Raw genomic sequence first — 108,930 nt, forward strand, 5'->3', positions numbered from 1 at the left:
ATGCTTCAGCATGGCTTTAACTCCGCAACCATTCTCATCCAAATTAAGATGAGGACATCTATTTAACAATGGTTATCTTATCAATACTGAAAGAGGTGGAACATGATCTGGTTCATTTTGTGTTACTTTGATGTTTGATGTAGTACAGTCAACCACATGAATCAACTCTCTATCACCACATCGAAGAAGTGTCATGATGGTTGTGATATGGCTTCAATATTGTCAATTTGAGGACTGGTTTACAGACTTCATCTGGAACAGCCAATTAAGAGCATAAAAATTCAGGAAAATCTAAAACACGAATCAAAGGATGCAGCATTGAATCAGTAGGTGGACCATCTTATAAGGTTTGTGAGCATTAACTTGCTCCCATGCCAAGTGCGCCATTCAATTGGTTATCCATGTTTTTTTCAGTGATGCATCCATTTATATACAACCGGAACCTGTGGAGGTCACCACACCACACCACCAGTTTCCCATCTCCAAAAGAGACGCTCGCCTCTTTTAGCTTTCCCCAGTTCTCGGCGTACAGCATTGGAATATCTTGTCCCGGGTTGTCTCAAAGGTGCAGGATCCAACACGATCCGAGCGTTTGTGGGTCTGGTCCGGATTCAACCTTCCTTTTAGGCACAATCCAAAGAAAGAAAGAAAGAAAGAAAGAAAGAGAGAAAGAGAAAAGATTCAAAGAACACCCTTCCAAATGTGAGCTGCCTTGGAACATTTGGTGGCCATTCTCAATCACCCAATAGCCCAATAAACATGGCTGACAGAAGAAAATTTATGTTTGCCCAGCCATGAGAAGTTATCCTCGATTCATGTATTTGGTGCTGAACTCACCCCAAAAAATAGCTAGAAGGTATTATTTAGATTTTTTAGTTATGTATAAGTATCTAAAATCTTTCTAGTGCATAGTTGATATCAAATTGAACACACGCTAAATTTAAGTTGGACCTATTTTCTTACTTCTGGTTTGAAATTTTGGACCTACTTATCATACTAGAACCTAAACCAATCGAAAAATACATGAATTGCTCCAGTTAGATGATTTTTGAAAATGAGGGTAGATAGTGACGGCAGTAATGAAATAATGCAAATGCAGAAAAAATACAACTGAGTTGCCGCGGTTATCGCGTTAACCTTACACACTAAAGATCCCAATTTGATCCTGGACAGCAACAACAGCAACAATTATGTTTTTTACACAACTTTCGTTTTATTTCAATTAATTGGAAGTAAAAAAAAAACTTCTTTCTCCTACGGATAGTAATTTATGACCCGACTCGTCAATCCGGTTCGCGAACGATCCACTTTAAGCAAGTTTAGATTTGATATAAATAGGTGTGGGTTATAAATGGGTCAATCCGTTTAAACCTGTTTATTAAATGGGTTGGATTCAGATTTACAACTTTGACCTATTTAACCCGGCCCGCTTAATCTATTTAACTTGTTTAAATCTATTTAACTTATTAAAAATCTGTATAACCCGTTTAACCTGCTTAACTATTTAATAAAAATGTTACGTGGGTCGATTCAGGTTATTTGTTTAATAAACAAGTCCGATGTAGATTTGAAATTTTAACCTATTTAATAAATATGTCGGATTTGAGTTGATGAATTTTTGGCTCGATATACATCTAACCCGACCTATATCTGACTCGACCCGATTGCCATCCCTAATTTCTCCTTTTCATGAGCTACAATTATGTTTTCTACACAATGGTGTTTGGTTTTATCTCAATCAATTGGGAGTAAAAAAAAAAACTTATTCTCTCTTTAACAAGCTGGTATATAATAAATTTACTGAAAATAGAAAGAGTACCAATTTTTATTTTGTTTTATAACAACAAAATAAATTTTGAATAGTTTAAAGTGGTTTCTATCCATAATGTTTTTCACAATAGTTCCATGTTATTTTAAAATCAATTCATTTTTATTAATACTAGAAAGAGTACCAATCTTTATTTTCTATTTATTTTTTTTATTTTTTATCATTGTAAAATAAAAGTCTTTTGCTGTGGCATCTAGTGCTAAGAAGAGATTTTATCTTTTTGTTCATGCTAGATACACTACAAACTGTTCAATCATATGCCTAAGCCAAGAATACCCAAGCTTAACCACAAAAGCCAAGCATAACCTTATCCTGCCAAACAAGCTTAAAACAAGCTTGTTGAAGCTTGGCTTGCTTCCTAACTTAAGGAGCTCAAATAAGCTTGGCTATTCATTTGTTTTGCATCACAATCCTCCAGCATTTGTGACAGTGGGGAAGCCCAAACTTGAGACGTGAGTGGGTGGGATTATCACAAAACTAATATACGTGTAAACAAGCACACGATGTTTCTGAATTCTGAAAAACCTGAAAGCAGAGTCCTATCATTTCCATCCTGGACGAGGAGGAGGCATCACCAGGTTCTTATGGAACTAGTGGTTTTCTGCTACCTAATTCAGAAATGTCCTTCTAGGCTCTAATATAAGCCCAAGAAAATGGTTGTATTGGGCTCACTCTTTGATGAGAACTAGAAGAAGAGGAAAATTTGAAGGGCCAGTCAAGCTGCGTGATCCACAGTATACAAAAAATGTTATATATGAAAGCTCTAATTATTATACCTATCAAGCTTCTTCCTTGCAAATTAAGATTCACTCACAACTCCTATCAAGCTTCTTCCTTGCAAACAAGATTCACTTATAACTACATGGGTCAATATCAACAGTGCTTCCATCTCTCTGATGGCACCTCTTTCCTTGAAACTTGGAGAGAGGTGTGAAATTGATTTGAAAATGTGGCTCTCTTACCGTTATTTTACTTTACGATGAGTTTTAGAGTCATGATCAGTTGATTTTGATGTTCGAATTATAATAGCATCATGGAACTTTGGTTCAGATGGTATGACTCTTGCAACTTTAGACATGGGGAGGGGTTCAATTCCGCAGGGTATTGGCCCTTCCTTTGACCTCCCATTGCGCTAAACCCTAGTCTCGCAAGCAATGGCTTGGGCTAGAAGGGGTGGGTAAGGAATAGCTCTTCTAAGAAAGGAGGGAAAAATCATAATAGTTAGATTTCAAAACATAGTATTGTATTATATGATATTCATTGTATTAAACCTAAACATAGAAAAATAATTAGTAAAGAAAGTTCTACAAGATAAGTAAATATAAAAGAATGCATAAGAGAATAGAGCAAAAGGAAATAAAGAAGAAATAAGTGCTGCTAATTGTTTAGTACTGACTAAAAAACATCATTGTGAGTTTGCCAAGTGCCAATTTGCACATTATGTATATCAATCTAGGCAAATAGAATTTGCCATGGATCGACAGCAATATCTGGGAAAACTTTGTTCGTATGACTTTTGCTTGCGCTGCAATCAAGATGGGTCCATCTTATCCACATCGAACTCATGACCCTCTTAGTTATGTGCATCTCTCTCATGGTTTAGGTGGAAAGCTGATCTTTAGAGGTGTGAAGTCCTACTTCTGAAGCGCCAGAAAAAAGGTACTGAAGGAAACTAGAAAATGGCTCAGGAGTTGCACCCTCGTTACAATCTTAGAAAGCTTGATTTGGAGTCCTCCCTCTTTCTCTCTCTCCAAAACATTGTAGTGAAAATGACAAAGCAAATAAGAGGACTTTACTTAATGCCTACCTACTGTATTTGTTGATTAAAAATAACATGAACTTATGACACTTCCGGCTGTAAATGGCAGTTTCAATTCCATGTTTTAAGAAACACAAATTAGGTGCAGGCATTAATGTTATGTAACAATATAAATGCTAATTATATGTGGCTATGCATGTAAAGATGTATTATGTGCATACATATTTAATACATGTGGATATAGGCACACATGGATGAGGGATGAGAGAGCGTCCTCGATTACTATCTTATGAAGAGGATTCGAGCTTGTATGATATTATTGTGGAAACAAGTCAAGTATATTGAGAATCCATATGATTCATTATGGTCGATAATGTCTATCCCTTTTCCTCATATTTGAATATGTAATATGAATCAGCATATCAAAAAATAGTGGCTAAAAATATATTATAGGATTCCACAACTGATCATCCTTTTTAATTTTTGAATATTTTATTTTCTTATTCTCAATGACTAATCATCAAGTAAGACATAAATTGTTGGATACTTCTGATAAAAAAGATAGGAAAATTCTTGACTATTCAAGACCTGATCGAATCATATCCAATGGTCATTGGAATTTCATATATCTTTCTAATTCTCCAAGAAAATTCTGATTTTGCAAATATATTTACTTTAGATTGATTTAATTTTATCTGATCGACTAAAAACTACGTCCATGAGATAATCAACATGCATTAAGGGCATTGCTTCGTTATCAACTTCAACATATTTCATTCATGTAATTTTCAAAAATAAAATAGACTGATTGTGGCACTCTTCCCAAGGATAAGAATTTTTTGGAAAGTTAAATAGCAAGTTTCATGATTCTTAAATCTCAATCTAACTATGTTGCTCCTGATGGCAATTATGAACAATCAAAGGGAGCACTTATGGACACCTCACCACACAATGCGGCGATTTATCAAATCATAGCCATTCATTCTATTAGATTGCCTTACCAAGAGAGAGATCCTATCAAATAAATCACACATACCTACCAATGACCAGAGAACTCTCTCCAATATATAGCTTCTACGTGGTGTTTTCTCCAAGATGCATGTCCCACAAACTATTTTTCAACTCTTAAAGTTTGCCGACGCTCGCTCAAATGCGACCTTATCCGGTTATCCTTACTCCAAGCGGGCCCACGTAATGAAGAGGGACTAAACGGCAGCTTTTTTTTTATTTTATTGTATTTTTTCAAAAAAAAAACAGGTGTTTTAGATAGATTCATGGAGAATATGTTTGGTTTCCAATCAAATCGTGATCAGAATAAGAATGGATTAAAATAAAAATCGAATTGATCATATCCTCCGACAGGTTGGATTCGTGATCGAAATCGGAATGAAATTATAATACTAGAAAAGAGTCGAAATTAGACTTTAGAAAATTGAGACATTTCCATTTCTTCTGGAATCTGAATGAAAATGGCTGAAATGGGAATTGCCCATTTCTATACCTATTCTAAGGTCCAACTCTCTCTAATGAAACACACCCAAAATTCTATTAAGATCATAAAGTATAATAAAAGTAAATACAAACATAGCAACTTGCAAAATTTAATTATTTTATTTTATTTTTTAAAAATAAATTGTAGATCAGTTGTTATGTTAAAAGTTCAGCTATAACAATTATAATGTTTGTTGTATGATTCATTGATACAGATATGATACTACTAGCGCAGGTAATATATGTTTAAACAAAAATACTATGCCAACAATTAAGGTTGTCAAGGTGCTCCCCTGAACAAGCAATCAACCTAACTGATGGGCATAGCTTTAGTATCATTTTTAAGTTATCAAAGAGATATTTTAGTACCCAGTTGTTACTAAAGCACGTCCGATACCAAATTGATGACCTAGGTCTCATGTCTTGATATGCACTCATGACTCAACTCTAGCATCTCTCCAACCCACATTTACTACTTCACATTTGGACCCACTTCATGCTATTGCAAAAGATCTTCCTCTTTTTGCCTACTTATAGGCAAGCATTATCTTAATCCGACAATCATTCTGAAGGTTGGCTGTCCTTTTCCAACTAATACAAGCAATCTTTCCTCCTAACTCTTCCCAAACCCTGCTTCTAATATTTTCCCCTTATATATCATTATCCATACATTGCTCCACTTTAATTCATGAGGATCCTCAGACTCGACATGGACTATTTTGACCACTACAAGTAGAGCTTGATAGGGTTTAGAAATAAAATCCGCCACATCGGTCATATGATGCTTGATTGATATGACCTTTTTTTTAAAAAAAAATAGGGAGCTTTTCATGGTTTACAGCTATCAAGTTAAATTAGGACAAAATTCCACCGTTTAGGCTCTAAAAAAAATCGGTCAAACCGAAAATTTTCTTTTCGAGTAATGCTTTGGTCGGGAGTAGCTCTCTATCCGAAAAGAATCAGATGAAGCGACAGAAGCAAATTGATATAGAAGTCGAGATCTACCTCCTTAAGAATTTTATCTTTTTTAAAATATTTCTACTTATGATATCTATTTTAGGAAAAAAAAATTTTACTAGGATTAGAAAGAAAAATCCGACCCAAATTATATAAGGACGGACTTCACCATTATAAATAAAGGCTATGTACCTCGGTTTTTTAATCATTAATGAAAAAAATGAGACTTAAGTTCTATTTTAGCAACTCTTCTATTTTCTTCTAGTTATGAGAGATTCGAGTAGAGCAAGTTGAAGAAAATCTTCCTTCTCTTTCAATCAGATCATACTATTTTAAAAATAAAAAAAAATAGCATGATAAATTATATATTATGATTTGCTCAAAGCCTCAAAAAGTTGGTGTTTCTTCAGTATTTAGAGGTTCAAAGCTTGCTGAGATGATCTAGTTCCATTATTGAGCTATGGCTTTGATGTTTCAACCACTCAAATCAGATAAGAACTGAGCTGTACTACGTCCATGGAGTTCACCAACCACCGGAATTAGGTAGCGGTGGCCTCGGAACATGATGGTAGTTGAGATGTCTCATCCGACTCTGCGTTGGAAAACGTACGATAAGAGTGGGATGATATGTACCATCTGTGTTGGTCTTAACCAAATGGTATGTTTCTTGGCCTGTTGTTGATGGTTTGGCTCTTTTCTATGGTCATCTGCCATCTGCAATGCTTTCCTGATCACCAAAAACTAGAAGGAACTCATTCCCTGTGTTTGTAGTGAACCATCCTCCTCTCACCCATGACCCAGGATCCTTTGCATTGTGTTGTTTGCACTGTAGAGTCTGGTACAATGCTTGATGATCATCGTTAAAAAGATAGATGGCCATCAAATAATATGTACCATATATAACTATAAAAAAATATAAAATATATAAATAAATCTATCTCATTCTATCAACTCAAGCTGGTGGGACAAATGGTGATTTTAACGATAACATATAAGGGTGTGTTATCACCTTTTATCCGGGAATAAGCATCGGTGCTCAAGTGATTCTCATTGCATGCCTACTTTCAAAAAAATGATGTGATTAATAACTCGGGACACGGATTACATGTAGGGCACATTGGTGTCCATACCATCCCTACCAAAAATTTCTAACTCTAGCAGCAACTTGCTTTTCCCATATCATTTATCTGAGTTCTCAAATGATGATTGGCAGAAGCAACCTTAACCTGACCATGTGTGTCCCTAGCAGCTCAATTCGGATCATCAGTATCCTTCCCATCTTATATAAATATTCCAGTCCATTTCTATACATAATTTAAATATTTAAAATCTTAACAATTTTTAAATTTTCTGCATTAGCTTTCTTATCATTTTAAGCTCAATTCACGTGATTCCTTTGCTTTGCCCGCTCGAAAGTTTTTTTAAGCTCAATATGCCCTCCTTTTTTTTTTTGGTACAACAGTAACTCACAGACAACAAGTGTGGGTGCAACCCCTCCTCCCACATATTTCGACCACGTAAAGGTATACGATGGAAGGGTTCAGCATTGTTGGTGCTTCTTTTATCGGTCCTAATTTAAGGAGGATTATAATTATAATTATTATTTTAAATTATTCTTTTGTTCTATTTAGTGATTTCAATCTTGTTCCTGGCGTCTGTTTTTTGATATTGCTCCACATTACAAGCCATATTTATGAGATCGTGCAGGTGCGCATAGATCACACTGGTTCAAGGACAAGCTCAAAATTACCTAATGTGCAACAGTGGTTGCTGAAATTTGCTAGGGCAAGCACTGCTTTAGGTAAAGGTTGGAGACCATAGCTACTGGATGATTAATGGGAACTTCATAAAGTGATGATGAGCCATGTGGAGAGGAATGTTAAGTCATTGTCGACTTCGGTACGCAATCTTAGAGAGAAGAGACTAGTGAGGAGCTGTTTAGTATAGTCATAAGAATGGACTTCGCAATAAGGGAAAAGGAGAGAATAAGGGTTTTATCGAGAGTCCTGATTTAGCTAGAATTAGATTTCTAATTATCGTTCCAAAAGTATCCTTATCCTAATTGATTATCCTAATATTGGTCCTGGTATTTTTCCTTGAGATCTTGGGCATCCGATGTGCCTTGTAGATAGGATTATGCTGTTCTACAAGCTTTCGCCATACAAAGACAGGAAAACCTTATTTCTTTTTCATTAAATAAAGGAGCTCGAGAGGTAGAATCAACTGAATCATAGGCTCCAAACCTTCCAGTTGCGCGAGCTGTAGGATATAAACTGCTATACCTATATTGCTTACGCATCAAAAATTATATGATTTAAAACTTTTAAATTTGTACGTGCATCGAGTTGTCAAAATTTATCATTTTAAGTAATTTAAGACAATTTATTCTCCATGTGTTGGCTAGAGATCTTAAAATTACATGATTTTTTTATTTTTCCAATCACTTTTGAGCTTATTTCGTCATCCTCTTATATGTCATGCCATGTAAAGTGGAAACGCAGGATGGATGCTTGGAGCATTGGATGGTCCCCTTTAAGGATCGTGCCGTTCGACAAGCTTTTGCCATCAATTGGCTCCAACATGAAGACAAGCACGTTTAGTTGAGTTTCCAAGGTATGTCCAAAGAACTTCGAAATACATTTTGTACTCAAATGCTGCAACTTGATCAAGGCACAAAGCTGTGTTGAGTTTTTTTTATTATTATTTTTCAGGAAAAAACTAAGGCTCAGTGGAGATTAATGTTAAGAGAATACCTTGGGTACCACAGAAGACGCCGGGAAGTAGGGCCAATGGTCTTTACGTCACAGTAACCATTGTGAGCTCATCTCCACTTGTATTCTAAATATTTTTTTTAAAAAAAGAAAAGAGATATAAATCACAATAAAATAATAAAAAGCTACAAATTATATACTCATTTGGTTCACTGTAAGGGGAGGGGAGATAGTATGATCAATAAAAAAAAAAAAAGAAGAAATACCTTATATTTGATTGATTTTTTAAAAAAAAAAAGATAGAAAAGTAGTTTTTTGATTGAAATAACATGTCCATATTTTATGAAAAAGAAAAATACATATAGAATATAAAAAAATTCAAGGGAAATAATTTTTTTTTCAAACACACCCTTAAGCTTGGAGATAAAATAAAGGATCTTTTTTTTATTAAAAGCATAACATATATTTTATATATTTTTTTTAGAAAAATAGATACTCAACTAAGCGTAAACTACTTTATAGTCCATCACCATGGCCTAGCAAACATATAAAAATTATTTTTTTAGATATCAAATATTCAGATATCAATTTTTTTTTAAAAATATTTTAATAAAAAAAATTACAAACCAAATGAGTCCTAAAAGATGACAAAAGATCTACACATCATCCTTTCTACTAGGTTGCTTCCCCATGTCTCTACTCTTTTTGTATCCCTTCACCCACTGGCTTGCAAAAAAAAACAAAAAAAACAGCATGCTTTAAGTACCGAAAATAGTCGTCTTCATGGATTCAAGTCCTACTGAGATATTTTGCGAAATATTGGGGCGGTGCTCTGCTCTAAATATCGAGACAAGACCACCCCATCATCATCCTGCATTTAGTTTAACATGCTCTGTCGGCAAGAAACGGATAGTAATACGTCCTATTCCAAGAACAATCGATACAAACTCGTGAGAAACAAGAAAAAATATAAATGTTCAATAACAGGGACATTCATCTATGATTTCTTCGGTATGTGTTGCATACATCTCTCTCTCTCCTAAACTGGTATTGAAAGAGATGAGTTTCAGAGCTCGAACTCAACACTTCTACCATATTAAAAAAGAATGAATTCCTTGACCATGCCTTGGATGATTGCCTATCTAAATCCACAAGACAAATATCTCTCTTTGTACTCTAATTGCGCATGTCTAGTACCACAGGTCCGGCTCAGGTCCCGAACTCTGCTTTCATATATTTCGGCTTGGGATATCTAATATATACAAATATATATATATATATATATACATATATATATATATATATATATATATACATATATATATATATATATACATATATACATATATATATATATACATATATACATATATATATATACATATATACATATATATATATATATATACATATATATATATATATATACATATATATACACACATATATATATACATATATATATACACACACATATATATATACATATATATATATACACACATATATATATATACATATATATACACACACACACACACACACACACATATATATATATATATATATATATATATATATATATATATATATATATATATATATATATATATATATATATATTAGAGCTGATCAAATGTTGGGTTGGGCCAAGCCAATAGACCCGATATTGATATATTTATTAACATATAGTATAAGATTTTATTATTATAATATATAATTAATTAATATACTTGATATATAAAATATTTATATTAAATATATAATTATCTCGAGTTAGGTCAATTTTTAATTTTTCAAGCCTAACTCGATTTTCACATTGGGCATGTTTTTATGCCCAGTCTTATGCTGTGGGCCTATTTTTAGTGTCCAAGCACACCAAGTTTTAGTTGTACTTTTATGCATACAGAGTCATGATCTTATTATTTTATTTTAATATATTCTTTTATAATATATTTATATATATGTATGTATGTAAACACACCCTATTAGATTTTGTATAGTAATAACATGTTACAATATTAATGTCAAAATTTATTTAAGAAAATAACTAAAATTTATATGTATTATATTATATTATATTGTTATTATTATCTATTTTATATTAAGGTGGTGGGAGGAAAACAAATAAGAAATTGCGTTCTGCGTACCTTTCAGATTGTATGCTGGCTTTAACATTCAAATCCGAGTCCAACGTATCTTTGCTTGGCGTCCACGTGTCCGCCACCAGCTCATCCCTATCCCCACAAATTAAATATCTCGTCCGGATCCCCCGTTGCGGGATCCCGTTTCCCCACAAACCCAGCGGCGCCTAAACCCTAACCCCGGTTCTCCCAACCCTGGTTAAGTTATCACCAGTCCCACCTCCCAAGCCTCGCCGTATTTATTCTCCCCGTCTCTGATGCCGGCTGCGAAGGCACCGAAGGCCAAGCAGAGAGAGAGAGAGAGAGAGAGAGAGAGAGACGAGAACGAGATGGTATTCGGAGAAGGAAATCATTGCAATCCGACGGTCCAGGTCCCTCCGTGGCCTGTATTCGATGATCCAATGGCCGGGATGCAGCTCTCCCTCCCCGTCAGCGGCGTCACCGGCGAGGAGGTGCTTGCCGCGCTGCAGCGTTTCCTCCCGTCGAACAACGAATCGTTGGAAGACTCGGACGAGCCGCAGGACTTGGTGGTCGACGCCTTCTCCTGCGACGAGTTCCGGATGTACGAGTTTAAGGTCCGGCGGTGCCCGCGGGGGCGGTCGCACGACTGGACGGAGTGTCCCTATGCCCATCCGGGCGAGAAGGCCCGCCGCCGGGATCCCCGCCGCTTCCACTACTCCGGCGACGCCTGTCCAGAGTTCCGGAAGACCGGCCGCTGCGAGCGCGGCGATGCCTGCGACCTCGCCCACGGGGTCTTCGAGAGCTGGCTCCACCCGGCGCGCTACCGGACCCAGCCCTGCAAGGACGGCACCTCCTGCCGCCGCCGTGTCTGCTTCTTCGCGCACACCCCCGCCCAGCTTCGCTTCCTCGCCCAGAGCCCCCGGTCGCCGCCGCAGGTCGCCTTGGAGTCTTACGATGGAGCGCTGGCCCGGCGGTCCAAGAATCTGATATCCTCGCCGAGGTCGACTCTGATCTCGACCCCGATGTCGCCGACGTCGGAGTCGCCGCCGGTATCGCCGGTGGGGGCGGACGCGATGAACGAGGTCCTGGCGGGGATGAGGAAGCTGCAGCTGAGCAAGGCGAGGTCGGTGCCGTGTTCTTGGGGGGTTGATATGGGATGCGATGGTGGGTTCGGTTCGCCGAGGGGTGTTGGGGCGTTCAGGGCGGGGTTTGTTAGCTTGCCGGTGACGCCGACGGCGGCGGGCGGCGGAGGGCATGGGTGGGGGAAGGAGGAGGCTGGGGAGTCCGGGAGGAGAATGAGGGGTAAGCTGTTCGAGAGTTTGGGGAAAGAGGAGTCGGTGGAGGGGTGTTCGGACGCCGGCGGAGTCGGCGGTGCTGCCATGGGGTTGCCGGATTTGGGGTGGATTTCGGAGTTGGTGAAGTAATGGCTAGATGGATGCTTAACCGGCGGCTGAGAGCAAAACAAAACAGAAAACCGATAAAAAAAAGGGGGGAAATTGGAAATGTGTGAGATTTTATTAGGGATTTGGCTGACTGATTTATTTCATAACTGTTGATTTCATCCAAAAAGTTAGAGGAAAAGAATCTGATGCTGTGTAAATATGATGCAGAAAAAATCTGAAAGCACTGCAATTATGCCATAGAAAAGAATTGGTTAGAAGAAGACTTTTGATTTCTATGGGCTTGAGAAGTCAGTTGCTGATACTGAAGAGATGCAAAATGTGGGCTTGATGATCTGTATTTAATTTTCGAGATTTTTTTTTGTTGGTTGATTTTTTTTGGATCTTTTCTTTCAAGTTAATTCCGCTGTCCAAAATCTCTAGTCAAAATGTAAATATTCTGAATATGATGTTGAGTTTTTGCCAGAGCTTGCAATTTTCTGATCTGCATGTTTATGTTGTTGAACTATCATATTTAAGTCCCATAATCTTTTATCCTTGATAAGCTCCAAGCCTTCTTCAGTGTGTGTGCAAATGAGCTGCTTGGTGATTGGATTGTTACTGAGGTTGGGTAGCTTGATGAGATACTAAAGCAGAAGTAGTAAAATATTTGGATTGAAAGCTTGCGAGATTAGTATAGATATTTTTAATAATATTATATTTTATTTATAATATATATTATTAGTTTGATATTTTAAAAATATTATATAATATTTTATTTTATTTTAATTGTATTTTTAAATTATGATTGAGATTTGAATTTGAGTTTGGATGTTAAGCTTGAGTCGAGTTTCGAGCTCGAGCTTTTAGTTATAATAATTCCACTCGACTCAGCTTCATTGCAGTCTCATTGTTGAGTGAAGCCTCTTGTATTCTTCCATAAAGCCTATTTTATTAGTAATTAAATATATTATATTTTGTGACAATATTCTTCTTGATAAACAGAAATTAGATAAATGCATAATTAAAAATTATGATTAATAAAGGAGAATTATAGTTCTCTTGTTTCACAATTTGTGATTATATTTAGGTTTAATTGGGACATCAGTATTAATATTTTTGGTCAACATTAAAATTAATTATCATAAAAATTTGATACTAATTTTTTATTTATTATATTGTTATATGTCAAGAAAATACCGTATTTAATTAGCTATTAAATTTTTTTATTATAATTCATTATATTATTTTTCAAAGATGGTTGAAAGCATTGTTTTATTTCTTAAACAGCTGCATGGCTCTGAGTGGGAGGTGTTACCTATTCCAATCCCATGCATATGCGCGAGACTAAACTATTTGTAGTTAGATAAATGTCCATATCCATAGCCATGATGATCTAAGAAAAATAAAATATCTAAGTAGGACTCAGGCTTGGATGAGGATGAGAATTTGCTTTCTAATAAAAAAATTGGGGTGGGGGAACGGGCTCGGACGTCAAAAATTTCCAGAAGTTTCCGCATGGGAAGACAAGCCCGTCGTGATCCATCTGCTGTTTTCCACGTGGGCTGTCTCGTCTTTTCCTTTTGACGGGAAGCATGCGATCCAACTCTTCGGCTGACGGTTTCTGGTACTGGTTTTTTTAAGAAATAGTTTTGGAAGAGGGTTTCGGTTGCATGGATAGCTTCTTTCAAATAATCCAAGACTTTCATATATCAATTGCTTGTTCAACTCTGTGGATCACATGAATCAAAATCTGAGATTAAAGAGTTTAATCAAAATATTCTTGGTGGAAAAAAATATGAGTAAAGATTCCACTAAATCGAATGTGATCCATAAAACTAAGAAATAGTGAGAATTTTTTGATCTCTCACGGAATTCGAAGATTCAAAATTTGAATTGATGATGTTTCATTAATTTTTCTTAAAAAATTTCATCTCAATTAGAATTTGTCCATTCACGACGTCCGATAATCTTTTTTAACCATCCATTGTGGAATGGTTTAATTAGACATAGTTGTATTACGTCTTGAAGAGCATTGGCGAAGTTGTTGAATAAAGCTATGAACATTCTCGTATTCAACGTTGCATGATTCAACTTAACCTATGGACCATATATAAATAAAGCCGAGATATTGTAAAATAAGAAAAGTATAAGATCTGGCTGGATTTAATTGGAAGGGTCAATTACATTAATAGAATCTAATCAATATTTTCTAAAATAAAAGCACCATCAAATCTTCTTATTATCTTCTGCATGGGCTATTGAAAAATTTTCATCTTTTTTCTCTCAGATAATAAAGATAAAAATATCACAAAATAAAAATTAAAAAAAAGATTTGCTCGAATGTTGCTAAGAGGGTCAACTGGTTACAGTATTTTATGATAATTAAAACTATCAATGGTTTCTTTATGGTAATCACTAACTATGGAATGACATTATTATCTCCATGAAAGCTCCTGAAAATCTCCTTCCTTCCTCTCCCGTCCGATAAAATTGTGGCCAAAGAGCTAACCATCAGAGTCAGCCTTTATTAGGCATTAGCATGGTTTTGATAGCATCGCGTCAACGTTACCGTCCTTTTCTGCTAACCTAGAGGAAAACTATGGGCTCCCGTCAATATTTATAACTCCAAAAATAGGTATTTTTTTGTAGGGCCGATATTATCCACATCAGGATGGCAAGTGGTCAACATCATGAGATAAAATCTAAATCTAATGGCGGAGAGAATACTACACCTACGGGCCCCACCTAACTTGCAAAGGAAAACGAGTTATTGATTGGAGAGCTGGTGGTTTTTCAAAAATAATAAGAAAAGATTACAGAAACATCTCATCAATTTAGACCAATTATAATTTCACTTTGATTTTTTTTAAAATTTCAATTAGCCACCAAAATTTAATTATCATTACAATATGATCCATCCATTTACTTTGCTATAAATTTTTATCACATGATGGTTACGTGACAACAAAATATTTATAAAATTCAAAAAATACCTTTTCCACTAACTTAGCAGGAGAACTCTTATTTTAGCGAGAACAGGAGGAAAGAGAAAGATTATTAAAAACAAAAAAGATAAAAGAAATCAAGATGATGGATCACTTACTGGTTGCTTTGAGATATGTGCAAATGGATAAATGATAGAGGACGAAATGTTTTAAGATCTATACAAACGTATGGATGAATAACAGAGGATGGAATGTTTTGAAATCCATACAGAAGGATAAATAACATAGGATAGAGTTCTTTGAGATATGTGCAGACCGATGAATGACAGAGGATTGAACACTTTGAAATCTGTGTGGTGGGCGATCTAGTGCAAAGGAGTGGGAATTGGCAGAGGAGGTGGAGATCGAGGTCAATTTGGATGATCACATGCCATCAAGGAGGCGGTGGGTGTCGAACTCGATAGACTGAGGCGTCGGTGCTGGCTAAATTACCTCGAGCCTCGCCTAACAAAGGAGAACAATCAGTAGGCGGCATTGGAGGACTTTCACTGAAGTCCGGATGGGGGGGAGGTTGAGGGTGAGAGCTAGTCGGATGAGGCTGCTATAGAAGTTGAGGCAGGCAAAGGCAAAGTGGTCGCGATGTTAGAAGAATTCGAGCATGAAGAAGGATGGCAGAGTTGACGGCAAGGGGTGAGGTGAAGAAGAAAAGGGTGTGCTTGAGGCAATTATGGATAAGAGGAGATGGACGAAGCGGGCGGTGGTGGAGATAGGAGAGGTGAAGGGAAGGGGGAAAGGGAGGGATAGAGGAGGTAGGAAGAGTCGCCACCTTCTAACTGAGAAGGCTTACTACACAGATTTGCTCTTCGTTGCCATCCTCTATCAGAAAGCCTTCTAGCTAGGGCCTCCGCCTCTAGAATTGGAAGTTCCTCACCCTCGTCCTTGTCTCCGGCCATCTCATCTCTGGTTGGGCCATCTATGTTGATGGCATTCAGAAGGCTTTGAGATCTAGCTATCACGGATGGAGGAGAAATCTTCAACTCCTTTCTCCATCTACTACTCGCTTTGAGATCCATACTACCGGAAGAATGATGGAGTGCTTTGAGATGTGTACTAAGGTGATCCAACGATGGTTTCTCATGAAGGATAATAAATCCTTCTTTGCATGAAAGATACAATCTAAGATTTAGTCCCTTTGAATCAATAGTATTTTTATCCATGTTCTCATATTGTTAATGGTGTTAGAGTTTGGATAGATAGATAACTGGATTGCATCGTAAAGAAAGTCAAATTTTATAAGCCAACTAATTTTTTTTTAAAAAAATTGGATCTAAGTGTCCCAGCTTGATGGAATGTGTGTGATTTTTATCAAATTATAATCAAGCACACGAAGGCAGAATAAGAGGACAGCTGTAGGCAATCCTCCCACGGGCCTGACGTGACTCGTACGTAGTCCATGAAACCATGAAATCCATGGCATAATTAATGCAAATTAAAGTCGGACATGAGCGATGCAAGCGACAGATGCCTCGAAAATAGAGTGAGAGGAGATGGTTTGTGGAATCGGAAAAGAGAGGGATGAAACTTGGAGTTTGCAAAGAACTGGCCCAGGATGTTCATGACTGTTATCGGTTCCTCATTACTTCAAACTTTATTGATCGGCCTAAAGTAATAGCTGTTACAATATTATAACAACTTTTGCAACATTTCACAAAAAAAAAAAAAAAACTCTGTTGAATCGGAGAACAAATCGAAAAAACTCCGCAGGTCAATGCCATGCTGACTTGGCAATTATACATTCAACTGCTTGTCTATGAAGTTTACGTATGTTCATAAAAAGGACCTCCAAGCATTATTTACTAAATTATTTATATGCAACGATTATTAAAAAATTGCCTCTACTTAAACACTATCCATTGTAACGACTATTAGATCATAACATATACATTGTTCATGCCATTAAAACATATTTTTCGATCCAATGTCAATTCAACAAGATATTTTATTTCATAAGCAGTAAAATTATTGCAACACTTATATATAGTAAAAGAAAACAGTTTCAAGAAAATATAAGATCATTTTCAGGTCAAAACCTCAGGATTCATAAAAGAAATTAATATCTATAATATTTGCACCAACTTCCTGCTATCTAATGGTTATCATAACAAATTAACAATTAAATAATAACCACCATTTAAACGCCAACTTCGCATGCACGGATGACATTATGGAGGGCCTCCAAAAACATCATAGATACTGTTATTACAGCGTGATGATAATTTTGTTTGAGCAAAGGCCACAGGTTCTAGATCATTACAAAGACTGGAATCCATCATGAAATATAAAAAAGAGGAAGAATGCTGTTGCTATGCAGTACAAGAACATCTTGGAGAACGAGAATAAAGAATGGAGTGACGTGTGGCGTGAAGTAAGCCGTCAAGAAAAGGCCAAGGCGATGAAGTTGAATGCCTGAAACCAAGGGAGCTTTGCGCCTCTCTTTAGGGTGGTGGAAGCAATTGAAGGACCAGGAAAAGGAGACATGCTATTATCTAGTGGGCGTACGATGATGCTATCTCTTTACCCAGCGGCCATGGTTTTGGTGGAGGTTTCTGTTGTGTAAAGAGACTTGCTCCGGGGTTTGAGAGGGTTTGAGTTACAGGTGGTGACGGGCCATGGAAATTGCCTTCTCCTTGAGCTGAAGTACAAAGCAAAGTGGGACCTCTCCTGATGTTAACCCAGCTATTGTGTTACAATATGGAAAACAAGTGGCAGAGGATTTAGCCTGTAAGGAAAAGGAAGTGGAAACACCAGAGAATTATGATACTATAAGAAAATCATTATCCTTTCGTTTCTAGTGGAGTCAACAAGGAAACCACGCCTCTCAGAGACTAGAAAAATTGATACTTGAATCCTTTCAAATCCTTACTGGAGAAAAATAAAAAGGTGAGTTGGGAAAAACTTCAAAGATAAACCGCCAGCTTTTATGATGATAGATGCCACTTGCATTAAGAAAACTCAATCATGACTGATAAAAATAAACCAGCAGGATTTATTTTTGTTTTTCCAAAAAGAATGAATGGTTTTGCACTTGCTGGCCTTGTGCGAAATCTGTGTTCTGGCAATGTCTCCAGAACACCCATTACGTCTGCAGGATCTTTCCTTTATATCTTTCATAGATATTGCTGATTATTTTAATGATTATCATGGTTAGAAGCATATAAAAAAGTGTCAGTATCGTGGAGAACTACTTTGGATGCAAAGGAAAACAATAGTTTCTTCAAGAGGAATATGTATGAAAATAATGTGCATATGACTATTCAGCAAATGTGATTTTAAAGGGAACTGAAAAGAGGTACTTATTAGCATTGCAATCAAACAGTAGGTGAGGAACCATCTTTGGAATCCATTTATTTCTCAGGGGTGGCTTGCTCTGGCTTTGCCGCATTTTATGTAACAGGTTTGTATGTTTCTGAAATATAGGTGTCCGATCCTTATGGACTAACTGGAAAAGTACAATTTGTAAATCCAGCATGGGGCGCAGAAGGTTTTGATCCTTCTGTTCCGGAAGGAATAACCTCTCATCATATTGCAGCGGGTCCGTTGGGCATATTAGCAGGTCTATTCCATCTTAGTGTCCGTCCACCTCAATGTCTATACAAAGAATTATGTGTGAAAAATATTGAAACTATACTTTCTAGTAGTATAGTATTGTTGCAGTTTTTTTTACAGCTTTCATTGTTGTTGGAATTATGTGGTATGGTTCGGCAACTATCCCAATCGAATTATTTGGTCCCACTCGTTATCAGTGGGATCAAGGATACTTTTAGCAAGAAATATATCGAAGAGTTAACGTCGGACTAGCTAAAAATTTGAGTTTATCGGAAGCTTGGTCTATAATTCTCGAAGATAAATTGACAAAGATTTAAGGTGGAGTTATATCCAACACACCTTGCCTCTCAAAACTCAAAATACAGTAAGTACTGTTGCCGCTGAGAACTGGATATTCACTACAAGAAAATACACTTTCAGCGACCACTTTCGGCGACTAAATGAATAGTGGTCGCTGCAAATAAGATTATTTGCGTCCAACATCCTTGTTAGTTACTGAATGACTGTCCTACACCGACTAAATGTATATTTGGTCGCGGAAAATCAAAACCAAGTTGGCGGGGTGGAGGTAAAATGTTTAGCGACTACAGTTTGGTCGCAGAAAATAAGGCTATCTGCGACCAACATTCTTATTAGTTACAGAATAATTATCCTACACCGACTACATGTATATTTGGTCACGGAAAAGCAAAACCAAATTGGCGTGAGTCCAGTATTTCGCGCGGGTTGGAGGTAAAATTTTTGGCGACTAAATTTTGGCCCCTAAAGGTCCACCTCCAGCGACTAAAAAAAATTTAGTCGAAAAAAGTATGTATGTAGGGGGTGTGAGAAACCAAACAAACCCTAATTTCCTATTTTTCTACTTTAACTTTTTTTTTTTTTGGGTAAATTCTGCTTTATCGCTTTGCCTTCACCCGTCGCCTTCACCCATCGCCTTCGCCCGTTCGCCCGTTCGCTCAGCTCTTCGCCGTCGGCGTCCAAGGTATGTGTCCTCCCTTATTTGATTTAATTAGCAGAGGCCGGGAGGGAGAGGGAGAGGGAGAGGGAGAGGTGGCCGGGGGTCCTCTGTTATTTGATTTAGCAGAGGCCGGGAGGGAGAGGGAGAGGGAGAGGGAGAGGTGGTGGTCGTCGGGGGTTGTCGGGAGATTTGGAGGCGAGGCGGGAGAAGAAGAAACCTAGGAGGGCTTCTCCTCCTTGGCCGCCGCCGCAGCCACCGCGGAGAGGTGGGGGTCGTCGGGGCCGGGTCGTCGGGAGGTTTGGAGGCGAAGCGGGAGGGCTTCTCCTCCTTCGCCGCCGCCGCAGCCACCACGGAGAGGTGGAGGTCGTTGGGGCCGGGTCGTCGGGAGGTTTGGAGGCGAAGCGGGAGGGCTTCTCCTCCTTCGCCGCCGCCGCCGCCACCGCGGAGTGGTGGGGGTCGTCGGGGCTGAGTTGTCAGGAGATTTGGAGGTGAGGCGGGAGGGCTTCGCCTCCTTCGCCGCCGCAGCCACCGCAGGGCTTCCGGTCAGAGGGATTTGGGTGGAGTAGTTTTGTTTTGGGTGGAGAGAAGAAAGATAGGGGGATTAGAGATGGACCATCGGGAAGAAAGATAGGGGGATTAGAGATGGATTTCTTAGAGGGTGGGGACCATCACTATTTTGGTTTTGGTCTTGGTTTTCCTTCCCTCACGTTACTCCTTATCCAGCTGGGCCATCGGGAAGAAAGATGGGGATTAGGGATGGACTTCTTAGAGGGTGGAGATTCTTTTAATTGTTTCTTCTCCTTTGGGTTGAATGGTTGCCGTGCTGTGAGGAAGCTTGGGTATCGAAGGAGAGATGGGAGATGGGACTTGGGAGATGGTGGGATGGAACTTCTTTTAAATTAATTATTTTTCCATGCTTCTATTTAAGGATTATATTAAATTGAAGAGGCTTCTTGTCTATCATTGTTAGATTCATGCATCTTTGTTGAAATAGTATACTTGACAGCTATCTATTTTCATATCATTTTTTTAACTATTTTATACTTATTAAAATTTATTATTATTATAATAATAAAAAAAGAAAAGGCCTCATTCACTGAATTTGTCTTACGCCCCCAAATGTATTGGGCCGCCCCTGGTTTTCTGCTGCAACTTTTTTTTGCAGGATACAAAATAAATCTATAAACTGATCAATCTAACTTGATGAAGTACTTTGTAGGTCAGTCAAAATGGACAAGAGTTGGCTACTTTTTTTTTGCGTTTTCTTTATCTATCATTAGCAGGTTTGTCTTATGGCCTAAGGTATTTAACTATTTTAGCAGGTTCATCATCAAAGCGCGTGCTGGGTAAGACAGTTGGGAAAGGAATTGATAAGCTCATTGCCCAGAATGGCGGAGAAAAGCTTTCTGTTCCAGTACTTGATGAGTGGAATGCTTTATGTGGTATTAATGCCCCAAAGGTAGCCAGTCTGTTGGGGGTGTATATTAGGAGAATGTGTCCAATTAAGGGCATACCGACGTGGCGGCATGTAGACGAGGCTACTCAATCTGCTATCATACAATCTGTCCTTGTAATTATTTATTGCATAATATTTTTTTACATACTTGTAATAGTTGCATTGATCATACTACATAATGATTTTACTTACGTTTTTAGGACAAGTTCAAAATCTCGGATGATTATCATGGCAATCTAGTTGCTCAGCAAGCTGTCCACAGAAAATGCTACAATATTCACAGAAATTGGAGGCACAATATGAAATTGCATTACAAGCATGTTAAGAACGTCTTACATGTGGATCCTTATAGTCATCCATACGAATATGTGACTCAAGAGGATTGGCGCCACTTAATTGACGATGTGTGGAAAAGCAAAGAACACAAAGTAACTTACATATTTAGTGCTTCAGAGTTTATAAGTAAAATATTTGATCATAATGTTCTCTTTAGATTTTTAATTTGTATTTTTTTGAAGGTGAGATCAAAAGCTGGCAAAAAGAATAGGAAAAAGCTCGAGTACAATCATTGTTCAGGATCTCGGTCATTTGTTGCAACAATGACTATACAGGTAATATATTTTTGAGTATGTACTGGCTATATTTTTAGTGAATTGCTTGTGAAACAGTCTATGGGATAGTTTTGGCTATTGTAAAACAGATAATTTGCTGCAAGTAGATTTTTTATTCTAGTTTGCTGCATGTATATTTTTGGAATCATTTATGCAAGTAGATCTGACAGTTATTCTAGTTTTTTTATTATATAGTGGCTATATGCTAATCTAAATTACACTTTGCAGCCGGAGTTTAATGGTTCTGAAAACCTTGAATTTTCAGAATTCTATAAGAAAACTCATACCAAGAAGAACAAAGAGTGGATTGATCCTATTTGCGCCGTAAAACATGTAGGTATCTAAAATCTCAATAATAATTTAAATCACTTTATGCTTTTGCAAGATTATATATACATTTAATTCTATTGTTACCTTTGCATTAACAGTCAAAGATGTTGAGCTTGCGAGAAGAATCTTCCCAATCCGGTGTGCAATTAACATCAGAGGAGATGTCTAGGCAGGCACTTGGAAAAAGGAAGAGATACATTCTTGGATTTGGGGATGGGCCGAAGCCCTCTTCATCTTCTTCCACACCTAGTCGTGTGTCACAAGACCATGTTGGGGAGTTACAGAAACTTAAAGCTGAGATGGAGGAGATGAAGATGGAGCGTGAGATGGAGCGTGAGGAGCTGCGGAGGCAATTGGAACAGGAGAGGAGAGAGCGTGAGGAGGAAAAGAAAGAGCGAGAGGAAGAACAGAAGCAAATTGCACATCTTACAAGTTTGGTGACAGAGTTCTTAAAGGAAAAGACTCAAACGCATAAGTCGTCTATCCATCATGATGGGGCCATGTATTCAACTGGTGGCACAAATACTCGTTGGTATGTATTCTCATTTATATTACGTAGGTTATTTAGAGATTTGGACCAAGTTAAGCGAAATATCATTGTGAACTTATACTTGAATTTTAGTTTATTATTTTTTACATGTGGTTATTGATTGTGTATTATTTTTTGCTTTCTCAGATACATGGTGGAGTTATGAGCATGTGAATCTAGTTTTTGGTACATGGATAGCTTTTGTTCAGATGATCATGGTGGAGTTGTCTACAAGCAGAAATCAGTTTTTTGTTTATTCATATTTTTATCTACATGATGGTTGTTTGGATGAATTGCAAGATCAGATATTTTGGGATTTTTAATTTACATTTTGATGTGTTTGGTGATGATTATCACCTTAACATATGGTATGGATGAAACATTTTGATGAATGGTTAATAGGTTTGCTTGACTTTAGACTTATAGATGATGATATTTATAATGAATGATTATGGATTCTCCAACATTGTGTATACTTCTATTTGGATGAGCAAATGTATTGTGCAATATGAATAATGGATAGGCTGTGTTGGTTGTACAGGATTTGGAACGAGCTCAAAAATAAATATTAAGCTTATAATTTGAATTATTAATTAAATACAGGTTAATACTTTCTGCCACCAAAAAATGTTTGTTGCCAATGCATTCCAATACATTCTACGACCAAACTATTGGTGGGGGAAGACAGACATTCAGTGACCATATTTTTGGTAGCGGAAGACAAACATTCCACGACCAACTATTTGGTCGGCATGGAAATTAGCGACAACAAATTTGGTCGCTGAAAAGTTGCTTCGGCAACCAACGTTGGTCGTTGTTGGTGTACCTTAGGTGACCACACAATATTGGTCGCCAAAACCTTTCAGTGACTAGGGTTCGGCGACGAAGAGTATTCTAGTCGCGAAAAGGTTTCGGCGACCAAATATGGTTATTCGGCGACTCGAATCTTAGTCGCTGAATATGTATTTTCTTGTAGTGATTCCTAGGCATTGTGGCGAGAAGCGCGACAACCCTAGAAAGTTCGGTGGTTAGCTGCTCTAGTCAAAATTGGAGAAGGCGAGCGGCGCTCAGTCGCTGTAGCCAAGATCTTCGTTAGATGGCAGCATTTCGACTTGAAACAGCACAGAGCAAAGAAGTTCTCTGGCCGGAGCATATCGGGTAGGGGACCCTCCGATGCCTAAATTAGTGTGGTAATCAGAGAATTGAAGAAGGTTGTCTTTTAGTTTGTGAGGGCGTTCTTTTTTCTTACCTCCTCTACTTCCCCTTTTTGTGTATGTCCGATAGAGGAGCCTATTTACCATCAAAGAATTAGGGCATGTGAGTTGACCAGAAGTGACTGACTTAAATACGACTTGGACATTGAGCATAAATGCTTCGCATGCGGATGACATCCTACCTGTCACATCGGTGAGATCTCGATATTCACTGGGTCACCCGATTTGGATGCAGCTAACTGTGGCGAGCTTTGATATGCAAGCTTGGTGATATGGCACTAGACCCGCCCGGTGGCTGCTTCCGATCCACCACGTGGTGGCGCCGTGGCGTGTTTTAATTAGTTAGACCTTCTCATGAATCGTAGCCAGTTTGGACACGTATCATGTACATTTCTTGCATCTAAAATGGGTGCACTTGAGATTTTTTTTTTTTAATTGTTGTACTGGAGATGTGGAGGATAATGATATTATGGTAGCCCACACAACTATTCCTCTGTCATTAGAAATTTAGAACTGCTGCTAACTTTGTCACAGCAGGCTTCGTAGGATAGAATGTTCATCGACACATCATAAAATGCATCATTAACTATGCACACCAAAGCAAAGTAGTTAAAAGGATGATGCCAGTCAAAGACTAAGGACTTATGACCAAACAAAATGCTGCATCATCTGCCAAGCCTGGGACTTTTTGAATATGTAATTAGCCAGATATTGCAATCCAGATACATCTCTCACCCATGTTTCCAGCAGCCGCGGCCCAATATATAGCAGCTTATGCTTAAGTGATACAGGGAAGTTATTTCTTTTCAGTAAGCAGGTATAGGGAAGTTGTGATCTGAAATTGCCCCTTTTGATGGTCTATGTGGTGTCTGATATGCTGATCTGCAACATTTCCCTTAATAAGGGACTATAAATATAACTTGCTTCCAGTTTGGAATAGGTAGTAATGATATAACTCTACCTTAAATCTTTGTTAATCTATCAACAATTTGATCCAGGATACATTGTTACACCCCAACCTGAGATCATGAGCTGGGGGTTGCGACAACCGTCGCATACTCATTGAAAACTCTCCTCACAAGCATACAAGACATCTCAACATGATATCATATGCAAGCAACGTAATAAATTTAAATAATTAACGATCAAATTTTAATTTAAATAACAAAATTAAAAGTATTACAAAACCAATAATATTCCAAAATTTTGCATCACTCTAAAATAAAATCCAGCCTAAATAAAGATATCAAAATATTGTCTCTAATCACCCTTCTATAATAAATTCCTCAGTCAAGTTAATTCTTCGAATATATAAAAAAATAGTAAGAAATTATATAATAAACTAGACAATCTAGTAAACAATGAACATTTTAGCTAGATAAATTAATCAATAAATTAAAAAATTATTTACAAAAAATAAATATTTAAAATTTATCAATTTAAAACCAAATCTACATATACAATATTATCGAAACATTACGAATGCCAAATTTAATTTTTCTTAAAATCCAAATGTCGTTTATAAATCAATTTCTTTCAAGGAATCAAATTCAACTCTTCAGCTAAAAACTATGATTACATCAAAGTGCCACCACATAACTCCCAATAACAGGGTATCAAAATACCAACATATAACTTCCACTGGCAGGATATCGAAATGCCAACATATAATTCTCATTGGCGAAGTATCGAAATGCTTTTTTTTCTTTCGTGATGCAAGATTTTTAATTTTTTTCCAAGCTCTTGTAACAACTTGATCACTACAAAAGAAAAAAAAAAAGAAATATTGTTCCCGTGCTTGGAATCACCTCTTCTCATAAGACTGGTGAAATCGCATTTGTAACAAATCATAAGATGGTACTCAACTTCACTAGATACACAATAACCAATGAGGAATCTCTTGTTGAAGCTAGAACCAGTCCAATGATCAGCACCTAAGCACCCTCCATTCCTTGCAAGAGAACTCATATGACGAGACGATGTACAAGATCAAAGAAAATGTGTGAAGTAGCAAATTATTCAAGTGTAATATCAGCCCTTGGAGACGTCAAATATACTCCTGAAAACCATGTCTTCTGTATCTCAATATACAGCAAAGTTCCCCTCGTTCACTTTCTGTTCTCAAATTTATTACTATATCTTTAGTTCTACAGCACTTAAGTTGATGTCAGAGCAGCTACACCAATTCAAATAATACGTTTTCAAGCTTAAAGGTTCAATTGGATATTAGGTGGAAAAATTAACCCATGGAGTAACTTATAGTTAACTAGCAAACTAGACCTTATTTAATCTTTGCTGAGCAAAGTTGACAAGGACAATTATATATACTTAGATCTTCCTTGGATCTGTTCAATATATCTTCATTGATATCATCTATGATTAAATCATCGTATAAAACTTGACTTTCACAATGATGCACAAGTTTTTCACACTCCTGGCCTCTATTTCTTTGTCGTAAATGAACTAATCTATCGCTTTCTTCCATCGGATTTCCACCATGAGAAGTGCTTTATTGCTTTATGTGTCACGAATTCCTACTCCATCCTATCCACCAACCCCACAAAATCACACTCACATCGCACCAAATTTTCAAAGACATCATCTGCGGTGAGTGCAAGTAATTTGTAGGACTGATCGACGTACATGCAATATCAATAATCTTCTCAAGAAAGACATGCACACAATTCCACAAAACCAAGACCACCTGCCATTTAATAAATACCATAATTTCATAAAAGAGAATAAGAGGAATGCTCTAATCTTGAAAACAAATTATGCCTAGAAGGACCTGAACTCATCCATGGACTCTTTTAGTGCATGTTCTCTGGCGATGACTTAGTTGGAGACGAGGATGCGTTTTGGGCATGGTGGACGAGCATGTTTGTACAAGAAGGGAAAGAAAAGTGGGTTAGGGGAAGAGAGTGTATCTTATACCTTGATGATAGGGGCCTTGGGTTTAGGGTTTAGGCTCATAAAGTCGCTTATTAGAGCGAGCGAGGGGGCTGCATCTGCTGCCTCCAGCGCTGGAAGCAAGAAGCAAGTGGCAATCGCTAACGTGCCCAACATCAGAGATTCCTTCCCTTCCCTTCCCGTCCCTGGTAATTAAATTGTTGCACTAATCTGATAGACCTCGGCTATTCCTAAAGGCTCCGGTATTTGTTTTTTGGTACAACGGCTACTCATCCAATTTTAGTTTAGGTGCAACCAATCGAGTCAAGAGCAAGAACTTGGCACAACGGTGCAGGAGGGACCCCCTGATGAGTCCAAAGGACTTCTCCGGAATGCTGAGCCGCATAGGAAGCAACCCATTCTGAAGCACAGTTCGGCTTCCGGTAGACATGCACTACCTGAGAGGTGTTGCATCCCCCCATTATCATTTGCATGATGTTGTGGAGAAGAGGGCTCGGGTCCCCCCTACATCCCTCCCCTTGCATCCAATCTATCACCATAGCCGAGTTCCCCTATAGGATGATGCGCTCCACACTCAGCCTTCGTCTCGCAAAGGAGCTTTCCTTCCAAGCTGCCCTAAACTCTACCCCTACCGCTGACAGCCCAATAGTGCTTCGGCCTCCCATAGCAATCATCTGTGAATCATGACTTCTGGTCACTAAACCCACACCTGCTTTACCTCCCTCATTGATAACGCTACCATCAAAGTTCACCTTAAGATGACCAGGAGGTGGGAGCACTCAAGAGACAAGGACGAGCTTGGGCGCTATATCAGCAATGCAAGTGTCCCAGATGTCCCCAGCCATCCTAGATCAAGTCGTCGAAGTAGCCCGGGTGAGCTCAGCACTTTGGAGGGTGGCTCTCTCCACTATACTTAGCGACGCCCACCGATTCTAAAAAATTCGGGCATTCCTGTCCAACCAAATGCGATACGCCAAGTAGGAGCAAGTGATCCCCCACTCCATCGTCCTTGGGCTCCGCATCGCCTCCCTCATCTAGCATAGGAGGTCATCCGCTGATCGGGTCAACTGGGGCCAAGTAAAGGTAGTCCTATTCCAAATCTGTGCAGCTCACGCGCACCCGAGCAACACATGGCTGATAAACTCCTCACCTCTGGGCACCACCCACATCACGGGGTGATCTTGACTCCTCTCCCCACCAGCACGCTTCTCGTAGGTAGACATCCCTATGCCACCTTTTATAGAAATAGAGCCACATGGGGATGGACACGCATCCTCCAAATCCACCTACCATCTAACTACCTAGCAGCTCCCTCATCCATCACCTCCTGTAAGTCTGAAGTACTCACCTTGGATCTACCTGTGGCAGCCCAAACCAATCTATCCAACACCTCCCTTATGGATAACGAAATGTCCAAAATCCTCTCCGCCAACTGCTCCCCAAAGGCCTCCCTGACCAGTGTCTCGTTCCACCTGCTCCATTTCGAAACGATCAGATCACTAACTTTGCAGCCCTCCAGTCTTGGGGAATCCACAAGAGTCGGTACTCGATATAGCGGCAGCTCGAGTACCCAACTGTCCTCCAAAATACCAATGGATCTGCCATCACTAACCGTCCACTTGACCTCTGTAAGCACCATCGAAGCATAAGAACAAATTCCTCTCCGGATGTGGGAGCATCGTCACCCGGCCTAAAAGTTTGCCACAGATGTGTGAGCTCCATATTTGGCTCTTAGTAGTGTACACCACGGTTTGTCAGGTTCCAATATATATCTAGCCGCGTGCCTCGCCACCATCACCTCCCGCCTCGCTACCAAGGACGAGATCCCCAACCCCCTGGCTGACCAGCCGGCATGCGAGCTCCCATGCCACTAAATGAACGCCCCTCGTACCCTCTTGTCCACCCCAAATGAAGTTCCTGAAGGTTGCTTTAGGGATCTCAAGAGCGACACTGACACAATGGTGTTCGCTAATAGATATACGGGGATCAAGCAAAGCACAGACCGCACTTTAGTCACCCTATCTATCATCGAGAGCACTCCCATCTGCCACCCCCTCAAGCCTACGTTTGATGCTAAGCACCATATCGAGAAAGTCGCCAACACGAAGACGTCAGCCTGTTATGGAAACACTCAGGTACCTCATAGTGCCCATCTGCTCATCCACACCTAGTTTCCCCTTAATAGTTACTTTCACCTGTGGCTTGGTCTTCGAACTGAAGCTGATCACCGACTTGGCCCAGTTTATCCGTTGCCCAAAAATGGCATAGTAGTCTCCCAAGATCCCCTGAAGATCCTCAGGTATTTGTTTGAAAAAAAAAAATCAAAAGGGTGAGATGCCCTCTTGGTCAGAATCAAGTTTATATGTTTAAATGAAAAATTGATGTAATTAATGTTCAACGTTTTTTTTTTTTTGAGAAAATATTTAGTCTAAATTCTTGCGTAGATGGTTTGGAGAAATACTCATCAATCTTTAAAAACTTGTGTGAATCCTACATTATGCAAATATATAGGTGTGTCAGAGTTGGGCATGCTAGGGTAACAAAGGACATTTTTTATCCAATTTGATATTTAGCTATTTTATAAAAAACCGAACCGCAGCACGAATTAACAGGTGGGACACAAAAAGAAAAAAAATAGAAAAAAGAAGCCCAAAACAAATGCCTAAACCAATTCAAAACTAGGCATCATTTTCTCCGGCCACCCGACAGCCCAAGCCTTCTTGACTGTCGTAAGTTAGTATTATGCGAAATCTGCCGATAATGCCTATATATTTTTCAGCCTACCCAAATATTATTGTAATTGTTTTCTTGTACAAAATGTCTACAATGGTTCGTGTTGGGATGATTTTTAACCTAGTTGCATTCACACACAACAACAACACCAGCAGCAGCAACAAATAAACCACTTAGACTCAACATATTCTCAACTTCAGAAAGAGGCGGTTCAACTTTGGACAATGGCTTTTCAAGGAAATCATTTTTTTTTCCAAAAAGAAGAGGACTTGAGGAGAAAATAAAAAAAACGTCACTAGAAAATTTATCAAACTTGACCCCCAAAACCCATTCGGGACTCAGATATCATGAATACACCCAAATTTCCACCTTATTTTAATCCAGTAGTGTCAGAGTTGAAGTATATTTTAAGCAGCATCAGTTATCTTAACGCTAGTCAGGGACATCTGGTCAAGCTATCAAACATCCGATGCATAAGATGACAGCCGGTCATTAAGCCGCAAACATCCGTCTCTGGGCTCTAAAACACAGAAAAAACTCAAGCTATCAATGCACAAGCCACGCCAAAGCAAAAAAAAAAAAAAAAAAAAAAACAAGCCACGAAGTTCCTGTAATATCCAGAAAACTAAAATATGTCGCTATTTAGTTTGAAAACAAATATACATTGCAATCAGAGAACAGGGAGGCATCAATGCGTACAGATTAGCCCATCTTGGTCCCATTGAACACATGCTCGTGGTCAGACGCAAGACCAAGCATAGGTACCAAATTTTCAAGTAGCTCACTTCTTCAATACACTGCAACGAAAAAGAAATAAGAAATGAACAAACGCAATAAGGATTCCGTCTTGGAGCCAAACATGCTGAAGAGTTTTTTTTGGGTACCGCAGTTGTAGAAAGAGTGGATGCAAAACAATATTAATTTCTAATCATGCAGGGTTTTTTTTGGTAACAATCATCACACAGAGTTCAATTTAACCAAATCAAAAGGAAATGGTGCTGAGTTTATGGAATCAATTTTAGTGCAAATCTCATGACAAGACTGGACCCTGTACTTTCTGTTTTCCCATTTAAGTAAAAATATCCAGCTAGAACTTTTTCAAAGATTTCATTGGAGTAATCTATACAAATGTGTCCTACAAAGAGTTCCTGTATTAACTGCAAGAGTGTAATATCATCTCTCTAATTCTGCAGCCAAGAAAGGAATCGCCAACTCTTGCCATACTAGTCATAAAAATCAGTGACCTAACAAATGAAGTGTGTTCGTACCTTTGTTTTTAATACTTTAAACAAAGGAAAAATAATATCTCTGAAACATGATCACTATTGGAAGCACATGCCAGAAAAAAAAATAATTACAATATCCAAATTATCTCATTATCTACATTGGTTGAAGGTTATACATAAACATGTGCTGAAAGATAAAAGCTGGCCTGACTCTAACCCCAAGGAAGGAGGGCTATCAGAATTCAGACCCATATGATAGCTTGATGGACAAATCACCAACATGGGTATGATTGTGCATTGATGTACAAGAAATACTAGCATGCTTCATTAAGAAAAGATTGAAGACCCTCTGTCCAAGCATTTTGTCCATGATTAATTAGGTATGAAGTCGCCTCCATATATTCTGCTTCGAGGCATTACTTCTTAACATGAAAATCTCAAGTTTAATCGAGTATTATAACTATAATGCTGCATGCAGGATTTGAAATAACAATGGCATGCAAATTATTACAAAAATACATCAACTAAATGCCCCTCCAACAAAATGTACATTTGGGGATAGGGTTGTTACACGTGATACAGCCCACAAATAGAATGACGGATGCATCAATACCTTCCTGGGTCCATAGATGGCTTACTTTATCACAGATATAAAATTAGCAACTGTGTCTCATCATGTATGTAGTTGAGAACATTAGAGGCAGGACCATGAGAAAAAACCCAGGGATTCTAAAATATGTTTTGAGGAGGCTCACGTAAGAGGATATGTCTATATATAGAGAGAGAGAGATGTTGTCGTCTGTACATAAAATAAATCCTAAGGAATGATATATATGGAATATGGAGCATAAACCAATGTGTTTGTATTAATGCGACTATTTATTAAAAACAGAGAAACATCTGCTAATGATTTTAATGATGAAATATCAATAATTACCAGCAGAAGGTCAATAAGACATGTTTTAGTCTTTTTTATTATTTTAAATAACAATAGAAGCATGTGAAATTCCTTACCTTTCACAAGACTATAAAATATATTAATAATAAAGAAAAACAAGTAACCATGCGGTTCTCATAGGGCCTATGGATGTTTGATGAAGGGTAGGCCTTTTTTTCCGGTTACAAGGTTAGATGGTTATTGTGCTTTAGAGTTTTGTATAGAATGTTTAGATATATCTGTACTGGCACAGGTGCTACTATGGCTAGAAAACCTTCAACTCTAGTCCAGCGCATTAAAATACTAAACATAATTACAAAACATCAAAACAATTTGTGAAATAAAAGGAAAATAGTATGGCCAATGTATGCTTTGACTAATGGTTCCTCTTGATATATAAGCTCATAGATTCTTTCTATAAGATATGCCTCATCAACTGAATTACTCCATAGGCTTGGATGAGATCTGCCATCTCCCTCTTGATTAATATTTTACTATTATTTGTAAGAAGCACATAAGCATAAAATGCATATACAATGCAAGCATGCGCAGATATATTCGTGTCATCAATTCCTATTCAGAAGATCCAAAACCTGGTATCCTCTCTATGCAGACGGCCATAGAGGTGCCAAGCAAAACATACCCCATGAAATTTTCAATAATGCAAACAATCGAAACATTGAGATAAAGGGAGACACAAAGTTATACATGATTAAAAAAAATAATCATCTCATGCATCAACGCTCATAGTGGTTTCTACCCCAAAAAAAAAAATCCAGTGTCGTAAGACAACCTCTCCTTTGGGATTAAACAGAAGAAAATTGGAAAAAATAACTATTTTCAGCATAAGCCCAATTAATGAAAATCAAGTGCAAAACAAACTTACTTGTATAGATAAGCAGCAATGCCCAAAATAATACACAGCAGGATGATATCAATGCAAAAATTGCGACTGGATCTCAGCTGAAACAAATTCAAAAGCAAACTTACTAAAGCTAAATTGGAAGTACTCAAAATCTAATTACCATGCATGTTAACAAGATGTATATGCCATTTACAAATAGAATAAAGGGTACCTGGTTAACAGTCTCCTTCAGTCTCACATTAGTATTTTTAAGGTCTGCAGTAGCCTTGTCCACCTGTAATATGTGTCCATATACTAATCAATACATAACCAAGCTAAGTTTTGCTCCTGAAATATTTTAGTAAAGGCAGAATATCCAACCTTGGTGTCAATCTCATCCATCAAAGGGACTTGTCTATCCACTTCCTGCATGGATAAAGTAAAAAGGTCAATACTAAACCTCTCATAATATCTACCATCTAGTGTATATAACAAGCAACAGCAAACCTCATTCATATCATGGGCCATGTTTTTCAGTGTATCCAAACCTTCAGATATAACATCCAAACCTTGATCCTGCAAAGATACTAACAACATTGTTAGCAAGGAATTTTTTTTAAAGCAGAAAGTTATTCTGCAAACTATATATTCATTAGACAAAGATGTGCTCCTCGAATCATCATTTTGCAAAACATAAACAATATGAACCCAAAACGTGACAGGCTTAACTATTTATCAAGAATCTTGAGTTGTCAATGGGAAGTCAGGCTAGAGAATGAATAATGATACTAGTATCACAAGGAGCAGCAAGTCAGACAAGGTCAATCGTAATATGATCACCAAGCATGCAGATTGTACAGAAGTAACTCAAAGAGAAAAATGATTAGATCAGCAAGAAAAAGAACATAAAGAAAAACCAAGATGAGAGAAAAAGGTAACACAAAGACGGCATGTCAAGAATATTCAAGCCTACATGAAAATGTAGGAAGGAACAAATTTAAAGATTCATAGTGAAACGGCCCAAATATGCGAATTCTAACATGGCAGAGCTATGCAAAGTTGAACCAAAAAAGGAAAAAGAAATCTAAGGAAGAAAAAATGGACCATAGTAAATATGCTGAGTCAATGAACGAAACTAAATGCTCAACAATGCAAAAAAGGATGTCTGAAGCTTGGCATAGAATTGGACGACTTGGAATACCGGGCATATTGTATGGGTGCCAAATGTATTGGGAAGCAAAATTTCAACAACTGATGGAAGTGAAATTTCATTTGCATGAATATAGTGAGTCAACCCAAAGAAATAGGAGGTAGACCAACTGATGGTAGGTCAGAAAAATAGCATCCGCACACCAGGAGAGAGAAAAAAAGTGAGAATTGAACGAAATTCTAAGAAAGACAGGGAAGGGTAAGATGAAAGAGAACACATAAAAAGGCAATAACTTAAGTCAGCGATGTGCTAGGAAATTCGTCCAATTATGAGCTAAATTTGTTAAACTCTGAAGAGACCTTGTTAAACAGCACCATTTCAGATGAACTTTTGCAAATCATATCAAATGTTTGATTTAACATGTTAGAGTAGTAAACCAGAAGTCAATAATAAAATGAGGTATCATGAGAAAAATACTTGCCTGTTTCATTTTACGCATCTCATACTCTTGTCTGAATTGGTTTGATTCTTCAGTTTGCTGAAAGTATTCGCTCTCAAATCTTCCATCTACATTTATTTTAAAAAAATGGTCAGGAATGGTCCTTCACTTTCATATACAACTCAACTGCCTGAACTCAACATGCATAGGAGCAGATGCTGATGTGAGAGCAGGAAAAGGTGCTAACTTTAGAATATGGACTAATTTGTGGTATAAAACAATGAACATCTACTTATTTGGTTTACAAAATACACGAATTAAATGATAAGCAAAGTTGTAAAATGAAATATAATGGTTGAAACAACTAATTATAATAGATTCTGGCAGCAAAGAAATAATATTGATTTGAAAAAAAGGGGGAGGGGATGAGGGGAGGTGGACCACGGAAGTGTTTTGGAGCAAATAAGATCATATTGATTTGGAAGTTCTATGTTTATATTTGTCTAGAGGACCAAATAAGATCAGCTAACTAGTGTTACCTGGATACTCCAAAATTTTAGGTTTTTTGATGAGTCAGACACTTGAGACATTTCATGACACTCCTTGACAATTCATACAATCAAATTATAATGCCATTACTATTACATGTCTACTTGTCACACTTTTATGAAAAGCTTTAATTCTAATATAATAATTAGCAACTATTTTATCAAATTATATGAACTTGAGGAGCATAGATCTAGCTCGTAATTCTATATATTTACATACATCTATAAGATACAGAAATATCCCCATGTCAGATTCTTCCAAACACTTGGATGCTTGACACCCGTGTCACATATCCAGGTAAGATTGCAGCTAGTAAGACATCTGGCAACCTTGATAAACTTACAAAAGAAATATTTGCAGAAACCAAATAGACGAGCACAAAGTTCTAGATATAAAACATCATAAACATTTATGCATAATGTCACTTAGTTGCATGAACTCTACCATCATTTTTCAACTGAAAAATTTGCAAAGATATTGTATAACAAGTCAAAATTGATAACCTGAAGTTGAGTCAAATCTAATTTCTTGGCGAGAAGCTGAAGCAATCCAGCCTCCGGTTTGTTTGGTGCCCGTGGTGCTTCCATCTGGAACCGACTGGATCCTCTCTGGTAGTGCAAGAACCAAATCATTCCGTGTAGCAAGCTCTTCTTTTGAAAGTCCTTTAACCTGTAATAAATTCACATTAGATAAATGTACCACAAAATGATGTTGTAAGATGCATCAGCCATTTTCCTAAATATAATTCCATAAAGTCTTCAAGATCAGGACAAACCTAAGAAGCAATGCACAACTGATTAAAAAGCCAAAAGTAAATTATATAACATGAACATGTAAACTCCCAGACATTTCAATTACTGATTCCGTATGTTTCTAAATATTGAAATTCAATATCCATATGTAAGCATACTAGATTCAATTTTCTAGGAAAATATATAAATTGGTAATTAGGCATCAATCATGCATGCAACAGTCAAAAAAATTACTTTTTCTAAGATCAATTTAGACAATATAACCAATAAAGAACTTGACATTAATAGTTTAATACAGATAAGGACAAAATGCTAACACTATCTTTGAAAATAGCTATGGCGGAACTAAGAAAGAATTATAGATTCTATACAATCTGGATTTTGAATTCAATTTTCAAACCGACAAGTGATAAGAAATAGTAGTTTGCCAACTTCAACGAAGCACAAAACAAAGATATTTAGCTTCATCAAGAGTGTCAGGCTTCATATACCTATCACATACATATGACAATCTATAAAAAAATGTCCTAGCACACCTAGGGTGAATTATCATCCATATTAAATGAAACTTTTACCTGTGCACACCCATCCATACATAAAAGCTAATCTTGTAACCAGTTCATAGAATTTCTTGGTGTCAATGGTGCGACAAGTTAGCACTCCGTAAGATCTCTAAGGCAATACTCACGCCCAGCTCAACTAAAGCTCTTGTCAGTTTAGGGCCGTAGATATAGCAATCGGAAATCACAACTATCATACTGAAACCCAGCGAAAAGATGCTCGAAAAGGACACCTTCAACCAGATTTAGCTAAAACAGCAGCTAACCAACAAGGATCAAATTTCTATTATCAATCAAGAAAGAAACACCAATTTCAAAGGGTTTCCACTAACATTCAGTACCAATATCAAAGAATGTGGTAGTTGATTCAACAAAACTAGATACAGCTCCCCAAACACATGGCCACATTATAATTCCTTTTCATAATTTCTTTATAAAAGCCTATGGAGTCATAATGTGTCCAAACCCACCTGCCTTAGCAAATCTCAAATATTTGATACCTCTGCTCAATTCTCATTCCTAGCCCCAACCCCTGCTGCTCCTGCTAACCCATACAAATTACAAATCCTGCAATGAGGCCTTCAATTCTTGAAACAAACCTGCGAGTTCATTACTACAATTATTTCCATCAATCCAAAAGAACATGTACATACAGATTTAAATTAGCATATTCCCAAGAATGGGATCGATAGAGTAATGTTTTTGCTTTCCCATCCTTCAATACCTAATTTCCCATCTAACTAAAATTCTTAATTTTCTTCATATGCACCCAATCTCCTATCTACAAATTCCATGGCTCAGTGAAGGTCCTGTGGGTTTCAATCAGAGCTTGGCCCCATAATATTTACACAGCATAAAACTTAGTCTCTTCACCATGGACCCCTATTAAAGCTCATTTTCAATCAATCGCTCTGCCTTCTGCTTGGATCAAGCTGACAACCAACAATTAATAAAACATTCATTAAACACAAATGCAAATGTGGTTCAAGAAGCAAGTTACAAATGGAAATACAATTATAACAACTGATATACCCTTTAGGTAAAATGTCAACCTTTTTAATTTTCCACGAATCTTTATATCTCTTCCAACCATTCGTCCTAAAATTCCAGTTTGCGTATTTTTTTGGGTTAGACCTTTTTTTACCTAAAATTAAAATTATAATCCGAAACTTTAGAGAATTACAATGGAAATTACTAAATCTGTCAAGCCACATTGCCCGTATGTCACCAAAAGCCATCGCATCGCTCCTCACTTCACAAAAGGCAACCCATCGCATAAATGAACCAAATTTGCCTATAAAAGAATCTCAAAATAACACAAATACCAAATGGAACGCAAAACACAACTTTTAAAGTAGCTGCATTGTTCCTCAACAGACCAAAAAATGCAATTGAATGGCATAATTTTTGTTTTAACAAAAAGAAAAGATCACAACGACAAAGGAGCCGACCTTCTTGAGCGCCAACCTCTGCAATTTGGGCACCTCCTCCATCAACCGAGCCTTCGTGCGCCGGATCTCGGCATTTGTCGCCGCCGCCGCCGCCCTGTTCTTCTCCCGCGCCGCCATCTCCGATTTCTGCGCAACAAATCCACCGATAATCCATCGCGAATCGAACAAAGATTCCAACCTAAGAGATGATCAGGGGGCAAAAAAAGAAAACCTAGAATGGAGAAAGCGGTGGAGGACCTGGAGGGCGGCCTCGATGTCGGACTCGACGGCGGCGAAGAGGCGGGCGAAGGCGTCATCGCCGGAGACGTTTTCGGCGCGCTGCTTCTCGACGTCGTACTTGTCGTATTTCTTGCAGATCGCGTCGACGCGCGTCAATATATCGATTACGCTCATCTCTCCCTCCCTTTCCCTCCCTTCTCCTCCGCCTCCTCCTCCCCCTTAGGGTTTGGGATTCGAGGAATTCCAGATCACGCCTCGGCCCGAACGATTAGTTTGTATGGGCCGGTATTCAAATTTAATTCGCGAGCAAGAAGAGGAAATCACAGCCTGTCGTTTTTTGTCCATTTTTCTAATTAGAAAAAATATGAAACTACTGCGGTCTTGTCCCTCTGATATGGAGCCCAAAAGTGGTACCAAAGAATGTCCCTGGTAGGATCCATGGCATATGGCATGAGCGAATTGGTGAAATTAAAGGATCAACGTAGGGTGAGGTTTAGTGAAATAAACGGCAGCCGCAGGTAAGGCCCAGAAAGCGGTGCGTTTAACACGAAGAGCTGGACCTCTAGATGGAGCTTTTGGTGAGCTGGACCTCTGACAAAAGAGCCAATTAAGGCCCATGTAGCAAAATTTTTGGTGAGCCAAAAGTTACTTTATAATTTTTTTAAAAAAAATTTGAATGAAATAAGAGATCGAAAGAAAGCTAAAACAGCTTTTTATAAGAAGCTTCAAAATAAAACTTTTTCGGAAAAATACTTTTAGCATGTATCGTAAAGCTGTTTTGATTTATATTTTTTTGGATCAAAATATCCATAATAAAATATTATAATTACAGAAAATATCTCTTTATATTGATATTATATTAATAAAATATTAATATATAATAATAATAATAATATTTTACACCTTTATTATTGTATTATACTATAAAATATAATATTATATTATATTATATCATAATACAATGATATGTTATGTTGTATAATATCAAATTATGTTATATTATTATGCTATAGTATACAATGTTATATTACTATATTATAACAATATTATATTACATTACAGTAATAGTATACTATATCATATATTTATGTATTAATATATATTATATTTTATTATTCTCTGTTGTATAATACTATTCAATATTTTTTATGGTCATTTTGTCATATCAAAAGTATTTTCTCGGTTTGTTCACCAAATACATATTAAAGTTCCATAGTAGTTTAAATATAGTTACCAAATAGTAAATAGTTTTTTATAAAATCTCTACTTTAAAAGGCTCTACTGCCAACCGCTTTGCCAAACGGAGCCTTATTGTGAATTCATTAATTTTTTTAATATATATATATATATATATATATATATATATATGGAGAGAGAGATTCAAAATATGGAGGAGTTAAAAGAAAGAACAACATGATGTTCAGAATCATTGACTTCCTCCAAGAAAATTTATAAGAACAAGATGATGTCGTTTGTAAACTATACCGGATGATTGAAACCTTAGTAACCGCTAATCTAATATTTGGTGAGCAAAAGACTCGTCATAGAGTGAGGAAAAAGAATGTAAGTGAAACGAGCTATACAAATGTGAAACGATCATTTCAGATAGATGTGCATTGATCTGTTCAAGCTGATTATAAGATGATTTGTCCATTGACTTGGAATTGGCCACACGGATTGATATGATCAAGCTAAACAATGGTCAAACGTAAAAAGATAGAACACAAAATGATATTTATAATAGAAGAACTCGTTGCTATTGACCTGACATAACAAATGGACTTAGGGGCTTAACAAGCTTTCTTTTCAATTGGCTCATTCTTCTTTCATGTTCTGTTTTTTTAATTTTAAAGGACTTAACCCTGGCTTGAATCTAAAATGCATATTTACCCAAAAAATATAAAATGCATCATTTGAGGGATCTAGATCGGCTGACCAATTCTTGGTGTCTTCATAGAGCTGAGGGCTAAGATCCAGTCAAATTTTTAGAATGAGAAGGACAAAGACAGGCACATTGAGCTAAGATTTTGCATCTGCAAATATTGACCAAATTTAGTGCCCACAGTCAAGGTTGTTTGGCCCCTGGCTTATACTGAATTTGTGTGAGAGGGCTTTGCTAACTCTCCTCCCATGAGTTTTGTTTGAGGCCTTTTCTGAAAATATGCCACAAGAGCGTGCAATCATTTTTACCACAGTAATAGAAGAAGTTATTCGTTGGATCAGGTCTACTAGCTCAACGGTGGACTACAACTACAAATAGACACACACAGGAGGGAAGGGGAGCAATACATGCCATGTTTGTGCGTGTCGATTTGTGATTGGACTGATCTATTGCTGAGCTAGTGGATCCAATCCAACTAATAATTTCATAAGTAATAGCCATTTGATGAATACGTCTAACTGGATAACTCTTTACCATAATAGTTGAAAGGATGATATAAGGCTAGATCGTCTCTCTAAATGGTCCTTGGAAGGAAACAACCTTTTTAGATCGTCAAATGTGAGATAAATATTCACCAACTAGTATTGCCATGAAGATAAATGCATAAGGGGGGGAAAAAAATGGGCTATGATGAGTTTAAAAGTGTTCAATTTTGTAGGTCAAGACACGAAATAGATAGTAGGACGGTTTTTTGGTTCCTCTTAACTTAGATGCCTCTTAATGTAGAATCCCTAAACCCAGCTTTCTATGTAATAGACTAGCCAACTGAGAACAGGAAATTGAAAAGGCAACAAGAGTTAAAAATCCCAAGTTCATGCTCAGCTTCCAATAATACTGTCACCCCTAATAACTAAACAAAGGCAATCTATGATAAGTAAACCAAAGGATAATTTAATTTATGGCCTCCTTATATAAGTAAGCCCCAATGAAGTCTACTATGGTAGAACCTCTTGAAAGATAGGAGGGTTCCTAAAGTAAAGTACAAAGGGATTCTACCTTGTATGGAAGTATACTATATATTGACTACAAACAAGGCAAGAATTTCTATTAACTAGTGCTTTTTTGTCTTCCATGAACGGCTTGTTCCAACAAAGTGCTAGACCCTATCCAAGCTATTTAATGGGATAATGTTGCCTCCTGACTCACATCTCAAATATCAAGCCTTAAAAAACTTAATTGGTTTGGTAAATATTACCTTATTTATGTTATATATATATATATACACACACACAATGAAGAGTATTGATACTTAGTGATACTAAAGTATCAGAATCGTTAAAAAAATTCCAAATGGATTTAGTGATGAAATATTTAAGTTAGCATATTTAACTTAACATATGTAATATATACGATACAAATCAAACCCTTAGAAATATAGAATTCTGTTAATTCTATTTAATCATATCTAGTTCTGTATTATTAGTTATATTAGTTATAACCAATAATATAGATATAACGATATAGATATAACAAGAAAGTTTTTTTTTTTTTTGAGATGAAGGGAGGCTTAGCCACCCAAATTTATTCAATTGAGATAAATTAGAGTCAAATTTGAAGAGAGAGTATGAAACAAGGAGAACTAAGAAGTGTTCAATTCCTACATATCAATTATAAGAAGAATAAAGTAACAAAAATATATATTAAGTGATGATGTAAAATTCGCCAATAAGTAACGCCAATCTTTATTTTTTATATGCGTAGAAAAAGTTCTCCTTTCTTTGTTGAAATCCTAATATATTTTTGTCACTTTTTACATAAAATATGTTCAGTGATAATGTAAAATTCGCCAATAAGTAATGCCGTTCTTTATTTTCTACATGCATAGAAAAAGTTCTCCTCCCTTCGTTGAAATTCTAATATTTTGTCACCTTCCACATTATTCTCCAAAAACCGGCAAGGTGTTGTGATCACATAGGGACGACCAACCTTAAACACTGAAAGTGAGAGCCCTGAAAATACCAAAGAATTGAACCAGAAAAAATTGGGGTTACAAATGTCAAGGTAACATGTACATGGACCACATCATGACTTGTTCAAAGAATGCAACATCTTTAAAGGAAGTAACCTCATCTTTCTCTGCATCCTCACTAGTCCCTACCTTGTAATTTTGGGCAAATAAACGATGGAGCAATAGAAGATTTTGTCCAACCCACTGTTATTTTTGTAGATTTTTACCCATGAACTTATTATCTAATATGAGTGCCGAGAGCTAATAAAAGTATAATCTATATATTTCAATATTGGCTGTTGATAAACCTAAGCCTATCAAAGGAAGGGGCAATGTTGGTAATTGCCTTTGCTTTGGGAAAGAAAATCTAAACAAAGTTTGCTCAAGATTTTTTACCAGATACGTGGATGATCAAGATATGGCTCTGGAAACTACTTAATTATGAGTCCATACTGAATATATAAATGACCTATTCTTTTGACTTCATATGTTCTAGACAAGTGACATTAACCAAAGGATCTGGATTAGATCTTTGTAATCATACGTAACTGTTGTCATCAAAAGAGTTTAGATTGCCTTGTAGACCACTGGAAATCTAACTAATTTTAGATACTTTTGCATTGTAAATATTTGACTTCTTGCACCCTTTTTAATCATAAAACACGGATACCAAAGCAGGTATATTTGCAGGTCAAAAGGAGTGGATAACCACAGAAAGGAAAGAACACAGCAATATGGCTATCTTTTTATTTTCAAGACTACTAAGTGTTTCCTAGTAAATGATGTTCACCTTTAATATACCATCATGATCAACATTTTATCAATTGCATCTTAAAGTAAGTAAATGAGACTTGTAGGATCCTACAATTCAATGTCAATGCCAAATCCAAGTTGTAGGTTGAGTTTTTCCCTGATTTTTACCATGTTCAAAAAAAAATTCAGAGAAAAGGCTACGTAATTACTTGTAACACAACAGTTCTTCTTTTGTTTGCTGCGCGCCTCCTCTTGGCAGCAGCAGGCTGTAATTCCACTAGGATGAAACCAAATGGAAGGGAGGGATGACAAGTAGGAGCAGATATTCCTACAATTCTATCCGCAAGATTTCAGTTTTTATAAGTACTCATTTAGCCTTCTCCATAGGCTCTCTTTATTTTGTAGATTACTCAAGTTGGAACACCATGTGCCCAATGCTGTCTTGAGGCTACAGGCCATGAACCTCTTAGTTTTTGGACATTTCATTCGGATTCGGGTTGTATTTTTCATGACGTCAATCGTTGGATCGTGCAAGGACTACTTCAAGATCTGCACAAATGGATAAAAGAAAGAGTTCGGAATGCCTTGAGATATATGCGAGAGGCGATTAAATGGTTGACGTTGTGAAAGAAGATTAACATTCTTTTGCTTGAAAGATCCAACCTGATATCATTTCATTCACTCCAAAGGGCTCGTTTGGTTCGCGGGAAAAGAAGAGGAGAAAGTGTGGTCAACAGAAAAGTAATAAGATGCCTCTTGTTTGGTTGGAGTTTTCAAAAGAGAAAGATAGGAAAGTTGTATTCCCATAGGAATATGATTTTCACATTTCATTGAAAAGTCTTTCCCATTAGAAACATGAGAAAGTTACTTTCCCATGAGGCGGGAATCACTTCGTCTTTATTTTTTCCCAAAAAGGCTCTTCAGCATTAAAAAGACATTAAAGATCTAATTTTTATTAAGAATATAATAATAATTACACATAACTTTTTCAGGAAAATGGATGGTCAATCAAACATAAGCACTATTCTGAAAATCTGTCATTTTCCCATGTTTAACCAAACATGCCAAAAGTACATTCCCAGATATTCTCTTTTTAGAAATATTCTTCCCAGGAATCATATTTCTAGGAGGGAAAATGCTTCCTCCGAACCAAACGAGCCCCAAAAGATAGCCGGTCGTCGCTTCGAGAACTCACCGGCAAGGCTGCATGTCTGGAGAAAGATCAGTAAACATGAACTGTGGGAGCAAACAAGTTGAGATAACAACATCGATCGATTCCTTGACTAATCACTCATTATTCACTAATCGTTCGCCAACTTGTCTGCATTTTGTCATATCTTTGTTTGAACTTTCATGATGAGCTGGAGAAAGAACGGTCTTCTGCATGGAGGCTGATCAGCAAAACCAGCAAACCATCATGAGTCGTATAATATTTCTATCGCAGAGCATGTTGTTTAAACCAGACTGGTCATTGAACTTGAAACGTTTAAGCGTGGACAAAATACTAAAATGTGTTCAGTTTCTAGCCAACGAAATGTAATGATGACTCCATAGTGTAACTAGCTAGGGAAGTGTGTTTGTCTGGTGCCGTGCCGAGGACGTTGGTTTCGAGTTGCACTCAAGTTCTATTCTATTATTCTATAGTAGACATGCTTAACTGAAACATGTGAGTCTATTATTTTAGCTATCTAGCTCAAATGTTCCAGTCAACTCTTAGATGAGTTTGAAGTCATATCTAGCTAATTCTAGATCAAACCAAAAATTATGTAGGATCCAATCAGAACCAGTAAGACTGGCCAATTTGAATCATTTCTCACAACCCTTCAGATCGGTTTTCCGTAGATAAGTCGTCTACTCTACCATGAGATAAAGCACCTAAGGGATGTTTGGTATGAGGTGATTATCCCAAGATCAAAGGTTACATGGATAGAGATAATGAGATCATTATATTTGGTTACACCATGATGATCTTACATGGCATTGATTCTAACTCATCCCCACTTCTCAAATCACCTTCCAACCCACGATGATAATGAAATTATTTAATATATCACTCTATTTGCCTTATTTTTCTAATCAAAATGAATATTAGTGATGAGGTCAAGGGAGATTGGCCTCCGGCCCGCGCGTCCAGCGCTACGGGGGGATTTGCCGCTCTCCGACCTCATCCCCATCGGTCTCAGACAGCGGAGGCGACTGCTTCTCCTCAGAGGTATTGTCCGCTTTAAAGGGGGTTTCATAGTCTCTTCCCGACGCACGGTTTTGCCCCACAAAAGGCGCCTCTGAAGAGAAAGGGGTAGCCCCCCTCCATTTAAAGAACATACATTTCCGCTATCTAGTCGATGTGGGACTAAGTTCGGGCCCTTTATTTCCACAACATAGCCCCCTCAGCGGAGGGGTCTGTGCCGGGGTCAAGGGCTCTCAACGAAAGCACCATTGATGAGGTCAAGGAAGATCGGCCTCCAGCCCGTGCGTCCAGCGCTAGGGGGGATTTGCCGCCCTCCGACCTCGTCCTCACCGGTCTCAGACAACGGAGGCGACTTTTTCTCCTCAGGGGTATTGTCCGCTTTGAAGGGGATTTCATAGTCTCTTCCCGACGCACGGTTTTGCCCCACAAAAGGCACCTCTGAAGAGAAAGGAGTCGCCCCCCTCCATTTAAAGAACATACCTCTCCGCTATCTAGTCGATGTGAGACTAAGTTCAGACAATTTATTCCCACAACAATTAGTATTAACAATAATATATTATATGTATAAATAAAAATATTAGTTCTATAATAACAATTAATATATCTTTATAGGATTAATAATTTATAGGGTTAATAATATATTTTAGGGAATATATTAATAAATATATTAATATTTTATTATAATATAGTTTATATGTTTAATAAATATATTTTTATGGAATATATTAGAGGTAGTTTTAGTATTACATGGATAGTGATCTTGAATTCTCATGGAATACCAAATAGATTACTTGTGGATATCCAGAAATCTTTAATCACTAAAATATATCATACTAATTATGGTAATCTTAGACCATCAGAGATCAGACTACCCCAAGATAAGGATTGCCAATAATCTTAAATTACCTTGGTGATCCTATTTGGATTATCAAACACCACCTAACATGGTGTCTCTATTTCATGAAAGATCACAACTTCTAGAAGCTAGTGAAGATTGCAATATGTAACTTTAATCAAAATTAGTGCATTTGTTTTAAATATGAGGATGGGAAGGCAATGCTTTACAAAAGTCAAGAAACATTATGGCTTACAAAATGTATTAATGTATAATTACATTAGAATAAGAGAAGTTCATTTTTTTGGTGCTTGTAACTAAGAAAGCGACATAAATCTATGGATTTAAAAGTCAAGGCAACGTTAAATAGAAGGCATTGCTAAAGTGAGATTGCTGCCGACTGAAACCACATGGAAGTGACTTTAAGTCCAAGAGCAAGATTCCAAAACAGCAAAGACTTCTCGAGTAGGGCTTTTCAGCAAAGGTAAATTTAGCAACCAAATAACCTAGCTAGCTTGGCATAGTTTAGACTTTGGATGCATAAATCAACAAAGTGAAACCAATCTTAGAAATGGCCTTCTTGTATCTTAATATGCTGAAAGCTACACCATATAAGTCTGTAAATCAACACTCCTACCTTCTAAATTTCTAATGGAGTGTTCTAGGATTTCACTTCCTTCATCATGCATGTTTTGAAAAATCCTTTGCAAACAGGCTGTGCGGGATAATTATTTGTTTTGAAAGGAAGAAATCATTTATCAATATGACAACAGTCTATATTTCCACTTCATTTTCAGAATTTCATATAACTTTGAATATAATTGTGCTTAACATAGTCTTCATTAGGTGCTAGCTTCTAGCAAAATGACAAACTCTTGCCTGCAAATATAGATTTATGAAGGTGCAACAGCACTATATTATTCTTCTTGATACATTTAATGCACATTATATAAATCATAATTGTCATCTTGAGCAAAGAAAGGGGGTGGGGGGGTTTTAGACTAAAAGGAATTGTTAAAAGTACCCTCCACTCAATTATTACTTCTAAGCATGATCAGTGACTAAGCTAGCCATATTATTATAAGAGAATAAAATATATACCAAACTATGGGATGTAAATTGACTCTATAAGATTTGACCTCCCCCGAGAAATGGATAGATTAATTTGATAGGCTTGACTGAAGTTTCTGCGAAACTGATGCTTTGACATATTCCAACATCCACGCTGTCCTTTCATGAAAGAAAGATAAGACCACCAAGAGATAAAACAAAAAAATAAGAAGAATATATATAGGCCCGTTATATTATTTACATTTAAATAAGGTGACAACCCAAGTGGCAAATATAAAGGAAGAGGGAATCCCGGAGGAAGTTTTGAAAACGTCTGGTGCCTACGTTTCCTTCCTTTTTCCCGAGCTTTGAACCGGCCATTCCACCACCCATGCAAGTTTCGTGACCTCTGAGCGTCCGCCAGAAGGTAAAAACAGTCCTGCTGACCGTAGCCTCACTCACGTACATTTCATTGCCTGGGCCCAGAAGACCGAAGTAGACAAGGTCTCAAATGATGAAACATTAAACATTGAAGAAGTTAACGATGGTCATTAATTATAGAGACTTTGAAACGGTAACACCAATAACAAGAGGTTAATGTCAATTTCTGGTGACTTCATCTAAAATCCAATCCTTTTCTCTTAATTTACATCAAGGTTTCTAGTATACCACCCCAACACAACATTCAAAAATACAAAGAAAACAAAGTAAAGCATCTGAGCTTAGAACTACTACTACTACTCCTACAGAATCTATTAATTCCATGATCTTTCTGACTGGCTTCCTCTACGAGAATGTGAGACTCTGTTGCAACTCTTGTGTCCTGGTCTCATTAGCAGCTCACATGCTGGTTAGGTTTGAATAGTAGTATGGGGATGCCACCCCCATCCCCTCCTGGAATCCATAGCCACCAAAGAAGTCACCAAAGAGGAACGCGTCGTCGCCACCAACTCCATCGGCGGACCAATTAATGCAGCCGTTGCCGCCGCTGCTGTCGACCGTGATAGACGATGAGGCTGCCGAGATGTCTTCCGGCGGCGCCATGCCAACGCTCCGGCAGAAATCAGGCTGCTGCTCCATCGGGTCGACCATCATGGAGAACCGTGTGATCCCGGAGTGTAGCTTCGGGGAGTCATGAGCGACGCCCAAGTCTGTGCCGAGGCTTTTCGAGAAATCAGCGCCGGCGCCGGCATGGTCCTCGGCCTTGATGATCGGGAGGACAGGAGGCTGGGGTGGTGGTGGTGTCGAGGTGGAGGTGAAGGTGATGTTGGTGGCCATCATCTTCTTCTTGAGCTTAGTGTTCCAATAATTCTTGACATCATTGTCAGTTCTTCCAGGCAGGTGGGAAGCAATAACAGACCACCTATTTCAATACAACCGGAGAGCAAATCTTTAGCAAAATGAGTGAAACTGTTTGAAGTAAAAGGCTGGATATCATATATACTTGGAGAGGTTGTGATACCTGCTTCCAATTTTGCTGTAGAAAGCGCAAATGACGTTGTCTTCTTCCTCCGTGAAGCCGCCGTGCTTGATGTCTGGTCGGAGGTAATTTAGCCATCGGAGGCGGCAGCTCTTGCCGCAACGTTTGAGGCCTGAAATAAGGAGTTCAAGTGAAGTGAGTTTTGAGTCCACGTCGAGCACAAAAAAAAATAATATTGTAAATGGACAAAGAAGGTTAGGAGACCGCTACTTTGGTAGAAAATCCTAAAACAAGTTTGCTAATGATCTTTCTTCTCAAACAAAAAAAAAAGTTCGCTGATAAACTTTGGATAAAATTAATAAATGGACGAGAGGCAATAATCTAAAAAAGGAATTACTCATGACATGAAAACAAACCTATTTTTTTTTGTTAATAAATAGTGAAATGTGGAGTGAGAGCAAGAAGAATTTGGAAGAGCAAGGCTCGAAACAAAGAGCCTAGAACATCGAAACAGAGCAAAATGGAAGATTTAAGGACTTAGAAACATAAGAAAAGACCTGCTTTCTGGGGCAAAGCAATCCAGTTCCCACCAGCGCCATGCTTCTCAACATAGTTTCTAAGGACTGCATCTTCCTCTGGAGACCATGGCCCTCTCTTCACGTTAGCCTTGTCACAGCACGGTGCTCTCCCCATCCCCAGACCTCTCAAAGCCTAATAAAACCAAAAACGCACTCCAACCAGGAGAGAAGACGGAACACAAGATGAGGGGAGACCTACTGTGTGAAGAATAGACTATAGAGGGGACAGCTGGGGTTTGGTGCGGCTCACTGGCATTTAAAGAGCTTAGATGCAACGCTCGACCGCGTACGACCTCATGGCCTCTCGCTATTCGCTTGCCATATATTATACTTAAGGAAAAGTCCAAGTTGCCTTCCTTCTTCCTCTGTGCGCTCCTCCTTTCTCCATCGGCTAGTTTTGTTGCTGGACCATTGATGGACAGGAGAGCCCGGTCAGCTTTGATGTGGTCGAGGATTCTGGAACGTCGGATGGAATGCAGTACACTTTAATCATATCAGATGTCTGTCGACTTAAATTATCATCCTTTCCCAAGAGACTTTGTGATTAGGAAATTACAAATGTTGATTATTATATGTCGATGTAGATTAATTAAATATTTCATAATAATCCCTGGAGGAGCTTGGACGGTGCGTCATGTTTAGGAAAAAAAGAAAAGTTAATCTCTGATAGACAATGTCATTACTTTGAATGCGTCTGCTTAATGAAGCAAACCAAGTAAAAGGCCATTCAATGCAGCATTTGCTTTCGAAGAAAACATTAATTTTCCAAAAAATGCAATGTGTTCGTATCTTTATCTCTTCGGCCTTTCCAACTCTTCCATAATTAATCCTTATCCATTCTAACCTCTTCTTTTTTACCGTTGGTACTCTGTCTCCTGCTGAAAGTTTCTTCCACAAATAAAGTTTTTTTATCCTTCAACTTTGTAATTCCTATCTTTTTCTTCTTTTCCGAACATATACAAAAGTCGATCGAATCAAGCTTCCTTATCGATCATACTCGTTAGAGAAGAATCATGCTAAGCTGCATTATTGTACCTTATAGACGAGATTGCTGCAAACATACACGTAGGAGGTGAATCATGTTCTTAGGACAGTGTATATCATACTATCTTGATCCAGATAAATTATTTTCAATCTTCTAAATTTATTTTAATAAATTATTTTTTTATATTACTATTATAAAATAACGATATATCAATTTTTAGGCAATAGTTTTTCAATACGGCTCTAAACTGGAATATGTCTTCCTACAAGTTGGTGATGGCGATTGGGGGAGGGGAAGGTTTCTTTTTGCCTGATTCTAGAAGAAAATAGACATTAGAAAGTGATCAATGGCATGGCAAGCGAACGTTATAGCATTGTTCTCGATGTTACAGGGAAGAGCAGGTGATAAATCCATGGCCGCTGAAAGCAACATTAAGGTTGCACGCAGGGGTGAGAAGAACATAAGAAGAAATGACGCGTGTTGAGATTTAAGAGGATTGTGTCATCACAAAACAAAAATTGACTTGGTATCTAACTTTTTTTAATCTCTGAAATGAGTTATGGCCCCAAAGATAGTGATCAGACAATAATTTTATTTTTTCATAGCCTTCATGAGGGCACTGTAGATATGATACCTAAGATAGTTTCATTAGATTTGGTCAACCTAGGTGCTAGCATTGTAATATTGTGTTACCTCAAAGATTGACATGCTTTAGTAAATTCGATTCTACTGAGCCCAGCAACATTGAAATTTTGCACTGAGGTTGCTCGTAACCTTCATTAGGACACATCCTGGCGTTAAAGTAAACCTATTTAGGTTCATCATGATGTTAAGCTGGTAGTTACCTGATACCAAGTTGACTCAAAATATCGATCCCTGGTTTCCCGCATGACAGAAAAATGGGCAGCTACCACTTAAGGTTCAGAATTAAGAAACTATCTTGTCAGGTCTCGAGTCGTTATAGAGCGAAATTAATTAATATTAACCATCTTTCATGATCCTAGATGTTTAGGGTGGAACATCATAAATTTTAAGTGAGCAACTCTCTCTCCATTGGATTCAGATGGATAACTCTTCTAAAGGTTTGTTCAACTGTCTATTGAAATGTGGACATGGACTGAAATTTTAAGACATTGATTACCAATAAAGTAAGCATTAGATATGACAAAAAGAAAAATGTACAGTACGGAGAGATTTGACTCCCAGTTTTTATCATTTTGAAAGAAAAAAAAAAACTCCTTACTCTTATTTATTGCAATGTAATGGTATATTACAACCAAATTATTCTTAGAAGTATTTTGAGTTTAGTTGGTACAAATTATGCCATACCGTATTAAATCAGACGGTACGAAGTGTATTATATTATATCGGTTCGGTATCGATATACAATATGGAAGACGTACAGATATTTGATATATTTGAACTAATTTTGTACCGGACAATAGCAATATAGTAACAGATTGGCACCAATTCAAAGTTCAGTACCGAAACGATATACTTTGGGTTGATTTTTATCACTTACATGTGGAGAGAAAAATAGAAAAAAAAAAAAAAGACTTTGCTGCTGCATTTGTCTTGCCTATCTGCGTTGACTGGGGGCACTGTTTGGCAATAAGAAGCATCCATCTTCACCAACCTTCCAAGCCTTAACTTATACGCAAATTTGTCTTGGGATTCTTTGGTATGGGCCCCTAAAATTTGATATGAGGCTGGTGTGTAGTCAAAAACACTACAATTCCAACCATCAGCCTGGGCCCATAGCTTCTGTCAATGAAGTGCCGACCCAGGAAGGTCTTTGAGCTGGATCATACCCATCATTTTGTTTGCTAGTGTTTATTTCATTCAAAAAATGAATACAAACCAAACATGTAGATAGCCTGATTTTTTTAGGTATACAGGTCAATGCCGTGCCTACTAAGTTTATATCAGTGAAGTCAGTTGAGTTTGGACACAAGTGATCCTGGCTCGGATCTCGCCTCGATCAATAAATGTTAATTATCTCGATAAATCGAGTCGAGATTGGTAGCATCTTCCTCTTTTCTCAAAGGAAGAAGCAAGCATGCATGCCAATTGATTAGAAGGTCAAACAATTATTTATAAGATACTCTCAACATTTGCTGCACGAGGTCTTCAAGTATATGTCACATAAATTAAAAAAGATAAAGAAATATAGGAGCATGCAATAGAAAATCGTCGACAGCTAGAGACTTAGGTCAAGAGCATAATGATCACGTGACATAGATCTAATGCGAATTAGCTTAATAATGACCTAATCTGAGCAAAATCCATCATTTTTTTGTCGAAGGTCAAAAAATTTATAAGATACCCTCAGAATTTGCTCCTCCAGACCATCATGTATCTGTGGCGTGAATGGTGGAAACTAGTCTATTTCTGGCCATTTGCATCATAGATGGTTCATGACCTAGAACCACATTTCTCTAAATCAATTTTGAATTAAAGAGGCCCCGAACTCTTTTCAGCAAGCCAATTTAGCCAGCTCCCATCCTCCACAAGGGTTTTTTTTATTTTAATATCAACTTTGCATAAGGTTTTTTTTTTTTATCATCTTTGCTTTTTTTTTTTTTTTGTGTGTGTGTGTGTTATATAATGGATGACTAGTATAAATATATCCAAAAAAAGATAAAATATAACAAGTCATGGAGCGCTCTAGGCAACTCCCTCTCACTAGTTTAGAAAACTCTTCCAGAATGATTAGTCACAAAAGAAGCTACCTAGTCCGCAACTCCATTGACCTTCCTATACATGTGCTTGGCCAGGAAGGCAATGTTTCTGCTTACTATGCCCTAGATATCTCGGAGCAGAAGATGGCGGCCACCTATGTCACTAGTGCACCTTTGAATCCAGCCGATTATAGTAGCCGAGTCACCTCCAAGCAGGATTGCGTTGGCCATCAATACATGTAGAGCATGAGACAGACTAGCTCAATCTATCCTCAGCTCCGCCCAAGAGATAGAAGTGTCAAAAATTGGGCACCCATCGGTTGCCACCACCATAGAGTCCGGGCCTCTTTGCATAAGCTTTGCTAGGAGCATTGGGTCTTGCTTCAAAGCAGCGAAAATTTGGCATTTATTAAATGTATTTATTAAATTACATTAAAAAGGTATCATAATGTGGCATGTATATATCATTTCAAACTTGATCTAGTTATGGATCTGGATTTCCAATTTATTAAGGATCCACCTAAATTTCCAACTCGCTGCCAGCCCCACAAAATCAAACTATTTAGTAACTGGGAGCACGGATTCCGGAAAATGCGATTCCCACCTCAACAAGAGTTCTTGGAAATTGAGAAATCGATATAAAATGCATTTTGTGAAACATAGAATTCAAGTTTCTCTTATTACTTGACTACTAGATGGAAGGATCCTCGGTTGATGTGAAATATGAAACTTAGAAATATATGATGCGAAGAGATTCAGGTTCTCGCCTTTTTTTTGTGTCGTTAAAAACAGCATTCATATAGTTCTCACATAAGTACAACCTGTCAAATCAAAAAAAAAAAGAAAATGATACAAAGGGTGAGGTATATCTCCAACCTTGGTCCAAATCACTCTTTCCGAATGCCGGACCATAAAGAAGGCAACCCAATCTACCACACTGTTCGCCTTCCGATACACATGTGCTACCTGGAAGAAATCTGTCTCTCTGGCTAGATTGCGGTCTCGCGAAGCAGCGGGTGCCTATCTCTATTTGGATCTCCTCCTTGTATCCAGACCACTACTGTGGTAAGGTCCCTCTCTAGTAATATCCTATCGGTTTCAAGGATCCTCCTCGTATAGGACATGCCCTCCCAGATAGCCTACAACTCCACCTTAATAACGATCCATCAGGTGGTCTATCATCCTCCAGCTACAATCAACGTTGCCCTCCTTGCATAGGTGGCATGTCGCCTTTCACTTCTCTACCTTCCTACTTCTAAGGGCATTGAGTTCTACAATTAACTGGGGATAAGGATAGAAGGGATTCATAATCTGTAAGTCTCGCTGAATGTAGCCATAAATAAAATATTATTTGATTCATAATTAAATTTCATTATATAATAATCATCAATATAAATATTTTTAAAATAAAAAATATAGATAGCTAATTATCTAAACCAGCTTTTTTGCATTCAAATCTCACATACAACTTTAATACTCCAAATTCCATTTTTCTCTATCCTAACATATTTTTCTCTAACAAACTTATTAGGTCCTATCTCTGTCTCCCTCTCAAATATCCTTATCCACCTCCCACCTGTATCTTAAAATTTATTTCTATTTTTATTTTTATTTAATAGTATTTATTATTTTTATGTATTTTTTTACTAAATGCATACTGCATGTACCTATTTGTATAAGAATTTATACAGTAATTTAAGTAAAAAACAAAGAAGAAAGCTTTTTTGAAAGAGAAATTGCCGGTTGTCATAGGCTTTCCGAAGATCTACTTTGAGGCAGGCCTTGGTAGCACCAGAAGAAATACGAAAGTTCCAAACGAACTCATTGGCAATAAGAATGTTGTCAGTGATTCTTCGGACCTTAATGAACGCTGACTGGCTTTCAGAGATGATATCAGTGATGACAATCTGCAAGTGCAGGATGAGAATTTTAGAAAGAAATAATGTTTTAAGTAAAGTTACAAAAAGTAATGGATCCAAATAAGCAATAAGAAGATCAAAAATTAGATGTGTTAATTCGGATAAGGGGATTCGTAACCCAAGACAAAACAAAAAAAAATACTTCATGAGTCAGGGGCAATTTCATGTTTTAACAATTATTTATTATTTATTTATTTTTATACTTTATATGTATATAATATTACCGTTTCTCGTTTCCTATATATTTTTCCTGGCCAGCGTTTCCCGAATCCCTCTTGTCTACGGTTTGACAAGTCAAACGATCCGGGGTAGAAATACCGAGGCGAAGATAAAACAAAAAAATAAGAAAGAAAGAAAGAAAGAATAGTGCGCTTCAAAGCAGAACATTCTCGAACTCCCGCCAACATCATCGCCTGCACCGCCTCCTGTTCTTTTCGACGGGATTCCCCTCTTCTCGCCTGTGCGACTCCCAGCCGTTCCAATGGTATATTTCCTCGACCGAGTCTCTTATTCTTATCATCTGATTTTAATTTATTTCTCCATCAATCCCATTTCTCCTTCCTCGGATCCCTCTCAATCGCGTTATTTAGTTATTTATTTTGTGCGCCAGAAATTATCATCAGTTAGGGTTTCCTGATGCACTTTCTTGATTTTTTTAAAAAGAAGATAAGAACGTTTTCTTTCATGTTTTGATTCTTGATTTGGGTCAAGATGGAGCAGGAGAGTGTGTGATCTGTGGATCCGGGAGCCTTAGGAGATTAATGGTGGGTAGTTATGACCTGTACTGAGATATGATTTAAGAATAGGGTGGAAATGTTTGATGAAGAGAAAATACGATGCTTTTATGCGACGTTTGGTTGCTAAGAAAGTTTGGTGAAGGAAGAAAATTTTGGGGTGGAAATGTCTGAATCTAAGGGGGTTATCTAAAGCGATACATAATTTATCTCCCTTCCTTTTTCTTGGTCTTTTTGACATTGAAACATAGCGCCAGTTTCAATAAAGATTACGAAGTTGTAAATGGAGATAAGAGAATGGTAGGCAATTCTAAAGTTAGAGTAGGGATAAGTTTCTAGTATGCAATGTTGGCTGGTAGAGTGGTAGTTATGGTTGTTCACGTAAGATGGAACGGAAGAAATGGAATGAGATGTTAGATAGATGATACTATGGAGGAGGAATAAGAAAGGTAAAGTGTTGCATCATTTAGGCTGTGTTTCTGGTTGTCGAGTATGCTATGGAAAAGAAATGAAAGAGGGGTGAAAGGTTGGGGGGGTGGATATGATGGTGGAGACGTGTAGATTGGCAATTTCCCATCTTCATTTACTTTTCTGTACCCTCTCTATAACAGCATGTAAATAATACCCTCAGGTTTTTTGTGGCAAAAATGAGGAAAAGAAGAAACCAATGTGGAATGCCTTTTTGATTAAATCTCCTGGCATTTGGCTGTTAGCACTTGGCAGAACTCCTTTGGAAGTGTAATGATCACTGTTGGTGAAGTTAACTTTTTCTGGAAGGGATGGTGGTTGTTGGTGGGAAGTGATGCTGGAGCTGCTGTAGGGACAAGATGAGATGAAGGAGAGAGGTTTGGATGATGATCCTGGCTGGAAACATTTTCTGCTCAATATATGGAGAAAGTCACGAGTTATCAGTGCATTTTGTCATATCATGTCTTATAACTTCCCTAACAATTAAATACTTTGAAAGTTTACATTGTTATCTGAAAGTGTCCTCCTTGCATGCAACTAAACAGTTCTTAAAAAAAATCCCGAAAGAGGGAAGTAGTTTTTGGGTTTGGTACGGGTCAAAAACAGCTTATAGAATATAATAGGTTGAACTCATGATAGCTTGAAAGAATTCAGCTAATATTATGGAGAGAAAAACCATCCATGTAGATCAGGCTTCATCCATATGATCACACTTCATTCAATAGATGTGGGAATAACTTTTAATTTTTATTACACAATAATTATGTTTTAGAAAAATGCTTCCATTATTATCTCAAAGATTTTGACACCAATGACCAAAACCAAATACAAATCTAAATATATATACGTTACCCTAAATAAATATATGAAGTATTACACAACCTTGCTTGCTACTGTACTTTATACTAAAGCAACTAGTTGAAAGTGGAAGTGTCACAATTAAGTGTCCATTAATAGGAAACATCGAATTGTTTGTCAAAATGTTAAAGAGTCTTATGCCATCTCATGTCATTTTCACATGTCTAGAAATGCAACTACTGACACTAGATAACAACGTGATCAAGTAACACAGGAATGTGCCTGCACATTTGAAAATTCAAAAGCAGTCTGAGAAAAAGGTAGGGGAAGAAGGAAACTGCAGGTAATAGCCTTTGGAGAACAGAAAATAAGCATAGTTGTCTATCAAAGGATCATGAACATTATATTCTAGATTTGCATGCATAGAACAATGTGTATATGTTCTGTAATTTTCTCTGCACAAATGTCTGCTTTCAATGCCCTATTACCCATTTAGAACAGCAGCCCTTGGCAATGCATATGTATCTTTTGCATTCTCATTTGTGATTTAGAAGTCTAACCTATTATTCTATATGTGCTTCTTAGTCAAAGAAAAGAGGCCTCTCTTTGGAGGAGAAGCGTGAGCAGATTCTTCAAATCTTTCATGAGTCTCAGGACTTCTTTCTTGTGAGTATCCCAATTTATGTAGTCTTCGTTCTTTAGTTTTGGGGTTGGTTGATCTGTCACTTTTTGGTTTGCTATCATGATAGTAACTGATACATTACTAGGATGGTTGTCCTCTTTCCTAAATATAATACTGCAAGGTTTTGGTCCATGATCTTAAGCATTTTGGTTGATTAGTTTGGTTAGAGACTTGTGTACAAAATGAGTTTATAACTTGCACACAATTTATTATTGTTGATGTGTATGTTGCTTAATATCTTGTTTGTTTTATAATTGCAATTTATAGTATTCGTCTTATTTGAAACTATAGTCTTTATGTATCCCTAACTTCAGGCTTTTCACAAAAGTGGCATGCACAATCCATGTATTATTGGAGATGCATGTTTGACACACAAAGTATTATATCCATGCAATTGCTTTACAATTTCTGTGGCTTCAGAAGGCAGCTAAAGACTTGTTAATTTTAATAAATCATTCTGTTCATGGTTCAGGGTTGTAGTCCGTGCAAGCAGGATTCCTTTTATGGTTAGCAGCTGAAATCTACCTGAGAATTGTGATTGATCATTGTCACTAATTTGTACAGTAAAGGTTGCATGGTTTAGAATGGGCTGCAGAAATTAACAAATCTGTCAATGTTTTTATTGCAAACCTTGTCGTTAGTGTGATAAATTAACTAATTCATGATATGTTATGCTACTTGACATTGGTGCAGCTATGTGCATAAGTCTATATTTCTTACCTGGTTTTGTATTTAAAGAAAATTAATAGACATGAAAACCTGAAATCCTGTTGCTATCATGCCTTAATTAGTGGTTCTATATGTGGATATCAAGAGGCTCAAAAAGGTGAGATATCATGGTTGATCTCAGCTATTGGCTCAGCAACTTTAATTTTAGGCATGCATTTTGTAACTGAGACATAAAACATAATTAACATTTCTTCAGGTTTAAAATCAAATTCGTCAAATAATATCAACCGGTTCTTTTGATATTAAAAAATCTAAAAAGTTTCATGATAAAAATATAGCAATTTGAGACTTGATTTACTACATCAGGGAACAGGTAAAGATGATTTGGAGAGCAAAGATGACATAAGATGAGTGGCAATGATGAGAACTTTGATGTAAATGTGTTGTACAAAAAGGATAATCAGAAATGATTTCATTAGAAAAAGAATAGGAGTTATACCATTAAGGATAAAGTGGTGGTAAATTATTTGAGATCAAATAGGCGTAAGCAGCAAAGTTGTGATGAGGCGTTGATGAGGAGATAGACTATTTTTGTATCTAAAAGGCCAAGATAAAGGGCGAGATCAAACATGCCATGGAAGTTGTTTGAAAGGATATGAAAATTATGGTGGTGATAGTAAATGAAGCCCTAGCAGTAATAAATGTAAATAATGAAGCATGCATAGTGTTGATGCCACATTGCCAGGAGAATGCCTTTTGGCTATAGCTTGGGCTTTTTATAAATGAGTTCTTATTTTTTTAGATCAATTTCGTGCCTTTTAGTATCATGGCAGGCCCCACACTTGCTCAAAACTGCCTAATTTAGAGTGTTCACATTATGTTGACAGCTAGTATATCCATACCTTGATCCTAAATCTGACCCTATGTCAAAGGAATGAGTCTTGTAGATGAACATTAAGATTTACTAGCTGGCTTTTTTCATTAAGGAGATTCTTTGATTTTGATAAAGTACATGTATTCGATGATCATGATTTGGATTAGTTACAGGTTAGACAATGCTTAATCCATGTTTTCAAGTTACGATGGTTGCTAACAAAACTAATTTGGATAGAATTTGGGCAGAGCTCATTTTGACCTTCAATTGAGGTGTAAGTATAATGTAGTAGTTTGAATATTATATGTCATTTAGGATTTTGGGTAGCGGTTAGATAATAATCAGTATGGTTATGATTAAATTACAAATCCTGTTGTGGGTGGAGCAATCCAACTCAATTGCTTCTTCTGCCTGCTCCTTCTGTTCACCCAGTTATAATGCTTCGCCCTCTGCTAGGGACATACCTTGCTGGCTCGTCATATTAAAAGAGTAAATGAGCTTTGAAAAGGAGAGTCAAGAATGATCCGCAGTTGATTATCATTGTGGTTATGTGCTAAAATATTTGTTCCTTTCATTTTACTTATCTTCTCCTTTCATCAGAGCAAAGTGTGATATGTTTTAATCAAGTTTAATGTTGTTCTGGAGCAATCCAATTCGTCATACATGCATGGTGAAACATAGATTTGTTTCCTGTGCTCAGAGTTCCAGGATGTGATATCAAATTTCATAAATTGTCATCTTTTCCAAAATTTTACTCTATAAGATTCAAAGGTTAAAATTCAACCGTTCCATCTCTTATTATTTGTCACAAGTGTTCTCTATATACGTTATAGCTTCAACCATGATGGGATTTATCTTCAACTGCCTGTCTGTATTTGTTCTTTTTAGTTTTCTAATTTAAGATCAAATTTTGACCTTCTCTTTTCTTGTTTTGATTGTCAGCTTAAGGAGCTTGAGAAATTGGGTCCCAAGAAGGGTGTGATCAGCCAATCAGTGAAGGATGTTCTCCAAAGTCTAGTGGATGATGACCTGGTTCTGAAGGATAAAATAGGCACTTCTGTGGGTTTATGTTTCTTTTCCTTCTTATGTGTTTTTATTTATTTTTGTGTGTGTGGAAATGTGTAGCATATGAATATGGTTGCTACTGCACTGATGATTCTTTGGCACTACATTTTCCAAATCTGGACATCTGAGTAGTTGATCAAGACTAAGTTTACTTTGTGATGATATGCCACTACAATATAACTGAAAATGTAGAAACAAGACAAAGTTCGTTGGCTAGTTTCCCTAAATTTTCGCATCATTCTATAAAACTTCATGCATTAGTTTAGGTGGCAATACATTCTTGTGTTTTGCACTTGCATTGCTGCATGGTGACTTCTGGTGCTCATCTAATTTTGCCAATAATGTGAAGTGGAACTTTCTATTGTGCTATGAAATGTCTTATAACTCTCAGCTTTTAATAATATTTGGATCGGCCACACCTTTTTCTTACTATCTGCTTTATTTCAACTTTGAACCTATTCTAGTAATATAATGGTCCGTTTATGTCTTTTTTTTTTGAGCGAATGGATCAATCATTCAATCTTGTTTAGTTATGTTTATGTAGCTTACACATGTATTTTCCCAGGTATACTTTTGGAGTCTTCCTAGCTGTGCTGGAAATCAGGTATTATTTTTTCATGTTTAGAAAGTACGTATTTATATTCAATCATCAGGTTTTTTGGTTGCTTGTATCTGTAGAATTTATAATTGCTTTATGCAGCTAAGGAATACTTACCGCAAACTGGAATCTGATCTTTCGAGCTGTAGGAAGCGCTTTGCTGAACTTGTTGAGCAAAGGGGCAACTTGAAGAAAGGCAGGGAGGAATCTGTAAGCCTATAAAGTGTATCCATTTTATATGCATCCAGAGATCCTTCTATAAAGACTTTAACATGGGCCTGTAGATCTAACCGATTTTTATTGTATGAAGGATGAAAGAAAAGCTGCTTTAGAGGAACTGAAGACTGTTGAACTACAGCATAAAAAGCTGACGGTAGCTACTATGCACTTAACTTCCTATGTATTCTCATAGTTTTTTGTGAGTACTGAAAAAATTATTGGCTATCTGTTTATAGGAAGAGTTGGCATGCTATGCCGATAATGATCCTGCTGCACTCGAAGCAATGAGTAAGAACATCTCTCATCTTCTCCACATGAGAATGCTTTCATCTTCTTCAGTGCTGATATTGCAGTCATAGTTTTCTGAAGTTGTGCCATTTAAACACTACACCATTTTTGTGCACTTTGTAAATTCAGCCTTCTGATTTTCACTGATATGGCAGAAAATGCAATTGAGGTTGCTCATTCAGCAGCTAACAGATGGACAGGTATTTCTTTGACAGGATTTTTCTGTATTGCTACCGATCAACCTTTTGCTTTTATCTAAACTGATAAGCTTCTGAACATAATTTCTCAGACAACATATTTACCCTACAGCAATGGTGTTCAACCAAATTTCCAGAAGCCAAGGAGCAACTTGAACACTTGTACACAGAGGTAGATGCATTTTTCCTTCATATCAGACCTGCATTTGCATCCCTCACTATGCCATGGTTCAGATTGTTGTGTCATTAGCATACAACCGAACTCAGGTATACGTGGATACATCAACTTTCCGATACAGAATATGTGCTTTGCAAAACTATCATTTCTGCTTACTTCCTGATGCTTTCTGGGGTTTTTCTTGGAGCGACTGAGCTATTTTGTAGGTACCTGCACTCTAAAATAAACTTGGGGTGTTCGGAACATGTACGTTGGTATATTTCTGGTTTGTGGCAGAATATTGTAAGGCATAGTTGTGTCTATCTTTTAAGAAAACCTTGATGGAAATGATGCCAAAAGATTTGAAACACTAAATGGAATAAAATTACAAAGCTTTTTAGGATCTGTCCACTTCTATTAACTATTATATGGGGAATACCAGTTCTGTCAATTGGATTTTTCAGACATGCTACCAGTTTGGACTCAAGCGCCGGATGAAAATCAGCCACGGTGACATTGTAGTCTACAATGGACTCTCTCAATTGTTTAGCTTTTTAAAATTATATTTATTTCAGAATTGTCGTAATGTTTCTCAATGCATGTATCTAATTGCTGTATGTTGCAATATCTTCCATTGCTGTCCAAGAGGTCTTCAGGAGTTTCAATATTTATTGAGCTCCTGTCCATCTTGGATTTCCATCTCTAACGTTCATGACCTCCTATCTGCACTTACAGACATAAAACTCCATATAAAAGGCTTTCTAAGTCCTTTAATGATGATTGGTTATCAAATGCTTATCATTAAAACCATGCTTCGAGCATTGCTATTGCTCTATTTTCAGATGCAGTTAAGCAGCATGACAACCAATGGACTGTCTCCTCTTCTCCTCAAGTTGTTGGCATCATTTGAATTATTGATAAAGAGACATATCATCAGCAAATAAGATATATGCATGGCATTGTTTCTTATACTATCAGTAATCCTAAATTTTGCTAGGACTTTTCTTTTATAGTTTGGTTGCTTTTTCTGGTGAGAACTTGATCTAAGTTTTCTGATACTTGTGGCTTCCAAAATGCAGGTGGGAATAACAGATGATTTTGAATATTTGCAATGATCATTGAAACATACTGGGGCTGAATCCTGATTGCATTACTTCGGTATGCAACATATACTGGTAGCTTGAAATTTTTGTTTCTTGGCCAAAAAGAGAAAAAGAAAGAAATTTTAGTTGGTTTTACAGTTACGGGTACTTTCTCAGTGCTGGTACTACAGGGATTGATTTGTTAGCGCAACTAATTTTCGTTTTCTTCCTGTAAATTTGGCACTCTCTTGTTTTTGTACAGATAGCTTGGCTATAGCCTTGGAATGACTTCAATTCTCTCTTGCAACTATGTCACATATGCATATGCTCGTGCCTGTACTTCAGAATTCCGGTTAAAAATTCTGTAACCAAGGGGTTCCAATTGGATTCCAACCAATCCATATGTCTGAAACAAGGTCTCTGCTCAGAGTAACAACATTCAGACCAATGAAACTACCCTCTTCATCTCTTTGATATCCGACTAGCACTGTGAAATTGGGCCGGTGACTGGCCGTGCATAATGGTTTATGCTTACAATCTGTAGTTCAAATTCATAATGAGCCTTCTTTCATGTAAGAGGAGTTTCATAAAGAACCAGGGAGCTGGAACCTTGCATATTTCCTCAGCCAGCTTGCAGTTGCATTTCTTTCAGGTAGAATGTGAGATGTGTGTTACAATGTGCTGCATCATCTAATCACTTGCTGTATTAATCTCATCCGGGCTCCCTGCCAGTGCTTCCATCACTAATTCTGCTGCATGCATCAGGTGTGGCATATGCAAATGGCTCATTTTTGATGCTCGAAGCGCTCTCGCTGCACAACTAGGATGGCTATTGCTTGATGGTCATTGGTGGTGTTAATGAGTCAGGCATAGTCGTCACGTTCTATAATCGAGCCAAGCTCGAGTCAGGTCATCAGGTTGCTCATGAAACTCTCATATAGAGGATTTGGTGAGAGATTAAGGTGTTTCATCGCCCTCTCATATGCGACTTGAGCTAATATTTTAAACATTAATTCACAATTATTCTGTTAAATTCATTCTTATTTTTGCTGGCATGCTACTTGAGCGAGCCTTCCGCAAATCAAATGTTTCCAGGCAAAGATGGGCCACTTCACTCGTATACTGGTCTAGCGGTTGGTAAGCACTTACCAAGTCGAAAATTCGAGCCAAAGATGAGCCCTTCACTAATACCTTAATCTTTCGACTTGCATATCCCATTACAGATTTAGATTATCAATAATGGTACCGCCACACGTAATTTACTAAGCCTCTGTGAGAGACATGTAATAATGTTCCGTGGCATCAGCAGCCCATGAAAGATAAGGACTGCATGCATAAATCTAGGATCATACCAGCTGAATTTTCATTGGAATGGCTGTAAACTTGCAATCGGATTTATGAAGTCATATTATTGTAGCGTTGCTCTTTCCCTAATGCATTCACTTCCATCCAATCTCACACCCAGATGAGAAATATCGACAACACTTACGTCACACAACTTGAAGATTTCTTTTTGCAAGTTTCACTCATCCAATAAAAACGAAGTATCATACTTAAAATATCCTCTTCCATAGAATCTATCTTTGCTGCAGTTCGAAGACCGTGCACATAGACTTTTAAGTAGGACCGGCTGGAAGCCCAACTAACAAAATAATAGTTAGGCCCGAGGCCCGGCCCATGATCGGTTCAAATCCATGCGTCTAGCGGTTTGGCATCCTCACCGTTCATTACTGTATGAGAACGCAACCTTTTGGAACAATCATATGGACAAGTCTGCCAGCCGTCCGTCGTCCATTCTCTTCGATAAATACATCTCCCCAACCCCACCATCCCACCGCACCTCCCAAAAAACGAAACAAAACAAAAAAGAAAAAAACTCTCTCCCGTCTCTTGGACCATCTGAGGCTCCGACCCTCGTTAGGTGCTCCGGCTCTCATACCCAGATCCTAGAAAACCTAGAATCTCTTCAGGTCTAAAAGGAGTCCAATTGTCAGCCATTCCCCTCCGACTCCAGATTTGGGGGCGAGATCGAGGTCTTCTCCGATCGTACCGGCAATGGATTTCATGAAGGTCTTGGATCAAACTGTACGGGAGATGTAAGCCCTGCGTTCGGAAACCTCTCCATTTCGCCCTCCTGAGATCTTTGTCTTGATTTTTTTAAAATTATTTTCCGTTATTTTTCAGAAAGAGAGAGGTTAATCTTAAAGTGCTGAAGGTGCCGGAGATGGAACAGAAGGTTAGAATTTTGCTTTTAATGTCTCGATCTATGGTAATGAGGACCCGGATCGTTGTAATTTCTTTCAAATCTTGATTCCATGGTTTTCTATTTGAGAAAACAAGGGCTATCCTCCATGAACTGATGGACTCGATTTTAGATTGTGAATTAATATTTATAATAGAAAGAATTTTTTTCTCCTTCTTTCTGAACATCCTTCAAGTGGAGATATCAGCCTATCTTACCAGCTTGTACTCGAGATATCAATTTTGTTGCCCCCCTGAAAAAAATGGTTAAATAAATTAAAAAAAATGTTTAGCCTTGATCTTGGAGAACTGAGCTGAAATTTCTCTTGGCGGCATGGTGAAATGACTGCAAAAAAGGGGAAAAAATATTACAGTTGTTGTTTTCCCTTCGGCATGTTTAATTCTTAGATAGCAAGCCAACTCTCTTCTTCTCGATGTCCATTTTGGTTGATATGAGTTGGTATTATAGGATCATGAGTGGACTGTATTATTGCTGAAGTTCAAATCTGGGAAGAAGTTGCTACTGGCGTTGGACTCTCTGTTTTGTTCTCTCTGTTTCTTTCTTTATATTGATCTATCACCATTACGAAAATTAGGTTCTTGATGCAACTAGCGATGAACCTTGGGGTCCTCATGGATCTGCTCTATCGGAGATCGCTCAGGCAACGAAAAAATTGTAATCCCTACCTCGATTTTATTTGGATTTGCCACTGAATATCTTTTATTTTGGAGAAGTAATGTGCCAAAGTATATGTATTTCTAATTCTGTAAATGTTATCTGCACAGCACTGAGTGCCCGTTAATCATGAATGTACTTTGGACAAGATTGTCAGATACTGGTTCCAAATGGCGTCATGTGTACAAGGTGCCAGTTAAAACTCTATCCGTGATGTGGATAAACAGATCTTTAGCTTCATCGGCTATTTTTACTTACTGTTTTAACATTCATATAGTTATTGCACTAAACTTCCTTGTAGGCATTGGCTGTTATTGAATACTTGATCGCAAATGGATCGGAAGGTGCAGTTGATGACATTATTGAGCATACTTTTCAAATCTCAGTACTGCTTCTTCACCCTGGATAAGAAAATTATTAATTTACCTTGTCCATTGGGATCTTTTTTCTCCCAAATGCTTCTCATTATGTGTTTTTTTGTGTTCAAAAAGGCACTTTCAGGATTTGAGTATGTTGAACCTAATGGAAAGGATGTCGGGATCAATGTGAGAAAGAAGGCAGAAACCATCTCAACTCTTTTGAATGATAAAGAAAAAATACAAGCAGTCAGAGATAAAGCTGCTGCAACCCGTGATAAGTAAGACTCTGAACACTCCCTGTGAGATCTTTTTCTGCTCATATCTAAACCATATTTTGCTGAATCAGTGATTGCTGTATTTAGGTATTTTGGGCTGTCCTCAACTGGAATAACATATAAATCAAGTTCAGCTTCATACGGCAGTGATGGCTTTAGTGATCGTTATGGAAACCTAAGTGGTTCAAGGGAAGGTGACACCTTTAGAGATAGTTACCGAAACAGTGAATCACATAGAAGTGTTGCTGATGAAAATGAAGGGAGCAAATCAAAGAAGACAGTAGCACATCAAGCCAGGTAAATTCTACTGGCCTTGTATACTCTGTCTTTTTCATTTTTCTTTTTCTTACATTATGCTTGCTTGTTGATTTGGGTTATCATGTTTATAAGGGATGTTTTTGGTTGTGATTCATTTGAGATGAAAACCAGATCAGCCAAAAGAAAAGGAAATCTAGAAGATGATGTAGTTTTGTGCTAGTGAAGTTTAAGGTCTTCTAGTAATATCTAATTACACAAAACTAAGGGTTCAGAGAGGCCAAGTTTGGACTGAGCTCATTTTTCCCAAGACAATGACAACCAAAAAGTAATAAAAGAAAACTTTTTAGGTTTGGTCTAGGTCTCTTGTGGGCTCAGTTTCTAATTAATTTTGTGAAACTGTGGGTTCACAGGAGCCAAGTTTGGAATGAGCTGAGTTTTCTCTAGACCATGTCTCTTTCTCCAAATAATTTTCTTGGGCCTGGCCTAGGCTTCTTTGGGCCTAGATACATCATGTGAAGCTTGGGGTTCACAGGGTCCAAGTTTGGATTGAGCTCAGCTTTTCCGAAGACTCTGTCTGCTTCTACAAATAACTTCCATGCCTGGTCCATGCCTCCTTGGCAGGCTTAGGTACTACTTAATTATGTGAAACTAGGGTTTCACAGGGTCTAAGTTTGGACTGAGCCGAGCTTTTCCCAAGACCGTGCCTGCTTCTACAAATAACTTCCAAGGCCTAGCCTATGCCTATCTAGGGGGCTTAGATACTCTTTCCAATCTTGGATAGCTTATAATATGGAAAAGCGGTCTCAACCTTACCCAGCCTAATTGATTTGGCACGACCTACATGAAAAGAATATCATGGAATTACATTAGGAAGCTGTAAGATGGGCAATTAAGTTTTTCAAAAAACTGATAATTTTAATATTTAATCACAGCACCTCTACCTAAAAGATACCAGTAGATTTCATATTATCTTACCAAGGGATGCATGCACAACTATGGAAAACACCAATTGACGCTTGCATATATAAGAGGCTGGAAAAAGAAATGCCTTAGATGGGGATTGGTTGTTTACATAGATAAAATAATGGTTGCCTTAATTCAATCTTGGGTCATGAACCTTAAATATCAAATAACCTAAAAATCCTTTTGTTAATGTTGCTTCACCTACCGCTAATGTTCAACTAAAATTTGTTTGTTGGATAGGGATCAAGATTCTTTAACATCAAAATCAAAGCCATCAACTAAGCCGGGCCACGCTCCATCTTCTAAAAGCCCAATTGTTCAAGCAACTAGTAGCAAGGATGATTTTGATGACTTCGACCCACGCGGATCTTCTAAAACTGGTGAGTAGTTTTTGTTTATTGATTTCACATGGTGAAAGAGAAATATCTCTTTTTTACTAGCATATATGCATTAGTTACCGAACTTATACCTGCTTTGCTTAGATTCTGATAAGTAAGATTCATATATTTTGTGAATGGTTAGTGTATCAATGCTTGCACAATGAATAAATCAAACAAAAATTCTGCAAAGCATAGATAAAGAGAACTAAGATTTCAACATGAAGGGGAGAATAAGATAAAGAAGTGATCATATTCGATACTTTTTGTCTGGATTCTTTCCAAAGCAAAGTGATATAATTATTTGTACCTGAATACTTCCCAGAATTAAATCGATAAGTGATATATTGATGTCGCTCAAACAACTAGATGGTATTGTTCCCACTTACGGGAGTCTCACTCATTGATTTGTTTCAACAGTAAAATTATATCTATCTAAGACTAACCAGAAAATTGTTGCTACATTCCCTCATGTGAATCAGATGCAGTCGCATGTCCAATTGCCAAGCTTGAAAAGAGGAAAAAAAATAAGATAAAGGATGGATAGATAAAAAATTTCTCAATAAGCTTTAGGATTTTAAGAAAATCATATATTGGAAAGTTTTGTTTTGTCCCTACCATCTTCACCAATCTCTAAAAAGGACATTGTTATAGTGGGTAAACTCATTGCTTGAAGAGACTTAGTCTTTACCAATTTCTAAAGCTGAAAAAAATGATAAGTATCCAAGTGTCTGACCCATATCTGCCTCAAGAGATGTATCAGACACGGATTCTAGAAGCTGCACGGTAGTGTCCGGGTAAAACAGGACACGGCCTGTTTCTCTTTTTGCCTTTTTCATTCTCCATCTCTAGATGGCGAAACATTGGGGTAATGCATCAATCCTGGGTTTGACATGACTTAGATACTTAATCTGAAATTTGGAGACAAACCTGCCTGTTTACTTAAAAGTATTCAACTTCGCTTCAGGTTGGATTTATAATTTATAAGCTACAGATGACAACTGAGCTGTTTCTTGTGAGCTTACCTGAGGTTAAGTGGTTCCTTCTATTCCAACTCTACGATCAACTTGTTTCAAAATCATGTTAGTTTAGGGCCTAAACTGGATATGTCAGATGAGAGTATTTCTTGATATAGTCAGATTATAATCCAATATGGATTTACCAAGTAACGTGCAGCCAAACTTAAGCACATTCTGTCATTGCAATTTGCATACCATTTGAAGATTAAAATCTTTGGGACAATATATCATTTACTTAAAAAAGATAGCTCTAATTTTTGGTTTTCAGATATTTTCCTGGATATCAGTGCCAAAACTAACCATTGAATGTTGATTTCTATTATTCCACCTGTGTTTTTTCACTTCTGTTTTTTCTGTCAAATTTATGTACAAAGTTTACTATATGTTATAAGTCTTCTTTCAGACACGGACATATTTTTCAGTTTCAATCATATGCACAATTGTCATGCTTAAAGCAATATCATGCTTGTTTTGTATCCTTTTGATCTAGAAATATTATTTTTCCCCCAAAAAATATGAGTTGCATGGTTGTAAGGCAGTCCAGTTTACTTTTCATGAGGGTTAGTAGCCATGAGGCAACATCACTGTTGAGAATCTTGAGGTGACTAATTTTATTCCTAATTATTCTAATGTGCATGTACGGTCATTTCTTAGGCCTCAAATGTTGCAAACGTGTTATCTGCTGATATTGGTTAAGCTAAATTGTGATGATTTGTGGCTTATAGATTTTAGACTTCAAGTAAATAAGTTTATGATGAGCTTATTGGTAGCCCTTCTATTTTATTTCACAGGATCAGCTAATACAAGCTCTAGCCAGGTTGATCTATTTGGACAAAGATTAGGGTTCAACCTCATGGATGAACCATCTTCTCTTCCAACAGAAACAACCACGCATGGAAATCCTGCAACAACTGAAGTTGACCTTTTTGCTGATGCGACTTTTCAATCGGCCTCACCTCAAGCCGAAGCAACGGCAACTTCTCATACTCAGGTTAGTTTTAATATTTTTCCCAATTAATAAGGTGGTTGAATTCAAGTTTATTAAGTTCTAGTAGCCTCATGTAACTTGGGCAGTAATCCAGTGCACAAAGGGAAAGATAAAACTAAGAACCCAAGTTTCCTGTTCTTTTGGTCGTTAAAGTTTCTTTTGTTGAACTTCCAATAATGCGAGTGCATAATTTCCTTAAACGGAGAAAAATGTTTTCATATGCAGCAGATGTTTTGTTGTCTTTTTCATTTTCTGCAGCCTGTATTCTTTTTTAGATGAAAATTATTTAATTCAAGGTTTTTTTAATGTTGTATATTACTCACTGTTACTGCAGGGCAGCATTGATCTCTTTGCCAGTCAACCTGCCATTCCTGCTGCATTTCCTTCAGATAATATGGAGTTTTTTGCAGCACCAGAGCCAGGCTCATCTTCTGAAACAAAGTCTCCCATTTCTGAGCCTGCTAGCACTCAATCATTTGATCCTTTTGCCGCAATTCCATTAAACAATTTTGAGGGCTCTGACCCGTTTGATGCCTTGACTTCTCATACTGAACCAGCAACTACAAAATGTTCACAACATTCTACAACCAGCAGCCCAAACAAGCTGGATGAGACCTTTGGTCCCTTCACCTCTCATACTGAGGCAGCAACTACAGAACCTTCACAGCATTCTACAAATAACAGCCTCAACAACCTGGGGCAGACCTCTTTAACAGCATCCAAGCCTGCCCTCAAGGACACTTTTCAGGTTAAGTCTGGAATATGGGCTGATTCCTTGAGCCGTGGACTGATTGATCTGAATATAACTGCTCGTGAGTTTCTCCTCTCATCTTTTATCATTAATTTTTTTTGGTGATTTTGGACTGTTTAATCATTTTTAAAATAAGTAGCTACAAATTTAACATTCTTTACCTGGAGGTTGAAGCCTGATACTTACAAACTTGCTTACTAGTGATGTCATGACTTGTTTTTGCATTCCTTATGACGATGTACCAATAATTTTGCTCCTGTCTAATGCATGTCTCCAAATCCAACAATTGTACATGGTTCTGTAGCAAATTGAATGCCTTGAGAGAGATTTCTTTTTAAGCAATCCTGGTTTTGAGATAGCATCCAAGGTAGGGAGACAGATTGGACATGACCACAAAATTGGTAGTTTTCTGCTGCTGAATTAAGTCATTGATTCTAATGTAACGGTGCCCTGAACGTACCTGGGACTTGAGGATTGCATTATTAATTTCTGATTTCTTGACATGATTGAATATGACTCTTTTTTTTTTTTCTAGTACTAATTTTTGCATGCAAGCAGGCACACAAACGCATCTAAAAGTGCATGACTTGTTTGTTATTTCATCTATTTGAATTGGAAACATGAATATCTTTCCCATTTCTTCTCTCCGCTGCTACGTCTGTTATCAGTGGAAAATTTTAGATTTTTATGATAGCTATTTTCTGAATTTTTTTGGGTCCTCTTCCCTTCTTTTCATAGCATTCCAGTGTCAAATTTTCTTTTGAGTGCATGCTACTGTCTCCATTTCAGTTTCCATACTATTTTTCGTTCAGTTCCATCACTTCATCCTCTGTATGTGCAACTCCTAAGCTTTCTCTAATGTATTCTAATATTTTTTTCCTTTCCCCAAAGCCATGTTAGCACTCTCAACTACTCTTATTTTATCCTTCCTAGTTGTACCACATGCCCAACTGAATGTACTCAAGTTGCATTTCTTCTCAATTGGGTTTCCATTTTGCATATATCTTTATACATCGCTTGGTATGTGTTTGATACCAATAGATGAGTGTGTTCCAGGAAACTTTGGGAATTATGTTGCTAGAGGATATGAAGATAGAAAATTCGTTTTGAGGTTTTGTTTGGTCTTGTAAGATATAGAAATAGGCAAATAATTATTCTTGGTTTGGAGAGGAGACAGGCAAACCTCAAAAATATTCCATATCCAAGACAATGTTTTATAAGCTTCATATCAGATTATTAGATATTGGTTCGATGTCAGATATACATTTATACAGGGTTATAGCGCTGTAATAGATGCATCTGCAAATTTACCATTTTTTCAGTAAAAGAAAAATTACGACTATGCTTATTGTATGGCATTTTCATACATGAAGAAATCATCAGGTTGAAACTACTAGAGAATTAGTTTGACGTGTGGCAACATTAATCTGACTTCTTTTACCATATTTTTTTACCCGCTGCTCCATTGCAATTTGCAGCCAAGAAGGTAAATCTAGCAGATATTGGGATTGTTGGGGGGCTTAGTGATGGGCCTGATGAGAAGGAAAAAGGACTTCCAAGTTCAGCATACATGGGGAGAGCCATGGGCATGGGAACTGGTCTGGGCAGGTCTGGGCTTCCATCTGCTGCAATGGGGACAAGTGGGAGCTTTTCAACATTTGGCCAACAGCAGTTTGGAAGCTTCAAATGATGCCGCATCTGAATTTTTTTTTGTTGATATTCCTTTCTCCAGCCAATAGTTGTTCCTGAAAGAATTGAGTAATTTTATTAGTTGTACATTGCATTTTATTTGTTTCACTTTACATTTCATTGTTGTTCTTGTTATGCACTCGCATAAGTTTTACAAAGAGGACTTTGTGCTGAACTTTATTGGCAGTGCAAGGACTATTGCTTGTCTATTCTCCAGGTTCCCAACTGACCGTTTACCGCTGAAGCATGCCAGTTGGTGTTTCCTGTTGCTATGAAGCAAGCTAAAATGTGTCCATTACTGACTGTTTTCAATCTTTCAATCTTATGGTTATTATTATTATTTTTAAAATTGAGACATGTTAGGGAGGGAATTTCTTGAATGCTAAGGTTTGTAGACCGAAAATTTTCATTATTAAAAATATTAAAATGATTCCATTGTGTTTTGGAATTGCCTGTCCCTGTTCAAACACAATGAGATGCAAGTTTGTTATTGAGCTTTTTCTTCAATTTGTAGCTGTTCGTTATTATTTTTCGTTCTCTGTGGTGGCATGATAGAAACAAACCGTAGAGAGCTGTCATCTGTCATCCAAAAGACCAAGAAATGGTTTGGGGAGCAAAAGTTTTGTCAGGGTATCTCCTGAAATGACTGGGATATAGTTCGTGATCCATAAAGTCGTGTAGTTAGCTACCAGCACGCGTGGTTCTTGAAAATGGCAGTGGCAGATCCAGAAGCCATTTGTTACAAGAAAATAAGCGGGTCATGGGAGCCGTAGAAACTACCATTATTTCTCAGAAAGGAAATTGCTACGTCTTCCACCTTAAGCTCCTAGAAATGATTGCAAACTGTAGGTTTTTTCTTTTGTTTTGTTTAAGAAGTGGGAGGGGCAAAATTTGCATTGTGGTCTCAAATTAACAGCCTAAACCTCCGTTTATCCACCAAAAACCGGTTTACGTACGGGGAGTTTTTAGAGGATTGAGCTAACTAGGAAATATGAAAATTGAGTATCTGTTTGTCCGGCCCACCCGTGCGCCCTGATTAAGTTGGGCTTATTTTGGACTCATCATGGCTGTCTGATATTATGTTTAAGTTGAAGTAATTGTGACTCCCCATCTCATATTGCTGCTATTAGAGCATACGGTGCAATATTCTAAAGATAAGAGCATATCATAGAACTATCTCGGCCATCTCAGACATGCATTTCGACAATGATTTGCTCTCAGACATTCATGCAATCAATTACTCCGAGACGGTTTCATCATCTGCTGATATATTTCCAGACTTAAACAAATGTAAGAAAAAGCAAAACCACAGATAAGTCCAACATAAACTTGATTTCATCAGATCAATGCTACGTGCGAGAACCAACATCCAAAGAACTATGAAGCCCTGTCCATGAGGTGAATTGGCGTCAAAATAATTGTCTTGTTCGTTTCGATGACGCACCCATTCATTACCATCTCCTCCAGCATGAAGTGTGCCTTCTCAAGATGGAACATGATATCAAGCTCACACTGTGAAGAGGGTAAAAAGAAGAAAGGAGTATTTTAGATCCTTAATGAAACAAATTAGGTGGCTTAATCTAAAGCTACCAAGGATTTTAAGAACATACCACATTTCCAAAATGGCGGTCCATAGTTTCGACTAACAGATGTATGAATTCTAGGATTGCTAGCTCATTCTGTAAAAGAAGTGATTTCTATTGCATAAGATTATGTGGATAGACTGTTTAGTGTTAAGCAATCTGATCCCACACAAAGACTTCAAAATGCAAATGTCAGGCCCAAAATCTTCGAGTCATAAATATTTAAGTTACATATGATTGATATTGGCACCAAGCTGTCACATATGAATGAGTTTAGAAGACCTCCAAAGTAGTAAGATAATGATTAACATAAAGAAGGAATATGTTATACAAGTAAAATGCTGAACAATGAGAGATGTCCCAACAGCATTATGGTTGTTGTACTGAATTGCCAATCAAGTGAATGTTCCATACGAAGTCCAAACCCACTAGTAGATTTTCCTCTCCCATGTCTTGGCAGACATTAAAAATCTGTAAACATGACTAGACAAAAATTTGCTAATTCCCATCCACATCAACTTGAACTGCAAGATTCCATCATCCCCTCCAACACCCCCCCCCCCCCCCCCCCCCCCCACCCCAAACACCCCCACCCTCTGTTTTTTATTTATTTTTTATTTATTTTTATTTTTTTAATGCCCTAATCAGCAACCCCTCACACGTAGAGTTGGAGACTGCTCGATCAATGAAGGGATTTACTCCCACAAACTATATTATCTATGAAATACAGACTACATAGGCCTTCATTATATGCAAAAAGCCGTTTCTGTTGGAAGGTAATATAACTGCCTTAATCTACCTTTAGCTCATTCACTAGAAAAGCTTCACTTTGTTGAAATAATATACTTCCCTGCATCAGCATTGAATTGGGTATCAATGAAGGTCCACCCTTAAGCACTTGCATAAAAGCTTAGTCAGGACTCGTCTCCTCTTATGACATAATAGCACTATAACATTTTTAATTGCTCGAAAATAAATTGGTGCCTCCATTTCTTTGTCTTATCTCAATTTCACTAAATATTATAGTTTCATTTTCCCCAAAAAAGGAGGCTCCAATACCAAATATCCATATTGGTGTTTGAAATCAGAATCTTCAATTGCACAATTAATTCAACATAAACATTTTTGCAACCAGAAGTATTATGTATTTATTAGTTCATAGAAGTTGATGTTCAAACCTATAGTGCAATAGAAGAAAGTAACACAGACTTGCCCAGAAAGTTTTATGGAGGTAAAAGTATGCAGGATCAGTGATTCATAGACGAGACACACCAAGAGAACAGAATGTCATACCTCATCATTGTCAACCCCCACTAAGAAGAAAAGTGATGCATATCGCCTATACACAATTTTGTAGTTTCGATGCTCAACAAAAGAACACTGCAATTAGAAACGAACTGGACATCAACAATCATAACAGGAAAAAACTATGATAAATTAACAATAGTAACAAGTGGGTACTGATAACAGCATGCTTTCAGAGAACAGATGTTCATCGTTATCCTCATAATTATAGTGTTAACGCAGGGTACTAGCTTCCTTCCCCTTTTTGACATGAGATATGCATAATCTGATGGATAATATAAAAGAACTTCCTTCGATAACCAAATTTACATGCAGAAGGGATATTTTTTCTGCAATTTCCATTGGAGCACCCAAACCAACATCAACCAACACAACAACTCTACTACAGCAACGGCCCTCAACCATCCACAAACCCTAAATCCGCAAACCATCATCACGAATCAATAAGCGTGCAACTCGAGAAATTAGATCTTGAGATTGCCCAGAAAAAATCAGTTCATCACGGATCTAAACAGTTAGCCAAAATCGACAAGAAAAATCATTCAAAATCATTCTTCTCCATAGAGACGCATCTACAGACCCCTGAGGCCATAAAACATCAAATCGTCGATAGAACTCAACACCAATCCCCGCCAGATTCATGTCCGCCATCCAGATCGACTCATAAAGGAGCTGTTCTGGACTTTCCTCAGGCACAAGCCATCCGAGGTAGCTCCCTAATCGATCTACACCATTAGGGCAGAAGATTGAACGGAAGAAGAGGAGGAGGAGAGAGAGGGAAGGAGGGACCTGTTGCTCGGTGCGGGCGAGGCATTTGCGGACGATCTCGCCCTCGAGGGCGCGGCGCTCTTCGAGGGTGAGGTACTCGTAGTATTGGGCCAACCGGGTTTGCCCTTGCTTGTTTACCAGCAGTACGAATCGGATCCCCATTGCTCTCTGTCTCTCTCCCCCTCCTCGGCTCGGGACCGGCTTTTCTTCCTCACTAACCTTCGCGAGACCTGGTCGCAGGGCAGAATCTAGCAACTAACCTCCAATGTGGCACGTGGCAGGCAAGCACCAGACCCTATCGGTGCATGCAAGGACTTGGTGATGTCTTTATTAAAAAAATAATAAATAATTTCTAACAACAACTTTATAAGTCATCAAAGTTTAATTAGTATTTCTTTTTCTATACTTAATGTTATATTTATCGTTTAAAATTAATTATGATATATTATTTTTAATTTTTAGCATTCCAAAGTTTTAACGATTTTTTTTTCAAATTTGTTGCTTGTTTCTAACTTCCGAATTATTTGCTCGTTGCTTTCAAGTCATGGGAGGGTCAGTCTAGAGAAATTTTATAAAAGCAAGAAAAAAAATTTCTCACCAACGAGGAATGATTATTGAGTCATGCTATAAATGCTTTGATTAAATGAATTAACAAGAGAGGCGAGATTTCAACTTTTAAATCTCAGTTAATTGAATCACTTGCAACTACTGTTGCCCCTTACTTCCTCAGAAGAAACACCACTGATAAATATAGAAACAAATGACATTCGCTAGGCTGACAGCACCTCCTCGAATAAAAGTTCTAATGGTTGGTTGATCTGATCCCAAATTATATAAGTAATAGGTCCCTCTTTTCTCTTCAAGCAATTTGTTTAATTACAAAATAGCTAATGATGCTCACATCTATCTATTATATATCTTTGCATCTAGCATTAGCTAGATCCCTGAAATGATTTTTTTTACCTTATAAATAAAATTAATGATCAATTAATTCTAATTTTAATATTAAAATTTTAGTAAATTATTCTGAATCGAAAACTTTAAATGGTAATGCACATTTGTAGTAAATAACTTAAATTAGGATTTGGGCGCTTGTTTTTACTAATTAAGATTTCTATTAAGTTTCCATATTCACACTCTTATCTAGAGATAATTTATGAATAATAATCTATAATCTTGATTGTTTCCATCTGTCGTGCAGGTCATTACTAAAAACTCCCGGTAACTTTGTCATCTAAACCCATCCGTTGAATGCTCAAGCTATAATGAAGAAAAAGATGCCGCATTCGATAGCCACATGAGAGATCATGCAATATAATGCTTAGTTCATACAAATTTTAATATTTATTGAAAATAAATTAATAATTATTTTTTGCATTGGTCCTTAATTAAGCAACTAATTATTTCAAAATTTCTAACTTACAAGTTTCATCTAATGACCACAAAAATCAATTCGTGATCCGTTGAAGAAAAAATGTTTATACGTTCCTAATTAAATTGTTATTTTTTTAAGTTTCTTAGTGACAAATCATCTGCAGTGACTACAAGGCATAATACTAAGAGTTTAATTCTATCTCAAAAGTAGAGAGGACACTAACGGTAAGATATGGTTCATTGCTGCATTCTACTAGTGACGGTCTAATATGTTCCAAGTAGGTAACACTCTATCAAGCCCTTATCATTCATGATGGAACCTAAATCTGATCATCCAACTGTGGACTGACATATGACACCGGAGGAAATCGAGTTTCATTGGGCTTAGATTCATCATCCAAATAAGGAAAGAAGAATCTGCTCTTCACTTGACTTTGGACTCTAGAATCCAAACCTAGAGAAACAAAGACTCTTCATCTATAAAAGAGGCTCAAAATATCTGATATACATCTTGTATTATTTTAAGCATCGGAAGGCCTCCAATCAGATCAACTCCGGCGATCTTCAAGCTCCCATTCTTTTCCCGTGTACAGATTATCTAGCTCAGAATGAATTTTCTTCTCGTATGAATCCACTTGCGATTTCCACCTTTTACATCGAATTTTCGTGGCAACAATTTATATAAATTATTCTTAGATATTAGAAAAACTTCTTAACAAACAAAATTAATTAATTAAATCTCATGCGATCTTTTAAAACTCTAATGTCCTCTATGGATCTATAACAAATGATTCATGCATGGAGGAAAAGATGGATAACTATTAGATGCTTGTTTCACGAATGGTGAACAGGTTAACAAATAAGAATAAAAAAGGAAAGTTAAGAATAAAAAGCACCTTATAAGTTTGACTAATTATGATACTAGTGATGAAACATCCCTGGCTATGATTTTGTTTCTTCCCTTGAAGCGACAAGAGTAAGAGATCACAGAATCATGCTACATGGAGCCATTGACTACATGGAATAATGGTAGGAAGAGCTTTAAGATTACTTCTAAGAATCTATCTGACAGGTAGAGAGAATCCAAACTCCTAGGATGTGGATTGCTTCGACAATTCTACGAATCATGGAGTTTGTAGTTTCTAAAATTCTAGAAGTCATGGCCGGAGAGGATTTTGGCCTAACTAACATATGACACCTAGTCAAGTCCTTGACATTCATATCACTCAGTTCTTAGAACTCATAAAAGCTTTCCAGGAGACAAGTCAACAAATTAGTTCTAATTCACATTCTTTAAACTTCAACGTCCTAAATGATGCTTTTGAGAACAAATTTTCCTTTCGCAATTTAAAATCCTCAGATCTGCTGTCCGATATGGAGTCCACGTGGACGCATCAGAGAATTCGACCGTTGGAGCGCTGTCGCAAGCCCCAAGGCCCCCAACCTCAAATTTCCCCCGTCTCCCCCAGACTTCACCGAAGGCAAGCAACGTCTCTCTCTCTCTCTCTCTCTCTCTCTCTCTCTCTCCACATCACACGCGCACACACAGTCATGGGGATCCCGGCAGAAGCCCAGCAGGAGGAGAAGGTAGGCGAAAAAAGATATGATCTTTTTGGGAGCTCGTCAATAGATCCTCTTCTCTTATCTCCCTTTCTTGGAGATCTAGGGTTCCTCGTCGTCAATAAGTTAAAAAAGATCCCATCTGTCTTCTTTTAATTGACATGCGAAGAATTTCGAGTTGCTGGATTCGGTCTTCCTATGTTTCTTGGAATGATTGCAAGAAAGATTAAGGCGATTTACGGTTTTTTCGTGCTGAATTCTGACATTTTTTTTGCTTTCTCGTTATTTTCTAGGGTTATTTTAATTTCGAGTGACTTTCTTCTTTAAACGTTCGCATGAAATGCTTAGTAATCTTGGGTTATAATATGGGCTGTAGTTTAAACTTAGCGATCGCAAATTGCCATAGATCTGATTTCAGCTTCGCTTGTTAATGTTAAGAATATTTCATGCTTTGGGGCGGGTGTTCACTTTCGCACAAATTTTAGACCGGATTTGCTTTTTTTTCCTCCTTTGGTCTCATGTCAGAAAGAAAACTAACTCCGTGGTATTTAATTTACTTCTACCTCTGCTGGAAATGTACATGTAATAACCATAACTATCTAGCTTTTCCCAACTATTTGGGGTCCTAATAATGTCGTCTTATATTCTTTCTGGTAGGGTTTTTATGTTATTTTTGAATATATAGCTCTCAATTACCAATTTTGATATGATTTGAGGGCTAACTGTTCTGAATTGTATATAAATTTTCAAAGTCTTCTTCACAGGTGTCCACTGTGGAGAAGCGCTGGACTCTCAGCGAATTTGACATTGGAAAGCCTCTTGGGCGAGGGAAGTTTGGTCATGTATATTTGGCCAGAGAAAAGAAGGTATTGATCATTTGTTCTGAACTATACAATTAGAGTCCTTGACACTCTTCCTTACATTGATGCTTCTTTACTTCCTTCCGAGAAAACAAAAAAGATGTTTCTTTAAAGATTATTTCATCTAATATTATAATGCCTAAATGACATTCCAAAGTCTAAATCGCCATTATTGGCCAGCTTAAACAAGTCACTGGTATTTGATGCATCATTCTCTCTAACTAATATTTCTTAGGTATGTGATGTTTGCAAGACCTCTTACATGTTTTGAATGGGAACAGAGTAATCATGTTGTGGCATTGAAAGTTCTCTTCAAGAGCCAGCTTAAACAGTCTCAAGTTGAGCATCAGTTGCGTCGTGAAGTAGAAATACAGAGTCACCTCCGGCACCCAAATATTTTGCGTTTATATGGTTACTTCTATGATCAGGTACAGAAATTCCAGTGGTGTTGATATATGTATTGTACAATTCTTATGAAAGAGACACTATGTACTAGTTCAATCTTTCTCATTTTTTCCAACTCTATTGCAGACCCGTGTTTATTTGATACTAGAATATGCAGCGAAAGGTGAGCTTTACAAAGAATTGCAGAAATGCAAATACTTCAGTGAAAGGCGAGCTGCAACTGTGAGTATCCATATGCTCTATTTTGTTTATTTTCTCGTGCCTTATACTTGTAAGGATCGTACGGGGGTGTATTTAGTCTTACATCGGTTATTTGCCGGATAGATCTTGGGTACTTATACTGAATCAAGAAACTCAAATAATAATTTTCAGTTAGACTTTTTTGGGTGCGATCATACCAGCACTAATGCACCGGATCCCGTCAGAACTCTGCAGTTAAGCATGCTTGGGCGAGAGTAGTACTAGGACGGGTGACCCCCTAGGAATATGTGAGGATTCGTACGGATGTGTATTTAGTCCCATATCGGTTATTCGCTAGTAGACCTTGGGTACTTATACAGAATCAAGAAACCCAAATAATAACTTCCGACTAGCTTTTTTGGGTGAGATCTTGAGTTGCTACAAATGGTATCAGAGCGGACCTGGCCCATAATCTATGTGGACTGGGGAACACTGTAGCACGGATCCATTGGGGTTGACCACGGACTGATCATGGTGTTTGTGATTAAATTTGAATGGATTTGAATCCTTAGCTTGACGAGGATGAGGACCTATGCGGGCCCATATCGGTTATTTGTTGGAGAGATCTTGGATACTTATACAGGAATAAGGAACTCAAAAAATACCTTCCAACTAGTCTTTCTAGGTGAGGTCTTGAGTTGTTAGAATACCGCTCTTATTTGATCGAATTTCCTGATTGAATGTTGTGCTTTCTTTAAAGTTCTTCCTGTCTACATGTCCATGTAGGATCATCTACATGTTTGTTCTACTAATCCAGTACTTTCATATGTGGTTCTTGAGTGTGTATGAAGGCTCCAGCTGTAATATAAAATATGTATGTGGCCTTTTATTACCATTTAACATCTATGACTTGCTACAAGTTTGATGCTTTTTACTTTTTGTGATGTTTCAGTACATTGCATCATTGGCACGGGCCTTAATCTACTTGCATGGGAAGCACGTTATTCACAGAGATATCAAACCAGAGAACCTTCTGATTGGTGTCCAGGTACCCATGATTTTATTTTACTTCTCAACATTTACTGGAAAGTTCACATTCTTATGCAGTTGGTTCTTTCAATAGGGTGAGTTGAAAATTGCAGATTTTGGGTGGTCTGTTCACACATTTAATCGCAGGCGGACCATGTGTGGGACATTGGATTACCTTCCACCTGAAATGGGTACACCAACTGTCATTTATTCAGTTTCTCCTTGTATGAATTTTCTCATGAACTTCTACTCAGATCCTTAACTGTTCCTGTCTATACTTTTGTTATAGTGGAAAGTGTAGAACATGATGCTAGCGTGGACATTTGGAGCTTGGGCATCTTATGCTATGAGTTCCTGTATGGAGTTCCACCATTTGAGGCAAAGGAACATTCAGATACATACAGAAGGCAAGCAAGAAAATGAAATTATGTTTTATTCACTAAGAATATCATTTATCGTCACTTCTTTTCTTTGTTTGCAGTGTGTCATTTTACAATGATTAATATAACGTTTTCCCCTTAAAGTAGAAAACAAATAAATGTTAACCAGTATACTGCATGCCTTCTTATTAGCCTAGCATTCAGCTTTTGGATTCAACCAAATATGCTGGATCGAATGTCTGTTTATGCTTATTTTTCGTGCATTATAGAAAATAAACAACACAAAAAGTAAAATACAAAATGAAACATCAATGTGGAAATGTGTTTATGCCTTCAATTCTAGCGAAGAACTTATATAATGACAACTAAGAAACCAGACGGAACATGTTGCTGACAAGTTCAGTTATAATTCCTCATTTGTTTTCTACAAATTGCTTTAACCTACTTATGGACTTGCCTAAAAATTCTTATTTATTTGTACCTCCTAACAAATATTGTGTGGGTGAGTTAGCTCAAGAGCTATCCATCCCCCTCAAAGGAGAAAAGATGATGTACTCCAAGCCCAAATAGAGTTTCTAGCAATCCTTAAAATCTTTGAATTGCTTCAGAGAAAGAATAATGAAAGTAGAAGGTAGGGATGCTCTTGATGTCTCCTTTACCATCAAGTTGATAAACTTTCACCTGCTCGTTCTTCCTTGGAAGGTTATAGATGGTAAGAATCTTAATGAGCAAAACATTGATTTTCTAAGAGGAACCTGAAATCTCCAGGCAGGACTCTTAAAAGTTGTACATTTCACCAAAAAAATGTTTCGTGATAGAATACTCAATAACTTGCATTTAAGAAATAATGCTTGAAACCCTTCTTGTTCTTATTTGCCATCCACCTTGCACCCACAATAGCATAAGACATGTCCAAGAAGAATTTGTAACTGTCTGCAACATATTCTAATCTTTTTGGAGGTTTCTGAAAGGAGTAATATGGTCATCACTTCTCCACAGGGCTTACAGGCACCTCCTTTTCTCCTGAGAAGGTTCTCATAGGCAAAAATAGGCTCTCACATTATACATCTCTCGGGTATTCATATATATTATACTGAAGTTGTTGCATATCTCATTAAAAAAATGTCATTGAATCATTTTTTTTTTTAAAAAAAGAAATTGCTTCCTCTTATTTGAAATTCCATGTGAGCTACTTTTCTCTTTTGCCAAGTAAGAAGTCCTTTCTGATTATACTGAAGTGTTTCATTTTTATTTGCCCAGTGGTACTCAGGAAAGTTTAGACTGAATTAACAGGCTATTAATTTCATAGCATTATGTTGCAACGGTCTTGGTGGCTTTTTTACTTTTACACTATTCCCTGTATGTAATTAATTCTTTTGCCCTCCCTGCTTGCTGCATTATTTGAATTCAGGATCATCAAGGTTGATCTGAAGTTTCCCCCAAAGCCAGTGGTTTCTTCTGCTGCGAAAGACCTCATTAGCCAGGTTGGTACCATTTTTTCCTGTTCCTTAGCGTAATCATCAAAAAGATGGAAGTCACTCGATAATAGCTTTCTGTTTGTCATTCAGATGCTTGTCAAAGAGTCCTCGCGACGTCTTCCACTTCACAAGTTGCTTGAACATCCATGGATAGTCCAGAATGCAGAGCCATCAGGCATCTATAGAGGGTAACAAATGGCAGACAATCCCCCAGTTGTCCGTGGAGTCACGCGAAACACACTACCCAATAACTTTGGAGGAAATTTGTGGATCAAAATTCCTTGATTGTATGTAAATTTAGCTCATTTGTTTCTTCAAGTATTTAGGTTGAGCATCTGAATGATAGGATCATTGTTGACATCCCCGAGTACAAGCCTCTTGTTTGACAAGGTGATATACATTTTGCAGGGGGCTGAGAGTGATAAAGTTAGAACAGTGAGCTAACTTGTACCTTATATGGCAGTGGATTTCTCTGCTTGTATGTTTAGAGACTTGTTTCAGTATATGCATTGCTGCTACTTTTTTCTTTAATGAATTTAAAATGCTTACAAATGCTGGACTTAAAAACAGAAATATTGAAGTCGATGGATAGACATGCAAAACTTAAAATTGCAATGGAGGAAATTCAAAGGCCCCAATTTTTATGTAGCTTATCATTGAAACATCACCACTGTCTCCATTCAATATTTGCTTCTAGCATCAACTCTTGCATTATTTTGAGTTCTTCCTCAATTTGCCAGCGTCCCATTATTGCACCGTTTCTATCTGCTGACCTAATTTCAAAATTCTCACCAACTTCATGCAAGTTTTCCTTATGACCTCAATTCACATCACCACATCCTTTTTCAATCTGACCAGTGTCTGGTGATAATATGCATTCACCTGCTCATAATGATTCGAATATAAAAACAAGTCTCCAATCCTGTAATGCTTTTTTATTCAACTGTCATATACCTGCAACCAGTATGGTCAAAATTTACCAACGAGCACGAGCCTAACAAAATTTGAGTACATGATATGCTCGCGCAGGATGGCATTTGGGTGAGGTTCAGGGGACAGCAGAGTGATCAATGCTCCAAATTTCGCAAGAGATAATTCTTCTTATCTCCTGTGGATGATTTGATCATCCAATCTGCTGCAGTTTGTAGCCCCGCTTATATATGGATTTGTAGATGCTGCTAAATTGCAATGTAGAAGCAATCAAATTACCAAGGCAGGCAAGTTGCTGACAGCTATAAAATGAGGCTTAAGCATTTCGAGCCGCAGGGATTTGGAACAGTATTGTGCTAAAAAAGGAGGACGATTCTAACGGAACATCACGCTGTTGAAGAAAAACCAGACACTAACCCAAGGTAACTTATGATGAATATAAGTCAGTTCAGTTATAACGCAGGTTAGATTCTTGCCCGACAGAAACAATTAGCGGATAGCATGAATATTGTGCAATCTGGTGGATGATGCAATGTCTGAAGAGTTCTTTGGGAACCACCTTAGTTCAGTACTTCCTGAGTAGAATCGTCATAGCTGTTACCTAAAGGTGATGGTTCTGTCACCATTAGCCATTCCGGAGTAGACGAGACCTGCAATTGTGCTCGGCACGTGAGATTAGGGCTTCCATATTTTACTCTGAAGAGGCATAAGTTTGACTAAAGAATGAGTGGTTGTGTTAGAGGCAAGACAACCTCTGCAAACACATCCAACCAAGCCACCAAGATGGTAGCCCAGTTGAAACGGCGCGTTTGCTTCCAACCAAGTAGTTCCAGATTTGAAACGCGCGGACGTCGATTAAATTGACCGAATGCCTGAACACGGGATCTAAAAGCACGACTGATAGGCTGATAGCTTGAGTGGTGCCAGATGTAACGTACTCACATGAAAAATCAGGTTGGATAATCGAGTCGGCCCACGAGTGGAAAGGATACGAGTAAAATAGGTCGGGGTGCCCAACACACAACTCGGTCTACCTGCATCGAACATTCTTCTAGCGGGATGAGAGCCCAGTGGTCGGGGCTGCTACGCGGGGGTGGGCCTGTCCCTTCCTCCCCCTTCCCCTTTTTTTTCAGCAAAAAAAAAAAAAAAAAAAAAACACACATCCAACCATGATGGACACTTTCACTATAGACAGACAACAATGGATGAAGAAGAAAGAATGTTTTAAAAAAAAATAAATGGACGAGGAAGAAAGATAAACCGGAACCCCCACCCACCCTACGTTTCTTCAATAGGTAAAATCAAGCACACAATTATTTTATGAACATAGCTTGCAGCATTAGTAGGAGGTTGTTAGTATCCTATAAGTGGATGGATAGGGGTTCTCTGAACTCAAGCCCTCCATAGATCCATTCATTGTTAAACTGGAATAGTGAAAGCAGTTTCAATTTACCAATTGATAGAAATCTAAAACTTTTTTTTAACTCTAATCCCCTTCATAGCATTAATATCCTTCATACGATCTGAATTATCAGCAGCCATACCACTAAGAAATAGCAACAGGGAGATAAAGAAACAATAAATCATAACAGATGCGCCAATTTGTGTATTAATTTGGCGGATCAAAAAGAAGCCAGAAACAAAAGATATCTCCATTATGCTAAACAAGTATGCTTGCACCAAATGTTTTAAGCTGCAATTTCGGTGGCCCTACGAAGAAAAATTCATCTGCCACCGCAGCAGACAATTGGAAGGATGAAACTGCACAAAAAAGACCGCAAAAACTCTCAGTTACCTTGTGGCCTGATAGTGAGGGAGAGAATGTGTGATTCAAAATTCCATATACGTGAACCACCAGCATATCATATAAGCTTAGTTAGAATATAAACTAAAATTCGATCATGCTTTTGGACCTTATTGGGAATATTTACCTCAGTAATTGCCGGCACTCAGCTATAACGCATCACATTTCAGCTCTTATTTCCATGTTTTTAGATCAGAGCCCACCTCATGGCAACCATCATCCAGGCTCTTCTGCTCATCCAATAACTGAGTTGGCTGCTGCTCCACCTTTTTAGCTTCTTCGATGTCTTTGGCACTCAAAAAGCTTGGTTGGTTGGTAGAAGACAGAAGCCTTGCCCACATTCTGTCAGTTATCACAACCTTGTTTGTTTTGGTCAGCCTCTGCAGAGGGCAGAAAATTTCGAGTCATGAATGAAGTGAAAACTAACATCAATAAATTCAGCAATTTAAAATTTTAGCATATTCCCACTATCCAATGATATTTCTTTTAGTAGAGAAGTAATTGTAATGCCAAATTCAGAAAAGAAAGAAAGCCATTCTTAATTGAGAAAGCTAAAAAAGCATGTCAATTAGAAAAGAAAGAACCTATAGAACGTCACCAAAGAGATGTCCGACAAATATGAATTCTTCCCACTCCTTAATTTGATTACTTGACCACCAAAAATATAATAATATATCTGAAAGCAGATCCGGGTCGGACACTACAATAATCTCTATTATAGGGAACCCACATATTTATCGGGCCCCTATTGGGAAAAATAAGGTTACTAGCCTCTGCTCTACAAAGAGAGTTTCATAATTCCCATTAAAATACATCTAAAATACATCTTCTGGTGTCAGACACTGGTACAGTGTTGGAATCTCCAAACTCCAATAGGTATATTTGGATATGATGTGATCACATACATACCTACAATTCTAGTCAGATTTCAAAGAATGCCATGGTTTCATTTAGTGAACTGAACCTTCACAGCAATGGCTGTAAAATTAGTTTTGCATCTACTACTGACAACTGAAAAGAGAAGGCCGATACTTACATGAAATGGTATGTAAGTATGTCTGCCATTAACTAGCCCCACTGTGAAACCTGTATATCCAGCCATTGCACCATGAACAGCACATTGTGCCAAAAGCGTGCAGGCGACATTGTCAGATGCATTGCTTGGAATTGCACGAATCATGTATGTTGGATCTGCAACATAAATGAGAATAGGTTAGATTTAATAATTCATAAAGAACTAAATAAGGGAGGATCCATGTCTATCCACATACCTATATATTTAAGATTTATCGCCATCTTTTGTTTTCTTGTGAAGTGATCCTACATGAAAGAAAAGGGTGGAACAATGAATATATGAAAAAGCTATGGACTTGACTATTCACATGGAAAACTCTTTTTTCTGTACAAGTCCAGTTGATACCTGATATACAGCAATAGAAACAGGCAGCAATAACTTCTATGATTGATGTAATTAACTCTAATTAAATTACTTTATAACATAAATTGAGAAAATGGAAATGATCGGTCAAATTATTCACACCATTTGGGCATGAATTGCCACCATGTGAAAAGTCACTCCCGAGTTCATAAAGAGGTAATGACTTCTTGCATTGAATTAACAGAAACTTGCAAGCATATCCAGATTGAACTAGCAGAACAAGAGAAATACTTTTTCACATTTGTGAATATTTTGAATCATACCTTTATCTTCTGAGATAGCCATAGCCCAACATCATGAAGCAGCTTGTTTCCAGAAGCATCTGCATGGTGAAAGGACTGCGGACTTTCAGCGATAAGATCTTGTCCTGCCCCCTCAGCAACAACAATAACCATGTGCCCATTCTCTTTAAGCCGTTTTTCTATATATTCAAAAAGTCCACCTTTTCCCTCTAGATAGAAGGGTGATTCTGGAATTAAGCAACAATCCTAAGGGGAATGATAACAAAAGGAGATCAGAAGAAACAGAACCTTTAGATTCTGAGACAATGATTAAAAGAATCAGCATTCTAAACAGTAATTCAAGATCCTAAAATCCCACACACCTGGATGCACATTATAAAACCAAGAACTTATTAAGCTAACCCAGAGAAAAAAGAAATTACACTCACCACATCTCGGCTTGCAAGGGTAGCATACATTGCGATGAACCCTGCATGTTTAGATCATGTTAGACATGAGGTAGGGCTTCACATAATAACAGATATGCAAAAATCTTATAGGAGTCTTAAGATTACATATAGTATATTGTTCAAAAATAAATCCTGTAAGCCTACAGCAATAGGAGTGATAAGGTTACATATAATATATTGTTCAATCAACTGCATGCTGACTTTTTGCATACATAAACTAGGCATTGACTGGAAATGAGAAGCTGAAATGTCCATCGGATATGGACATCAATAAGCAGGATAGCATGTTCATGCAGCAAATCTGTAATTATAACTTCAGCTTGTCACTCTAAACAAGGAGCTGAGTTGCTTGTTTATAGATAAGAATACATAACAACAGCTTTCATCATACAAGGAGCTGACCCATGATATATTTCAATTAGATGTTACCGTTCCTACCAGTACCAAGAACTTACCACTATAGCGACCCATTAGCTTCACAAGGCCTATACCATTCTCAATGCTTTCAGCTTCTACATGTGCTGCATTAATGGCACGCTGAGCCTCTTCAACAGCAGTATCAAAACCAAAGGACTTGTCGATAACCTGATTCAAAAGGAGGTGACCAATAGGGTATTCAGATGTTATCAATTTTCCAATTACATGATTTCCATGTATGTGATAAGTGGGACTATGTATAGGATCAAGAAGTACCGCAATGTCATTATCTATTGTCTTAGGAATTCCAACAACAGCAACTTTGAGGCCACGTCTTTGAATTTCCTGTTAGTCATAATTCAATAGGAATTTATAGAACAGTTAGTAGTCGGTCATTTTTATGGGACTTCAGCACATTGGTAGTATCATTTGCATTGAATCTAAGAGTTTCATAGTGGTGAAATAAACGTGTACTACTAGAAAACCATCGTTGTTCTCTATATATGTGGTCAATTACAAACCAATTGTATCTTTTCCAGTATCATTAGAGAGATAGGAAACTCTGGAAGAAAAAGGGAGAGGTGAGTGATCAAATGTGATAGCAGAAGGAAAAAAAAATAAGAGAAGTACAAGAAAATTTAGTATCCCTATATTTTCAATTATCATGGACTAAAGTATAGATTTCATTTAAAACTCAAGGTCCTAGAGAGAAACAAGGTAATGCTCGCTTGCTCTGGGAAATAGCAATAGAATATCATGCCTAATAATCACGATATCTTTGCTTCTTAATTTATAATTACCTCAAAAATAACAGAAGCTCCTCTTTGGGTTCCATCTCCTCCTATAATATAGACCTGGAAAAATTAATATTCAAATTTAACAGTAGTAAATATAGTAGCAAGAAAATAAAAATTAAGTTATTTTTGTAAAGTATTCCTACCTACCTGATTAATCCCGCGATCCGCAATATTGTCAACTATCTTCATAGTATCATGACCCCCTCGTGATGTGCCAAGTATGGTTCCCCCTCGCTTGTGGATATCATTGACAAACTTTGGTGTCAAAGGGATGGTATTGCGGGCATAGAAACCCCTGTACCCACCCTACAGATTATACTAACAAATAAGTAGTTGCAGCCATAATATGAATACAAATGGACTAGATATGTAGCCTATTATGGAAAACTCAAGTTGTAAATCTTTGGCTGCCAGGTGAAACAAAGTCTGCTCTATCATCTGGAAGCACCACATGTATAAACTACCCGATGTCAGAAACATGAGAATAATTGTTGTTTTGTTCTGACTTCAACATCCCATATCACTTTTTAACACTACCAGTTAATATAAAATCACAAGAGTGGCACTGCAGCATTAGATCATTATCCACATCGACTTTGTGTAAGCCTTGATCTGAGACTGCAAAACTCAAAATGGCAACATGACCGAGGACCCTCCTCAATGTATTATCATTGAACCCAACATATTAGGCAGTGTAAATTATGCCAATTTGATAAACTTCGTAGCTTAAGTAACAATATGCCAACTCCCATGAGGACAAGGATATATTGAAGGCAATGATGCCAAGCTGTGCCAACAAGGATTTGTTGATTGAAGGCAATGATGCCTAGCTGTGCTAACAATTATTTATTTCTTGAAGGCATTGACGTCTAGCTGTGCTAACAAAAATCCTAGATCTATATCAGGCTGATAATATAATCATTTCAGATATATTATAACATCAACAGAGAATGGCAGTGACAGATTTAGTCAGTATAAGTAATTATACATCAACTTAAGTTCATCAATTCAGAGTTCATGACAAACATTTCATTCTGATAACGGTCCTTGGTGGTAAACACTTTGGTGGAACAATCAAGTGGCTGCATGCTGGCTAAGTAAGAATTCAAATGTTCCTAAAGGAGTTACGAACTTTGCTATTTTTTTGAAAAAAAATGTGACATTTATGTAATACTCTCTCTTTTCATGTTTATATATCAATATATCTAATTACATGGGTTGTTCATGGCTGTAGACCCACCCTAGAGTTTAGAAATATTTACCAAGAGATAATGCTCTCTAATAAACAATGATCTCCAACGGCAACATTGATATGACCATCATAACTGTCAAACAAAGTGCTAGGCAAGAAGATGCTTCCCTGAAGCCACCAAATGGGAATCTAGAAAGGATGCCTGTGGAAGACACTAATCGGGAAAAGGAAAGGCACTTGAACACCTCAGTTAGGGTTGGACCACAAGACAAATAGGTCATCTGTCTCGCTGATTAACTCCTAACCCATCTCTAGTTAGATCTACATAACATTGAATCGGAAAGGGACCTATATACACAGTTAAATAATTTTAGGGGTTGCCATGCGAAGTAAATTTTATGTTTATATAGATTGATACTCTTCAAATACAGTCCTTAGGATCAAGGTCCGCCGTACCGGTATCGGTCGGCGTACCAATGGCGGCCCAGACTGGTACGTACCGGTACGACAGTCGTAGCGGCCGGTTTTTCAATGAAAAGCAACCGATAACGGATCCCACGCTGATCTGGTATCGGTCCCTGCCCGAACTGGTTCGTACCGGCCCGTACCGGCCGGTATGGGCCGGTACGGCCGGTACGGCATACCCTGCTTAGGATGTATATGCAAAACTTCAAACTTGCATTTTCAATAACCAACAATTTGCATCTAGGTCATCTGTATAATATGTTTGGATGGAGAAAAAAAATCTAATAAAGCATGTGTTAAATTCAGACAAACCGCTCCACCCATGCTAATGAGTGGCAACGCCTCCTCTACAAGTGGAGATATATTTTAGGCAGATTACAAGTAAAGATATATTTTATATGAAGACGAAAGGTTTGCACACCCAAGCAGTCTAAGTTAAATTGGCTTACTCAACCTTCAAATTAACTTCCATGGTACATAAAAATATCTAGACCAAAGATTAAGGTTTTTCTCTTTCTAGGGCCAATCCGACATGCATATGTAAAGGTTAATGACCCAGACAATGAACTTCTTAACCAACAAATCTGGAAATACATCATATATGAATTATCCTTGCATATGGTGCTTCATGTCCTGGAATATGTAATTTAGGACCTAACAAGGAGACTACCATAGATGACTGAAATGCCACAGCACCTCATAAATGGACATCATAAGCATAATCATGAGAGTTTGGAAGTGCAAACAAGCCATACATACTTGAAAATAATCTAATAATATGTGATGAATTTGTTTGAGGTTACATAATTGATTACTATACTGACACATTCATCTGTATGCATATTTATTAATTAGACGATATATATGCACACATGTTATATATCTAGGCAGTTGACTAGAGTGTAGGTGTGCCTAGGCGGGCAAGAAAATGACTAAGCAGATCCCCAGAAACATAGGCAAACACCTCAGAATTGTCTAGGTCTGCCCAGACAGCTAAATTATTTCAAGCACCTAGGCAGACTGCCTGTATGGTTGCTAGAAGTTCCCTGAGGAGCATTAACAGAAACTCTAAGCAACTAGAAAACATAGGCAAATAGATTCAAAAGAAAGAGCAGAAATTAGAAAGACTAAAAAGAAAAGGTTCAAGCTAACATAATAAATTAGATAAGGGAGTCCAACACTCAGTAGCTATATCCTCACCTCTATCCCAAGGACTCTGTTGACACCATACATGTCAGACAAACCGCATACTATCTCTCTGATTACTGTGTTAAGCCCAGGGCAAAGGCCTCCACAAGTTACAATGCATGCAAGCACATCATCTGACTCAAAGTACACCTGGTTAAAATTCGAAAAGCCCCATCAGTTAAAATCGTGCATGCATTTCACCACTAATTACTACAAAAAAAATGTGCATTGAAACCAACCTTCTGGCGTGGCCCAGCACGTCGAAAATGGAGCCCTCTTGGACTGTCTTTCTGAACCACAATCTATGAGGCAACAGATGATAAAATAAAATACATTAATTATAGAACCTAATCATGTTAATACAAGTTTGGTATAATACTGTGTACGTGTAAACAATAAACTTCTATAACACCTTGCATATCATCATGACTTAAGCAAGCAAAATAAGATGTTAGAACACATATTATCATGCCAAATTAACTCATATGGAAAGCACAAAGAATTTACCTTTTGGGGAACAGTATCATCCACATCAACAAAATACTGCCTGGCAATAAAAAATATTTTACCCGTTATTATTGACAAGTATGTGGAAGAAAATGTGATCAGCAGCTCACAGAATATTATGGGGGGAAGAAAAATCTAACTAAAACAGAGGATATACGAGCGTACTTGACAACTGAATAAGCTGGATTGTCTTGCAGCGGATTTGGATAGGTCTGCCACAAAAATTAGTCAAGAATTTCCTTTTTTTTCAAGAGATAGATCATAAAAATCAACAAACACAGATACTAATTGTTCAGCTTAAATTTAACTACAACAACTTTAAAGAAAAGGGGAAAGAAAAGGAGTTATGTTTCATGCAGTGAGCATACTAGTACTGGGTACATGCATAAAGTTAACCTCCTTCCAAGCCTGCCTGCATAGTTCCAACTAACTTGGCAAAACAATTAATTGACATAAAATGTAAAGGAAATATCTGAATTAATTTCTATCCAGAGCTACTTTCTGGCCATATTCAATCAATTCATTGGAGGAGATAGAATTAATATTATGAGTTGAAAGGATGTCCAATTAAGATGCCTGACACCATGCCCAAGTCCAACTCGAAGGGATTCCCTCGGAGTTACTTTGCTACTTCAGATGCAATTAATCACGAGTAAGGTGCACATTCTGGTTTGTTATATGGTAGGGCAATTGCAATGGTTCTCTTTTTTCTTCAAATCTAAAAGGACAGAGGTGATTAAATGCCCAAATATGTACCCTTTCTCCTCTCTTATTTTCATGATTTGTATTCGGTGTATATATTTATACATTGTATTCGGATAGTCAAAAACATCCAAATTACTTGCAAGAAACATACACTCCTTTGTTCTGTGTCCTCCCTTGAAGATCTTATACATACTGCTTGCATGTCCTCTGATATCCAAGATAGATCACATGATATGCCGGCACTGGTTCCAACCTGCTTTATTACTTTCATGGCTTCAGAAATTGTCGAGGCCGTGCCGATTTAGCATATCGCCTTTGGTTACAGTTGTAAAGTAATGCCTCCTATTGCATGAGATTCAGCATCACATCCTAAATTTGAGTCAGAACAAGGATCTCCTGTAAAATGACTACCTAGACCTAGTGGGAACTAAATCAGAAGCTGTTATATGGGACGAGCTAAGCTGACGAACTAGATTCCAAGCCCTCTCCTGGAAAGGAGGAACCTAAACCACGGCAAGCACCATACAAGATGTCTTTGAGAAAAATATCAAACTTAAGCATCTGTCGTAACGCAACTTATCAATTAAACTAACCTATAAAACATCAAGATCAATTCTCGGAGGACCCCTTCCAGTTTTCACAACACTGTCTAAACCCAACAAATATCCCTCATACACTCTAGCCAAAAAATATTAAATTCATACACCTGCTCATAAACCTATATTCCCCTCAAAAGTAAACTTACCACAACAAACCCTAACTTGACATCAAGAAAAGCCGTAAAAAAGAAAAAACAAAGAGATCTAAAACAATGTTCCCGCGCAATTCCATGACAGTTTGATCTCAGATTCGCGTGGCTTGTATTTATACTAGTTAGAGAGAGAGAGAGAGAGAGAGAGAGAGAGAGAGAGAGAGAGAGCTCAAGCAATCAACCAAGAAATGAAACACCAACTTGAGATCTCAAACCAGAGCAAGAAAGAACATAAATCAAAAGCGACACTCACGGGCAAATCAGGGAGATAATCCGTGAAGTGAGGAACATCTTCAAGAATATAACCCATATCGCCTTCGACGATCTTGAGATCAGATTTCTTCACGAGCAGCCCCATCCTGCTGGGAGATCTGACCTTCCGACGGTCTCCAAATGGCGGCGAGTCTTCGACGCAGGTGAGAGAATTCTGCAAAAATTGAAGATCGCTCACGCTTCGTCAAATCCAAGTCGGAATGTATCGGGGGATTATAAAAGGGAGGAGCAAGGGGGGTTGAATTGCTTTTCAAAAGAAGACAAAAAAATAAAAAGAACTTGTGGGCGGTGGCGGACAGGGGGAACCCATCCGGTGTCACGCGGAAACTGAAACAAAACCACGGAAAATGCAATTTTCCACGACGGGTTCGGGTTGTATCTTCCGCAGGAAAGAATGATTGATCTTCTTTCGCGACATGGACCGTTGGATGGCACTCCGAACAGCTCCCAAAGCAATCCCGACTCCGTCAGTCGCGGTCTGCACATATCTCGAAGTGGCCATTTTAAAATCCAACGGTCGACGCACGGGAAGGAAGGTGAATCATTCTTTCGCCCGAAAGATACAACCCCTGTCCGGTTTTCCGTATATATATATATATATATATATATATATATAAAGTTATCAACCAGGTGGCCGCGCTCGCTGGTTTATCAACCAGATGGGGCTGCCAAACTTGAATTGAAGCAGGTGGTCGTCGGATTGGGCAAGCCTTAGGCTTCGCAAACCTGACCCCACTTAAATGTGGGCTAAGCCCTAAATAACCATTTCTGAACTTGTGAGCCTAGCTAGCCCAACTCCGATGAACATTGACTCAGGCACATTTGTTTCTGCTAACAACTGCACGTAGAACTTTGTTTTCTGGATATATAAATATGACTATCTATGTGAAAGCTTAATTTGCCCGAAATATGACTAAGAGAAGATATCGGATGAGTAGCATAGAAATAGAATCGTTTTGCATCCCAATCATGCCCATCCAGCCAAAGCTTAAGGAATTTCTATTTTGAGAGAGAGAGAGAGAGAGAGTAATTCCCATGAAAACCAAACGAATAACAAGGTTGGTGTTCGGGGGTGTCCATTTCATACATATAAAATGTTCTTCTGCCTTGTGCGTCTAAAACTCTCGGGAATTAGCGTGCTTGATGGGATAGCCCTTGGTTGGAAATTTACGAGGAATAAAAGTTATTCAACTTTCTTTCTTTCTTTCTTTCTTTCTTTCTTTTTTTTTTTTCTTTTTTTTTTTTGTGAAACAATGGTCCATACAAATTTAATAATAGATACATCCAAAAATACTAGAAAATAAAAAATTTCGAAGCACTTTAAGCAACCCTTTTCTAACTCACCTATTCAACATTTTCAACTAAAATTTCATTTGAGTATTTGGATTGAACCACTTTTTGAAAATAAAAAATAGTTATTTATGAAAATTTGATATATTGATATTTTTTTCGATATTCATATTTCTAATCTATTTACATTATTAATTAAGAAATAATTTAATTCTCTAAGAAAATGTAATAGTTGAGCGATCCCCTCTAATGTAGCTAATCAAAATTTTTATTCTAAAACCAAATATATGTATGGATGATTTCAAGTGGCATCGGTCCTTGGTACGAACCCTCACAAACAAAGTTCTGAATTCCGCGAGATCTGCCTCAGTCGGCTTGGACATCTTGGCTCCATCCTGGATAAGAGGGGTGAGTAGGGGTAGCGAGCGGGCTTTTAATTTTTTTTTTAAAAAAAAAACTTGTTTTCTGAAAAACGAACTTTAGAAACCAATTAAAACCCAATTGGTATTCTAATTCTGGAAAAGCAATTTCAGAATACCAACTTGAAACCAGCACCAGTTTCAAACCAGCAAGACTTCTGGAGACCAATTTTCTCATTCAATTCCTTCACAATTAGGGCAAATACGCATACAGTGGCAGTGAGATTCTTTGTTGGTAATGGCTGAAAAGAAAACCAGCTCGTATCAGAGAACATAGTGAAATCGCCAGTGGGACCACCTGAAAGGCCTTCTGGCTGTCATTATTTTAGTTTTCTTTTCTGTTTGCCATGCAACCAACTAATCATCAACCAAGAAAAATAAACATAACTAGTAGCAAGTCAGAGTTCTAAAATGAGCCAGCACTATGATTTTTTTTTTTTCATTTTCCAAGTCAAATATGCAGCAGAAGCCATTTCAAGAACAATAATTGGCCTTCATAAGAAATAACCTCGTGACAGCCATGCATAAGAAATTCACTTTTGGCAGCATGACCAAGTAATCGATAGAAGCTACAAAATACTGAGAATTATAAGAAATACACTGGACCTTGTCAAGAACCTGGTTTCCGAGCTCAGCTGAAGAAACTGAAGGTCCCGATTGCAACAACCAACAATGTTACTGATCCACATGAAATTTTCCAAGGGGGCAATTAAAAAATTTTATTCTCTGCTGCTAAGTCCAATATAAGGGAACTCTGTTTCCGCATGTACAAAATTGTGGATATGGCTTGAGTTTTCAGGTGCATAAACATTCATTTCGAGTGAAACTTTCGGCTGACAGATTCATAACTGGGGACGTTGATAACTACAAGAAAGATATTGTGGGTAACTATGAGAACCGTAAAGGATTAACATTTCCATCAATCATTTTAATAATTTTTACCAAAAGTAAGTCAGAACATACCATCTCCCCAAGATGCCATTGTCAGTGGTGAAGAAATGATCTTCTGCGAAATTGAAGTTATATCTTCCAGTGTAACTTCATCAAGAGCTTTCAGAAAATGCTCGATTGGTTTCCTGGAAGGTCAAATGCAAAAAGGAAGATGCATTAATTTGTTGAAAAGGCTACATGTTGGTTGCAATTGTTTGAATGCTCATCTCAAAGAAAAATCAACAATTTTATGCAATAGTTGTGTGTATTGAATTAAATTTAAAGCTACTGCATCTCCTGCTAAGACTAGATGCTAGAAGAAAGTAGAGACCTTCAGCAAATCATTATGACAGCTGTGCAGAGTTTACAAACAAACATTTAATGTACTGCAGTTAAAGTTTTATTTCAAATTTTAGATGCTTTATGCAAACAATCACTCAAAGTACATGCTACAGACTGTCTAATAGATGCTCCAAGTAAAAAGGGTGAATTAAACAGGAACAGATAATTAAATTTAATTTAATCCACACCTGAAAACAGATTCAAGTAGGCAAAGAGCTTCAAACCCTGCAGGGCGCCCAAATAGGTCAGGTCATGGCATATTTTTAATCACTCCAGATCTTAGACAAGGATCAAGGTTTGTGCACAGCACGGTCCCAGACCAAAAATGGAATTTGTGATTAAATTTGTGAGGTCTCATTCAATTATTTAAAAACAGGCCCTGGTTTAGATCTTGGTAAGATTCTGAATAGAGTGGATAAATATACCCAACAGGGATCTTGGTTGATTATTAATAAATCAAACTCCACATTCTGGACGTATTCCAGTTAGGGCAGAGAACTTAAAAGTCAACAAAAGACAAAATGGGCCATGTCTGGGTTGTCTCCTTATGGCCTCAGACTTGTCCACTTAATCCCTTACTCCAGTAAAATGGATATGCTCAATCTTCAACCTTAGGCACCACGTTGCATGTGACCAAATATAATAAAACACAAAGTCATAGAACATGAGATTACATTTCCTGACAATTTATTATATGTTTTATAAAGCATAATGAGAAAAATAGATTCACATGATAACATTTATAGAAATATACCCTAGCATTGTGATTTTTCCAATAGTGCTAGTTGTAGACGGGTATAGGCCATGCATCACTAAAATTACCAAGAGAATTGCTCAAGTTAACTCAAACATTATTTTTTTTTCTTATCAAAATTCCATATTTTCTTTGCATTTTCCTGAACGATGCTGGCACTCTAATTTTCTTTTTTTTAATCTGAATCATAAATTTAAATGAACGATTTAATCAGACATGGAAACATACCATTCGGTCAGAATATTGAAATTGGACCAAAAAATAATAATGTATTATCATTATTAAGATTTTTGCAGCATATTCATTCTCCTGGTATATCCCATCTCATACCCCATTTGAGGTGGGCAATTAAAACTTTATAACTATTTATCTTAAATTAGTGAACATACTCTCGCATCTTCAGCCAGACTTATCCACCCCTATATGATGTTCCTATCTCCCAAGGACGCACGTCATAAAGACGCACCATGTGCAAAAATAAACCGAAGTCACAAGATGCAAAAATGCTCAAGCATTTGTGCATGAAGAAGTTATGGAAATGATTGCACCTCTCTCCATATGTCAAAATTTGTCGCCCAATATCTTCTGATGCTACCATCTGCGATTAAAGGAAAAACGTCTAAAAGATGAGCACAGCAACAATGCAAATTCTTTTTAAATCTTGCAAAAGGGTATAAACAAAAACATACTCTTGATTCCAGGTTCATCAGAACAGCAGACTTAGTAGACTGCTTGGCACGATCTAGTTGTGTCTGGTCAACTATGCAAAAAGGAAGAGAAGCCATAAAAAAGAGTCCAGGTTTATTAGAAAAATTCACTGCAAGATTAAGTGCAAATAAAAACCTTGTCCTGGAGTTGCAAGTGCAAGAAGTTCTCTTGCCGCCAAATCAACAGCTTTGGAAACAAAATCTGAACCCTGATTTAAAACAACCAATTCTTAGAAAGGTTTTCGGGTATTCAATGGCAGGAGTGCAGTATAACAATAAAAATTGATATAGTATGACAGGTGCACAGATGCACATGCACAAGAAGGATTTTATATGTTTACAAGACCACTTCAGTCTAGGCCTGATATGTTACTTTTTCATAGTTAGGGTGCTGTCCTTGTGTGGATGCTTTTAGTTTGCAAGTAGCTAGGCTATCTTGCAGCTGGTTCTTTGATTTCTCACCCTCCGAGCAGACTGCACACCCCCCCCCCCCCCCCTTTTTTCTTGTTGATTTCAAATTCTCTATAAGAGTTGTGGCTTTACCTACACTTTTCCCACTCTATAAAAAAAGAAAAGACTTGCTCTACTCAGAATCAAGGGAGGATGAAAGCCAAAAACATTTGGATACTCAAATAGAAATCAACTTAATTGGAAGCACTTCTCATTGCAGAACTGCTAATGATTTTCTGGGGAAAAAACTTCCTCAACAGTACCCTCAATAGGAGGAAAATAAAAACCTAGGCAAGAATAAGTGGCAAAATTTGCTGACCTGTATAAACCCCCCAAATATATTTAGACTATATAGTTGGTATATATAAGAAGGAATGATATCAAAATATGTCATATGAATCAGCGTTCCAGTTGATTGATGCATTTAATTCAGTGGGTTTTCATCATGTTGCATGTGGTGCCATCCTACTGCAATAGGGTTATCTAAAATCAACTTGCACGATAACCATTTCAGATTCTTTTTATGATTTTGTAACCATGATCCACACGTTGTTGCACAATGGGAGGTTAAGTGAAGAGCTTTTGAAAATGAAACGGGCTGCATGAGAAAGTTGAAGAAAAAGAGGAGCAGAGGGAAGAAAAGCGGGGACAGGCATGGGACTCCTCAAATGCAAAGATAATGTGTAAAAAACCAAGCCACTGCCTCAATGCCAAGTATAATTATCAACTCTCTCTACCTATAGACCAACTTATGCTTTATAGAGCTTACATGAACAAGAAAGCAAAATTCCATATAAATCCAAAGACTTAAGAAATTCATTCCTATGTAACCTACTTAAAAAATAACCTACAATACCCAGAATCCTAGCAAAGTTTAAAAAGACTCCTGCTACTATTATAAAGTAGTATTTGGCACATGTAATGCATGTAGGAGTTTGTAAGGATAGCGGTGTTTTAATCTGATTGGAGATAAATCTTTCGATGAATGGAGAGAGATGAGATTAGTTTATCCTTAAGAGAGATTACATGACAAAGAAACCACAGTATTGGACTTTCTCACTTGGATATGGACTCTTCCCCTTCCCAAGCCTGAGTTCATGCTTTCCATGCACTTCTCAATTATGTCAAGAAAGAGATCAAATAAGACTCTCATCCATATGAGATTTTTTTTTAATAAATAACCATGTTATACTCTGTGTTGGGCCTCTTCTTCTACGTGATTTCACGGGAGGCAATCGAACATCCATTGGACAGCAAAAGCTCAAAAGTCCCCATTCTATATAGTAGGAGATAAGATATAATACAGCAAAAGCTCAAAAGTCCCCATTCTATATAGTAGGAGATAAGATATAATACAGCAAAAGCTCAAAAGTCCCCATTCTATATAGTAGGAGATAAGATATAATATTCGATCCAACCAAGATGAAAACAAAAGGGTATCACTAAACACCAAAAACACACAAAGCGCAGAACTATTAAAATAATATTCAGTTTTGTAACTTCCAGTTACCTAAAATTTGAACTTTGAACTTCGAACATTGAAGTGGAAAACAATGAAAAAAGACATCTAATGTTTACGTGTTTGACACAACCAAATTCTCCTGCATGTAACATGAAACCAGCCTATATCAACTGCCAGAAAAGGTAACCTGCGCAAACTAAAAATGAAAGAAGGAAAGAAAAAGTGGCACGCTGCCTCTCTCCCCTCTTCTCCTGGGTAACCATATGCTTATGAGTAACACCTCTTGCTTCCTCTTTTATAGCAGCCCTGCGTCTTCTTCCTCTTCTTCTCTATCTTCCCCAACCCCCACATTTTCTATTTTCCTTTATTTTTGTTGTCTTGTTTTATTATGTTTGCTGACTTTTGTGTAGCTTGCTAAGAATCCCATCTAATCCGTTGTTATAATGTCAAATGACAGAGCTCATACTTGATTGTTTTCATCTGCACTATCTGCCCTCCTTATGATACTTCGTCTTTGAGAGACAAAATTGTGATTATTGCATGTTAACTTGAAATGGAGCTTCTTAAAATTTACAGATGGCAGTAGTAAATCATCTTTTCATTATAAGCAAACCATGGAACTCTATAAAGCCCTTAATCTAGCAGTCCGGTACACAAGTTTTGGTTTACTGCCTCCAGATAATCCATGACACCCCTCAAAATCTCACTTGAGAATTGAGATCATCTTCATTGAAAGGGCCTCTAGACTCACTATTGAGCAGTCCCAACCCTAGGGCTGCATCATAAAACTACATAAAAACAGTAGCTTGAGAGGATGAATATAAAGAAAGCTGGACGATTAAAGGAACCCCAAAAGGTGAATACTGACCAAGAAATTCAGATTTTAAATTAGTATAATAAGATGTCTGTCAAATATTAATAACATTTCCATATACATAGTAAAAGAGTGGCTTACTGTGGTTGCATGGATTCCAAAAATGCCAGTATTATTGTAAACACTGTTGAAAGCAGAGAACGACTGGATTTGTTGGAACTCATTTAAGATGCGAAGATCTGTAAACAATGCACCCATTTAAAAGTTAAAGATACACGAATTACAGAACATATTGATGAATGATAACACGGACATCTGTCATGCTTCAAGAGTACCCCGATGTAATATTACTTTAGAAAAAATGGAAAAACAAAGATGGAGAACAGGAGTCTGATGGCTAAGTTACAGGCAAGCCAAGAAAACATGGCTATGCATGGGTTGGAACTTACAAAGCCGAGAATACATTCCTTTCCCAGGACCTCCAGTAGAAAAAGAGCCTCCTCCACCCATGAGCATCTGCAAGAACATGGAATCAACACGGCATCAGTCTATATGATATCTAATAACAGACAATAATAGTTATAAGGACTAGTGTCTGGAACATATTTCATGAAAACCTAAAACATAGAAAAGAACCAGAAAATGGAGAAGTCAACTGATTCAAAACTTGATGAACCACTAAAAGAAGACCTGAAGTACTGTCAATGTAATGGCTTCCTGCTCCTGATGCCAGCCACCAGGAACTTCAAAAGCAAGAGCAACGTGTGTTTGCTGTTCGCAAAAATAAAAATAAGTTCGGTAGAAAGAGACAAGGCTTATAATCCAAAAGGGAAAAATACATAAAAAATTGGCATTAAACAGGTTGGAAACTCTTAAAACATACTGCAGAACTCGCTTGACATCGATACTCTCCTCCAACATATACTGATCTTGGCTCTTCAGGGCGAGACACCTTTGGAAGGTCAGATAAGAGTGGTTCAGCAACTGATACCAACTCCTCATGATCCACGCCTGATGCCGCAAGTACCATTCTAGGAGCTGTATAATTCTCCTAACATTCTCAAAATAAACAAAAATGTCAAAGTAGAGAATCATCCCTGTAGCCTATGCTATAGGAGACGAGTTACTTGATCTTACCTTAACAAAGTCCTCTAAAATAGTAGCATTCAACCTGTTTACTGCAGATTCAGGAGCCATCAGAGGATTTGCCAATGCACCAGTATAGCCAGCAGAATGAATAGCCTCCAAGAGCAAACCCTGGGGATTGCTAGAAACTTCTCCAATCTCTGCCTTTACTTTCTGCAGCTATAGTTAACAAGATGAGACTGGGTCAACACCTATAACTAATCAAAATCAGCAACCAAAAGGCAGGGGTTTACTTCAGATGGAATACCTGTTCATTGACCTCCCAATCAAGGAAAACAGCATTCCTGACACAATCGATGAGCACCTCGACCATCTCAGGCACGTATGTTTTTAGAGCATCAAAAGTATAACCCATCTGTTCACGAGAAGCTGATGCCGTGACATTGCCGCCAATTGCTTCTACTTCACGGACAATACGCAAATGGCTCCTGTTTGTTGTGCTTTTGAAGGCCATCCGCTCCAGGAGGTGTGTGGCCCCAGATAAAACAGGTGTTTCATATACAGAACCACAATCAACATATAGTCCTATTGATGCAGCTGGGTTCTGACAATCCAACACAAGCAAGATTATCACATTCATAAGCTAGAGACACGTTAAACTACCATTGATTAAAATAAAAATGTGAAAAACATACTGCTGATGATTCAGATGCAATTTTGACACCATTTGGGAGAGTTGTGATCTTAGTCTTCTCTGGCTCTACGTAATCAGGCAAAGGAGGAGGAAGTGTAACACCTGCAAGTGGGGAATCTAGAGGAGGAAGTTGACTAGACTGCTCCCCAGTAAGCCAGCTGAAAAATCCACCAGAAGACCTTTTTGCAACACTTGTACTTGCAGATCTAGTGGTAGCACCAATACCTCCACCAGCATGGCGCTGAGAACAAATCGGAGATATCAGGATGTCTGAGTACTATCTTAAGATCCATCACATCAACTACAACAACTAGCTAAAGTACTGCCACAAAACCACTTTCACAATAGTCTTCAGAAACACGCTCTAACAAGAACATTTAAGCATACCAAGGATTTACTTGCTGTGCCTTTTCAAATATCTTCTAAAGTTCAATATAATTTAAGGAAGCTTAACTCGATTTATAGACATGACATCTGATGATAAATGGTATCTCAAGACAATGTCATATCCCACATTAACTAGAGCTTTTTATCAAGTAACGAGCAAAAATGAAACTGATCAGGAAGATCATCACATATTGATAAATATTCACACAAAAGGGAGATATTGTTTACAATATCCACATTGCTCCCTAGATAGTAAAGTCTATGTGAGCAATTTATGCTCCTGAATAGCAGGAAAATGTAAAACCTTAAGGAACATAAGCTCAAACAGGAAAAAGCTCCTCTAAAGCTATAAATGTTTCAACTGACATGAAAATCAGAACATCCTCTCTAGATCCTCTCAAATAATAATAAATACACATGAATGTATGTATGTACGTACATATGTACTGGAAATATGTAATAGAGCATTGTTAAGTAGGAATTAAATACTGGAAATATTTATTACATATACATGTATCTGATGTAACATCTTTAATGTATTATGGCTGAGAAAGATAAACCTTAACCTGTTATTCTTACAAATCAGATCGTGTCAGCACTTTCGAGCATTGTTTTAAAAAGCGGTTTATGCAGCCCCATATGCAGAGGCAAACCCAGCCATGTGCAGTCCCCTAATGTGCTGGGCTGCATAAGCATGCAGTATATGCCTGGGTAGTAACACATATAGTTGCATATCATATATGTGCCCCACATATCACATATATGACCGCATACTACATATGTACCTGCAAAAAATAAGTACTATATGTTTGGTCACTTTTGCACCTTCCCTTATTCCTCTTACTCTTAGTCTTCTCTTATTTCTACTGTATTTTCTCTTCCTTTTCCTGGCTTATTCACTTATTCTACTATTCTATCTTCACTTATCTCTCTCTATTACAATATTTTGGCTACATTCTTGGTTGCTGTGATAAAGCACAGGAGATTATCACTGTTCTATAGATCCAAAACAAGATCTGCAGTAGTTCTGCTTTTATTTCTCTCTTAACAGCAGGCTACTGATCAGTTTTGAAGGAGACTGGTGCTATATCACTCAGATCATATCAGATCTGAATCAAGCTTACTGTATTGTGGAGCCTGTAAATCAAGATGAGGCTACATCACATATGCAGCCATCTATGTGCCTGCATGCCTCAAATATGCCATGCGGTGACTTAACCGCACATATACCGCTTCTGTTTCTTTAAAATTTGCTTTTAAGCCATAAGTAAAATCGTCACTTCATTTTACCAAATGAAATATTATTGCCATGTACTTCAATGTTCACAATTACTAGACCTTCCTTCAAAGTTAAAACTTTATATATACCTCAAACTTTTTTTTTTACTTTTATATCAACAATGAAACCAACAGATATTAATGCGATGATCCATGGTGAATTGCCATGACATCAATTTCAAAATGGTGTTTATGACTATAAACATCACCAGCACTTTAGATCTCATTTATTTTGGGTCAATTATATTACCGATTAATTCTCGTTGAAGGTAACAGCAGCGAGTATTGCTTTCCCAAAAGATTTATTCTGCTACTTCTAAGTCTTTAGGGTTTCTCTTCCTTTCATCAAAAACTTTCATCCACTTATGTGACTCCCAAGCTTTGGCTGAAGCACAGCAACCACTTTATAACACAGTGTTCAAAATGCTTCCGCCCTTTTTTTCTAAGAAACATTGATAAACTATATTCCCTACAACATGCTCTTTACATCTTGCACGGATGGCAAAAATCAGCTACGCTCACCAAAAGGCTATCTCACCAAGAAAATTCCAGTTCTCACAAACTAATGATAACTCTCTACCTTCTTGCATGAGAACCACACTGGTGACGTCTAAGGTATACCACTTTCATACGAACAGGGTTTTGCGGGAAAATTTCATCATATATATGGCCAGCGAGTTACTAAAAAAAAATTACTTAGCTAAAATTTCATAGAAATGCACCAATTATGGATCTTCAATATGGAAAAGTTAGTTATCTATCACCCGAAACTGCAATTTTAGCTGTCACCGCAGCAGCAACAAAAATACTGACGGTAAAAGATGGCTAGCTGAAACATTCTTCACAAATTGATGTTGTGGAAGAAACCAAAAAATTGAGTCAGATTTATCTTCTCCTCACGACAGCATACCAAATGGGCAAAAAAAAAAAAGAACAGTATACAAACAAGATCCAAACTATCAAAGAAACAATTAGGTTAATCCTTCGTGACTCCTCATTAATCTAAACAACAGCATCTTGTCTTTAAAAAAAAAAATACCAAATCACCAATATGGAACCGACACTGTTGAGATCCAAGAACTTCTAACGAAATCGAAAATCACAGTAGATCAATGCCGTCGACAAAAGCAAATTATGCGAGAAAAGGACAACGGCATCAGCGTTTTGCGAGGACCAACCTCGAGAGCCCTGAGGTGGGATCCCAAAGCTCGGTACATGATCGGAGGAACCACACCCTCGATCGGAGAAGACAACGGGGATTCGCTTCCCAAGAACGGAGGACGAGAGAGGAGCCGCCGGACGACGGAGAGGAATATATTACTCCCACAGCTCACCACATCTTGGATGCTGAACGAGTGAACGTTGACCCTGCTTTCCCTGATTAAGGATCAAGCATCGAGAATATCTAATCAGAGCCGTCCAATATGCTTCCAAATCCGACTTATCTGTAATTTGTCTCTAAATCCCCCCATGCGTAACAAAATTATCAAGAATTTGTCTCTAGATATCATTTTCCGTTAAAATGAGAAATACTAGAAGTTGATAGAATTATTTTGAAGGGGGATTCAGCTGCGTTGATTGAGCAATTACGGGATCAGAGGCGAGATGTGCCAGAGCACCTGCTTCTCAGTGACACACGATGGATGATATCGAAGTGTCGTGTTGTCCAAGTCAGACATATTCTCCGGAAGATAAACTGAGCTGCAAATTGGGTTGCCTCATTTGCTGCTCACGAGAGATCTTATATAAATCCAGCAGACTTCTTTAGCTGGCTATGCTCATATCAGTGCTCTGTGAGTAGCCGACTTATTATATATATATATATATGGAATGAATTTGACGGTCAGATATTTTTTTGAACAATATTAGCTAAACGATGACGTATTTGCGAAACGGAATCTTTAAATGCTACCGGGACTGCTATGGCATATGGTTCAAAGAACCGAGACGTAGGATTCACGGGAGTTCTGGAGACCAATGGAGTGATTTGTTGGGTCCACTAATAGCCAAACGATCTTTAAACTCCCATACCCCGTGGACCGTATTCCGTGTTCTTTTGCCTCAAACTTCTCTTTGGCCGGATAAAGCTTCTCGTAACCATATCGGGCACATAATTAAATAAATAGCTGACTAATTATATAACATTTGTTTTGAAGCTTATTAAAACAATATGATAGCCCTTCGCAGCATTGGTCATGTATTGAGCTCTGAAGCATCACACAGCATACAACCTGATGCCTTCGGTTCCTTTAAAAGACACGAGGATGCAGCTGATTGGATCCGAGAGGACGGCCAGAGGGGGCTGTAAACCCTTTACTAAGCGACATTCGGTGGATAGTGGATGAGCGGTGCATTTCAGGCTGTGCATGTATATTGAAAGGTAAACAGTGCCGCTGGCTGAGTTGCCTTCTATACTCCTCAACATTTTGGGGAGCTTCTTTGGACATGTTAAGGATTCTCTATTCTAATGTTTTGTCACTTTCTTTCTCTAAATTCTGTTAGCTGTATTTATGCTAGAATAGCATAAGCAGCCGTTGTACCAAAAAAAAAAAAAAAAAAAAAAAAAAGAAAAAGAAAGAAAGAAGACAGTTCCAAGGATGCCGAGTTAGAAGGTACTACACACGGTGAGGACAACCACGAAATATATTCAGGTTAAATTAGTATAGGGGCAAGGGAAGTGACAAAATGCAACCTATAGGATTCCGTCCGCTGCTAGCCGAATACTTTGTATACTAGTCACCCTTTTAGTAAGCTGAAGTCACATCCATCAAAATATTTTTATATTTTTTCTACGGTAGGAGACTTATATCACTTTAGTATGAATATATCCAAAAACAAATCAAAAAATAAAACATCCAGCAAGGATTTTGGAAGGTGAGCCTTACTGATCAAGAATACCCCACCCATGTGGTATGTCACAAAGGAGGCCATCTAGTTAGCGACACCATTCGCCTTTCCATAGATGTACATGATCCCAAATGAAACGCAGCCTCCCGCTAAACTTCAGATATCCTAAAGCAGGAAATGGATTTGGACCTCCCTCACACACCCTTGTATCCAAATGGCCATTGTAGCCTAGTTGCCTTCCAAATGAATGGCTTCAGCTTTCAAAACACAACAGATATAGTTGAGGCCAACCCACGCAACTGTCATCTCTGCTCTAGAAATTGAGGCATCGAAAATCGAACTACCACCAGTTACTATCACTATGGAGTTCGGGCCTCTAGTCACAAAGCCTATATCACCCCTTCTATCACTATCCAACACACACCAATCATCAAAGTCGATCTTGAGGAAACTCGGGGGTGGGGGCTCCTAGGTGATGAACACCAATCAAGACGCTACAACAGTAGAGGTAGAGTCTCAAATGCTCCAAGATATCATAGGCTCGCCGGGATGAGTAGTATCAATGATTTCATCAACCTATGCCTTGGCTCTTTCTAGAACAATCCTCGGCGACAGACTGCTCTCCCCAAAAATTCAGATGTTCCTAGCAATCTAGATGTGATTAGCAATCTAATCACTTCGGATCACCATTGGAAGGAAATGAGGCATACTCATCAACTCTTCAGCAATTGAAGGAAGGAGTCAAACGAGGTCATAGTATGATGCACCATCGAGCAGATATCAGTCAACGTCCACACCTGCACTGCCCAGTCTGCCCTTTCGCATCGAAAGAGGGCATGATCAACTGACTCTTCCACCTCACAACCAGGGCAAATTGGAGGGATGTTCAGCCCTCATTTACACAGGACCCCACTCGTCGAATGTTTTCCTCAGGTCACCTTCTAAAAAAACAAAACTACTCTTGGATAAAGGCCAATTCTTTAGATTTAAGCACAGACCCACTTCTATGGCAGCTCGTCTCTGAAGATGCCATAGAGGTCCCTAGCTCTAACCTTTGGGCTACATGAAGAACTCCAAACCCTCACGTTAGAAATGCGCCAAATTAGGGATGATGAGGATGCTAGAACTGTGCCAAATTGGGGCTATCTACCAATAGTAGTATGTCGTCGAGACTGGAAGATTACTTATTGGCTAGTGTTCGACGGGATGAAATGCTCAAATGATTCAGCATATTTTGGAGCAAAGTTAGAAGACAGGCATTGGAGATATGCTTGGAGTCAATCAAGGAAATTTTGATTTTTTTTTTCTCCCACATCTATAGAACTGCTCGAGCTTTCAATATTTCAATGACAAAGGCGAGAGCCATGCAAGATGACCTTAACATGATAGTGGAGATGCATCCAAAGACCATCCCAACTTATGGTGCAATACGCACCCCTGGACCTCGTCAACGTGATAACGGGGATATGATATGCGCTTGGTATCTTCAAATAACCATAGCCAACTCAACTATCCAATATTGTTCATTCCAACATATATAAGGGGACATGTGGATGGGTTTTATGTCCAGCTTCATACCATCATATTAGGGTTGCTTGTTAACTATATGGATGCATTTAGTTCGCCACTAGAATTTATATTGGAAACGGAATCAGAATTAGAATGAATTGGAATAAAAATCAAAATGACTATATTCTCTGATGCATTTAATTCATGATTGGAATCGGAATAGAATTTGAAATGGGATTTAAATACTAGAGAAGAATCGACATTGAATTTTAGGGGATTGAAGCATTTTCATTTTCTTCTGGATTCGGAATCGTAAAGGAACTCCCCCCAACAAAAAGGTTGGAATAAGAGTCACCTATTTCCATTTCCGTTCCAGAGCCTAACTTCCTTCAACCAAATATGCCCCAAGTGCTAATAAGGCACCATAGTTTTCCAATATGCTATATTGGATATGAATAACCTTTGAGCTCCAAAGAAAAGATCATCTTAAAATTAAATATTAC

General features: G+C 37.6%; 10 protein-coding genes across 17 annotated transcripts; 5 read left to right on the forward strand and 5 right to left on the reverse strand.

Moving 5' to 3' along the window:
• Window positions 1-11,025: 11,025 nt before the first annotated feature.
• Window positions 11,026-12,716, forward strand: LOC103711202 (zinc finger CCCH domain-containing protein 20). Its single transcript, XM_008797260.6, has one exon. The coding sequence runs from the start codon at window positions 11,148-11,150 to the stop codon at window positions 12,273-12,275; it is 1,128 nt and encodes a 375-aa protein (XP_008795482.3). The 5' UTR covers window positions 11,026-11,147; the 3' UTR covers window positions 12,276-12,716.
• Window positions 12,717-17,543: 4,827 nt separating this feature from the next.
• LOC113462014 (uncharacterized) lies at window positions 17,544-23,143 on the forward strand. The gene is made up of 8 exons (XM_089925667.1): window positions 17,544-17,603; window positions 18,656-18,791; window positions 21,026-21,312; window positions 21,399-21,626; window positions 21,717-21,809; window positions 22,038-22,142; window positions 22,238-22,671; window positions 22,816-23,143. Coding segments are annotated over exons 1-8 (1,344 nt in total). The 3' UTR covers window positions 22,817-23,143.
• A 6,727-nt stretch (window positions 23,144-29,870) lies between these two features.
• Window positions 29,871-38,007, reverse strand: LOC103711203 (syntaxin-71-like). 3 transcript variants are annotated; one of them, XR_604738.6, is made up of 10 exons: window positions 37,671-37,905; window positions 37,434-37,559; window positions 35,174-35,339; window positions 34,164-34,249; window positions 33,040-33,108; window positions 32,914-32,958; window positions 32,765-32,827; window positions 32,575-32,651; window positions 30,225-30,322; window positions 29,871-30,045 (listed from the first exon to the last, which is right to left on the reverse strand). XR_604738.6 is itself a non-coding variant. In XM_008797261.5 (9 exons), exons 1-9 carry the CDS (start codon window positions 37,824-37,826, stop codon window positions 30,307-30,309), a joined length of 804 nt encoding a protein of 267 aa, XP_008795483.3. In that variant the 5' UTR covers window positions 37,827-38,007; the 3' UTR covers window positions 29,871-30,306. The 3 variants fall into 3 exon arrangements, 2 of the variants coding, with proteins under 2 accessions (XP_008795483.3, XP_088561012.2); XM_008797261.5 differs by having other exon boundaries at window positions 29,871-30,322; window positions 37,671-38,007; XM_088704886.2 differs by lacking the exons at window positions 29,871-30,045; window positions 30,225-30,322 and having other exon boundaries at window positions 32,571-32,651.
• An 8,890-nt stretch (window positions 38,008-46,897) lies between these two features.
• On the reverse strand, window positions 46,898-48,594 carry LOC103711204 (uncharacterized). The gene is made up of 3 exons (XM_008797264.6): window positions 48,346-48,594; window positions 47,831-47,960; window positions 46,898-47,731 (listed from the first exon to the last, which is right to left on the reverse strand). The coding sequence occupies exons 1-3, from the start codon at window positions 48,479-48,481 to the stop codon at window positions 47,209-47,211; spliced, it is 789 nt and encodes a 262-aa protein (XP_008795486.3). The 5' UTR covers window positions 48,482-48,594; the 3' UTR covers window positions 46,898-47,208.
• Window positions 48,595-54,294: 5,700 nt separating this feature from the next.
• On the forward strand, window positions 54,295-62,840 carry ATMND1 (Mnd1 family protein). Of its 2 annotated transcripts, XM_008797266.6 has the most exons (12): window positions 54,295-54,435; window positions 56,537-56,617; window positions 59,119-59,235; window positions 59,807-59,845; window positions 59,942-60,049; window positions 60,150-60,212; window positions 60,295-60,346; window positions 60,502-60,546; window positions 60,636-60,715; window positions 61,780-61,858; window positions 62,045-62,434; window positions 62,548-62,840. In XM_008797266.6, exons 1-10 carry the CDS (start codon window positions 54,433-54,435, stop codon window positions 61,813-61,815), a joined length of 624 nt encoding a protein of 207 aa, XP_008795488.1. In that variant the 5' UTR covers window positions 54,295-54,432; the 3' UTR covers window positions 61,816-61,858; window positions 62,045-62,434; window positions 62,548-62,840. The 2 variants fall into 2 exon arrangements, with proteins under 2 accessions (XP_008795488.1, XP_026662093.2); XM_026806292.4 differs by lacking the exons at window positions 61,780-61,858; window positions 62,045-62,434; window positions 62,548-62,840 and having other exon boundaries at window positions 60,636-60,941.
• A 705-nt stretch (window positions 62,841-63,545) lies between these two features.
• On the forward strand, window positions 63,546-71,553 carry LOC103711206 (clathrin interactor EPSIN 1-like). Of its 2 annotated transcripts, XM_008797267.6 has the most exons (11): window positions 63,546-63,878; window positions 63,967-64,018; window positions 64,620-64,699; window positions 64,810-64,888; window positions 65,001-65,084; window positions 65,191-65,336; window positions 65,421-65,630; window positions 66,795-66,934; window positions 68,742-68,941; window positions 69,273-69,750; window positions 71,168-71,553. In XM_008797267.6, the coding sequence occupies exons 1-11, from the start codon at window positions 63,838-63,840 to the stop codon at window positions 71,377-71,379; spliced, it is 1,722 nt and encodes a 573-aa protein (XP_008795489.4). In that variant the 5' UTR covers window positions 63,546-63,837; the 3' UTR covers window positions 71,380-71,553. The 2 variants fall into 2 exon arrangements, with proteins under 2 accessions (XP_008795489.4, XP_026662092.4); XM_026806291.4 differs by lacking the exon at window positions 64,620-64,699 and having other exon boundaries at window positions 63,616-63,878.
• Window positions 71,554-72,576: 1,023 nt separating this feature from the next.
• On the reverse strand, window positions 72,577-75,293 carry LOC103711207 (AP-4 complex subunit sigma-like). 2 transcript variants are annotated; one of them, XM_008797268.6, is made up of 4 exons: window positions 75,056-75,282; window positions 74,255-74,341; window positions 72,989-73,057; window positions 72,577-72,890 (listed from the first exon to the last, which is right to left on the reverse strand). In XM_008797268.6, the coding sequence occupies exons 1-4, from the start codon at window positions 75,194-75,196 to the stop codon at window positions 72,756-72,758; spliced, it is 432 nt and encodes a 143-aa protein (XP_008795490.1). In that variant the 5' UTR covers window positions 75,197-75,282; the 3' UTR covers window positions 72,577-72,755. The 2 variants fall into 2 exon arrangements, with proteins under 2 accessions (XP_008795490.1, XP_088561013.1); XM_088704887.2 differs by lacking the exon at window positions 72,989-73,057 and having other exon boundaries at window positions 75,056-75,293.
• Window positions 75,294-77,790: 2,497 nt separating this feature from the next.
• LOC103711208 (serine/threonine-protein kinase Aurora-1) lies at window positions 77,791-82,803 on the forward strand. Of its 2 annotated transcripts, none has more exons than XM_017843806.5 (9): window positions 77,791-77,995; window positions 78,721-78,834; window positions 79,110-79,256; window positions 79,360-79,455; window positions 80,366-80,461; window positions 80,537-80,633; window positions 80,732-80,849; window positions 82,234-82,306; window positions 82,391-82,803. In XM_017843806.5, the coding sequence occupies exons 1-9, from the start codon at window positions 77,960-77,962 to the stop codon at window positions 82,490-82,492; spliced, it is 879 nt and encodes a 292-aa protein (XP_017699295.1). In that variant the 5' UTR covers window positions 77,791-77,959; the 3' UTR covers window positions 82,493-82,803. The 2 variants fall into 2 exon arrangements, with proteins under 2 accessions (XP_017699295.1, XP_008795492.1); XM_008797270.6 differs by having other exon boundaries at window positions 77,795-77,995; window positions 78,733-78,834.
• Window positions 82,804-84,866: 2,063 nt separating this feature from the next.
• On the reverse strand, window positions 84,867-93,809 carry LOC103711210 (ATP-dependent 6-phosphofructokinase 3). The gene is made up of 15 exons (XM_039131668.3): window positions 93,439-93,809; window positions 91,895-91,941; window positions 91,730-91,769; window positions 91,462-91,524; window positions 91,235-91,372; window positions 88,525-88,683; window positions 88,381-88,434; window positions 87,857-87,925; window positions 87,619-87,748; window positions 87,143-87,183; window positions 86,736-86,960; window positions 86,306-86,354; window positions 86,071-86,225; window positions 85,162-85,414; window positions 84,867-84,991 (listed from the first exon to the last, which is right to left on the reverse strand). Exons 1-14 carry the CDS (start codon window positions 93,541-93,543, stop codon window positions 85,208-85,210), a joined length of 1,482 nt encoding a protein of 493 aa, XP_038987596.1. The 5' UTR covers window positions 93,544-93,809; the 3' UTR covers window positions 84,867-84,991; window positions 85,162-85,207.
• Window positions 93,810-95,571: 1,762 nt separating this feature from the next.
• LOC103711211 (mitochondrial-processing peptidase subunit alpha-like) lies at window positions 95,572-105,577 on the reverse strand. 2 transcript variants are annotated; one of them, XM_008797274.5, is made up of 13 exons: window positions 105,250-105,577; window positions 102,408-102,647; window positions 102,020-102,316; window positions 101,764-101,931; window positions 101,510-101,677; window positions 101,317-101,397; window positions 101,076-101,142; window positions 100,768-100,865; window positions 98,037-98,109; window positions 97,883-97,953; window positions 97,742-97,791; window positions 96,131-96,243; window positions 95,572-96,031 (listed from the first exon to the last, which is right to left on the reverse strand). In XM_008797274.5, exons 1-13 carry the CDS (start codon window positions 105,286-105,288, stop codon window positions 95,979-95,981), a joined length of 1,518 nt encoding a protein of 505 aa, XP_008795496.4. In that variant the 5' UTR covers window positions 105,289-105,577; the 3' UTR covers window positions 95,572-95,978. The 2 variants fall into 2 exon arrangements, with proteins under 2 accessions (XP_008795496.4, XP_008795498.4); XM_008797276.5 differs by having other exon boundaries at window positions 101,764-101,925; window positions 105,250-105,423.
• Between the last annotated feature and the right edge of the window lie 3,353 nt (window positions 105,578-108,930).

This window comes from Phoenix dactylifera, chromosome 9 (genome assembly GCF_051530095.1).
Source record: "Phoenix dactylifera cultivar Ajwa chromosome 9, Ajwa_hap1_PhDact_Kaust_v1.1, whole genome shotgun sequence".
NCBI lineage: Eukaryota > Viridiplantae > Streptophyta > Magnoliopsida > Arecales > Arecaceae > Phoenix > Phoenix dactylifera.

What these genes read in the sequence shown, in the direction of transcription:
- LOC103711202 (XM_008797260.6), top strand. Translation starts at nt 11,148, where the DNA reads ATGCCGGCTGCGAAGGCACCGAAGGCCAAGCAGAGAGAGAGAGAGAGA.
- LOC103711211 (XM_008797274.5), bottom strand. Translation starts at nt 105,288, where the DNA reads ATGTACCGAGCTTTGGGATCCCACCTCAGGGCTCTCGAG. An exon ending in TTTTAGAGGACTTTGTTAAG is followed by an intron (nt 101,678 to 101,763) that starts GTAAGATCAAGT and finishes TGAGAATGTTAG; the next exon opens with GAGAATTATACAGCTCCTAG. An exon ending in AATGGCATCTTGGGGAGATG is followed by an intron (nt 96,032 to 96,130) that starts GTATGTTCTGAC and finishes TCTTTCTTGTAG; the next exon opens with TTATCAACGTCCCCAGTTAT.
- LOC103711204 (XM_008797264.6), bottom strand. Translation starts at nt 48,481, where the DNA reads ATGGGGAGAGCACCGTGCTGTGACAAGGCTAACGTGAAGAGAGGGCCA. An exon ending in TGCTTTGCCCCAGAAAGCAG is followed by an intron (nt 47,961 to 48,345) that starts GTCTTTTCTTAT and finishes TCCTTATTTCAG; the next exon opens with GCCTCAAACGTTGCGGCAAG. An exon ending in TACAGCAAAATTGGAAGCAG is followed by an intron (nt 47,732 to 47,830) that starts GTATCACAACCT and finishes GTATTGAAATAG; the next exon opens with GTGGTCTGTTATTGCTTCCC.
- LOC103711203 (XM_008797261.5), bottom strand. Translation starts at nt 37,826, where the DNA reads ATGAGCGTAATCGATATATTGACGCGCGTCGACGCGATCTGCAAGAAA. An exon ending in TAGATTTGACTCAACTTCAG is followed by an intron (nt 34,250 to 35,173) that starts GTTATCAATTTT and finishes AAATAAATGTAG; the next exon opens with ATGGAAGATTTGAGAGCGAA. An exon ending in TGGATGAGATTGACACCAAG is followed by an intron (nt 32,828 to 32,913) that starts GTTGGATATTCT and finishes CACATATTACAG; the next exon opens with GTGGACAAGGCTACTGCAGA.
- ATMND1 (XM_026806292.4), top strand. An exon ending in AGTCTCAGGACTTCTTTCTT is followed by an intron (nt 56,618 to 59,118) that starts GTGAGTATCCCA and finishes TTTGATTGTCAG; the next exon opens with CTTAAGGAGCTTGAGAAATT. An exon ending in AGAAAGGCAGGGAGGAATCT is followed by an intron (nt 60,050 to 60,149) that starts GTAAGCCTATAA and finishes TATTGTATGAAG; the next exon opens with GATGAAAGAAAAGCTGCTTT.
- LOC103711208 (XM_017843806.5), top strand. Translation starts at nt 77,960, where the DNA reads ATGGGGATCCCGGCAGAAGCCCAGCAGGAGGAGAAG. An exon ending in AAGCCCAGCAGGAGGAGAAG is followed by an intron (nt 77,996 to 78,720) that starts GTAGGCGAAAAA and finishes AAATTTTCAAAG; the next exon opens with TCTTCTTCACAGGTGTCCAC. An exon ending in ATTTGGCCAGAGAAAAGAAG is followed by an intron (nt 78,835 to 79,109) that starts GTATTGATCATT and finishes GAATGGGAACAG; the next exon opens with AGTAATCATGTTGTGGCATT.
- LOC103711206 (XM_008797267.6), top strand. Translation starts at nt 63,838, where the DNA reads ATGGATTTCATGAAGGTCTTGGATCAAACTGTACGGGAGAT. An exon ending in GCTCAGGCAACGAAAAAATT is followed by an intron (nt 64,700 to 64,809) that starts GTAATCCCTACC and finishes TTATCTGCACAG; the next exon opens with CACTGAGTGCCCGTTAATCA. An exon ending in AATGGCGTCATGTGTACAAG is followed by an intron (nt 64,889 to 65,000) that starts GTGCCAGTTAAA and finishes ACTTCCTTGTAG; the next exon opens with GCATTGGCTGTTATTGAATA.
- LOC103711210 (XM_039131668.3), bottom strand. Translation starts at nt 93,543, where the DNA reads ATGGGGCTGCTCGTGAAGAAATCTGATCTCAAGATCGTCGAAGGCGAT. An exon ending in ATGATACTGTTCCCCAAAAG is followed by an intron (nt 91,525 to 91,729) that starts GTAAATTCTTTG and finishes GTTGCCTCATAG; the next exon opens with ATTGTGGTTCAGAAAGACAG. An exon ending in CCCTTGCAAGCCGAGATGTG is followed by an intron (nt 86,961 to 87,142) that starts GTGAGTGTAATT and finishes CATTCCCCTTAG; the next exon opens with GATTGTTGCTTAATTCCAGA.
- LOC113462014 (XM_089925667.1), top strand. Translation starts at nt 17,544, where the DNA reads ATGCAGTACAAGAACATCTTGGAGAACGAGAATAAAGAATGGAGTGAC. An exon ending in TCCGTTGGGCATATTAGCAG is followed by an intron (nt 18,792 to 21,025) that starts GTCTATTCCATC and finishes TATCATTAGCAG; the next exon opens with GTTTGTCTTATGGCCTAAGG. An exon ending in GGAAAAGCAAAGAACACAAA is followed by an intron (nt 21,627 to 21,716) that starts GTAACTTACATA and finishes ATTTTTTTGAAG; the next exon opens with GTGAGATCAAAAGCTGGCAA.
- LOC103711207 (XM_008797268.6), bottom strand. Translation starts at nt 75,196, where the DNA reads ATGGGGATCCGATTCGTACTGCTGGTAAACAAGCAAGGGCAAACCCGG. An exon ending in TGGGGGTTGACAATGATGAG is followed by an intron (nt 73,058 to 74,254) that starts GTATGACATTCT and finishes CTTCTTTTACAG; the next exon opens with AATGAGCTAGCAATCCTAGA. An exon ending in ACCGCCATTTTGGAAATGTG is followed by an intron (nt 72,891 to 72,988) that starts GTATGTTCTTAA and finishes CCCTCTTCACAG; the next exon opens with TGTGAGCTTGATATCATGTT.